The sequence below is a fragment of the Pelodiscus sinensis genome, chromosome 24 (genome assembly GCF_052426305.1).
Source record: "Pelodiscus sinensis isolate ZL-2025 chromosome 24, ASM5242630v1, whole genome shotgun sequence".
In the NCBI taxonomy this organism is placed as follows: Eukaryota; Metazoa; Chordata; order Testudines; family Trionychidae; genus Pelodiscus; species Pelodiscus sinensis.
The window spans coordinates 15,418,050-15,560,367 of NC_143075.1; the positions used below are offsets into that span (position 1 = coordinate 15,418,050).

The 142,318-nt window shown below is 51.0% G+C and overlaps 1 protein-coding gene and 2 long non-coding RNA genes across 3 annotated transcripts; all 3 read left to right on the forward strand.

The window, feature by feature from the left end:
* The first annotated feature begins 804 nt into the window (after window positions 1-804).
* LOC112547396 (uncharacterized) lies at window positions 805-3,296 on the forward strand. The gene is made up of 3 exons (XR_003091143.3): window positions 805-1,124; window positions 1,431-1,528; window positions 2,911-3,296. It is a non-coding gene; the product is annotated as an uncharacterized LOC112547396 (long non-coding RNA).
* Window positions 3,297-19,053: 15,757 nt separating this feature from the next.
* VWA5B1 (von Willebrand factor A domain containing 5B1) lies at window positions 19,054-96,008 on the forward strand. The gene is made up of 24 exons (XM_089773081.1): window positions 19,054-19,187; window positions 19,386-19,517; window positions 35,213-35,398; window positions 36,694-36,880; window positions 40,051-40,200; window positions 40,655-40,874; window positions 41,936-42,078; window positions 42,708-42,839; window positions 43,281-43,405; window positions 50,123-50,299; window positions 57,264-57,374; window positions 59,193-59,395; window positions 63,592-63,706; window positions 65,551-65,736; window positions 66,515-66,710; window positions 67,818-68,011; window positions 72,995-73,217; window positions 77,989-78,306; window positions 79,713-79,850; window positions 80,663-80,797; window positions 84,389-84,457; window positions 86,174-86,243; window positions 86,797-86,920; window positions 87,781-96,008. Exons 4-24 carry the CDS (start codon window positions 36,742-36,744, stop codon window positions 88,537-88,539), a joined length of 3,927 nt encoding a protein of 1,308 aa, XP_089629207.1. The 5' UTR covers window positions 19,054-19,187; window positions 19,386-19,517; window positions 35,213-35,398; window positions 36,694-36,741; the 3' UTR covers window positions 88,540-96,008.
* A 36,506-nt stretch (window positions 96,009-132,514) lies between these two features.
* On the forward strand, window positions 132,515-135,133 carry LOC142819429 (uncharacterized). Its single transcript, XR_012897321.1, has 2 exons — window positions 132,515-132,650; window positions 135,013-135,133. It is a non-coding gene; the product is annotated as an uncharacterized LOC142819429 (long non-coding RNA).
* Window positions 135,134-142,318: the final 7,185 nt, after the last annotated feature.

The following is a 142,318-nucleotide window of genomic DNA, read 5'->3' on the forward strand; positions in this document are numbered from 1 at the left end:
CTTACTGCTGTTATAATCACGTTAGAAATGAATGTTATATCTAAGTTTATGTAATGCTTATCTCCTTAGTATCCTCAAAAGTTTCAGCAGGGTAGCTGTTGGTCTGTAACGGAAAAAAACAGCAAATAGTCCTGTAGCACCTTAGAGACTAACAAAAAATGTAGATGGTATCATGAGCTTTCGTGGGCATAACCCACTTAACTCCATTCATCTGAAGAAGTGGGTTGTGCCCACAAAAGCTCATGATACCATCTACATTTTTTGTTAGTCTCTAAGGTGCTGCTGGATTCTTTGCTTAAAAAAAACAAAAACAAAAAACCACACTTTTTTCCTTAGTATCTGAGCACCTAAACCAGACATTGTACAGATATGAAAAGACACAATGAATCAGAAGCTCCCAGCGCTCCTTAACTTTACATAGGCTTTTAAATTTGAATGACAGACACACAGACTGAGGATGCAGAGGGGGACTGAATATATATAACATGAGATTACAGGATTTTTATTGTGGACCAGTGAACTGAAATTCACCCTTGCACAGAGAGATGTGAGTGGTGCACAGCTTTGGGCAGGCTCTTTGCAGAGGAGTCAATTTCACCTAGGGAGTGAAACCTCCCTGATTATAGAGGCCTTGGAGATGGAGGGGTACTTACCTGCCTTGTAAGGATTGGTGAGACAGTTACACCCTCACGGTATCTTGGGGACCAGTCCATGACTAGGGCCAAATGGTGCCGCCACTCAGTCATACAGGGTAAACTGTTGGGAATGTCCAACTGACAGCTTTTAGAACGTTCAAGATTGTCCTTGGCCTTGGACGATGCTAACTGGCTGCTGTGGAAGAGAACCAGGCAGCTCAGCCAATCAGATGCAAGAATGAGAAGCAACTGACTGTAGGAGAGTGGGAAGAGAAAGTTTTATCTTTTCCCAGTTGTTACCGTGCGGTGAAAATTACAGCAGCGCAGAAGAACTGTGCATGATACCCATGTCCCGTTTAAGTCTGTAGTGGGAGGGTGAAGGCAGGGTATAAAGACTTGTGTTGGTTCTCTATGCTGGGCTGTACTCTATTCCCAGTGTGTAGTGGGAAGGAGAATTTACAGAAGCAAGAGGGAAATGCCTCAGGGAAAGTAAGTGATCCCTTGAGGCTCTCGTGATTTGGGGTTGATGTGGCTCCTTCTATTTTTTAAAATCAGAGAGCTCTCTTGCAGCCTGCTTTGCTGGTGGTGGCTTCTTCAGGTGACTTATTTAAAATCTTCCTCTGCTGAGTCCAGCTTCTCTGGTTTTCATGAAAAGTTCCTTTCCAGGATGTCCTGTTTGAAAATGAGGCATGTCAACATCCTTGGTTTTGCTTTTGAGTCAAGCATATTGAGGCATTTCTTCACTGTGGACTGGCTCACTTAACTTCTGTTACCCTTGTTTGTTTTCTTCTCCAGATGCTTCTCCTTCTCTAGTCTGACTAGCCAACTTTGCATTCATCTATAGTGCTTCCCTTTTCTGTACCAAGGAGAAAGTTCAAGCAAGCAAGAAGCAGGTAATTTTTAGTACAGGCAGTCCCCGGGTTACGTCGGTCTGACTTACATCGGACCCCTAGTTACGAACTGGGGGGGGCCCGCTAGTGCGGGGTGCCTCCCCCACTGTCGCCACCTCCGGCGGCGCGAGGGGTGCTTCCCCCCAGCAGACCAGGGAGACGTGGAGCGGCTTTTCTCGCCGCGGAGGACGCGGGCAGATGGACTGCCGAGACGCGCCACTGTCCCGCTGCCCGCGTCCTCCACGGCGAGAAAAGCCGCTCCGCGTCTCCCTGGTCTGCTGGGGGAGGGCGCAGCTAGTGTGCCTCCCCCCCCCCCCAGCAGACCAGGCTTTTCTCGCCGACACCTGGGGTAGAGCAGCTGGGGGGCTGCCAGGTTGGTCCCACAGTGCCAAGGTGCGGCGCTACTGGACCAACCCAGCAGCACTCCAGCTGCTCTGTCCCAGGCGTCCCCAAGTCAGCCACTGCTGAAACTGATCAGCGGCTGACTACAGGAAGCCTGAGGCAGAGCTGCTCTGCCCCGGGCTTCCTGGAATCAGCCGCTGATCAGTTTCAGCAGCGGCTGACTTGGGGACACCTGGGACAGAGCAGCTGGGGTGCTGCCGGGTTGGTCCCCGCAGCGCCAACATGCGGCGCTGCGGGGACCGACCTGGCAGCACCCCAGCTGCTCTGTCCTAGGCGTCCAGGCAACCCAGCAGCACCCCAGCTGCTCTGCCCCAGGCGTGTCCCATTCAGCCTCTGCTGGTCAGTTTCAACAGCGGCTGAATCTGGACGCCAGTTCCGACTTACATACAAATTCAACTTAAGAATAAACCTACAGTCCCTATCTTGTACGTAACCCGGGGACTGCCTATAATAAACAGTCATCTCTGGAATTCAGTTCTGTGAGAAATATGAGAAGATATGTTAGAATTGGAAAAGATACAGGAAAGGGCAACCCAAATTATTAGATGCATGGAGCAGCTTCCATATGAGGAGAGGTCTCTGGTTAAGCTCTTCCCCATAAGCCCATGCTGCCCACCCTGGGCAAAGGCATGAGGCCCAGCGAACACACATGGAAAAACATAGAAAAACAACCCCACCTGTTTATCATGAATGGAAGGAGCCAGAGTATCATAACATTAGGTGGGTAGCCATAATTGAACACCCTTATCATGAGTTTCACGCACACAGACAAGACCAAAGCCTTGAGAAGGGCCTCATAGTCTGGGAAAGAGACAACAGCTGCCTTCCCAAGGCCAACCACAGATCCAGGAAAAGGCCTAACACGTCACTATGAGATGACTCCCCCCCTCCCTAACAATCCAAGCTTGCAGTCACACCAGAATAATGCTATAATTAATTGCATTGCTTTGTATCTTACCCTGTCTTTTTGCTTATACTCCTAGACAAGCACCTATGAACCGCATTGCACCTCACACCTATCTGGAAAGCACCGTCACCACTCCTATGGAATACAATTGGAATGTAGCATATGCATTGCAAGACAATTCCTTTCGGGGGTGAGGGGGAGAGGAATATACTTGTGTGTAGCAATTGTGTTAACTTGAGCTATGGGCGGAGCTATTATGTAATCTCTTAGACTATTGGCTTACTGTGCTCATATGCCTTACTGCTAGAACCTATCCATGGGCTTGGGAACTCCTACCCCATCTCTTCTCTCCACTCATCAGCTCCCTATATAGTCTATTGTAATTATTTGCTTGGCAGTGTTTGCCAAGCAAATTGGCAAGGTGATACTCCGCCAGCGCTGTGCGTAATAAACCCTCCTGCTTGAATCTACATGGTGTCTACATTTTGGTTTCCAACAGGAGTGTTATTTACTCCTTCTCAAACACAAGAACCAAATTAAATTAGTAGGCAGCAGGTTTGAAACAACAAAAGGAAATATTTCTCCACATAATGCACAGTCAATCTGTGGAACTTTTTGTCAGAGACCAGGACTATAACAGGGTTCAAAAAAGAACTAAATACATTCATGGAAGATAGGTTCATCAATGGCTATTACCCAAGATGGGCATGGTTGGTGTCCCTGGGAGTGACTAGCAGGAGGTGTTTCATTTGGCGATTGCCTGTTCTGTTCAGTCTCTCCGGGGCACCTGGCATAGGCCTCTGTTGGAAGACAGGAAACGACTAGTTGGACCTTCGGTGTGACTCAGTCAGTCCATTCTTATGAAATCCCCCACATCTAACTTCTTGGCTAGGCTATTTCCTCCCTTAATGTAGCAACGTGGTGGGGGATTATAATATATTTGCTCCTGGTAAATTAGGACGCGTGTTAGTTGTTCTTAATCCAACCCAAAGACATCTTGGTGCTGGGTACTAAATGCCTGTGATCATAATATACTGCAAGTTGACAGCCTTCCTTACCCGCCTGAGGAATTATCAGCAACACCCAGATCACTCTTTAGCCCTCACCTCCTTGCTCCATTTATTGTCCATCCATCCATCCATCCATCCATCCATCCATCCAATCAACTCACTAAGGCTGTGTCTAGACTGGGCAGTTTTTCTGCAAAATCAGCTGCTTTTGTGGAAAAACTTGCCAGCTGTCTACACTGGCCGCTTGAATTTCCTCAAGAACACTGACGATCTCATGTAATATCGTCAGTGTTCTTGCGGAAATATTGTGCTGCTCCTGTTGCATAAATTGCTGGTTTCGTCCCCTTGGAGGCTAGTCTGATTTGCCCCAAGAAGAGAGTCACACTTTCAGGCTGGGTCCAACTCAAGTTTATTTACTTGCAAGTAAAGTTCGGCTGAGGAACTCAATGCTCAAAGCAAAGCCGACCCCCAGCATCGCGTAAGCAAGGGGTCTTATAGGGTTACCATCCTTCCTGGTTTATGTACCTTAGCGTGATAGGTTACTTCATTTTGACTCTTAGCATTCTTATAGGTCAGGTTAATTTCTAAATAAGATTAAATACAGTGCCCACTTGCTGACTTTGCGGTTACAGTTGTTTGTTACATTTATTCACTTGCTTAACAATAGGCGAGTTACACTTCCTTTTTTCCTGCTTGAGCCTGCCACAAGTTAAAGTATGTGGAATATATCTATATCCCTACTTAACAGGAGACTGGTTTCACTTCCCACTATACCAACGTCTCCTTATTAGGTGTTGTTTTTGCGGCAGGCACTAACCTGCATCACGTCTTGCAGCACTCCTATACAAGTAGCAGATATGTCTAAGCATTAGCAATGTATGTATGTTGTACGTGCTTCTTGTAGGGGAATCAATGGCTCTGGGGGATTTGACTTCCCCTTTACACATCACTCCCATTCGGGCAAAAGCCCTCTTGCGCAAATCTTTTGCGCAAGAGAGCCAGTGTAGACAGCACAGTGCTGTTTTGCGCAAAAAAGCCCCGATGGCTAAAATGGCGATTGGGAATTTTTTGCACAAAAGTGCTTTTGCGGAAATGCATCCGTGCCAATCTAGATGTTCTTTTCCGCAAATGCTTTTAACGGAAAACTTTTCCATTAAAAGCATTTCCGGAAAATCATGCCAGTGTAGACATAGCCTAAGGGTATGTCTACACAGCGGGGCTAAAGCCAAAATAGCTTATTTTGGCATTTGGCGCTGTCTACACAGCAGGAAGACAGAGAAAGAGCACTCTTCCTCCGACTTCCTTTACTCCTCATAAAATGAGGATTACAGGAGTCAGAGTAAGAAGTCCTCCAGCTTGACATCATTTTGACCTTATGTCGAAATAACTGCTTGTAGTGTTGACGCAAACTATGTTATTCTGAAATAAAACTGCTGTGTAGCTGTACCCTAAAGTAGCGTCTACACAGCACTGTAACTCAAAATAAAATACGCAATTTGAGCGGCACAAGTTGTGTACCTTATTTTGAAATAGGTTATTTTTTCATTTGGTGCTGTCTATACAGTGCAAAATTTTGAAATAAAGTACTATTCCAAAACATCCCTTATTCCTCATGGAATGAGGTTTACATAGATGTTGGACTAGCAAGCCCAAAATAATGGGCTTGCTGTGAAGACAAGGGATAGCTATTTTGGGATACTCCAGTATCCCAAAATAGTGTTGCAATATAGACATACCTGCAAGGAATACAAAACTTCCACTTGGGGCTTTCTACACAACCATGACTCCCATAGCTTCCCACCTGGCATCTCTCTTCTCCCAAGACTACTGCAGGAGACTGTCCTTTCCTGCATCTTCTCTCCACACTTCCTCATCCCTTTCTGCAGCTCTTTACATGGCTGGTGTTTCTATTCCTTTCCTAATAGTACCTAATACTCCGTTCATTTTTTTGACTGCCATTGCATGCACTGAGTGCATGTTTGTAGGGAACTATCCATGATCACTTGAGTGGTAACAGCTCATTAAACCACATCATTTTGTATGAAAAGTTGGGGTTATTATTGCCAAAGATCAATACTTTGCACATATCAGCACTGAATTTCATCTGTTATTTTATCACCCAGTCACCCTGTTTTGTGAAATCCCTTTGTGACTCTGTACAATCATCTTTGGACCTAACTATCTTGAATAAGTTTGTATTGGCTACAAATTTTACCATTTCACTGTTCACCCCTTTTTCCAGATATGTTCAACTGCACAAATCCCCTTATAGACCCTTGGAAGTTCACATTGTTTACCTCTCTCCATTGTGAAAACTGACCATTTATTCCTATACTCTGTTTCCTATCTTTTAGCCAATTACAAGTCCAGGAGAGGACTGTCCCTCTTATCTCATGACTGTTTAGTTTACTTGAAAGTCTTTGGTGAGAAAATCCATCAAAAACTTTCTGAAAGTCCAAGTACACTACATGGACTGAATTGCACTTGTCCACATGCTTGTTGACTTCTTCAAATAATTCTAGTAGATTGGTGAGGCATGATTTCCTTTTACAAACACTGGACTGATGCTTCCCCAAAGAGCATGAGTATCTATGTTAGTTGCTCTTTACCTTTCTGACTATTGAACCCCTTTCCAGAATCTGTTTTGCATACCCCATAAGTTACAACTATTTGTTTACAAAATCAGACATAAAAGTACAAAAATGTCCCAGTGCACTATTTCTGAAAATTTGCTTACTTTTTCATTTTACCATACAAGCAAATAAATAATTTGGAATATAAGTACTGCATATATATTTCAATGTATAGTATATAGAACAGTATAAACAAGTCATCTGTATGAAATTTTAGTTTGTACTGACTTTGATAGCCACTGATCTATGTGTCTGATAATTCGGGGGAGGGTGGTTCAACTAATCTGCCTGGTACTGAAGTTAGGCTTACCAGCTTGTAATTCATAGAATCATAGAATCATAGAATAATAGGACTGGAAGGGACCTCGAGAGGTCATCGAGTCCAGCCCCCCGCCCTCAAGGCAGGATCAAGCTCCGTCTACACCATCCCTGACAGATGTCTATCTAACCTGTTCTTAAATATCTCCAGAGAGGGAGATTCCACCACCTCCCTTGGCAATTTATTCCAATATTTGACCACCCTGACAGTTAGGAATTTTTTCCTAATGTCCAATCTAAACCTCCCCTGCTGCACTTTAAGCCCATTACTCCTTGTCCTGTCCTCAGAAACCAAGAGGAACAAATTTTCTCCTTCCTCCTTGTGACACCCTTTTAGATATTTGAAAACCGCTATCATGTCCCCCCTTAATCTTCTTTTTTCCAAACTAAAGAAGCCCAGTTCATGAAGCCTGGCTTCATAGGTCATGTTCTCTAAACCTTTAATCATTCTTGTCGCTCTTCTCTGTACCCTTTCCAATTTCTCCACATCTTTCTTGAAATGTGGCGCCCAGAACTGGACACAGTACTCCAGCTGAGGCCTAACTAGTGCAGAGTAGAGCGGCAGAATGACTTCACGAGTTTTGCTTACAACACACCTGTTGATACAACCTAGAATCATATTTGCTTTTTTTGCAACAGCATCACACTGTTGGCTCATATTCAACTTGTGGTCCACTATGACCCCTAGATCCCTTTCCGCCATGCTCCTTCCTAGACAGTCGCTTCCCATCTTGTATGTATGGAACTGATTGTTCCTTCCTAAGTGGAGCACTTTGCATTTCTCTTTATTAAACCTCATCCTGTTTACCTCTGACCATTTCTCTAACTTGCTAAGGTCATTTTGAATTATGTCCCTATCCTCCAAAGAAGTTGCAACCCCACCCAGTTTGGTATCATCTGCATTGTCAGAATCACCCCGGATCATTTTTTTAAAAATAGTCATTAGATTAGCTACCCCTCCAAAAATCTGGTACCGAGGCTGATTTAAATGATAGGTGGCATATACTACAGTTAGCAGTTCAAAAGTTTCATAATTGACTTCCTTTAGAATGCTTGGGTGAATACCACTTGGTCCTGGTGACTTATTACAATTTGATTTATCAGTTTGTTCTAAAACCTTTATCGACACCTAAATCTGGTACAGTTCCTCAGATTTATCACCTAAAAAGAATGGCTTAGGTATGGGGAGCTCCCTGATATCCTGTAAAAATGATTCATTTGGCTTCTCCTCAACAGCCTTGTTTTTCTTGAGTGCTCTTTTAGAGCCTTGATTGTCACATAGCCCATTGACTATCTGGCAGTTTTCCAGCATCTGAGATACTTAAAAATATGTTTGCTGTTAGTTTTTGTGTCCTTAGCTGGTTGCTCTCCAAATTCTCTCTTGGCCTGCCTTATTATACTTTTACACTTGACTTGCTGAGCCTTTCTGTTTTCCTTGGTAGGATTTGACTTCACATTTTTAAGGGATGCCCTTTTGCCTCTAACAGCATCTTTTACTCTGCTGTTTAGCCATGTTTAGGCATTTTTGTTGGTCTTATTATTTTTTTCTCTTTGAGGTATACATTTAATTTGAGCCTCTGTTATGATGTTTTTAAATAGTCTCCATGCAATTTGTAGGCATTTCATCCTTGTGACTGTTTCTTTTAATTTCTGTTTAACTAGCTTCCTCATTCTTGTGTAATTTCCCTTTTTGAAGTTATATGCTACTGTGATGAGTTCTTTTGCATTCCCCCACCCCGACAAGGATCTGAAATGTAATTACATCATGGTCGCTACTACTGAGTGGTTCAGCTATATAATTTCTTGGATTAGATCCTGCATTCCACCTAAAACCAGGGTTCATGACAGACTTTGCTGGGCCCCGGGCAATGTGAGGGAGGCTTGCCTTTGGGCCCCCCAGAAGGAGCGAGCCTCAGGTGGAAAGGGTGAGGCTAGGGGCAGCCAGCCCTCAACACCACCAGTATCGTTCCACGCCTGCCCCACCCAGTCCTTAGCACAGCTCGGACTGTACCATGAGGCACTCTGGCAGTGATTTAAAGGCACAGAGCCCCCTTTGCCTCCCCTCCTGTTGACGGCCCTTCTTAGAACTACATTAAGAATTGCCTCTCCCTTTGTAGATTCTAGGACAAGCTGCTCCAAGAAGCAGTCATTAATGTGTCATTAATGTGTTTCTCTGCCTTTCTTCCCGAGGTGATGTATATCCACTCAATATGAGGATAGATGAAGCAAACATTAATTATTCATTATTTATTATTATTATTATTATTTCATTCATGGTAGCTTCTGTAATCTCCCTGAGCATTTCACAGTGCCATCACCATCCTGGTCAGGTTGTGTATCCACTGCTAGACATTTATTGTTCAAGCACGGAATCTCTATCCATGGAGATTTGATGGGACAGTTTGATTAATTTAGGATTTCTTTATTTGACTTCATGCTTTCTTTCCCATATAGTGCCCTGCTCAGGTGAGCTGACAGCCACACTGAGCCCCCGGGTAAGGTGTGTGTGTGGGGGGGAGGAGGGGGAGCTCTGTGCCCCGGGAAGGGGTGGGGCCTTGAGTGGAAGGGGGCGGTTGGGCGCAGCCAGCCCTCAGTGCGGCCCAGAGCGCACCATGACACCCCTCCCAGTCCTTGGAGCCGCATGGAGTGCAAGGTGCTGTGCCCTGACGGTGATTTAACAGGCCTAGGGTGCCAGCCCTTGCTGCCGTTGAAGTAGCAGCAGCCAGGAGCTCCAGACCCTTTGATTCATCCAGCCTTGTGGAAGTTGCCACCTTTGTCCCATTCCTGTCATCGGGCCTGGCCATGCTCCTACCAGTCACTGTCACAACTACATATTCTGGTATTACCTCATCTCTCTGATTATCCTCATTTCGCCAAGTTGCCATGATGCCTACTACAGCAGTATCACTGAATGCCAGGCTCTCTAGTTCAGCCATCTCAGTATTTAGACTTCTCTCATTCTTCCTTTGTTGGAAGTAAGTAGGAGGAAGACCTGTTTGCATCTGTGGTGTCTAATCCTGAGAGGTGCTGAGCCTGGGCAAAGCCCACAGGAATCAAGAGGCATTACTTACAGCATTCAATGCTTATCAGGATCAGAGCAGGTCCCTCCTCTCTTAAACTTCACCTTTCCTTTCAGTCCCTCCATTTGTCATGTTCCCCTCCTCTGCCTGAGATGCGCTCTCCCAAGCTTTGTAAATTGCCCTCCCCAGCTCTCTCTGCAAAGTAATATTTGCCACCTGGAATGAGGGGAACTTTGTGACTATCTAGTGCATTGTGCTGTAACCCACTCTCTTTCTCGCCCAGTTAAGTTTCCTTCTTTAAGCAAACCACGCCTTGTGTCTCCCGGGCTTCTGCATCTCTGCCCGGTTGCACAAGTAAATTTGGGGCGCGTTCAAATGTATCTGTAGATGTGACATCATGGCCCTTTCCATGGCAACGCGTCGCAATGCCTGAGAGGGTGCTAAAGAGCAGCGCACAAGGAGATTTTCAATCAGAACCAGACAGTTTACATGGCAAATGAGCAAACAATCAAAGGCGAAGTCAAAATAATAATAGTCATAAATTAAAAAAAAATAAAAAAAAATGAACCCTTAGCAAGGTAGGAAATCACTGATGAGATCTCCTTTATCTGCTGCTGGTGTGGTGTGGAAATGATTCAGACCTTTTGTAACCTCCTCTGCCTTTCACATGCAAAAATCTCATCTCACTGTGTTTTCTCCTCTCACATTTGCATATTAATCTTGCCCCCTCTTCTGGACCTTTCAAAGTTGCTTTAAAGGTGAAGGGCAGAAATTAGAAGAAAAATATAAAAGGTGCTTGGGTTATGTTATTAGCACCTTCCATTTAAATATTCACTCACCTCTCCCCAGGCGGTAGACAAAGGGTGTTATCCTCATTCAACAGGTGTGGAAATTGATGCATGAGAAGCGAAGTAACTTATCTGGAGTCCTGCAGTGCTGGTGGCAGAGCTGGAATCAGAGCTGAAGAGCCCTGATCCCCAATACTCTGTCCTAGCTAAAGGTCCTGGCTCAGATTTTCAGAGTTTTGTGGGGGCTTTCAGTGCATGACCCCTGTTGATTTCAACCAGAATTGTATTTCTGAGCGTCCTAAGCAACTTTTGGTCTGTTTCCTCTCCTGCCATCTCAGAATATTATGGGATTATTGGAAGCACTGATCAGTTGGTTGCTTCTGAATGAATGCCCAAGCAACAGCTGGTCATAAGAGAGCAGCAAGGAGGGAAAATTCAGTGTTACAACCTCTGGAGCCCATTTGCACGGCAGCATCTCTTTGAGCTGCCAGGCTGGGCTGCATCTCACAGCAGAGCCGGTGCCCTTGAGACTGCAGGCGCAGCCTGCTCTAGTTCTGCTGGCGATCCCTTGACAATAACCTTTCCCCGAGTGCTTCTGCAGCTTCGCGCCTCTGAGTGCAGCAGGGCATGGAAATGCGCAATCAAAATAATCTACCCAGATCTAGAAAAAAAGTGAGCTGGGACTTCTGAAGGGCCGAAAGCTCTCTCCTGGGTATGTCAGCACAGCAAGTGAAGGTGTGATTGTGGCACAGGTACCACTGCTATCTGTACTCTAGCAGCAGTAACAATAGCAGAGTAGGTGTGGTAGCAAGGGTTCAGTGGAAGATAGCCACCCAGTTAGAATCTCTCTAGGGCGGGGGTCTCCAACCTTTTAAAGCACAAAATCACTTTTTGAATTTCAATGCAATGTAAGACCTACCTCAAACCCAAATACCCTTGCCCCACCTCCTTCATGTCCCTTCTCTAAGGCCCTGCCCCTGCTCACTTCTCCCTCCCTCCCTTCCCCATCTCCCCTCCCTTTCACTAGGCAGGGGCAGAGGCTCTGGTCTTAGATTAAGAGATCTGTAGTGTGATAGGGGCTCTGAGCTGAGCCTGGGGCAAGGAGTGGGTTCAGGGTGCAGGCTTTGGGAGGGAGTTTGAGTTCAGGGGGCTCAGGGCTGGGGCAAGAGGTGCAGGAGGGGGTTCATGACTGGGGCAGAGGTTCAGAGCTGGATCCAGCTGGACAGTGCTGACCTCAGGTGGCTCCTGGGTGGTGGTGCACTGGGGCTAAGGCAGGCTCACCCCTGCCCTGGCCCTGTACCATTCCCAAAGGTAGCCAGCAAACTCCCCCCATCCCAAGCCCTATTGTGCCCCCCACCTCCATTCTATGGAGAGAGAATACAGGGTGGGAGGGGGCACCCTGACATCAGCGCTCCCTCCTCGCCCTTCCCCACTCTGTACCGCAAGCAGGAGGCTCCTGGGAGTGGAAGGCAGCTCCAAGGCAAAGGGCAGGAGGTGGCAGCAGTGGAGGGAGGGACAGCTGAAGAGCCGGCACTTGATAATCTCTTGGATGTACCAGTCAGGATCATCTGTCAGAGGCTCCAAGATCTACCGGTAGATCCCGATCGACTGGTTGGTGACCACTGCTCTAGGGAATCTGGAGATGTACTTGAGTAGCTAGTCTGTCCTGAAGCCAATATTTCCAAGTCTATTATCAGGGATGCTGCCGGGGAGGGGAGGGCAATAAGGGGGCAAGTGCCCCAGGGATCAGTGATTTAAAAGGGCTTGGGGTTCCCAGCTGCTGCCACGGCTACCTCAGCAGCAGCAGTGGCCAGAGGCCCAGGTCCTTTAAATCACTGATAATTATCTGACACCATGCACCCTGTGTCCCCCGGGCCGCTGAAGGGCTGGGCGGGGAATGCTAGCCCTGCCCCCTTCTGAAGGGCCCAGCTCCAGTTCCCCCAAGCCCTGGAGAGGTCTCTCGTCAGCCCTGTCTATTATTGGTACCTAGGCTAGCGAGAGTAAGGCTTGCCTGGGTATGCTTATTTATGTTATCATCACACCTTCATCTGCAGTGTAGACATCCTCTCTGAGACAGGCTGGTGTTCCATCCCTTGCAGTGATATGCTTTTCTCTGGGCAAAGGCAGGTTTGCAGCTGATGGTGGAGGTCTGGGTGACATGGAAATGAAAAACTGGTAATGTGGCTCATTGCATTCAAGGGATCTCTAAATATGGGACACAATTAGGTGATGCCTGCAAGCACCGAACACAAGGTGAAATTTACCCAGAGGTCTTATACACCAATTAAATGCCACATAACCCCTTGGTGTGGAGACGAAGAGGGGCAGGCTCTTTGCCCAGGGGTGTATTTCAGCCCCACTGAGGGCCACACTGAGGGGCTGATGAGAATCAACACTGCAGAGAGCTTAACCAACTGCAGGACTGCTAGGTCCTTTCCTTTGCCATACGTAACATTGTCCACAGCCTCCAGCCATGCTACTGCATTTCTGATGTCAATCTAAACAGCAAGCACAGTGCAGCATTTGTGAAAGAGATGAAAGTACACTTGAGTCTGAAGCGAGGGAGAAAGGGAGTGATCCTTCCTAATGAAGGCAGGCAAAGAAAATGGAGTCCCACAGGTGGTGGGTTCAGCTTGGTTTGCAGGTAGTTTTGTAAAGACATTCTCTTTGCTTGTGAAAGGTACCAAACTGGCAGCTCTGCACACCAGTCTTTGGTCCTGCATCAGCAAGGTGCTTAAAGTATATGCCGCTCTACACATCCACAACTAATACCAAACTTTTGACTTCAATACTTAAGTAGCTTGCTGCATCCTGAATCCTTTATGCATGGAACAAGCACACCTATCAGCAATGGCAGTGGATAGAATATGACTTCACTGATGGACTCCCTCTGGGGGAGAAGATAGGCAGGTCTTCATGGTGTGTTCAGTTGTTAGCCTCTCTGCAGAGACTGTCAACAAAGGTGACAGTGGTTATTTCTGTGATTTATCTGTCGTGTCTTTTAGGAAATGAACTGAGACTTATTCCACAAGGACATTTGGGGCAAAGATTGTGTACTGCTGTTTGTGCAGTGCCTGCCACCATGGGCGCCTGATCTTGGGGAGGGTCTCTTGATCAGGAGTGGGCAACCTGTAGCCCAAGAGCCACATGCAGCCCATTGGGGTTCTATGTGTGGCCCATGAGACATATTGTTTACAGTTGCTCACGGGCAGGGTTGACAGATTCTGCAGGTTTCTGTCCATGTTGTTTTTCCCTACAGGTGTTACTGAAGTGTAGCCCATGTAAATCAAGGGCACATGAAGGGAAGCGTGTGCTGTTTGCACACAACAGTGACTGTGAGAGCCATGCGCTCCCTCTGCCTCCAATCAAAGTGCTGCTACGGTTCCATCGGCACACCCTGCAAATTCTAGGTACAGGCAGTCCCCGGGTTACATGGATCCTACTTACATCGGATCCCTACTTACAAACGGGGTGAGGCAACCCCGCACTAGCTCCTTCCCCCCAGCAGACTAGGGAGACGCGAAGCTAGCACCCCCCTTCCCCCCAGCAGACCAGGGAGACGCGGAGTGGCTTTTCTCATCAGACCCCTCAGCTTGAGAATAAAGGACTGAGGGAAGTGAGTTGTGGGAGAATAAAACTGGGCTCTGGAGAAATGTTTGGCTAGAGTTTCCCCTACAATATGTACCAGTTCCGACTTACATACAAATTCAACTTAAGAACAAACCTACAGTCCCTATCTTGTACATAACCCGGGGACTGCCTGTACATAAGCACAGTTAGCAAAACTACCCTATCCCTGGAGACCATCTTGGAGTACGTCTACACTACAAAGTTTTACCGGTAAAATGGCCATTTTTCCAACAAAACTTGAGGAACATTCACACTGCAATTGCGTTCTTCTGCAAGAAAATTGAAAGAACAGAGGGGTTTTTCCAGTATTAGTAATCCTCATTCTATGAGGAAGAAGCAAAAAGGTGTGTGTGGACGGGGAAGAGGGAGTTCTTTCAGAAAAAGAGGAAAGAGGAAAAAACACAGGTGCCCTGGTGGCCATTCCGTCCATAGCAATCACAGCTTACTTGTGAGAGTGTGTCCATTCAGTCTGGACGGTCTCTTTTGAAAAAGCCGATCGCTTTTTCGATGAACTTTTGCAGTGTGGACACACCCTTTCAGAAGAAGTTTTTTTGAAAGATCTTTTCCAAAAAAAGCTTCTTCTGAAAGAAGCCTGTAGTCTAGACGTAGCCAAGGTTATGATAATCTTGTGGCCCTCTGAGGTACAGGAGGACCACTCATGCAGCCCACTCGTTAACCAAGGTTGCCTATTGCTGCTTTAGACTTTGCTGTCATATAACTAATAAATAACTCTCATTCCCAGGATATATTTGAAGCATAGGTTACCAGTTTGCTGCTCTTTACTACTACCGCTGCCTCTTGTAGGCAGTGATTTTTCAGAGCATTGTGGGACTAGAAAAACTGCATTACATATAAACCAGAAAAAAACTTTTGATTAGAATTACTGACTGGTTGTCTATACAAGCAAGAGCCTGGAAATTTGTAAAATACCCAAACCACCCAGAAATCCGACACAGACTGTGTGCGGAATATACAAACATTAGGGACCTATGCGGCTTATGCATGTAACAGTCAAGCATGATCTAATTAAATGAGCACTGGGCAGGAAGCCAGAAAGTCTGCATTCTAATTCTGGGTGTGCCACTGACTCGTTGTGTGTCCTTGAGACAGTCATACATCTCCATTCCCCCTAACTGTAAAATGGGGCTGGAAATGCTTTTCTACAAGGGGGGGAGAGTAAGGTGTTGATTTTCAAAGATGCTCAATGTTCATAACTGCACCGGGCAGGCAAATGGTGAACTCACAATAACAATACTTAATTTTTATATGCAGTTTTGCATCAGCAAATCTCAAAGAGCTTTACAAAGAAGGCAGCATTATCTCAAGGTCACAGGTGGGGAAACTGAGGCACGGAGACTTGCTGTGACTTGTCCCAGGTTAGCCAAGAGGTCCATGGCCAATCCAGGAACAGAGGTGAGGTTTCCTGAAACCCAGATTATTATTCTATCCACTAGGCCACATTGTTTCCCCTCAGACTTTTGTTTTTGTATTGAACTCTGTCCACTGTATTGTTATTTCATCCTCTCAATCCATCTAGAACATAAGAACGGCCGTACTAGGTCAGACCAAAGGTCCTTCTAGCCCAGTATCCTGTCTGCCGACAGCGGCCAACACCAGGTGCCCCAGAGAGGGTGGACCGAAGACAATGATCAAGCAATTTGTCTCCTGCCATCCCTCTCCAGCCTCTGACAAACAGAGGCCAAGGACACCATTTTATCCCCTGGCTACTAGCCTTTTATGGACCTAACCTCCATGAAATTATCTCTACTCCATTTGGCCACTTGTTGAGGCTGCTCTAATACTGAGAGTGCACACTCTCTGGAACAGGATTGTTCCTTTTGTTGCTGTTTTGTTGTTTGTCCAGCATAGGGGGTTCCTATGCTTTAAAGCAATAGACAAAAGCAATAGCGGTAATTAACTACAGACAGGTCCATTGTGGGTGATGGCTGCTTCTGAAAATAAGGACATTAAAGTTTGCCCGGTGCTTTGAAAAAACAAAGGGCTAAGAATCATGGCCGACTATTATCCCTCTTAATGAAATGTTTGTTACACCCTAAAATGATTTGTTCAACCCATTCCAGGTGTATGAAACAAATGCTTTTACCAGCTGGATTGTTTGCATCAGAAAGTTCAGCAGCAGGCATGGGAAATGCTCCCTTAGCATCGTCCATCTGACACCAGCACACTTTAATGGGCCGTGTTCTGCTAGTAACAGAAGGAGGAGAGCAAATAAAAACAACCCAGCGAAAGAAGGAGAGAGCCCCCACATCAGATTCCAGTATGTTTTATAAATAAATATGGTGCAGGTGCCAGCTTTGTTGGTACAGATCCCAGTGATTTTCTTCTAACATATGTTAGTTTCTCTGTTTGAGCCAAAAACTTAGTAAGCAAATATTTAGCAAGCATTTAGAACATGTGACTTGGGCTATCTCTAGGAGATTACTTATTTATCTAATAAGGGACATCAGCTCTCCTGCTTCAGAGCATAAGCTGATGGGAGCTAGGAAGAAAGCTTCCTCTAAGGGCAGTTTATTCCATAATTGCCCACTACAATGTTTGTTGCATTTTCCTCTGAGTCAGTGTTCTGGTCATTGTCAAAGACCTGATACGGATCAGACAGACTACTGGTGTGATCCATCATGGCAGTTCCTATCTTCTTGTGACACAAGCATAGACACACACCTTGAAGCAGAGAAGGGAGGATGAGGAGAAAATGGGAGAGCCCTAGTATCAAGAAGAGATAAGGAGTGCTGGGAAGCAGAAAGAAACAGAGACATGGAACATCATCCCAGAGAGATGATCTTGCACAGAGAACACCATGGTAGATGAAGAATCTATCCTGGAGGAGCCCAATTGGTTAACGGGTCAGTAATTGGCAATGTGTTTTTATGGGCAAGGAATGTCACATGCCATGAGATCACTGGTCAATTTTATCAGGAAAATCCATGTTTTCATTATAGTGTGAGCAGCATCCATTTACATTTGAAAGTTCCCAAAAAAACAGCATCTCACTGTCCACTTGCTCCCACTCAAGGGCAGTTCCCACCACAGGTGGAAAGAGGCCCATGAAAACAGACAGGGTTGAAGAATCAAGGCTTGACTCAGGGCTCACTTAAGGCCTGATCTGAAGCTCATTAGAGTCCATGGAAAATCTCCCATTATATCAGGCTTTGGATCAGATCCTTACAGTGTGTGTGTGTTTTTTTTTTTTTTTTTGTCTCCAGCAGAATTACTTCTGATTCACACAGGTAATAGAAGATAAAAACCAGCCCTTCCATATATTTCTGCTTCATTCGAGAATCTTTGGACCAGCAAGAAACACAGTGATGTTGAGGTAACATCATCAGTGATATTAAACTTCTTTTCAATTTCCATACTCTTATTTTTATTCTAGTTCCATCTATAGCCCCATCTACTAGGTTCTAGAGACAGGTAGTAAGAGGTCTTCCATGCCCTAATGAGCTTGCAGGCTAAACCATTAAGCTGTGCAAAGGGTGGCAATGGAAACAGAAACAGCGGTGCTCGAACAATTTGTATAAAGGGGGTAGTGAGAGCCCCTGAACCAAACTGTGCATCCTGTATATGATGGAACCCATGTCAACCCAGGGCACGGCCATACCACCAGCACTCACAGTTTCTACACCTATAAAGCACAGAGAGGTGAAGTGACTTGCCGAAGATCAAACAGCAAGGCCATGACAGAGCTGGGACTAGCACACTGATCCCCTAAGTCCCAGAATGGTGGCCTATTAAGAGGATCACCATTTTGGGAGTCAGGAAAAAGGAGTTCCCAGCTCTACCAGAGCTGCTGCATGATCTTGGGTAAGTTGTTTCTCCTCGCTGTGTCTGTTTGCCCTCCTATTCTTTGGCTTGCCGCGCGACTGCCAGTTTATACAGCATCTAGCACAGAAGGACTCCAAGCTTGGTGGGGGCCATTAGCTGCTACAGTAATAGAAATAATAATACATGCTGATGGAAAAGACATGTTGGAATTCACATGTGACCCACAATCCTCTGCTTTGCTTGCTGAGGGACCTTCCTTAGAGCAGCCACTGAAAGGATTCTCAGGAACATATCTGGGAAGGAAAAGGCAGCTGGTGCAGCTGACTGAGCAGAAGCCGGGAGATAGATCCCGCAAGCAGGACTGCATGGGTTTTCAGAAGAAATCAGGGAGCGCTGTGGTGAGGGAAGGAAGGTAGAGCTGACTTTTGCCAAACTTCCTGGTCTCAAAACAGTCTCCAAAGAGGCTGACACATCCTGCACTTTTATTTGAACAGGGTAAGGGTGGGAAAAGGGGGAGAACAGCAGAGAAATGTACTAAGGAATGTTTGTTTTTTTCTGAGAGCTTGCCGTGAAAAATTTCACTCTTGGGCCTTGCTGGGAGACTCTAGTGTGGGCACTGGGCTGTTAAAACACTCCCTTGGTAACTTTTCTATCTGAGGTGAAATCTTCTTCTGCTCTGCCTGCCTTAGAACTTCTCTTTCCCCATGCCAGGGTCAGATGAGGTGCATTAGGGAACCATATGTACATCTACCAGGCTCTCCTCTAGCTACTCAGATGGCTGAAGGCTGCAGAAAGAATGGTCATTTTCAACACACAGATGAGTCACATCCACTTGCGCCCTGCAACTGATGAGCTACATGCTGCCCTGCAAAGCAGCGAGAAATGCTGGACACTGGAGACTTATTCCATGTCCTTAAGGGGGGGGGGGGAGGACAGCGGTGTGCGTCTGGGGTGATTGTCATGGTTACCTCTCTGACAAAACAAATGGCACCACTTAATGCTGGTCACCCAAACAGCCATGGGAGAGTGTGTGTTAATCAGCTGGCTGCCAGCTGAGCGAGGTCCCCGCTCTGCCAGGCGGAAGCCTTCCCAGGATCACAGACAGCTCCCAGGAGCTGGAGGGGAACGGCGGCGCTTTGGCAGAGGGACACATGTTGCTGCAGCTTGCCGGGTAAGGATGGAAGCCCCGTGTGGTGTGGAGCCAGACCCCCCCCACACACTTCTCCCGAGGGGGAGGCCTGGGCAGGGTCCCAAGGGGGGGGGAGCCTGCTGGGATAGCTCAGTGCCACATGTTGCTGAGGACCCTTGCGCAGCGACCGGCGCCCAGTGTCTGTCTGTCTCGTTATCTGTCTGTCTCCCCGGCTTCCAGAGCCACCCGCAGGCTGAAGCGGGGCCGGCTGCTGCCTCTCGGCTTGGCCCGGCTCTCTGTGCCGCCAGCCCCAGCGGCGGGGCTTGGACCCTGGCAGGAGCCGAAGTTGATCCCGGCCTCTCCGCAGCCCAGGTAGGAGCAGCCCAGCGGCCGGGTGCTGCGGGCGGCTGCTGCGCCGGGTCCCGGGGCTCCGCGGGGCTGCGGGCAGGGGAGGGGCGGGCGCGTAGGCGCATTTCCCGGGCGCTGCGCGGCGCAAAGCGCCCGGGTGTTAAAATCCCTGTCACAATATTGCTGCGCGCCCCAGCCCACGCTGGCAAAGTGCCTCGCCTGCTCGGGCCCCCCGCCGCAGGGCACGGACGTGAGACAAGCCCCAGCCCCGGGCGGGGAGTGCGGTGAGCGGGGGGCGGGGGGACAGGAAAACACAAGGGTCTCTTCGCCTTTTGCCCCGGTGCCTGGGCGGAGAACGAACTTCGCCAGCCCCTGCGCGGGTGGGAAGGTGCCGGGCGCCGCTTGCGCTGCCCGTGGCGCGCAGTGACCTTGCCAGGGCGCGCAGCGCAGCGCAGCGGCGGGTTTGCATTACACAGCGCGGGGGGCAAGCCCGGCGCGGGGCAGGGGGCGGCAATGGCAGCCCAGCCCGGCCCCCAAGCAGAGCAGCCTTGCCCAGAGCAGCCCCCCCCCCCGGTCATTACTTGCAGGGGGTGGGGGGGGGGAGGTGATTTGCTTTAACCTCCCTCAGGAATCCACCCCCACCAGGCTAAGAGCTGGGGCCAAGAGCCAGTGTGCCAGCGCCCTCCTGCCTCCCAGCCTGGCCCTGGGAACGGGGCCCAGCATTTCCCCTCCCCACTGTGGCAGGCTTGCTGGGCAGCCCGGAAGCCAGGCAGGAGCAGGGCAGGCCAGCCCACAGGCAACAGCTGAGGGAGCTTCTGGCCCCCAGCGGGAGGGGGCTCCCCTCTGTCCTGAATAGACCCCCACCCCTCCAAAGGGCTAGTGCAGAGGCCCGTCTCCTGCACCCCATCAGGCCCTGAGCGCTTCACTGAGTCTAGCCTTCCAGGGGGCCAATTAGCGCCACCATTGGGGGCTGCGGAGCCAAGGGGATGAGTGGCCCGTGGCTCCCTCCCTCCATAGTGCTAAGGGGTGGCTTAAGGGGGCAAGCTCCTGTGGGTCTGAGGCCAGGGCTTTCTGCTTGCCCCCCAAGGGAGCTGCCTGCACAGGACCCCAGTGCCAAGGGCTGCTCTGCCACCTGTGTGCAGCCTTTGGTCCCACAGGACTGTGTGCAGCCACCTGGCTTGGGGAAGCAGGAGCTCTGGCCCCCCTGGGATTAACTACAGCCAATGTGTCTGCAGAGAGCTGGGCAGCAGCAGCCCAGCATCCCCCCCTGCCCCCTTGGGTCCCAGCAGGGCTGTTGGGACCTGAGAGCAGGGATTCCTGAGGGGGCTGTAGATGGCTCCTGAAAATCTGCTGGCAAAAATGCTCTCTTGTACGGACAGTTTCAGGCCCCCGGGGGCAGGGCTGGCAGTGCAGGGTCCAGTCTCCCCCACCTCTCCCCCAGGCTCTAGTGCCTTGGACGTGCAGAAACAAAAGACAGGACTAGGCAGCACTTTAAAGACTAACAAGATGGTTTATTAGGTGATGAGCTTTCATGGGCCAGACCCACTTCCTCAGCTCATCACCTAATAAACCATCTTGTTAGTCTTTAAAGTGCTGCCTAGTCCTGTCTTTTGTTTCAGCAGGACCAGACTAACACAGCTACATCTCTATCGCTATTGGACATGCAGGTGTGTGCTAAGGGATGCTCTTCCTCCTGCCAGCTTGTAAGTGACGTACCAGTCCTGGCTCTTGGTTCAGCCCCGGGCAGCCTTCCAGCAGGGCATATGTCTGGAGTGGGGCTTCTGCCCAGGAAGAGACACACTGGGGCCAGCCAAGAACCATGTGTACAGGACTCTTTCTAGGGGTGTTTTCTGTGGGATACAGAGCTTCAACAGCCCTTCCCCAGGGAGCATGCTGCTTTCACTATGGGGCCAGGTCTGGGATAGAGCTTTGGGAGACAGCACCTAGGATTAAATCAGTGGTTCTCAAAGTGTGGTCCACGGTCTTGAGGCTCCCCTAATGGTCTTTGACCACCTTGCAGGTGGGCCATGGGCTTGGGGCTCACCTCCCCTGCAGCGGGTAGCCTGCGCTGGTGCTCCAGCTCCATGCCCCCCACCGTGAGGTTAGAGCACCAGCACCAGCTTCCTGCTGGTGGGGGGAGAGGAGGGAGCTTTGCAGGTTGGATTAGGCTTGTGAGGAAGGAGGTGGCTCCAGCAGGAGGAACAGCAGCGCATTCACCTGGAGGCTTTTCCCACTGCTCCCATTGGCCAGAATCACAGCCAATGGGAGCAACAGGGGGCAGAGCCTGGGAGTGGCAGGAGGCATGGAGCCACTAAGCACCCTCCATCTCCTTCATGCCCAGACCCCATACCTCTATCCCACACACATACGCCCCTCCCACTGAGACCATGCTCCCCACCCCACTCCTGCACCCACCTTTCCACCCAGACCCCTCACCTCTAGCCTGCTCCTACACCCACCTCCTGGCTAGACTGCACCCTTCACCCCCTCCTGCACCCATTTTGTTATCATGGGTAGTTGGCTGGTGGTCCATGGAAAGGCCTGTGTTGAGCGGGATGGGCCACGGGCCAAAAAGTTTTAGAGCCACTGGGTTAAATAATCCAACCATCATCACCTCTGGCTCGCAGCATGTGAGAAACAAAGCCATGCCCCTTCCACCACATCCAGCAACTGGAGGAGAGGAGGCCAAACTGCCATGACACTCAAGGATTAGAGTCCAGACGGGGAAAGACCCTGAAGCACATTCAGCTCCTGATCTCCTCCCTCCGTCAGTGGCCATGTGTTCCCCAGAGCAGGGAGGGGAGCAGTCAGGGGACCATTGCCAGCCCTAGAGGGGACATGTATCACCCACGGATCCAGAAAACTTGTAAGGGAGCCCTGTGTTACTATCATGCAGCCCTTGCGGGGGTGTGAAACCTACCTGCTGTTTTTAACAGCACCTGGCAACACAACTAAAACTACAAGGCGAGTCGAAGGCTGGGTCTATACTGCAAGCATAGTGATTGGGTCGCAAGTAGGCATATCCCTGCTAGCTCTCATCCAGCAAGCCGAGGGCAATAAGGGCAGCAGGGACTAACTACAAGAGCCAAGCTCTCCTGAATCTAGCCTGTGCCAGCTTGGACACTATATTATCTACATTAGCTAAATTAAGGCTAGGGTGGGCGTCCTTCCCCATGCGACAGTCACATCTTCACTTGCTTTGTAGACTCACCCGTAGGGCTGAGATGTAATGTCCAGCTGAGGTAGAGATAAGAGAGCACTGATTGAGCTAGTGAGTGGACTAGAGGCTGCACAAGCAAGCTGCCCCAGGGCAATCCCCCGGGATGCTGGAGCCCACCTGGCCACCTCAGTGGCAAGTGCCGCCCTGCTATTGTTAGCTTGCTAGCCAGATCAGAGCTAGCATGGGGATGTCTGCCTGACCTGGAAATTAGGTTGGGTGCCCTCACTTACCTCTCATTTCCGACAATGACAAGTGGCTGAAGCGAACATTCTGCGCTCAGCGATGGCACCATTCGGCACCCTTGCTGACAGCCTCAAGCTACGCCCAAGGTCCACGTTAGCCTTGGAGACTCAACTCTCACCTCAGGGCTGAACTTTCCAAAGAGGGTTGAGAGCATCAGCCTGGCTGCGTTGGGAAGTTCATGCAACCGTTGCCTCGGTTTCACTGGTGCTGCAGCTGAACAGGGTTTCATCTCCCAGTTCCATCCAGAGGGAGCAGCCGCTGAATTCACTTTGATGGGAGAGTAACAATGAATGGCCATGATGCATCAGGACTGTTTGGTCTTTAGTCTAGACAAAAGAATCCAGAAGATAGGCTCAGAGATCACTACAAGAAATGCCCAATTGTAATCATCCTGACAAGCCACTGGATGTCAGTGTTGATTGATACTAATGAAGCTGAAGGAATATTTACCCAGCAGAAGAAAACCTGTCTCTCTCTGCATCAAAGCAGCTTGAATGTGGATGAGGTTTCCTCGCATATTAGGGTTCTGCCTGGTCTGTTCTTGGACAAGAGACCTCCAAAGAAACCCAGAGTGGTACAGTTTGGCCACCATTCCCTCAGTCAGTACGGTCCAGTGCCCCAACCTGGCACGAAGGAGGCTGTGTTGTTTGTGTGTGTACGGAGGTCACGGGGGGAGGGGGAGAACCTCATCTGTCTGACTAGTGACCACAAGCACTCAGGACCTCTGTTGTAAATCTAAGCAACCCAATGCACTTTTTGCAACAGTCAGAGCAATAGCCGAGGTGTTTTGGCTTATTTCTGGCTGGGTAATTACATTGCACCTGGCTAACGCTTCCCTTGTCGTTTCAGTTGGATGCAGTTTTCACTGACAGCCCTGAACTGTTGCATAGCATTTGTGCGTGCTGTTCAAGAGCTCCTGGGCCCCGCTGTAGAAAGGGCTGCCTTGCTGTGATGTGGCACATGAGCTTGCTGTTTCATTCCATGCAAGGGGCTTCACTGAAATAGTTCAACATGAGAGTGGGTCCAAGCAAAAAAAAAATCACAGAGGTGTGGCAATGTAGTGGCTCTTGGCAGGGGCCAGGTCTTGTCTGGTTTAGTTCATACACAAAAGCAGTTTCATCAGATCCACTCTTTACCAGAAGCCAAGAACCTGCTGACCCTATCATTTATATTACAAGACAACTTACTCAGCGTTGCCTGGGTCCTTCAAGACAGGGCTGGTGGTGTGGGAGCTGCAAGAGTCAGGGCAGGAGGTGTAGGGGGCGGGAAGTTAAGGAGGAGCTCAGGGCGGGGAGCTGGGGATGTGTGAGGCGCAAGAGTGAGGGTTGGAGGGTGACGAGGGGTTCAGAGTGGTGGGGTCCCTCTGACAGGGGCCTACTCTCTCCCTCCATCCTTTCCCCCAGTTGGCAGGAGCCTTCTCTCTCCCCCCAGTCTAGCAGGGCTTTATTCCTTACCCCTTCTAGCACTGCAACAAAGGGCCAGGGGAAGAGGGGCTAAGGGCGTGGGGCAGGGGGGCTACTTACTCGGTTGGGTGGCAGGCAAGATGCCCCAGCCTCAGCCCCAGCTCCAGCCGGTCACTCCCTTGGTGGTACAGCTACCCCCAGAGATCTCTCTGCCGTGTTGCTCTTCACTGCACTCACTGCCCTCAGTGGCCACTGTGGGTTTCACGTCCCGCCTCTCTGCCCCCTCCATCTGCAGGTTATGGGAAATAGTCCTATTCCCAGCACTTCCCATTTTCCTGGCACAAGCAAACTGTGACTTTGCTTTAAGTTAGGCTAAGAGGAAGCTGCCTACCAAAATTCTTGGCCCTGCCTCTTACTGTTTAGGAGGAGTTCTTGGACGAATGGACTCGCAGACACACAGACACACTTTATGTATGTAGCACTGAGGAGTCTAGCAAGATCCGGCAGCATTGTGCTATGTGTTGGACAAGCACACAGGAAGACAAGGCCCTTGTTCTAACAGGTGGTCTCCATCTTTGCCTCCTCTGATGCTAAAGGCTGGTGGCAGAAAGGCTGAAGGCAGCAGGATACAGTTTGGAAAGGTGGTGGTGGTGGGGGGGGGGGGGATTTAGGGTCTAAAAGGCCAGTCTCACTCCCATCTTATTGAACTCAGACCAGCAGAATGGGGCTCACTTTAAATACTAGCTCAGCTGCAAATATTAAAAGGTGTCAGTTGGTTATTAACACTGCCCTTCCAAAACTGGGTGCAGTGACAACCCCCAGCTCCTGGCTCAGTTCTCCCTGCCATTCCGAAATTCTGGCATCCCTCGTTGGCCAACTTGAGCCCTGAGACAGGGGCATTTAGTGGCTGGATTAGCCTGCAAGGCCCAACCATTCAAGCTATCTCTAGACTGCAGGCTTCTTTCGGAAGCTTTTCCGGAAGAGAGCTGAAAAAACTTCTTCCAAAAAAGAGCGTCTACACATCAAAAACACATTGAGAAAGCAATCTGCTTTTTTGAAAGATAGTGTCCACACTGATTGGACGCGCTCTCGCATTTAAGCTGTGATTACTATGGATGGAGAGGCTATCATGGCACTTGTGCTTTTTCCTCTTTCCTTTTCTTTTGAAAGAACTCCCTCTTCCCCATCCACACACGCCTTTTTCTGAAAGAGCACTTTTGGAAAAAGGCTTCTTCCTCATAGAAAGAGGTTTAACCATGTCAGGAAAACCCCTCTGATCTTTCGATTTTTTGTCAAAAGAACGTGATTGCAGTGTGGACATAAGTGACGTTTTTTTTGAAAAACAGACCTTTTTCCAAAAAAACCTCTGTAGTGTAGACATACCCTCAGAAAGCAACATAGCAGCCACCATGGAAAAAGCATCAGACATAAGAGGTCGTTCCTACAAGCCATCCTATGCTGGCTGCCAGAGGACTCACACTGCTTTGTATCTACTGGCCCATTCGCTGGACTGTGTCATCTAAGGGTATGTCTACGCTACAGAGTTTTGTCGGAGAAACGGCCATTTTTCTGACAAAACCTATGTTATGTCCACACTGCAATTGCATTCTTCCTAAAGTAAATCAAAAGAACAGAGGGGTTTTTTCAACATTGGTAAACCTCTTTCTCCGAGGAAGAAGCCTTTTTTGAAAGAGTTCTTTCAGAAAAAGGAGTGTGTGGATAGGGAAGAGGGAGTTCTTTTGAAAGAAGAGGAAAGAGGAAAAAGCACAGGTGTCCTGGTGGCTACTCCGTCCATAGCAATCACAGCTGAAATGCAAGATAGCGTCCATTCAGTGTGGACGCTATCTTTCAAAAAAGAAGATCGCTTATTCGATGCCCTTTTGTGTGTGAACGCTCTTTTGGAAGAAGTTTTTTCGGAAGAAGCCTGCAGTCTAGACATAGCCTAAGAGACATCTTTGTTAACTGTACTGTGGGAATGCCTAGCACCCATTGTGAAAACATGTAATAAAAGGGACTCAATTCTTTTATAGAAGGACCAACTGCTCTTGTCTAGCTGCAATCATGAGCCTGTCGGTCTCTCTCTTGACATTTAATGCATGCAAACAAGCCCTACCGAGATTTATCTAGCCCCGCTCTTTAATAGAGTAGACATTTAGGAGTGGATTTTTAAAGGCTTAAAGATGCAGATGAGATTTTAAAAAGAGCACCAATCTGCATCTGTCAGCAACTAACCTTTAAAAGTCGGGCCCTTGGAACCTGATCCAAACTTCACTGGAAGGACCTGGCTGAACTCAGGATAAGGCCCTTGCTGCTGTGCAAAGTGTATGTAAAATGCTCCTTGCAAGCTTGTGAGTGTGTAATGAAGTTTATTCTTGAAAATAAGGCTCTGTACTTGGCACATCGCTGCTGCCCTTCTCAAATATCGATACATCAATTCACACGCCCATAAAACTCCCCCACTAGAGGAACATACATCCGCCATAAAACTATCACCACATGCAAAGTGCAGTCATTCCCGCCTCCATAAAACTCCCTCACCCTTCTGTATGCAGAGGATCAGATCATTAGCAATACAGGAAAAGGCACCTAAGCATCTTCACTGCCTCCGGGAATTTGAGGGACAAACCACAAGTGAATATTAACTTCACTGCCCCACCAGCACCAGCAGTTTGAAAGCAGATTCATAGGGCATGCCTGATGTATGCAGCATGCTGGCTGCACGCAGGTGAAGCTAGCAGCCCAGGCACGGCAGTCTGGCCTTGAACAGGGAACACCAGTCCAATCCAGCTGCTAGAGCACTATAGTCTTCATCAGGCTCTTCCCCTTTCTGTTATGCAAAATGTAGCAGGTAGATATGATGATCTCTATGTTAGTCAATGGACAGGCCTTGCAGATCAGGCATTCCTACCTTGCTTTTGGTTACAGCTCTGCCAATAACTGATCTTAGTTCACTGGTTGTCCTGAAAAATTGAAATAAGTTTTTGGCAAACTTAAAAAAATGTTTTGGGTCAAATGCAATGTCTTAGAAGGTTCTGATCTTTTTAACACTTATAAATTACATACAAATCAAAGTAAATTTCAAGAGAAAAATGTTGCCTATTGAAAAATGCAGCTCAGAAGATGTCAAAACAAGATGTTTAGATTCTTTTTGATTTGATGTTTGTTTCTGTTTTGACTGAAACAATTCAGCAAATTGGAAACAAATTAACAATAGTTTGTGGGTGACCGAAATCAGGCTTTTTTTTTTGGGGGGGGGGAGGAAGAAACAATCCCTGCCCAAATGTTTGAATGAAACTTTTTTTCCCCAGCTCTGCCCTCACTTTTCTATGTGCACCTCCTGTGTCTGCTGAGTGCATAAGTGAATTTGCATCTCCGGGCACATGTGCAACCAGTGGAGCATGGTAAAAGGGTGTCAGCAGGGTGAGTCACCACAGGGGTACAAACAGCCCCGTGGTTTTGGTGGAATAGGATCGCCTTTTGCTCTCTCTCTGGGAGAGTCAGCTATCCCACCAACTCAGTGTGTTGTTGCCTGCTCTAAGATTGCTTATGAATTGCCAGTTACTATGTTTAAGGTTGACAAGCCCTTTGTCCCAGGACCAGGCCCAGTATTCAATTATTCTATGGTTGGGAACTGTGATGTGCACAATTGCAACACTCTCACTATAGGAACTCTTGTATTTTTACAAATATAGTTTCTCAATACATTTAGCACAGACACAAACACCCCAATTTCATAAGATAAATAGGGAAGGTACATCTATATTTCTATACCATACTCACACCATTCCGTCTAGCACAACCCGAGGTGTTAGCCATCGTCTTCCTCAGCTTCTGCACCTTCCCCATCATCACCGGTGGCCGCTTGCTGGCACCTCCCAAGGACTTCATCTCCTACCAACCCTAGGCAGGGATGCCACTTATGTTACACTGTTATGTTTGATGCACATAGGACATGTTTCCTTTTCTCCTTATTTGTATTTCCTTACCTTACTAATGGTGAAGTGTCTTTTTCCAGTAGGTCAAAATATCATTTATCTCAACTTATTATCACAAACATCAGTTCGTTACCGTGGGCCTTTTGTGGTTGTCTATCACATTTATTATTTGTGTCTTACCCAGTTATTTGGTCTGGTCTCAACCAGTTATTTTGGGGTTTTCTAAGTAATGATGGACCTGCTAAGTGCAAGGGTATTCTTAGAAACGCCTCTATTATGGAAAGTCCCTCTATCTTACCACCATCTGTCTAGGTGAACGATCCTGAACATATGTGAGCTAGCTGTATGAAAGGTCCCAGACAAAAATACTAACTTTGCCTTTGCTCAACATACAGAATGTGGCCTATAAGTCTCTTGTGTTACAGCCAAACTGCCATTGTAAACCTACTGTAACTTATTATTATAATAAACATATAATCAAAACCATAAGGAAATAGTAAATGTATATATCTTTAGGCAAGCAAGCAGGGTAGCCCTACAGTGTGTAGTATAGACAAGGCCAGAAAATACCAATCGTAGGGCTCAGACAGCCAAGTGCAGAGCAGCAGAGCCCAGAAAGTAGAGTGCAGAATGGAGAGCACAGGAGTGGGGAGCTGCAGACATCCGAGGGAGCAGAGTTTCTCATCCGTGGCAAAATCCTTTGCAGTGCTCTCTGAGGCTACATCTACACAGCAGCGTTATTTCAGAGTATTCCGAAATAACAAAGAGCGCGTCTACCCATCAAACCATTGTTCCAAAATAATGGCCAGCTGGAGGATTTCTTACTCCAACTCCTGTAACCCTCGTTGTACGAGCAGTAAGGGAAGTCGGAGGAAGAGAGCTCTAACTCGGACTTCCTGCTGTGCAAGACAGCACCAAAAGCTGAGATAAGCCATTTCAGCTTCAGCTACGCAACTGACTTAGCTCAAGTTGCGTAGCTTAATTTGACTTTTGCCCTGCGGTGTAGACATGCCCTGACTGAGAACTTGGGGAAGGAGGGTTCGACCCTGCTCCATCATTTTCCTGTATACAAATGATTTCTCTTTCAGTCCTCTCATTCTCCCCCTCTCTCCTTTCCGGAGCATACACTGGATGGCGTGCTTGACACAATCTGTAGCCTGCAGTCGCTCCGTTCAGCTGCACAATGCTTTGCAGAGCAGCTTTTGGCATTTTCTCTTTGCTGTGTTAAGGGCCTTTGAAGGTGAAGCAGCGAAAAGCATTGTCGGCGCAATTCATTCTATGGCAGCTTGTGCTGCCAGAGCCCCAAGGCAGGTCTGATCAGGTGCCCCTCATTGATGAGGGCTGCTTGAGCCGAGGCAGATAACAACACATGCCTTCCTCGGCTGGCTATGGAGGCAGCATGGCCTAGTGGATAGGGCATCAGCTTGTGAGGGCTTGTCTTCAAGTACAGTGGTGCAGCCAGGGGCGGCCCATGCGTATAGGTTGACTAGGCCGTCGCCTAGGGCGCCACGTTAAACGGGGCACCCAATGATGACATCACGCCATTGAGGGCTGTGGAGGTGGGGGTGCTGATTACACATTCCACCTAGGGCGCCAGATGCCAGCAGCCCGCCTCGAGCCGCCCCTGGGTGCAGCTGTAGGGCTTTAGCTAAGATGTTACCGCACCGATAGGAGAGCTTCTCCCGCTTGGCGTAGTTAATCTACCTCCCTGGACAGGTAGGTCAGTTTAACTACATAGCTCAAGAGGTGGATTTCTCACACTGCAGAGTTATCCCCCTATTGTCTGTAGCATAGAGCCAGCTTGAATCAAGAGCCACATGTTCTAACACGGGTTCAGCTGCGAACCTTGTGTGAGTCACTGTCTCAGTGGTCGGTTGAGGAGACGGAGGAGCCAGAATGGACCAATGTACATTGCCAAAGAGCCACAGTAATGTCAGCAGCCCACACATCCGCTTCGCCTCCCGCTCCAGCACCTCCCACAGATCAGCACCTCCCCTGCCCCAATCAGCTGTTTCGCAGCATGCAGGAGGCTGTGGGAGGGAGAAGAGAGGGAACCGCAGGCTCTGGGAAAGGAGTGGAGCTGGGTCCAGACCTGGGGCAGAGCCAGTGGTTGAACAGTGAGGTCCCCCTCACCCTCCGGCAGTTTGGAAAGTTGGAGCCTGTCGCGAAGTCGGTGCCTACCTATGGCAAGCAGCTGCGTATTAACTTCCGAAGAGCCGCATGTGGCTCCGGAGCCATAGGGTGGCCGTATCTGGTGAACTCTTTGTGGGGAGGAGCTGTCTTGTGCCATGAGTATGTGCAGCGCCTGGCACACGGGGTGGTTCGCGACACTGCTTCAGTACCACCAGGGCTGCCATGGCCAGGAGGGGAGCATGGTCTCGTACAGAGGTGGTGGGGCCATGTCCTGTGTTAAAGCTACGTAGCACAGGGGCCTGTCACCCTGTGCAGCAGGGACTCCTCTGCTATCCAAGGGTATGTCTACACTACCCCGCTAGTTCGAACTAGCGGGGGTAATGTTGTCATCCGCAGTTGCAAATGAAGTCCGGGATTTGAATTTCCCGGGCATCATTTGCATGAAGCCGGCCGGCGCCATTTTTAAATGCCGGCTAGTTCGAACCCCGTGCCGCGCGGCTACACGCGGCACGGAGTAGCTAGTTCGGATTAGGCTTCTAATCCGAACTAGCTGTACTCCTCGTATAGACATACCCCAAGATCCTTAATGCTTCAGTCCACATTGGGAGGGGAAGGGCCACAGTGCTGTTCAAACCACACTAACAGCCCATCCTCTTGAGCCCAGAACAGGAGGTTTGCATTTGTTTTCAGGTCCATTTGGCTCCTCTTTCCAAGGAGAGCTTTAAATACCTTGCAAGCTGCAGTCCTAGTATGGCAATGCCTGCCGGCAGGCCAGGAATACAAACAGCCCTGTGCACTGCAGGGGATGGAGGAAGCAACATGTTCTAAGAGGCTTGGTTTTAATAGTTACCCACAGCTAGTGCCAGCGTCTCCGGAGGTCCATCTCCAGTTCTTCCAATAGCTCCTGACTCTCTCCTCCCTTTTTGCAGCCTTCTCATTGTCCACGCTCCCCTCAGGTTCCCAGCTTCCTTACAGTGACCAGATTCTCAAGTGACAAGCTAGGACAGTTGCTGGGGAAAAGAGATGGATAGATAGGGGGGGTTGGCTGGGGTGCGGGCAACGTTTGGGCTTATCGGGGAGCTGGGAGAAATGCAGGTTGGCTCCCGGTGCCAGGTAAATCTGAGGAATGGCACCCCTGGCTCCCCAACAGGAACTCCCAGTTCAGGCCTGGGTGCACAGTTACAGCTGGAGCTTCCTCCGCAGAAGAGACAGGACTTGGGCATCATGCCCAGAAAGGGGATTCTTTGCTGGACACAGATAGAGCTTGAGGTTCTCGCTGGTTCCCTCGCTTCCAGGCAGGGCCTGCCTAAAGGAGGCCGATGGTGAAGGCCTGGGCCCATGGTGTTGCATGCATGAGGGGACAGCTGCATGGGCCTGCTGATATTGAAGGCTAGTCTCTTTTTGCCTTACTACCCTGTGGCTCCTTGGCATCCCTTCCTCACATTCCAAGTCCCTCGGGTGCCTGCATAGTAACTGTCCATGGCTCTAGGGGCGTAGCGAGGGGGGGGCAGGGAGGGCAGTTGTCCCCGGGTGCCATGCCCCCTCCACTCCTCCTGTCATCCCTCGGCTCTCCTGCTCCTCCTCCACCCACCACTGCCGGCTGGAGCCTCTTCCCTGCCTCTCCGCCCATCCTCTCCATCTCTGCCAGCGGGTTAGTGCGTGCGGGGGCCCAGCCCCAAACTAGGGTGCGGGGAAGATGCAGTACAAGCTCCCCCCTTCCTCCCAGGGTCGGGCTCAGCCGTGCACCAGGTTTGGGGCCCTGCCGCACAGTGGCAGCGGGGAGAGGGCGCAAATTTTGCTTTAGCCCCCGGGTGCATGACACCCTCGCTACGCCTCTGCATGGCTCTGGTAACAGCCCCAAAGAGGGAAGCACAAGCTGGATTGACCTCGCGAGGAGAGGGGAGGGAAGAGGAATGGGAAGCCCAGAGGAGCCTAAGGAGAGAGACGCCGTGTGCTAGGGACGGCCTCCTGGGGCGCGCTGCTTTGAGTCGGTTTACGGGAATGCTGTTGCCGCCACCCACTTGACAATGAGCCCAGGAGCGTTTTGCCTCGCTGGCCCTGGGGCAGGAGGGGCCCTTCCCTCGTCCGTGGAGAGTCCTCGCGCCCTTGTCAGTGGCACTGAGCGCCGGGGGCACTTGGCACCTAGCCAGGCAGCCGCAGAGCCACAGCAGGCGGGAGGAGAGGGGTCTGCACCCTGGGTTTTAAATCTCAGCGCCAGTGGGATTCCCCTGCCCTCCCCGCCTGCAGGAAAGGTTGGGGAAAGCAGAGAGGCGGCTCAGAAGCCTTCTCATGACTTGGACTAGAAGAGGTTTCCCCTCCCCCCCAAGTCTCTCTGCACCACAGATACTAGGAGAGGAGGGGGAAGTGGGTAGCGCCAGGGGGTATTCCCCGGTCTCCTCTCCGACAGGGGCACCTCCTTGACGGAGACCCTGTGGCTGTTTGCCCCCTCTCAGGGGTCTCCTTCTAGCCAGGACACTCACAGTCCCCACCACCAAGGAGTCCAACCGCCAGGCCGTCTAATGACCTTATCAGGGGCGGCCCGTGCGTACAGGCCAACTAGGCCATCGCCTAGGGCGCTGCGTTAAACGGGGCGCCCAATGGTGACGTCACGCCATTGAGGGCTGTGGGGGAGCTGATCGCGTGTTCTGCCTGGGGGGCCGGCTGCCAGCAGCCCGCCTCTGGCCGCCCCAGGGCCGTATGCCAGGTCTTCTACCACACGCTGTGCCCAACACCCTCATCTCTTGCAACAGGAGGGTTTTCCCAGCCCCTTTCCGGGTGGCAGAAAGGAGAGCGCAGGCCCTTTCTCTCCTCTGGGCTCCAGTCCAGGGCAGCTGCAATAAGCAGCTAAGATCTGCTTCCTGCTGCTGCTTTCCTGGGCCCCTTCCTACCTTCCTCTGCCCATTTCACAGAGCGGCTCCTTCTATTGCTTTGTCCTAGGGGTGCTAGCTACGTTCTGCCCACTTCCAGGCTGGTGCAAAGTCCTCATCAGGTCCCTGGCCACTGCCCTCTGCTTGGGCCGCAGGTCTTCCCCCAGCGGTGGCTGGTCTGCCAATTAGCCACAGCGGAGGAGGTCTCTCTAAACCCTTCCTAGCTGTTGCAGCGGGGGCTCATAGATCCCATTACAGCTCCTTTCTCCCACACTGGTCCATATGGATTGGCAGCCCCTGGCACAAAGGGGCCCTGGTGCTGCACGCCGCGCCTACATACCACACACCACACTTAGTGATCATGATGGCCGCCCATCGTCTCTCCAGACGGGAGTCTTATCGATCGTGTCACCGGAGTGCCGAGGAGCCCGCCCGAGGATCAGGGCCCCATGGTGCGAAGCAAGGTGCAAATACAGAACAAAAGAGACAGCCCCAGCCCCAAAGAGCTTACAGTCTATGTGTGCCCTTAAGAACCCATCTCCAGTCTCCTGCACCCGGAGCAGAACCACCGCCGGCCGGCCTGCTTCTCTGGAGGCAGCAGGGGGCAGTGTTGGTTGCAGACCCTCACGTACCTCCCCTCTGGCCAGGGTGCCTTTCGGATGGGAGGGACTGTGAATCAGCAAAGCATGACACTGGAGGGTGTGATTGATGCAGCTAATGCAAATGATCTCATCCTCTCCTGAGCTCCTGCGCTTGGTGTTGTCTCGCATCCTCGGGCCCTTGGGCGGAGGAGAGGCAAGGCTGCTCCTGAGCAAATGTCCCCTGCAGCTCTCCTAACACAGCCTGTGGTGCCTCCTAGTAGCTCCCGGCACAGGGCCCCTAGGTCCTGGCCTGGGCTCAGCTGTCACAGAAGACTCTGTTGGCTGTGTTACAGCCGCTCCTTCCTGGGGGTGGGGAGGGGGGGGGTAGCTCATTCCCAGCTTCCACCCCACCAGGCCAGGGTGCTCGCTTTTAACCTCACTGAGCCTCATGTCAACGAGGTGTCTCTGAGCCGAAGCCACTGAAGCCGCTTTTGTGTAAGCGAGAGGGGAATCAGGTTTCAGGCCTGGAGACTGGCCCACCTCTCCTGTGGGGCACAGCAGAGAGCCACAGGGAATAGCCAGCTATTTTGAGTACCTGGGGCTCGGGCAGGCAGGGGGCCTGCCTCGGATCCCGCAGGGCTGCTGGCTGGGAGACACTTACGTAAGCACCTCCTGGCCACAGCTTGCCTCCGGTGCCCTAGCCTCTCCTTCACCCCAATGCCCTGCCCCAGGTCACCACCAGCTTCTGACTCCAGCCACCATCTAAACCTTCTGCACCCCTCTCCCATTCTCCCCCACAACTCCCTCCCAGGCCCTGGTCAAAACTCCCTCCCAGGCCCTGGTCAAAACTCCCTCCCAGATCCTGGCCAAAACTCCCTCCCAGACCCTGGTCAAAACTCCCTCCCAGACCCTGCACCCCAAGCCCCTGCCTGATCACAACCGCCTCCTTTACTTAAACTCTCTTTCAGATCCCACATCCTCTCTTGCACCCCAGTCCACAACCCCAGCTCCCTTCTGCATCCAACCTCCATCCCAGATTCCACATCCACACCATAGAAAAGTGGGGTCCTTGATCACTTACCAAAATCTTGGAGTGGTCCTCTCATCAAAAATTATTGCCCACCCCTGCCATAGCCCCTTCTTGCTGGTCTCATTTGTTCTGTCCTCCATCCCACCCTAGCTAGTACTTAAAGCCCATATCCTCATCTCGGTCTCTCCTCTTGGACTCCTTTAAGTCCTTTATCTCCCACCCTAGTTGGCCCAGCTTAGCTCTGCTGTTTTTCCACTGAAAGGCACGGGTGAGCTCCTGGTCCTAATGACTTGTAATTGCCTTCCAGGACATTTGCATCTAAAGGTGCATTGCCTGACACAGAGCTGGCCAGGAAATGAGCGGTAAATCACCGTCTTTCACCGTTGCTGGCTCCCCCTTGGTCACACAGAGCGTTGCATAAATCCTACGGAGCCAGCCAAGGAGTAATCAGGCTGCAGCAATCCCTGGGAATTCCTGGCAGAGAGCGAGAGTGGTGAGTTCTGCACTGGAACGTACCTGCAAGATCCGTATCTGAGTTCTTCTGCCAGTCAGGCTGAGACACACGTCGGGAGAAGGGGAGCCAGGACAGAGGGGGGGCAGGCAACCACAAGAGTTGCAAGGAAAATTTAATTAACAGAAGCAATAGAGGCAAGTACTTTAAAGATGAACCGCTCTGCTAAGGAGGCAGCGAAATGAGTCAGAGCTAGCAATGGGATGTAGAGAAGGGGGAGAGGAGTCTTTGCCCTTGCCCTCAAAGGCTGGGTGAAAAAAAAAGTGATTTAATATAGCCAGCCGTGTGGTGGTTTTGGGTAATGAGCAAAGAAATCATAGGCCAGCAAGAATATCTGTGTGTCTCCAGATGTTTCTTTCTTTCATGAGAACTTTCATGGTTATATTTTGTTATTGTGGAAAACAAAGTCCAGCAAGGGGGGGTGTGTGTGTGTGTGTGTGTGTGTGTGTGTGGGTGTGTGGGGGGGGGGGGGTTACCCAGTTCAGCACAACATAAAGCTATAAACAGAAGCACAGCAGCTGGAAGAACTTTCGCTGCTGCCCCTGAAATACCAGCATGCCCTGGCCCTGGGCACAGTCCATGCCTTCCCTGCAGATTAATCAAGGAGTTCCCAAGTATTGAATGTCCGGGAATGGGGACTGATGGCATCTTTCCCATCATGGTGGGAATGTTTTACTCATCTCCATGCCATGGGCCTGACCGGGTAGTTCACCTTCACCGATGAGGAAATGAATTCCTCATGATCAAGTGGAAACAAATTTGTTCTCTAGCTCACAAGCCTATAAAAGGGGCTGAGGCATCAGCATTAAATCCAGGATCACCTTTTACCGACAGGACAGTTACCCCTAGAAACCCCATTAGAAAAGGCAACTTGACAGGTGCAGGTCAGGCCAGAAGGTCCCATGGGTGCACCCATCCCGCTTGGCACTGCTGTGGCCCATCCTCACAGTGCCAAGGGAAGAGAGGGAGTTAGGAACCAGTGGAGGGTGTGGCCTTGATTGCCGTCTTCAGTTCCGAGGCCTTTTCAGTTCCACCTTTTGCTGGCAACTCTGTACAGGTCCCTGGAGGAAGGTCCTGCTGGAGAAGCTGCACGCTGGCTGCTGGGCCGGTCACGTGTCTGCACTGCAGAGGGCGGGAGGCCCATAACAGGCCCTGCAAGGGGCCGTATTGGAGCTGTCGCTCTGCTAACTGCCCGTGCAAGTCTGAGGCGCTGGGCATGTGTTGGGCTCCAGTGGTCACGGCTCCTTCAGGGTTCTGACGTCTTCTCCCCTCTCCAGTCTGCTGCAGGGTCTGACGCCCAGGCTACCCCAGACCCTGTCCGCAGAATGCCGGGGCTCATTAACCGGGCGAGCAGCTCTCCCCTCCCACTCACAGCCTCCGAGGTCACCTCTTGCGTCAGCGGCTATGCCTTTGGGATGACGGCCTCCTTGACCTACGGCAACCCGGAGACCCATCCCTTTGAAGGTGAGGCTCGGTTCCCTGGTGTGCTGGCAGCAGTGATGGGGTCAATGCTGGTATTAATGACATCCTCTGAGTCCAGCTCAGCAGCCTCCTCTTATGGACAGGGAACAACACTTGCTATTGGTGCAATTGGAGGGCCAGATTCTCTCCTGAGATGAGAACCACTCGGCGTGGCGGGGGGCATTGGGGAGCCAGTTACCGCCACCTGATTCTCCAGATACGGCAGCTTCAGCTCCTGCCTCAGCTCTAGCATATGTTAGAGCAGCCTAAGGGCTCTTCTGTTGTACAGCTGCCGGCAACGGTCCCTAAGGGACCCTGCCTCAGCTGAGACTTTGAAAACTAAAGTGGCACACCAGTCCCCGCCCGTTCTGATGTGTGCAAAGTGTACAAAGAATGCTTGGGGTAGATGCTGAGCTCTCCTCCACTGTCAGACAGCTGCTTGGCAGGGGAATCAGATTCTGGCCTCTTTGAACAGAAAAGTTGCTGGAGCTGTGAGAGGATCAGGCCGCTAGTGCTTCCTAGAATCATACACTCATAGACTCATAGGCTACGTCTCCACTGGCATGATTTTCCGAAAATGCTTTTAACGGAAAACTTTTCCACTAAAAGCATTTTTGGAAAAGCACGTCTAGATTGGCAGGACGCTTTTCCACAAAAGCACTTTTTGCGGAAAAGCGTCTGTGGCCAATCTAGACGCGGTTTTCTGCAAAAAAGCCCCGATCGCCATTTTCGCGATCAGGGCTTTTTTGCAGAAAACAGTACTGTCCTGTCTGCACAGGCCCTTTTGCGCAAAAGTCTTTCGGAAAAAGACTTTTGCCCGAACGGGAGCAGCATAGTATTTCCAGAAAAGCACTGACCATCTTACATGAGATCGTCAGTGCTTTTCCGGAAATTCAAGCGGCCAGTGTAGACAGCTGGCAAGTTTTTCCGCAAAAGCAGATGATTGTGCGGAAAAACTTGCCAGTCTAGACACAGCCATAGGGTTGGAAGAGACCTCAGGAGGTCATTGACTCCAACCCCCTGCAGGACCAATCCCAACTAACTCATCCCAACCAGGACTTTGTCAAGCCAGGACTTAAAACGTCAAGGGATGGAGATTCCACCACCACCTAGAGAACCCATTCCACGGTTTCATCACCCTCCCAGTGAAATAGTTTTTCCTGTTATCCAACCTAGACCTCCCTCACTGTTACTTGAGACCATTGCTCCTTGTCCTGCCATCTGTTACCCCTGAGAACAGCCTCTCTCCATCCTCTTTGGAACCTCCCTTCAAGTGGTTGAAGGCTGCATATCCTTTTCCACTTTTCTTCCGACAGAGGCTTTTCCGACATGGGCCCAAATGTCAGGAAAAAACCCTCTTTCGGAACATCCCTTCTTCCTCATAGAACGAGGTTTACAGGAATGCTGAAAAAAACACATCTGCGTTTCTGATTTTTTTTTCGGAAAGCAGACACTTGGATGCAACAGAGCTTTTCCGGTATCCCAGAAAAGCTCTGTAGTGTAGACATGGCCTTCTAGTCAATGCTAAACCTGCCTCTGTGAGATCAGCTCTCCAGGGCACTCTTGGTTCTAGGTTCCAAGGACCAAAAGGCCTCCAAATTCCTGGAGCTATTTAGAGGTTCCGATTCACTGTGACTTAGTAACCCAAGTCCTGGGGAACTGGAGACTGCCTGGGTGTACACGGGGCTGGCCAAGCTTCAGATGTGTCCTGGTGTTTTTATGGCCATATATAATATTCACACCTTTACAACAGAGTGAGCAATAAGAATAATCTAATCACGTGTGCCAAGATGCTCAGGAGTGATATTTTGTGCCATGTGGCATCATTAATCATGTGGCTACTTAATCCCTCGTTTCAGTGTGTGATCACGCCCCCATCTAACTGTCCAGCATTGAGAAGAAGAACCTGCTGGTTATTCATCCTTAAGAGTTGGTTCTTTAGTTCAAGTGGTAGGTGCTTTGGTGCTGAAGATCTAGTGACCAAGCCAGAGAGGGATCTAGGGGTCATAGTGAACCACATGCTAAATGTGAGTCAGCAGTGTGACACTGTTGCAAAAAAAGCAAACGCGATCCTGGGATGCAACAACAGGAGTGTTGTGAGCAAGACACAAGGAGTCATTCTTCTGCTCTACTCTGCACTGATTAGGCCTCAATTGGAGTGGTGTGTCCAATTCTGGGCACCACATTTTAGGAAAGATGTGGAGAAATTGGGGAAGGACCGGAGAAGAGCGACAAAAATGATTAAAGCTCTAGAAAACATGAGCTGTGAGGGAGGACTGAAAGACTTGGGCTTGTTTTGTCTGGAAAGAGCAGACTGAGAGGGGACATGATAGCAGCTTTCAAGTACCTAAAAGAGCGTTATAAAGAGGAGGGAGAAAAATGATTCTCCTTAGGACAAGAAGCAATGGACTTAAATTGTAGCAAAGGAAGATTAGGTTGGACATTAGGAAAATCTTCCTAACTGTTAGGGTAAGTTAAGGACTGGAATAAATGGCCTCGGGAGGTTGTGGAATCTCCATCACTGGAGATATTCAAAAGCAGGTTAGATAGACATCTGTCAGGGATTATCAAGATGATGCTTGGTCCTGCCGTGAGGGCAGGGGACTGGACTTGATGACCTCTCAAGGTCCCTTCCAGTTCTATGAATCTATGTGGCAAGATGGGGATGGAGCAGAGTTAAACTCTTTCTGAGGCATCAAGTGTTGTCAAGTGTGATAGGCCCCATTTCGCAGGATCTTGACACACATGCCCAATAGCCAGTTCAAGAAGAACTGTGGAAGCCAATGGAATGACTCACGTGCTTCAAGTTAGGCATTGCTCAAGTTAGAAGGGCCTTTAGGCTGCTCTAACATATGCTAAGGCTGGGGCAGAGTCTGGAGCTGCAGTGTCTTGGGAATCGAGTGGCTGTAACTGTTGAATCAGGGCCTATCAAATCCGAGGTAGTATGAGAAGCCTGACATTTCTGTGCACATCTTAAACCTCTAGATTCTTGGAGGAAAGTCCACCAGGGGTTGTATCCTTAGGGTGTACTTCTGGGGCGAGGCTGCATTAACGTTGGAGGCATGCAGGTTTGGATCCCTGGAACCATGGACCACACACCGATGTACAGAGAGGGAGTTCTTCTCCTGGGGGTGTCACTTGGCGGCTGTTCTAAAAGTCTCGCCTTTTGGCAGGTCTCTTTGTCTACCCGCTGGATGAGTACACCACCGTGGTTGGGTTCGAAGCCGTTGTTTCCAGGCAGGCTGTGACAGTGCAGATCAAAGACAAAGCCAAACTAGATGACTGTTACTGCCTCCCCAATGGACGAGCTCAGGATGGAAGCGGTAAGGAGACCCCGGTGATTTTAATGGCAGGGGAGGAGGAATCCCAGTGGGGCTGCCGGTTGTACATGCTCGCGACATGATGTCCGGAGCACTCATACAGACCAGAAGTGGCTTTGGTCACTTCGGGGACAGGAGAACCGATGGCATGCAGTTACCCTCAGCTTCTGGAAGAGCCAGCACATGAATCTTGAAAGATTCCTTAACTTCAGTGGGCTTTGGATCAGGCCTTCCTGAGTCACAAAGCACTTCTCCCGCTACTCAGCCCAGAGCAGGCTGCCTGCGGAAGCCCTTCTAATGCACTTGACAGCCCTGGGATGTTGCTGTGGGCTGTCTAGTATTTGATTCACCAGTGCCAGGGGCTGGTGCAGAAGGGGGGAGACCTGGACAGGGACAGGGAGAGGGACAGGGACAGGAGTAGGCTCTCCAGCATCTCCCATGTGACCTCTCTGTGCAGGAAGGATCGGGCTGGACGAGGATTTGGAGCGAATCGTTTTCGTGGCTAACCTGGGTGTGATCCCTCCGCTGGAAAGCGTGTCTGTCTTCCTCAGCACCTCATCGGAGCTGCAGACGCTCCCGAGCGGCGCCGTGAGGGTCCTTCTGCCAGCCGTGTGCGTCCCCAAGGTGCCCCACTGCAGCGGGGAAAGCACCAGCCTCTCTGGACACCTGCTCCGAGTGTAAGGGGGAGCAAGGGGCTGATTTTGGGGAGGGGCTCAGGCGCCGGGGCGAGGAGGGCCAGAGAGATGCCCCCTATCCCTCTAGCAGCTTTCTTTCCCCCACTCCAATTTATAACTACAAGGGGCAGAATGACTGTGGGTTGGGCTTGAATTGCTCTGAACTTATTAGGAGTTGAAGGTCAGGCCACATGCCCTTCGAATGGTTCTATAAAAACCCATTTCCCCTAGACCAGCGGCCCCCTTCATTTCTCATCAGCAGCCTGCGTTGTGAGGGGGTTGTCTGGTACACCCGCGGCTCCCCACTTCTACCCTTTGCTACCCTCTTGTGCCCCTGGCCATCCCTAGTGCCACGCCCTGGCATAGCTGCCAATCTGTAGCCATCTCCCTGTCCATCGCTCCTTTCTCAGCTTCCCTTTTCCTTCTCCCTTTGATCTGCCTTGTTCTCTTGCTTTGTGCCCCTCACCGGAGCGTAAGAACGGCCAGACTGGGTCAGACCACAGGTCCATCTAACCCAGTGTCCGATCTTCCCACAGTGGCCAATGCCAGGGTCCCCAGAGGGAATGAACTGAAACATGGAATCATCAAGTGCTCCCTCCCCTGTCACCCATTCCCAGCTTCTGACAAACAGGCTAGGGACACCATTCCTACCCATCCTGGCTAATAGCCATTGATGGACCTGTCCTCAATGAATTTATCTAGCTCTTTTTGGAACCCTGTTAAAGTCCTGGCCTTCTCAACATCCTCTGGCAAGGAGTTCCACAGGTTGACTGTGTGATGTGTGAAGAAGTACTTCATTTTGTTTGTTTTAAACCTGCTACCTCAGTGCAGTGCATCCCAGACCAGAGCTCACTCTGCACACTGCTAGGGACAAGTCCAAGGGGCTGAGACGCATGAACTCCTCGGGCTGAGCTAGGAGAGACACTAAGGCTGGTAGGCTGTTGTCTAGACCCACAGCCCAGCAAAAATGGACCGCTGGCTGCCTAAGGAGCTGCTGTGGGAGGCCATGGCTCACAAGTCCAGGGTTTGCAGCTTTGACTTGGCGTCATGTCCCCAACATCCAGAGACCGACACTCCTGTGTAGCAGGGAGCCCGGATCCCGCTCCCAAGTTCTGTCTGGCCCAGCTGTTGGAGAGCGAAGCGACCAACCCCACTGAATATGAGTTCAGCTTCCACCTGGAGATCCGGGGGCCGTGTCTCCTTGCAGGTGAGACCACCGGGGCTGGCCCTGGGAACCCAGCCCACTGGAGAAGCACCTCTCACCATTGAATAAGGCGGAGCCAGTCTGAGTGTGTTAACCCTGCCACGGTGCCCGTGGTTGGGCTGGCAGCTCAGTGCTGATGAGTGGGTGATACCCTCTCCCTTACAGCACTGATGGTCTACGGCTGCAAATGAGGCGTCAGCACACTGTGCTGTCCCGGGGTAATAAATTAATGGAGATTGCCTATCTCCTAGAACTGGAAGGGATGTTGAAAGGTCATCAAGTCCACTCCCCTGCTTTTACAGCAGGACCAAGTACCATCCCTGACAAATTTTTGCCCCAAATGGCCTCCACAAGGATTGAACTCACAACCGTGGGTTTAACAGGCCAATGCTCAAACCACTGAGCTATCCCTCCTCCCTTGGAAGGTACCTTGGGCCCCTGGGGTACAGACAGGAATCCAGGCACATTGGCCTGCACAACTCTGTTCTCAACTTTCCTGGTGCCTTGTCTCTGCGCCCCCTCCCCTCTTAACTCTCTCTTTTCCCCCTCTGAGCTCCAGCTCCCCCTCCCCCCAAATCCCCACTTCCCAAACCGCTTCTCACACCAGTGTCCCGTCCCTCTTTCCTGCACAGGAGTCGAAAGCCCGACACACCAGATCCGAGCGGATGCCGACCCCTCCGCCCGCTCCGCAAAGAGCATCATGATCACGTTAGCCAACAAACACACTTTCGACCGACCAGTGGAAATATTAATCCATCCGAGCGGTAGGTGGCCTGCGCTTTCTGTCCGCCATTCGCCCCCTCCCGCCTGTTCCGGGAACCAGTTGCCATTAGCTCTGTCTTTGCGCTTTGGAGGTAAATGCCCCTTTCATGAGGTAAACATCGAGCCACTGATGTGAACAAAAGCTCTGAACTTACCGGGATGTACCCATTGCTGTCTCATCACCCCCAGGCACTAACTCAAATGCTGCAGCCTCCCAATTTGGGCCGCTCTCATAGAGCTAGAAGGGACCTTGTGAAGTTCTCAAGTCCAGTCCCCTACCCTAAGGGCAAGACCAAGTACCATCCCTGACAGATTTGCCCCAAATGGCCTCCTCAAGGTTTAGCAGAGCCATGCTCAAACCATTGAGCTATCCCTCCTGCCGCTACAGCACCTGCCAACCAGAAGTCTAAGGCTGTTCTCTTCTTCTTCCTCTGAACTCTCAGAGCCCCATATGCCTCATGTCTTGATGGAAGAGGGTGACATGACCCCTGCGGAGTACGAGCAACACCTGAAGGGGAGAAATGATTTCATTAAAGGGACTAAGAAGGACCCCAGCCCTGAGAAAAAGGTGAGACAGAAAAAGAGTTGGCCGGGGACTGAGGTTTTACCCAGGACTGGAGAGGACCTGGCCAGTGGAGTTAGAAGAGGCAGCAGCAACATGGGATTCCTCTGGGAACTACCGTGGAGCTCTGGTTACATATGTGTGTACCGTTCACCCCATCGCATACCACATGGGGCCAGTAACCTGCCAGAGTTAGCCTAGGTGATCAGTGCCTGGGTCTGAGTGCCCAGGGTAGCCTAGCCCAGGTGTGTGCATCTCCCCGGCACAGCCCTAGCCAAATGACTGAGTGCTTGCTGTTTCTGCACTCACCAGCTGTGTCGGGGGCAGAGCCCATGGTGCTTTGTGCTGAGATGCACTAGGGTGTATCCAGTCAATTGCGGGAAAGTTTGCCCTTTGGCAGGGTGGAGGTGGGGGACTGTGGGAAGGCACCGGAGGGCTTGCAGGACCAAAGCCAGTCCTAAGGGTGGGCTGCAACCTCCCGAATCCTCCCCCAGGTTTCCCTGGTTACTCCCCAACCCTTTTTTTTTGTTTGACAAATTTTCCCCACCTTTTTTTTGTTTTTTTGCTTGACACATTTTTGTCTAGAATTTTTTTTTAAACCATCTGGCAACTCTACGGGCAAGCCGGGCAGTTGCCCGGGGCTGCCAATTGGTTAGGACCGGCCTTGCTTGGGACCCAAGTCATTTTACTTGTGTCGCTGCAAAGGGGGTGGCTTCCAGCCAGAGTTAAGGCAGAACCTGGGTCAGTGAGGAGCAACCAAGGCCAGCTCAGTGGGCAGCAAGATTGTCATGACCAAGACGGTCTCCCGGGACAGGGTAGATTTGCTCACTTGAGTACCTAGAATGTGTGGGGGTCCCGACTGAACCGTAGTGGTACTGTGGCTGGATGCAGAGGGAACGCACGGCTCTCACGGCCCATGTTGTGTGTAATCAGCATGCCCCTCCCTTCATGTGCCCTTGCTTTAAGTGTGTATCACTTTAGTAATATTGGCAGGAAAAAACCGACGTGGATGAAAACCAGCAGAATCTGGCAACCCTGCACATGGGCAACGGTAACAAAATATCTCATGGGCCACACAGAGAACCCCAATGGCCTGCAGGTTGCCCACCCCGACCTAGGTTCCAATTCTTCCCCTTTACCCCTGAAATTAGCCAGGCGTTAAACCCGGCAGAAGGTTTTTGTGAGTGGCCAGTTGAGAGGTTTGGGGTGAAACCCAGGCAAGAGCCTAGTTTAACTCTGTTGTGAAGACATGTCCTATTAGGCTTATGGCTGATGAAAGGGGGTGGTGGGATTTGTAGCACTCCTGAATAAATGAACAGGGGGTGAAACTCAGTCATAGAATGAGCGTTAGTAATAGTATAGTATTATAGTATCATATTACATATTACATTTAGTGTTATATTATTACAGTATTAATTCCATTGCTTGCAATAATTAGCCTAACAATTTGCTTATAATGCCAAGCGCCTTAGATTGCTAAATATTCACAGTCTCTGCATAGGTGGTGGGTTCCAGGGCAGGCGTCTGCAGATTGAGTGACAGCATGCACTGTCTCTCATTGAAGTGAAGTGTCTCTTCAATGCACTTCCTTGTTTTGCATGCACCGGGTTGGCACGTTGACAGCCATGCCCGCGGAGTTTGGAAGTAGGGGTTCTCTGTGCTTCTGAAAATCAGGCCCAAGGTGCCTCACGTCAGATTCTTAACCCTGAGTCAACCAAAATCAGTGGCCACTTTTGAAAATTGCAGCCCAAGGTCACACTGTCAGCAGTGGCCATGTTACCTATGCTAGCTCCTGGCCCCACGTCTCCTGTCAGGCTGTCACAACGACAGTTTCCTGAGCGGCTGATGTGCTTGCTTTAAGTGTGTGTCACTTTAGTAGAATCGGTAGGAAAAAACGACATGGATGAAAACCAGCAGAATCTGGCAACCCTGCACATGGGCAACGGTAACAAAATGTCTCGTGAGCCACAGAGAACCCCAATGGGCTGCAGGTTGCCCACCCCGATCTAGGTTCCAAATCCCCCCTTTTACCTCTGAAATTAGTCAGGAGTTAAACCCGGCAGAAGGTTTTTGTGAGTGGCCAGTGGAGAGATTTGGGGTAAAACCCAGGCAGGAGCCGAGGTCTAGACAGTATTTGGTCCTGCCATGGGGGCAGGGGACTGGACTCGATGACCTCTCGAGGTCCCTTCCAGTCCTAGTGTTCTATGACTGTTCATTACATGGAAGCCGTGTTGACAATTTTCTCGGGGTTCTTTTCTTTCCTTTGCAATTAGATGCAATGATTAGAGCCTCATCTGTCTTAGCCGCAGGGTTCTCCTGCAATTCCATTCTGAGTATGGCAGGTGGAAGGATTTGAACCTCCCACGTTCCTGCTCAGATGCCTGCCTGATTATATTGTGTCTTTCTCCTGTCAAATGATCTGGTGGGTGTCTGACTCCAAAGTCATTTTCCAGGGAAAACCCCACCTGTATGCCTGGGGGGAATGAGGAGTGACCGCCCTGGGAAGGGAGCCGCTCACAATGGATGGTGCCAGGGCTGCACAGGGCTTTCCATCCCCTGTATACCCGACTAACAGAGCAGCCACTGAGTGGGGTATCCTGGGTAGATTACAAGCTAGAATTGCGGCTCCTGAGAGCTTGACACTGAGCACCTCTTCACTTAAATGAATTAACATGGACACTTCAGCAGTAAATGGTAATTAATTCCCCTTCGTCATTTTGTTATGCAAATGTTGGAATGCTCAGAAGCTAGCAGGATTATGTGGGCAGCTATGCTCTGGAATCCACGGGCAGCTGACAAGATCTTTATTGCAATTGGATAATGGGGAAGGGAGTGGGGAGACACCGGATGGATGAAATACCATCCCCAGCTGAGGCAGGGCAGTTCTGACTGAGGATACATCTACATTGCGGGATCTGAGTCAGGCTCAAGCCTTAACCCCTCTTCTGTCTACATACAAATCTCTCAGACTTGGGCTCAGATGTAGGATCCTATGACTCTGCAAGGGTCAAAGTGGGTTCAAGTGCTACTGGTTTGCAGTGGAGATGCAGTCCCTCCTCTGGGATCAGTTCCCTGGAGCCCAGCAAAAGTATCCCATAATTCAGTGGGACAGCTTCCTTTGTCCTCTTCTCTCCCACGAATTGCCAGTCGGCTCCATGGAAATAGAAGTTCTAGTACAGCAGCTCAGCGTTTCACCCTTCCATTTTATTCTGACCTCTGAGCTGCAGACACCCGTCGAAGAACTTTCGTCATGTGCAAAGGATCCCCACCAGAAAGCCTTCACCAAGGTCATTGGAGCCCGGCTCCCGATTTCCTCTAGTCTCTGGAGTGAGGCCAGCAAAACAACTGATTTTAGTCAAAGTACCAGCAATGATCATTCACCCCCACAAATGGCGAAGAAGCAGCGGGGCTGGAAATTTACCGGATCGGCAACCAGCGCAGGGAATGGATTAAGTGGCTCAAGACAGAGCACCTGAAAGCCACGGTCCCAAAACTGCACCTCTGACAACTTGCTGATGCCGTGTCGGTTTTGTGATCGAGTGCTGGGGACTGTGTTGAGCACCAACACTGCTGGTGGTGCATGATGAGCTGATCAGCTGGGACGGCGCCCTGCAAGCCCCAGAAGTGATGGGAGTCGGCAGCAGGTGCCAAATGAGGCCAATGCAGTGACTCTCCTGAGAGGCTTTGCCCCGGGAGCAGCTGCAGCATATCCTGGGGCTGTTCCCGGTGGAGCTTTGCGATGCCCAACCCAGAGGAGCGCCCGCCGTGGGATTGGCAGCACGAACGGGAGAGAAACTGCCCCTGTGCCTCGTGGGCGTCTGACTCCATGTTCAAGTTTACTACCATAGGACTGGGAGGGATTTCCCCTCTGTGAGCCAATGCAAAAGACATGGAGTAGCAGCACGCATCCCCTAAGGGTGCATTGTGTGCCAGCGCCCTGGCATCCTTCCCTTCCTGCCCCCACCTGCTACATGGAGTCAAAACCGGAGCTTGGGAAATGCAGCCGGTAAAACAAGCATGTAGCAGTGACGTTACTGGGACAGCGTACACCCATTTCTGCTGGCTCATTCTGGTTTGTCACAATCAGGACCTTCTGTTGCCTTCCCTGGATGCTTGCTGCTCGTCCCCAACCCCTGATGTGACGAGCCACAGGAAGAGAGAGAACTATATTGGCGGTGAGGTTTGAGTCTCTTCCATTCCCGTGAAATGTTCTCCAGGCAGTCCCTGGGGGGTCTGAATCCAGTCGACATTTGCCAAGCGGACGGGGGACAGCAGCAGAGGTCTGTGTGTTGGCATGCAGTCCTAACAGGATGCATTAGAAGTTATGGGGCGGCACTATGATGCCGGTTGATTCCCTTATGAATTTGGTGCCAAACCAGGGTGCGGAATAGCTGCAAACTTTTCCCAGAGCTGGAACTCCAGAGAAGCAGTGCCAGTTCAGGGAAGGGAACGTTTTTCAGGGCCACCATGATAGCTCATCATCCTTTTCCACTCGTAGCTATGCAGCTTGGTCACCATGTGTTTGAATAAATCAGTGGCAAACACTCTTAGGATACATCTACACAGCAGTGTTAAGGTGTGTCTACACGGCTCCCATGCCTCCAAACAGAGTGCTATTCCAAAACGTCCCGTACTCCTCGTGGAACAAGGTTTACAGGGACGTCAGAATAGTGAGCCCATTATACTTCGAAAGCCTCTGTGTGCAGACCAAGCTGAAGTGCGGCTGAGTAAGGAGAGAGATCAGCAGTCTGTGGAGACCCAGATAAAAAAGAAGGGATGGTAATGAAGTTGTAGAGGGCTCTGGGAATGGAAGCCGCCGGGCTGTATAAAATCCGACCCATTGTTCAGGCAGCAGGTTTGTAAACTTCCCATGAAATCAGAGGGAATCAGAAGCATTGAATTCATTTCCTTGTTTAGAAAAGTTGTTTACTTAAGAACATGCTTCAGTACTGCAGAGATAGGCCAAGGGGCCAGACACTCCGCTAGCAGAAATCGCCTTTGCTCCGGAAGTAGGTGGAGCTCTGCGGATTAAGGCCAACTGTTGGCTTTTTGTCCTACTGGGGTTCAGCAACTGGCGCAATGGGGTGCTAGTCACGACTGGGGCTCCTGGGCATGATAGTCTGCCAATAAATAATCATCATGCATATAACAAAGGGGAGGCCAATACTGCCCTGGGAGCTCTTTTTCTTAAGTACGATGTTATTAATGTTTTGAAACGAAGATTGATATGTATGATAAAACGAAACACAATGCAAAAAGCCAATAGGTCTGATGAGTAGTAAAGAAACTATCTATTGTGCAGATTTCTGTTGCAATGATGCCTAGAGTGGTAGGCCAGGTATTTAACTTATCTGATAAAATATGATAAAAAGAACAGGTAATAAAAACAGATTCAGCAGAAAATACCAGAGTCCGGCCATTGTGTCCCCTTTAGATGGGGAACAAAGCTGGAGGCTGTGGTGAGTTCTGTGTCTAGCTTGGCCATGTAATCACTGCATGACCTCAAGCAAGTCACTTAATGGCTCTGTGGCTCAGTTTCCCCATATGCAAAATGCAAATGCTAAGAATACTTACCAACTTTGTACAGACAGGCTTCATTGATAAAGTGTTTGGCGATTCTCTGCAGTAAGGTGAACATAAGAACAGCCAGACTGGGTCAGTCCATCTAGCCCAGTACCCTGTCTGAAAACAGTGGCCAATACCAGATGCCTCAGAGGGAGGGGACACAATCTATAATCCTCACATGATCCCTCTCCTGTCATCCATTTCCAGACAGACAGTGGCTAGGGACACCATTTCTACTCATCCTGGTTAATAGCCATTGATGGACCTAACCTCCATGAATCGATCCAGCTCTTTTTTGAGCCCTGTTAAAGTCCTGGTCACATCAAGGTGCTTATTCCAAGATGTGGATGGTTTGCTTGTGCTCCCACGGCACATTCACACTGGCAGCCATTGCCTGGGTATTTTGTTCTTTGATGGGGGTCTCACGCAGCACTTCCCCTCAGGGTGCCTCTTCCCAGGGAGAAATCATGCATAGAACTGAGCACTGGAGCAGCTCCACGGGAGGGGGTGTGTGGAGAGGGTGGGAATGGAGAGGCTGTCGTCTACACAGGGCTCAGGTGTTTTCACTACTGTCTGTGTCATCCCGCGCTGCTCACGCCTACAGTTGGGGGACCCTACATCCGGTTTTGGCCAGGGCAGTTCCTCTGTCTTGCCCGTCCTGACTTTTTAATTTTTTTTTGGCAAAAAACAGGCATTTGCTTTTGTCAAATGCGGGGGAGGCAACACGAGGTGCCTGGCACGGACTTTGGGGAGGGAGGGTCAGTCCCAGTGGCATCCACGGGTGGCACAGGCATGGGTGGTCAGCTACAGATGTGGGCAGCCTGGAGTGTGGAGCTCAGGGAGGGGGTGGTCAGCCACACTGTGGACACAGAGCTCAGAGAAGGAGGGGGTCACCCCAGCTGTGGACGGCATAAGGTATGGACCTCGGAGGGGCATTCAGCCCCAGACAGTGTGGGGAGGCACGGCTCTGACAGAGCCCTGAGGAGTGGAAGCAGCTTGGACAAGCCCTGGGTTGCCCTGTTGTGACTGTAGGAAATATGGTCACCTTCCCTAGAGTAGAATGGTGGGGTGGGGCAAGGGACAGTACGTGGAGGAGTTTTGCAGATACACTGCAACAGCGGAGCTCTTTCGCTCAAGCTCATTTCTTGCTCCTTGCAGACGGAAATCATCAGGAAACGTCTGAACAAGGACATCCCTCATCACCCCGTCATCATGCTGAACTTCTGCCCTGACCTGAGAACCAGCCAGCCAGACCTCAGGAAAACCCAGGGAGAGTTTATATTTCTGATAGACCGCAGTGGAAGCATGAGTGGCGTGAACATCAGTCGTGTCAAGGTACAGCAGGGGATAAAACACGACTCTTAAGGATCTGCAATTGAAGGGAATTAGCTGAGCATTAAACTCTGGTTAAATATTAGATAGCAAAAGGCTTTCTTTACATGCTGATGAATCATTTCCACCAATCTGTCTGAGTGTTCTAGGGGTACGTCTACACTGCAAGCTTCTTTCAGAATAAGCTGGAAGATATTGTCTGGAAAAGCTTATTTCGAAATAGAGCATCCACACTACAGAGAAGCCTCAAAGTTAGTCCGAAGTAGGTTCCCCTAATGTGGATGCGCTATCTCGACTTAGAGCCCCAGGAGGCACCGGGGAGGAATAACTTTAGAATGGCCCTGGTGAGGAGCTATTTCGACATAGCAGCAGTGGAGCGTCTACATACACCCTTTTCCAAAAAAGCTTTTTTGGAAAAGGGCTTATTCCTCGTGGAATGAGGTTTACCGCCATTGGAAAAAGCCACCTGTTATTTCAACTTTCTGTTGAAATAATGCAATGTCAGTGTGGACACTAGTAGGCTACGTCTACACTGGCATCCTTTTCCGGAAATGCTTAAAATGGAACAGTTTTCTGTTATAAGTATTTCCGGAAAAAGCACGTCTACATTGGCAGGATGCTTTTCCAGAAAAGCACTTTTCCCGGAAAAGCGTCCGTGGCCAATGTAGACGCGCTTTTCCGCAAAAAAGCCCCGATCGTCATTTTTGTGATTGGAGCTTTTTTGCGGAAAAGACTACTGTGCTGTCTACACTGGCCCTTTTCCGGAATAGTTTTTCCGGAAAAGGACTTTTGCCTGAACGGGAGCAGCATAGTTATTCCGGAAAAACACTGACAATTTTACATTAGATCGTCATTGCTTTTCCGGAAAAGCAAGCGGACAGTGTAGACAGCTGGCAAGTTATTCTGGAAAAGCGGCTGCTTTTCCGGAATAAATGGCCCAGTGCAGACACAGCCGTATTGTATGTCTGCGAAAACCGCCTTGCCCCTGCCTTGGCGACAATGGAGAGATACCCTAAAGCGTGTAAATCTTGGCTGTGCCCTGTATCTGGTATAATTGTGAAGGACAGGACTGAGCCAGATTTCCCTCCTAGAAACCCTGGCAGCCGTAGGCTGGGAAATCATTCTGTTCACTATTTAATGATGCTTGTCCATGCCTATTGCACTTACGAGGCCAGGTCTGTGTTTGCCAGCTGGCCCTGGCATGTGTCAGTGAGCAACAGCAGTACTGGGAGAGGCAGTCCGGGGACAATTTCTTTCTGGACTCAGTTTACCCCTGCAGATTCCTACGCCAGTAGGAGCTGCTACATCCCCTAGCCCTGGGGAAGGCAGGTGGGGCTTGCAAAGCCACCCTTCCCCAACCCTTTCTGCCAGGAAAGGGCAACTCTAAATTGCAGGTTGATGCCCTGTTGGCAGAGAATACCTGGGGGAAAGCCATTGCGTTAGTTCCTCTCCAGAGTCCTGGTGGCACCCTTTCCTCCCGCAGTGCCACCCATGTCTGGGGCAGAGCTGTGTGGATGGAGAACTCCTACCCTTGCAGGAGCTCGGTTCTGGGTATTGGTGCATCCCCTTCTGGGCATAGTCTCTGCCTCTGGGACTTGCACCTGAGGCCTGTCAGTAGGAGTCTTACCATTCCCAAGCTGGCTCTTGTTTCCATGGGAACAGCATTAGGAAGCCCCCCACCAGGAGAGTGAGAGAGCTCTGCCTGCTGTGTGCTGGCTGTTGTCCGAGTAACAGAAGGGATGGTTTGTACAGGCCACCTGCAGAGAAGAGGAGCCTGGGAGCTGCTAAAGCCCAGTGCCCTAAATCTTATGTCTGCACATATGTGTTTGTGTGCATGCATAGGTGGATACATGCATGTTTGTGTGGGTGCATGGTTGTGTACATGTACATTTTGAACATGCAAGTGTACATATATGATTGTGTCCATGCACATGTGTGTGTGCATATGCATGCATGTGTGCTTGTGTACATGTGTTTGTGTGTGCGCATGCACATGCATTAACTTAAAAGAAACAGGTTTAAGTGTTGCCACATTCAAAATTCCCTTTGTCACTCTATAAAAGCAAGCAGTCCCGATCTGCCAGGCACTAGCTCTCCTCTCGCCCTTGCACATGTGAGATCCACAGGCCACTTAGCAAACATAGCTGACTGCATATCTTGCTGTGAGTTACTGTTTCCTGTGGTGGGATTGCCAAAGGGTTACATTAGTGCCCCTGACATCTCAGACATGAAAGATTACTTCACTGATGGGCAAAGAAACACACATTTTACAGCCTGACACTCAGTAGGAGATTCTGTTCTACTTTGTGTGCTTTCTTTCTGGCTCGGGGGAGCAGTATCTAGTGGTCACAATACCTAGATTCTATTCTCAGCTCAGCTACTGAGTCCTTGCGTGGACTAGGGTAAGTCACTTATCCCCCTGGGCCTCAGTATACCCATCTGCAAAGGGGGATAATATCTTCTTTACAGTAGGGCTACGTCTAGACTGCAAGCCTCTTTCGAAAGAGGCTTTTTCGAAAGAAATTTTCGAAAAAGCCTCTTTTGAAAAAAAGCGTCTAGACTGCAAGCAGTACTTTCAAAAAGCAAGCCGCTTTTTCGAAAGAGAGCACCCAGGCAGTCTGGATGCTCGCTTTCGAAGAAGCCCTGTTTGCATTCAAGAACGCCTTTTTTCGAAAGAGCACTTTCAAAAAAAGGCGTTCTTCCTCGTGAAATGAGGTTTTCCGCCGTTGAAAGAAAAGCCGTGTTCTTTCGATTTAATTTCAAAAGAACGCGGCTGTAGTCTAGACGCAGGGGAAGTTTTTTCGAAAAAACCCTCGAGGCTGGACTTAGCCTAGGAGACTTACCTAGTGTTGTCCAGGTCCTTCAGGGCAAGGGGCTGGTGTTGTGTGGGATGCAGGAGTCATGGCAGGACCCTGGAGATTTGGGGGGCTCAGGGCAGGAGGTGGCCATTGATTCTTCCTGGGGGTGGCCCAGAGTGGTGGGAACTATGCACCCCACCTGCCAGCTTGTCCCTGGGGGGCCAGCAAGTGCCTGTTCCCACTCTCCCTCCTCCCCCAGCCTGACCCAGAGTGAGGGGGGCTCTCTCCCTCTGCACGGCATGGAGTGGTGGGAGAGCCCCAGCTGGTAAGGCTGTCCCCAGAGGACACCCTGCATGATAGCTCTCCCCTGTGGGCTCGCTGTCCCCAGTGGCCACTCTCATGTCATGTCCCTCCCAACAGCAGCCCCTCCCTTTGCGTGCTATGGAAAACTGTCCTTTTCCTGGGGCTTCTGGTTGTCCTGGCACAACCAAACTGACCTTGCTTTAAGTTAGGAGAAGAGGAAGCTACACACCAAATTTGGTGGCCCTAGCTCTTACTGGTTATGAAGAGTTTTTGAACAGACAAACTCTCTCAAATATATAGTAAATTTTTGAGACTAGACTCTGCTATCCCCAACTGAAGTCAGGACCCCACTTTTGCGAGGTGCTATACATACAAAGAACATACAACCTCAATAGATAGGACAGACAAAGGATGGGCGTAAAGAAGGATTTTTATTCACATTTTAAAGTTGGGGAACTGGAACACAGAGATTAAGTGACTCACCCAAGAAAACACCCATGTCTGCTGAGACTTAGTCTAGGTCCTTACCCTGTATGAATGTGACAGATTATTGTTATTTAGTAACTAGAATAATCTGTGCCCAGCTTTCTGTAGCTTGGGGAGAGCGATGGATGAGATGTGCTATATAAGAGCTTGGTGCTGTACACTGTTATTTATCGTATAACCTTGAGCTATGGGTTCATTAATTCTTACATACTGAGCAGGGTCAAACCTGGTCATTATTTGCATGGGAGACATCAAAAATAATTTCAGGCTGATGAAAGAAGCTGTGCAAATTACACTCCCGTATAAACCGACAGACTGCCAAATCAGTAGAACTTACACTGCTTTGTCACTTTCACCTATTTTCTGATATATAGTGCTCCATGTATAACCCTACTCTATCAGTTACATCAGTGCTTATTATTCAGTGCCATTATTCTTTATGGCTGGAGTTTTTAAAGGGACACAAGGGAATTAGGTGTCCTGGATTTACATCCCTAACTCTCTTAAACGCCATTGAAAATCCTAGCGTACAACAACAGCGTTCTGAAGGTGACATTCACCCTTGGCAACAGAGGGAACTGTCCTTGGTACTGAAATGGGGCTGCTCTGGAAGGCTTTGGGTTCTCCTGGCAGTTTAACTAGCATGGTATTAAATGTCCTTGAAGATCTCCAGTCATGGGGCAATCCTGAACAAAGAAAGGATGTTTGCCCAGCTACATTTTCCCTTTCACTTCTAAAGAAAAGAAGAGTCCACCTTTCAAGGCAATGTATCTTGAGGGAAAAAACCCACCCTCTTGTATTCTCTTGGCTTCTGTCGTTTGTACATATCTATTTTTCATGTCCTCTGGATGGATTGAGCTTGATTAAATAACATTTGCATAGTCATCAGTGTGAACTATAAATTGCATGTAATGAATTGGGATGTATTAGAAGCAGGAAGTGGAGTTGCACAGTATGACAACCGTGCCAGGTGACAACAGTGCTATCTGTAGATTAAAATGAATCTAAAATGAATAGGTAGTGAATAATTTGGTATCTGTGCACTGTGTGTGTGTGTGTTTGTGTGTGTGTGTAACCAGGGAGGGGGAGGGGGAATTGAGTTTGGGAAGCTACAATGTTAAGGAAAATGTGACCCTTTTAATTTCCTGCCGCTAGTTTCATTCTAGCACTCCTGCTATAATGCAGATAACCTTTTCAAAAATACTGTATATGGGGTGGTAAGTGTGACTGTGTCAATCGTATATATTGTCAAACATGGAATAGTAAGCAGATATTGATTTCTCTTGAGGTGAACATCTGGGTTTATTGATCTGAGAGATAAATATGGAGTGCAGCAGAATAGAGATCAATAGTTACCTCAAGGAGTGATAAATCTTCCTGTTCACTGAAACCTGTAGCCAGTGTTTGGAACATACATTTGAATTGCTTCATTAGAATTATCTGGGAATCTGTTTTTTGAAAATGATTTCTAAAGAAAAGATCAAGTTCAAAATGGGTGGTTGGGTGGGGGGAGAGAAATCACGTTTCAGGACGAAACTCACTAACTCAGGTGAATCACAGTTTTTCCTAACCCATCTGCAGGGAGTCAAAATGCACATAAAATACACATGAGTTAACGTTGCTCCAGATCTCAGTATTGTTTACCTGTCACAGAGCCTCTAATACAAACTTACTGATTGCCACATGACTGTTTTCAGCCAGTCAGGAGCTAGGGTTTTCTTTTTCTGTGTCATAGTAGAGGGCTCAGGCATAAACCCACATTGAAGTCTCTCGGCATTCCAGACCTGGATGCTTGGCAGATGGGATGCGCTGTTTGTAGCAGGGCTGAGTAAAATATGGCCCGTGGGCCACATCCGGCCTGCCAAGCCACCAGATCCGGCCCAGGGACACAGCGGGGAGCTCCCTGCCTGCCCCGCCCCCACACACTGCTCAGAAAAGTGGCGGTGGAGCTTTGTCTTTGAACAGCTGTGAGCCAGGGGAGGCTTTGTGCACTGTCCCTGTCCCCAGCACAATCCCATTGGCCAGTTTCCAGCCAATGGGAGCTGCCTGTTTGAACAATAGGCAGCACGTAAAGCACCTGTCCCAACTCCTCTCAGGTTCACAGCTATTCACAGACCCACATGGCCCCTGTAGCGGGTGCAGGAGTGGGGCAGGCAGGGTGCCTGTCTGAGAAACCTACTGGGCTAGTGGTCAGGGGTAGCCCAGGTAAGTCTCCTGTCTAGAGCCTCCCTCTGGCTTCCCATCTCCTCCCTCCCTGCAACCTTCTACCCCTTCTTAGGCCCCCTATCCCACATAACCCAAAGCCACTCCCCCTCCTCATGTACCCAGACCTTTTCCCAGACCCTACATCCCAGTCTCCTGCCCCAGGTCACAACCGCCTCCTTCACCCAAACTCCCTACCAGACCCCACATTCCCTTGACAAATTAGAGAAATGGTCTAAAATCAACAAAATGAAATGCAACAATGGTAAGTGCAAAGTACTTCCCTTAGGGAGGAAAGCTCAAATAGACAACTACAAAAATGGGGAATACCTGGCTAGGCAGTAGTACTGCTAAAAAGGATCTGGGGGAGGGGAGGGAGGAGGGAGAGAGGGGCTATAGTGGATCACAAATTGAATCTGAGTGACCAATGTGATGCAGTTTCCAACAAAGCTGCTACCATTCTAGGGTGTAGTAATAGGGGTGTCATATGGAAGAAACAGAGATACTTGTCCCCTCTGCTGAGCACAGGTGAGGCCTCAGCTGAAGTACGGGGTCCAATTCTGGGAGCCCCAGTGTAGGAAAGATGGGAGTAAATTAAAGAGAATTCACGGAAGAGCAACAAAAATAATAAATAGTTTATTATTTATTCCTGCTTTATGGGGAAAGGGTTAAAAAAACTGAGCATGAGAAAAGAAAACCGAGGAGGGAGCTGAGAACAGTCTTCATACGTCTCATGGGCTGTTACAAAGAGGACTGAAGGTATCCACTGAAGGTAGGACAAGAATTTATGCACTTAATCTGCAGCCAGGGAGAGTCAGGATAGCAGCTATTAAGGGTAGTTATGCTCTGGAACATGCTTCCAAGGGAGGTTGTGGAATCCCCGTTACTGGAAGCTGTTAAGAACAGGCTGGCCAAACAGCTGTTTGGGAGGGCCTAGATCTACTAGTCCATGGCCAGACAGACCTTTGGAAGTCCCGTCCAACTCTGCGTTTCTGTGACTGTGAAACAAGCCGTGTGGCTCGGTTGTGCTATTGAACTGCATGCAGCCGAAAGGCAGGGTAGCGTGAAGTGAACATGCAGAAGGATGGCCCGTTAGGCAGTGTTGCTGGTCAAGCTGAGGCTGCCAAGCAGATATCAGGCTTCCTGACATGGTCCCTTTTTGTCCTCCCCCCTCCCAGGAGGCCCTGCTGGTGATATTCAAGAGCCTGGCCCCGGCATGCCTCTTCAACGTCATCGGATTTGGGTCCACCTTTAAGACCCTCTTTCCTGCCAGCCAAACTTATTGCGAGGTGGGTGAAGACCTGGGTGCTCACGGAGGGCAGGGGCCGTCCAGCTCCGGTGCTGTGGCAGGGGCTGGCCCATGCTGCCTTTGAGAAGTGTCATCAGGGAACATGCTGCAGCAGGGGACAGCCACGCGCCGCCCTGGGAGCGTCTGTTCCAGGGAGCAGGAGGTGGAGCTCACTCCCTGCCGGCCCGGCCAGGCTGTGTCAATCAGCTGCACATGCCACTAGTATCCTTTGGGCCAGGGTCCTTCACATGGCTGCTCTGCTGACCTCGGCGGGTATTAGCAGAGGGGTGCTAATATCCCGGATCCATCCACCCTGGGCACAGGGGCCACTTATACGAGACCCCCCCAGGGACTTATTCGGAGAGGACAGAACCATTGAGACACAAGGACCCCATTCTTTGTGGGCTGGCCTGGCTTGGGAGGTGCTGAGTTTCCGTCACATGGCTTGCGGGAACCCATCTTTCTCGGCCCCTCTCTGCACCAGCTAATGAGCAATCAGGCCCACCGATGGGGCAGGGCAGGGAGGGAGAAAAGGGGGCAACTGCCCCATCAAAGAGATGGGGGCTCCCAGCAACCACGACTGTGGCAGTGGTGGCAGCCAGGGCCCCGGGCCCTTTAAATTGCCGCCAGAAGCACTAAGGGCTGGCTGGGGGGCAGGCCTGCTGATGTGGGGTGAGGCAGAGGGGGAAATTGCCCCAAGGCCTGGTGATTGTGGCAGCGGTGGTGGCCGGAGCCCTGGACCCTTTAAATTGTGACCAGATCAGCTTTGAGGGTTGGGGGCGGCGTGCTGCAGTCTGGGTGGCATAGAGGGCTGGCTGACCCTGGCCCCACTCCTCCCCCCAAGCTCCGCCCCTTCTGGGAGCATAGAACTGGCCCCCCACCTTGCCTGGGGTACCACAGAGGCTGTCGCCTTCTCCAGCAGGCGCCTTAAACACCTCTGAGCCATCACCACGCCCCCGAGAAGAGAACCACGCGGCCTCTTGCAGCCCAGCATATGGCAGGGTGGGAGGCTGCACACCGCACAGCCTCCGACATTGGCACATGAGATCCAGCTGTTCCATCAAGAGGCTACTGTGTGTGCCAGTCATTCACACCTATAATGTTACGGGCATGGGGCTGGGTTGATGGTACATATCACCCCCATCCAAGACAAATCCATCGCTTTGGGCTCACCGTGTGTTCTTGGGGGGTGGATGCACAGGCAATGGGGAGCCAGCCACACAAAAATGCACATGAAGTTCAGTATATGCCACGTACAGCCCTCGACATGCACCCTGTGATCACATGAGCTCCTTTGCACTGACTTCCACTTGGCTTTCCAAACACTACAGAAGCACTGACCCTGCTCAAGGGAGCTCAGTGTGTACAGGCAAATACATGGCTCTACCCCACTGCAGATGCCATTGCACACGGAGTGAAACCATTTCCTTGCACAGGACACCAGCCTCATGTAAGCTTACCTGGGATTTCTGTGTTGCATATGCCTTGTACTGCCTTCCGTGAGGGGCGAATTTCAGCTATGGAAAATAGCTGCAGACGTGTTGGGTATGTGCCTTTTACAGCGGCAGCATGGCTTGGCGGTTAGAGCAGGTGACTGGAAGTTGAGAAGATGTGGGTTGTATTCCCAGCTCTCCCTCTGACCCGCAGCCAGTCCCTTCTCATCTCCAAGTCCCTGTTTCCCCCGTCAGTTAAAATGGAGGTGCAGCAATTCCAGAAGGCGCTCTGGAATCCCTAGAGGAAAAGTGCCATATCAGCGCCCAGCACTGATCATATTGACCTGAATGATTCTGGCGAGTGGGGTCTTCTGCTCTCTCTGCAGGAGAGTCTGGCTGTTGCGTGTGAGAGCATCAAGAAGATCCGGGCGGATATGGGCGGCACCAACATCTTATCCCCTTTAAAGTGGATCATCCGGCAGCCCATCCACCGGGGCCACCCGCGCCTGATCTTCCTGCTGACCGACGGAGCCGTTAGCAACACCGGGAAGGTCATTGAGCTGATGCGGAACCACTCCTTCTCCACCAGGTGCGGATACCGCGGGGATCCTCTGGCATAGGGGCAAAACACCAGCATGTAGGGGTCTCGGAGGCAGTGGTAGCAGCAGGCCTCCACCTTACACTTCAGTCATCCTGTGCCCAGAATGAAAGGCAGGACGGCAGGTTGTAGAAGCAGGGTTTGGAATGGAGCCCAGAAGTGCAGGTGTTTCTCTGGAAGGTCATCCAGACAATCTGAGACAGCAACATTGGGCTGGGATTTTCCCTTGAGCAGCCTCCTTCCTAGTGTTTTCTGCTCACCGGATTGACCCAAGAACCGTCTTCCTTGCAGTCCTTTCAGTGCAGGGCAGCATAGAAATCCAATATTCTGAAAACCTGACATGTGTGAAGCCCCTTAAAGGAAATCCATGGTATGTATGTGACACAAAGAGAATGCATGGAAGTCTTTGCCACAAAAACAACTTTAAAAAAACAAGTAGTCCTGTGGCACTTTAGAGACTAACAAATATATATATGTATATATACGGGCTACGTAGCAGTTCAGAAGAAAAGGACCTGGGGATCACAGTGGATGAGAAGCTGGATATGAGTCAACAGTGTGCCCTTGTAGCCAAGAAGGCTAAAAGCATATTGGAGTGCATTAGGAGGAGCATTGCCAGCAGATCTAGAGAAGTGATTAATCTCCTTTATTCAGCATTGGTGAGGCCACATCTGGAGTATTGCATCCAGTTCTGAGCCCCCCACTACAGAAAGGATGTGGACGCATTGGAGAGGGTCCAGCGGAGGGCAACCAAAATGATTAGCGGGCTGGAGCACATGACCTATGAGGAGAGGCTGAGGGCTTTGGGCTTATTAGTCTGCAGAAGAGAAGAGAGATGGAGGATTTGTTAGCAGCCTTCAACTTCCTGAAGGGAGGTTCCAAAGAGGATGGAGAGAGGCTGTTCTGAGTGGTGACAGATGGCAGAACAAGAAGCAATGGTCTCAAGTTACAGTGGGGGAGGTCTAGGTTGGATATTAGGAAAAACTATTTCACTAGGAGGGTGGTGAAGCACTGAAATGGGTTTCTTAGGGAGGTGGTGAAATGTCCTCCCTAAGGATGTGTCTAGACTGCATGGCTCCGTCGACGGAGCCATGTAAATTAGTTTATTTGGCATAGTCAAAGAAGCGGGGATTTAAATAATCCCCGCTTCATTAAAATAAACATGGCTGCCACCTATGCTGACGATCAGCTGATCCGGCACAGCGCGGCAGTCTAGACGCGGCGCGGTCGACAAAGGAAGCCTTTGCCAACCGCTCCGGTATGCCTCGTGAAACAAGGTTTACCGGAGCGGTTGACAAAGGCTTCCTTTGTCGACCGTGCCACAGCTAGACTGCCGCGCTGTGCTGGATCAGCTGATCATCGGCACAGCGTGGCGGCCATGTTTCTTTTAATGAAGAGGGGATTATTTAAATCCCCGCTTCTTTGACTATGCTGAATAAACTAATTTACATGGCTCCGTCGATGGAGCCATGTAGTCTAGACATAGCCTCAGTCTTGGCTGAAATGATTTTATTTGTGGTTGCTCCTGCTTTGGGCAGGGGGCTGTACTCGATGACCTTCTGAGGTCTCTTCCAGCCCTAGGATTCTATGATTATATATATATTTAGTATCATGAATGAGCAAAACCCACTTCTTCAATCTCATCTGAGGAAGTGGCTTTTGCCCACGAAAGCTCATGATACTATACATATATTTTTATTGGTCTCTAAGGCGCCACAAGACTACTCATTTTTTAAAAGTTATTTTAAAAGTTACAGACCAACACAACTACTCCTAAGAGGTCTTTGCCACAATATCATTAAGTCACGTCTTGTGGGATGGTTTTAGAAAAAGGATCAGACATTTAAGAAGAGGCGCCTCGGGTATGTATGAAAAGTGTTAAGCGTCAGCATCCAGTTTCCCAGACCTACTCCTGGGCTAGTGAGTGTTTGAGGGGCGTGGTGTGTAGGTGGTAAGATGTGAATGGAGCGTGCGCTGGATGTTAATGTTGATGGGGATTTCCTTGAATGGCTAGGAAATGCAATTAAGCAACTGTCCCTGTGAGTTTACTAAGAGCTTTTCTGCATGTAGAGCTCTCAGCAATAGTAAGTGCTTTTTAAAGTCATACTCGACCTTGATCCTGATTAACTTCCAAGTATAGCTGAGCCCTGAATCCATTGTGAAGGGACATAAATAACAGGATCTGCAGTTCAGCTCATACCAGGAAACCACAAGGGCTTCCCTGAGATGAGGGCACCTGCCGGGAACCAGGAAGGGATTCCCTTCTCCCTTCCCCTACCCTGGCCAGGACACAGGGTTGCAAAGTCAGGTGTGTTCTGGAGGGAGTCAGACTTTGCCCTGAAGCCTCTGGCGCTGGCCCCCGTCAGAGACAGGACACTGGAGTAGCTGGAGCACGAGGCTGTGCACCGCGACCTTTCCCACGGGGCAGGACGCTGCACAGATGATCAGTTTCCCGTGCAAAGATTCTTGCGTCCATCACGTGCCCAGTTCTCCCTCCCTGCCTGGGGGGCCAGCAGGACCCCTGGAGCCCTCCCTCAGGCGGAGGAAGGTCCTGATAAACGGGCAGCAGCAGCCCAGTTGCCAGGCTCTCGGGCCCGGAGGGGTAATTGCTCACAGTGTTCCAGGCAGGCAGAGCTGGAGAAGAGCAGAGAGGAATGAGGTGCTGGGGGAGTTGGTTTCCCCTTCACCAGTCCTTAGACCAGAGGCGGAAAACCCAAGGCCCAGGGGCGGGTTACAGTCCCCGGCATGCCTGGATCCAGCCCCTGAGGCTCAGGGCGCCTCCCAGCATTGGGGAGCCCACCCTGGTGAGGGGTGTTTTAATTCGTTTCTCGGTTGTTCGCAGCCCCCAACCGATTTTCTGGTCTCCGACCCAGAAAAGGTTCCCCAGCCCTGCCTTAGACAATCCTTTCCCGGGGGAGGTGGCATTAGTTTTGCACCGGAGCCCCCCGATCCAAGACACGAGCGTATCTTAAACAGACGGGGATGAATCCTGAACGGTGCTGAGCACCGAGCAACTTCCCCTGCCTCCTGCCCCTGCCTCCCACCCTCTCGCATCCCAGCGGCTCACTTCCCTGTGCACTGGGGTACGGTCCCCCCAGGAGCCAAGCTGAGCTCTTCCAATGCAGCGTGGCTGGCGATTCCCTGCCCTTCACCAGCCAGGCTCCTGGCTGCAGAGGGGCTTGCTCACCCCCACGGCTTTTCCTGCCTCGCTCGGATGCCAGCGCTTGATCACAGCTCCAACCAGAAGCGAGAAAAAGCAAAGGGAAAGGTCCCTTTCGCAGAAAGGCTGGGAAGGTCAGGAGAGCCTTGTTGGAGTCCCAAGCAGAGATAATCACCAAGCCTTGAACGGTATCAGCCGCAGGACTCAGACGGCTGGACCATACACAAGCAGGCTGATTGTAATCCAGCAGGGAGCGAGCTGCTGGAAAAGCCGGCAAGAGGAGGTAGATCATGGATCACAAATGCCCAGCAAGCCCTCGTGACCTTTGGGAGCTACCCCATGTATCCCACCGAGCTGGTGTTCCGCCCAATCCTGCACCCCCGGAGCCGCAGGCACAGACTCCGCCAGCCAGTAGAATAGGGGGAGTTTATTGCTTCCCCAGGGTACAGCACAGCACAGATGTCATCTGGTTACAGGAATTAAGGCCAGGATGCTTCAGGCCCCCTTGAGATGGGGGTGACTGGGCCTTTACAACCTCAGCTTCCTCCTCAGTCTCTCTCTTTCATGGCTTCAGCCCCAAAAAACTGCCCCTTCCCCTGGCACACACTTCCTTTGTTCAGCCTCTTCCCTTAACTTGTAGAACTGGTTTTAGCCACTGCCCTGGGGCGGTAAGGCACCCCCCCCCCCCCCCGCTGGGTCGTGCTTACAGACAGCTGCCAGTGGGGGTCCCCCACAGCCTACGCATAGCAACCAGCAAGGGACTAACACTACACCACACCCCATTGACCAGGACTGAGGAGTTGAAGCTGAGCACAGCTGGGCGCCTCACTGGCAGCTGGTTTCAGAGGGGCTGAGTCTCTGCGGCTCCCGTGGAGGTCAAAGGGAGCCGGGGCTGTGCCGTGCTAATACCTTGCCCAGCTTTAGTGGAGGTGGGGGACTGATCCTACACCTGGCCTCCTGCTCTGCCCACCCCCACTCCCAGACTCCTCACCCCTAACCTGCACCCTCAATTTCCATCTCTCCCTAGGTGCTTCAGCTTTGGCATTGGGCAGGGCGCCTGCAGGAGGCTGGTGCGTGGACTGGCTGCCGTGTCCAGGGGGAGCGCAGAATTCCTGGTGGAGGGGGAGAGGCTGCAGCCAAAGGTACTGGCCCCAGGTTCCCTCCCCTCTGCCCACCGCCGGTGGGGGGAAACTGGGCAGGGTTCAGAGCCTGGGTCAGCCTGGACAGGTGTCCCGGAGACTGGAGGCTTCTCTGCACCCCAGCAAGGCTAGACGGGGGCACCCTAAGCTGCTCTCCTGTAGTGGGGCCGGGCTGGGCCTGGCAAAAAGACGAGGGAAGAAGGCGGATGGATGATGTGCTGGTTTGGCAGACCTGCCTCTGAGCAGGGGTCACTGGTGGGCTTTGTGTCAGCCGTCTGGCAGCCAATGGGGCCGGTGCCTTTCACACCAGGGCAGGCAGAATGCCCACTGGGCACGCCCCTAAGGATGCCTGATGGAAAGGGGGAGCAGGTGATGGACAGAGTGCACAAGTCAGGCAGCAGGCGTGCTAACACCAGTGCCCATCATGCTGACCCTGACCTGTAATGTCTCATAGCCCCCTTATGCTCCTCACTTTGTCTATGTCCACCTATTGTCTTCAAGGTCGGGGGTAATAATACTGGCCCCCTTTGGGAAGTGTCTGAGGGCTAAAGATGAAGAGAGAGGGATTATTAGTCAATTATCGGCTCTTTAGAGCAGGGCCCACCTGTGGAACTCCCTGCTAGAGGATGTTGTGAAGGCAAGACTATAACAGGGTTCAAAAAAGAGCTAGATAAATTCATGGATCGATGGCTATTAGCCAGGAGAGCCAGAGATGGTGTCCCTGGTCTCTGTCTGTCAGACGCTGGCAATGGGTGACAGGGATAAATCACTTGATGGTTCCCTGTTCTGTTCATTCTCATTTGGCCACTGGCAGAAAACAAGATAATGGGCTAGATGGACCTTTGGTCTGATCCAGTATGGCTGTTCTTATGTGATTGTCCAGCACCTTCTTCCTGGCCCTAAGGCTCCTGCTTCAATAGTAATAATAATAATTATAATAATAATTAATGAGAAGGAGAAGGAGAAGAAGAAGAAGAAGAAGAAGAAGAAGAAGAAGAAGAAGAAGAATGTGGCCTCAGAGGCCTAGGAGGCAATGGCTCAATCCACTGACAGCCATGTGTGGAGGTGACTGTAGCTGGACATGGGAGTCATCTCCAATGTTCCCTTTAATCTTTTCCATCCATTTGCAGAATAATTTTTGTTATATGCACCAAGGCATGTGCAAATGTGCACCACCTGGAGGAACACAAACCTAGCTGTGAGCACTCTGCTAATTGGAATCTCTCCTGAGCGGCCACACAAGCACTCAGCTTACAGGGAACACTGTCTCTTCCATGGTGCCTCGTGTCGCCAGAGGAAGCTAGTGACAAAGCATCTGCTGGTGAGAACAGTGATTTGTTCCCCAGTTAGCCAGCCACCTTCCAGTAAGTTAGAGCACACTCCACACTATGGGTGTGTCTAAACTACACCCCTCTGCCGAGAGAGGGGTGTAGATTAGGCACATCGCTATTGCAAATGAAGTGGGGCTTTAAATATCCCGCGCTTCATTTGAATAGAAATGGCCGCCACTTTTTGCCAAAGTGGCACTTTGCCGGCAAAAAGCGGCAATCTAGACGGGGATCGGTCGACAAGGAAAGCCTTTTCTGACCAATCCTGTAAACCTCATTGCACGTGGGAACAGGCAATAGGAGAACCTGAAATCCAGGGGGGCAGGTCTGTTCACCATCACTGTGCGACACACATGCCCAGGCACGTCTGCACACTGACACCCACATTGCATGCTGGCACGCTCAGGCGTCCATGCATACCCATGCTCACTGCACCCACTCGTGACACATGCACACCATTCACAACACCCTCCCTCTGCCATTTGACAGTCCACATGGGTTTGTGCTCTGTTCCGCCAGATGATCAAGTCGCTTAAGAAAGCTATGGCCCCTGTCCTGAGTGATGTCACTGTGGAGTGGGTCTTTCCCGAAACCACCGAGGTCTTGATCTCCCCAGTCAGTGCCAGCTGCCTCTTCCCTGGTGACCGGCTGGTGGGGTATGGCATTGTATGTGACACATCCCTGTACGTCTCCAACCCCAGAACTGTAAGTAACCTCTCTCACACGGGCAGTGCACCGCATGAGTATGCATGGGGTACACCTGTGCATGTTTGCTTGTGGATCCGTGCGTGTGTGTGTGTCCATGTGCATTGTGTGTGTGTGGGAGGGGGTGTTAGTGTGCATGGGTGTGTCTGTGCATGTACACTGTGTGTGTGTGTATATATGGGGTATGGTGGGGGAGCCGGTCACACACTCCCTGGTGTGGAGACTTCTCTCAGAGGAGAGTCACAAAGTGACCGTGGCTGTATGTGACTGTGGCAACCATGGCTAAGAGCTTGGCCAGCAGCAGATCCTGGCTTTGTAGCCACTCGCTGTTGCAGGGCTGCTCTACCAAGGCCACGGTGGCCCTGACTTGAGTCTTTCTTGGGACATGCTTGTCGCATGCACAGAAAACTCTGCCGTCAGATGGGGTGTCTTGCTGAACGGTTTGTCCCAATTCCACCCATGGGTCAGCTGTGCATGTGCAGGAGGACGGTGGGGTGGTTGTTTGACCCCGCTTTGCTCTTCTCCTCTGCTTCCCAAGGGTAACACAAGTTGACAAGAGTCAGTAGCCTTGAAAACTACCAGCTGCAATGGCCTGACGCAGAAGGAAGTGAAGGGATGAGGCCTCAGAGACCATGGGGGAGGAGAGCAGGGGCGTGGGGCAAGGGTGCTAGACACTGGGTAACAAGGCACTTCATAAAGGGGAGTGCACACCAGGAACCCTCCAGCCCAGCAGGGCAGTGCGCGTGCAGCAGCCCAACCCAGTTCCTCTCTTCCCCAGGACAAGAGGCGGCGCTACAGCATGATGCATTCCCAGGAGTCAGGCAGTTCCGTTTTCTTTCACTCCCAGGAAGAGGGAGCCAGCCTGGACAGCTGGAGCTGCCCCAAGGACTCAGAGGGGGGGCTCCCTTCAGAGCGGACCCCTGATCTCCTGGAAGTTGGTGACGAACCAGGCAGAGAATCTGACATGGATACCGGTCAGTTTCTCCTTGTAAACCCAGTCCTGTCACCCCCTCCTCTTCCCGATCATCACCTTTAGCGACTGTCGCTTTCAGACAAGAAAGTGACAGGGGTCTCTGGAGAGGTGGCAACTAACTACACAAGGCTCAGCTAATCCATGGGGTTTGGATGCTTTATCCAAACTTGTCTGGGAATCAAACTGGGAACCCATCTTCCCCCAAGAGCTTTGGGCTGGGATTATTATTGCAGTGTTTACACTCCCTTACAAAGCCAAAACCAGCTGCATGAAATGGCTTGCAGGCCTCTTTGAGACCCCGTGAAAGATTTGGATTAGGCCAAATTCCAATTCCAGATGCAGGATTTTACTGGATTCCATCCCCTTACGAGACAGCCGGATTGGTGTATTTCTCTGAGGACACAACACATCCTGGTTTTTCCACAAAGGGAGGGAGAAGGGTCAGGCACGTGCCTTGGACACATAAAAAATTATTCCACACATGGATGGGAAAGATTTGCGAGAAGACTGATGTCTAGCCATTCCTCAGACTTTCAAACCGGTCCTGCCACTTGTCACACTCAACGCTAAGGGGAGGGGAGTCGGGGGCAGATGTAAAACCGACGTCCTGACCTCATGGGCACAAAAGAGCCCCCTGTGCTTTTCTCAAGAGAAAGGGTATTAATCCTGTTGGCCCCCTGCAGTTCCAGCAGTGTTCTGCGGTCACGGCCGTGGCCCCTCCCAGGAAGGGCTGCATGTCAGCCCTGGGTTCAGGGACCCTTCAGGATGAAAGCAGGTCTATGGACGTCAGTCTACATGGGGTCACGTATTGTATCCCGAAGCCTGGCCCATCAATGCCAGGGCCACCCCCTGTATGAGCAGTGGGGAGGATTTTTTTCCTTTGGGACCCAAGGGCAAGTTTCTCTATTGTCCTTCCCCCTCTCTGGTTTCTCTCTGGTCCATCCAAGGCCCATCTTCCTAGCCTGGGCGATCCTCTCTGGGGTCAGGGTGAGCGTGAGAGGGCAGGGCGCCTAGAGGAAGGGGTCTCCCACTCTCTGCTGCCCAAGACGGGATGCTAAAGGCCAGACTGACATTGGTACTGCTGCTGATTAGCTCTTCCTCCGACCAGGGCTGGACCCCAAAGCCTCCTCCAGGCGAAGGGTGTACAGCACCAATCAGATCGCTGACCACCAGCCTTTCAAGAGGGTCCCCACAGCCAGCGACCCGAGTGCAGCCCTGGGGAAGAACCCCCTTCGCAAAGCCCACCTCCAGGATCTGTGCCAGCTCAGCCCGGAGCCCCAGCCATGGCTAGCGGATTTCCAGGTAAGGGCCAGTGCCGGCCTGGATGGTGGGATACATCCGCTAGACCTCCCCTGGGTATCCTCACACTGGATACGCCAGCGCTGCCTGGGCCTTGTTGTCCAAATCGGATGGACTCTTCCAGGAGCCGGTAGCAGTGTCACTGCCCCGAGGTCCTGTTACATACAGGACGTAGCTGCTACCCGTTGTGCCGGTTCCTTGCACTGGAGCCTGGAGATCCAGGAGTGATCCCCCGCCCCCACACAGAAGCTGCTGGGTAAGAGCTTTTCCTACCCGTTTCACCCCCATGGGCAGCGGAGTCGACTCATTTCCCCTGGACACTCTGTCCTCACATATGTGGCCACACAGGGCAGGTTTGCAAATGTGCTTGGCTCGGCCAGGAACCAGTAGCCGGATCTTCGAGTGATCTGGGTGCTGGGTGGGTGCTGAGCTCTCCTGAAAGCCCAGCGGTGAGTGTCACCGGGGCTGCAAAATCTGGCCCCGGGCATGATTGCTCAGCAGCTAAACATCTGGCCCTGGGCTCTCCTGCAAATCAAGCCCACAGCGGAGGGTTCCAGACCCGTCCCCAGTGGCTGCTCGGTAGGGTGCTCTCCTACCTTTCCAGGGCCACAGCTTTGCTGTCTCCTCCTCCCACCCATCTCCTGTATGACACCAGTATTCTCTGTAAGCTGAGAGCATGGGTGGCCACCCAGGAGAGATTCTGGTGCTGCCCAGCTGATCAGCAGAGCGCCCACAGCTGGCAGCATGTGTGTCTATGAGTGGTGCCCATCTGCACTGGCCTTGGTGCATATAACAAAATTTATGCCGCACATGGATGGAAACATTCAAAGGAACATTGGACACTGCCCCAGAGCTGAGGCTTCCAACATTGCTCCCCAAACCCCAGGGCACCCTTGGGTGTGTAGGATGCTCTTCCAATGCCTCCTCTCCTGAGCACAGCACTCTCCAGTGCTGCAGAGGAGTCACACAGCACTCTCCTGTCCACCTTTGGGCCCCATCACCAGACACGGTCAGGTGACTGTGCCCATATAATCCGGTGCCGGGCAGCTTTGCAGCAGGTCCTAGGGGCCCGGAGCTGGACGTGTATGTGCATGCATGCGCGTTTTGTGCTGCGAAGACGAAAGAACTTTGCAGCTGGAAATAAAGCCCAGCAGATAGAAAGATCCTATCCAGATTCCCAGGTGGGAGTATATAACGGCTCCAGCACGGCTTTCCATGTTTTGTCGGCCTCGCAACTGACCCCTTCAACAGAGGAGCCTGCACTTTGTTTTGCTGTTTGTCTGAGCCTAGATATACCTTTTAATTCTTCTTGGGCTCCTATTTCACTGGAGTTTGGCCAAGTGAGATAAACCCTTCAGATTTGTGCCTGTGTGCCTCACGGCAGAACACAACGTTAATCTCAATGCAGAGCCCCTGCTAGAACAACGAGTCCAAGGCAACGAAAAGTAGGGCACAAGAGGAGCTGGAGAGAAAAGTCCGGACCAAGCACGCTGCCAGAGAGATTTCGCTGTAATTCACAGCTTCTTGCCTTCTGCATAGACACAAAGGGCAACAACATCCCCCGCTTTAGCCTCAGGATGAGTTTGTGTCACTGTCCCAGTAATTCGGAGCTCTGCCGCGCCTTAACCGTGGGCTCCATTTGTTCCCTGGAGGAACTCCATTGGCCACCGAGATTCAGGTGTGACCCAACGCCACTCATTGCAACTGAAGTGGGGAACACCAGTGGCGTTTGGCTAAGTTCTGCTCCCCCACCATCTGGAGACAGCTGGAGGCTCGGTCAACCCTTGGTGCAAGCTAGAGCAGCCGCCAAGCTACTCTACTTTGTGTCAGCTGGAACAGCTTCTTCGGGCAGGAAAAAGCAGAGAGTTCCATGCGACAAGAGAAAGCCACAGGTATGCTGGGAGTTCTGAGCGGGCAGGATCTGAGGTTTAGCCCACAAGAAGGCTGCTCGCCTCCCTTCTGAGGTCATCATGAATAGGAATAGAAAGGTGGGATTCGTTGAAAACTACCTCCCTGACAGGTGATTTCCGTGGTGTGTGGTGAAGCAGAGGCTCTCAGACCCCTTTGAATCTGATCTCAGCAAGACAGCTTTCAGGCCAGGGTTTGGAAAGGGCCGGAATGGCTCACTTGGGCATTTCACACGATGGAGACGGTCTCCTTTGAAATCAGTGCTCACAAGAAGAATGGGCAGACCAGGACAAGAAAAGCTACAGCTGCCGCTGCCTCCCCGTTCCCATGACAACCCTGAACAGGCTAGCCGAGGTCTTTGATGTGTTTCTTATCGGCCACAGGTTACAGAGACTGGCGGGGAGGGGGACTGAGGGAAGGAAAAAGGGAAGATGAAGGGCGGTGAGAGCTGGGGAGAGAGACATTAAAAGAACGGAAGGAACAGACGAATAGAACGCAGGGGAGAGGAATTATTCTCTCCCTGAACACCGCAGCCGCTGTGGTAGGGGGATACTTTGGGGGCTCTGGAACGTCTCTAGGTCCAATGTTTCTAAGGGATGCTTCATTACAGATGTGCTGGGGTGGGTGCTTCATTCCCTCTCCTGTCGAGCAGGAAAGAGATCTGTCTGTGACCCAGTTGGGGTCTGCACAGTTAGGGTCAGCCAGGCCCCCATCTCTGTGCAGTGTGGGGGGTGGGGGTGGCTAGAAGATGACCGGAAGGCACCAGCACTCTCCAGAATGCAGCAAGTGTGTTCCGATTGATTTTAGCTGCTGCCTTCTTTTGTGGCAGCTCTCACACTGCGAGGGCTGTAGATTGGGATGGGGGGGAAGCTTGACCTTTTCAGAGATGTGAACTCTCCGTGCCCCTCACACAACTGGAAAGGGAAGGTTAGCAGCGCTTCAGGAGGGATGGTTTAAACTCCCCAGCACTTCCCCGATCTCCAAGGGAAAAGGCTCAGGAGGGGAAGGAGATTTCGAATGGAAAAGCGCCGGCCGTAGCTTCCATAGAGAGACTTTCCACAGAGCCCACGTCAGATGCCTGCTTGCTACGGCTCTGCCCACCTGTAGGGCATTTTCAAGGATTGGGGAAGTCAGGGGCAGACGGTCCCATGCAGAGCCCGGATGCTGGAGATGGGTATAAATGCTGCTACCTAAGGCCTGGTCTGCACTAGAAAATTAAATCAGCTTAATTATGTCGCTCAGAGGTGTGAAAATCCCCCCCACATACACACACACACATGCACCCTCCTTACCAGGCAGCGTAGTAAAGCCGACCTAACAGCCAGTGTAGACAGTCCTAAGTCAATGGAAGAATTGTCCCACTGACCTAGCTACCGCATCTCGGGGCGGTGGGGAGCACAGAACCCCTCCTGTCTACATAGGCAGAGTCTACACTTCTGGGGGTTGATCTTCCAACATTCGATTTAGCAGGTCTGGTAAGATCCTGCTACATCAAACACTGAGGTTACGTCTAGACTACATGGCTCCGTCGACGATTTAAATAAACGGCTGCCGCGCTGAGCCGACAAACAGCTGATCAGCTATTTGTCGGCTCAGCGCACTAGTCTGGACGCTCCCCTGCCGACATGAAAGCCCTTTATCGACCTCCCCGGTAAACCTCATCCTACAAGGCATAACGGGGAGGTCGATAAAGGGCTTTCAGGTCGGCGCGGGAGCGTCCAAACTAGCGTGGTGAGCCGACAAAAAGCTGATCAGCTGTTTGTCGGCTCAGCGCGGCAGCCATTTAAATTTAAATGAAGCCGTGATGATTTAAATCGCGGCTTCATTTCCCTTTGCCGATCAGCCTAATCTACATGGCTCCCTCGACGGAGCCATGTAGTTTAGACACACCCTGAGGACGCCCCCGTCAACCCCAGAACTTCTTGCAGTTGCGAGGGCTAAGGGAAGTCGATGGGAGAGTTTCTCCCATCGACCTCCTGCTGTGAGGCCCCCCCAGGAAGTCAATGCAAGGCACGTCGACTCCAGCTACACACTTCACGTAGCTGGAGTTGCTTATCTTGCATCGATTTTCTCCACCAGTGTAGTCCTGGCCTCAGTCCTGGCTGGCTGCTGTAGCGTGTCAAGTGTAGACAAGTCTTCAGGCTTAGCAGTCTCTGGCACAGGGACCAGTTTCTGCTTTTTCCTTTCTGCCCACTCTCAGGGGCTGTTTTAAGGAGGAATACTGCCCAGTTTTCCCTTGGTAACTAAGCAGCTGGGCCCCAGCCTATTTCGTTCCTCTCTTAGGGTATGTCTACACTACCACCCTAGTTCGAACTAGGGGGGTAATATAGTCATACGGAGTTGCAAACGAAGCCCGGGATTTGCAAATGAAGCATAAAGCAACGTGGAACGAGGCATACAGCTAGTTCGGAATAGGAAACCTAATCCGAACTAGCTAGTCCGTGCCGCGTGTAGCCGCGCGGAACGGGGTCCGAACTAGCCAGCATTTAAAAATGGCGCCGGCCAGCTTTATGCAAATGAAGCCCGGGAAATTCAAATCCCGGGCTTCATTTGCAACTCCGTATGACTACATTACCCCCCCTAGTTCGAACTAGGGGGGTAGTGTAGACATACCCTTAGTTCCCACATGAAATCAGTACAAGAGCTGGATTGATGAAATTCACACTTATCCTTTCACTCATCAGGGAAAGGAGCACCCTGGAGACCGGACTCTCTGGACGCCTCATTCCCAAAGGGGATGCATCTGGGACACGTACTGAGAAATAAATCCCAGCTGGCTATCAGGGGAACTCTGGGATGCGGGTCAACAGATGCCATTTCACATATCAGCGCTATGCACGTCTGACGAGCCAACATGATAGCGGGGTCTGGAAGGGAATGGGTCAAATACAGGTGGCTAAGCGGTAGCGTCTCTCCTTTCTATCAATCCGTCCAGTCCCTACACAAACCTCTGCTTTCTACTTGTCTCTCCCCGTACATACCCCTCTGACAGTCTTTCCTAGAGAGACCCCCAGCCACCGTGCACTGCTGATAATGTCCACACCTGGCCATCCCACTCTGACCTTTCTCTGTGTACAGCCTTTCACAGCCAGCCCCTACGTCGCCACCACACGGATCCGAGGCACCGGCGCCAGGAGGCCCTCTCTGCTGAACCAGAGCTGCATGTCGTTTTGTCACGACGGGGAGGCTCCTCAGCCACAGGATGGTCTCCAGCAAATGATTCCAAGCAGGTGTCTGGGTCAGCCGGAGCCCAGCCCTGCCCCGAGATCCTCCTCGGGCAGCCGGAGCCCTGGGGATCAAGGTAAGTGACATCCAGCAGGTGGGCATGAAGAGGGTGCACCTCTGGAGCACAGCTGGGCCTAGCATTCTAACTCAGCTGTCTGTGCAGCTCTCACCAAAGCACCTTGTGTGTAGGTAGTTTATAGGTAAATTAGGAAACACTGGTCAAATCGCAGACAAATCGCAGTGACTAAGTTTCTGCCTCAACATGCCCCCTCCTGGCTGCGTATGGAATTGCAGCCCCCCTCCCTTCTTTTAGCTTGCTTCAGCCAGAAGTGGGGCCGAGCTCTTCAGACAGGCCGCTGTCACGGGGTATGCCCCTGGAATGGGGTACGCCCCCCTCATACGGTCCCGTTGCCCGCTCTATCAGGGTGAATACAATCCCAGCAGTCCTAACATAAAAGTCTATACCCCTCTATCCAGGGAAATACGGCATTACTGTTCTCAACCTAAAGTCCAGGCCCCTCCATCAGGGCATATACGGTACCAGCAGTCCCAATACAAAGTCCAGCCCCCTCCATCAGGGCATATATGGTACCAGCAGTCCCAATACAAAGTCCAGGCCCCTCCATCAGGGCATATACGGTACCAGCAGTCCCAATACAAAGTCCAGGCCCCTCCATCAGGGCATATACGGTATTTGAGGTCTACCTCCGGGAAAGGCCTCTGCCGGCCGGGGGTGATTACCCCGGGTGCAGAAAGCAGTGGTAGGGGGACCCGGGCCCTCCCTCTCCACCGGGTCCCAGCCCAGGGCCCTGCAGGCAGGGACTCTTGCTCCTGCCTGCTCGGTGGGGAATCCAGCCGATACACGCCAAGCTGTGTTTACAATCCCTTGCCCTGGGCTGCTTCCTACCACCCTGGCCCCCCTCTAGTCTGTCCGCCTCGGCGTCGGTCCTTACCGGAGCTGGCGGCGTAGGTGGTCCAGTCCCGCAGGTGGGGTTGGCTGCTGGCTGGACTCCCGGAGGCTGATGTGGGCCCTCACTCTGGCCTTAGCTGTTGCAGGAACACCAGGGTCTGGGCCCTTCTATCCTCCAGCTGCCTCCTTTCATGCCGGGCTCCCTCTGCCTTTATATGCTGGCTCTGCCGGGAGCATGCCCAGCAGGGCTGGAGGGGCGGGGCTCTTTCAGTCAGCTGGGCCTGGGCTACTCCCAGTCCTTCAGTGCTGGGCCCGTTTGCCCCATCACATCCGCTTTGGTGCCACCGTAGCCTTTACTAAAGTCCAGCCTGTAAACAAACCTCCAGCCCAGCTGGGCTCAGCTGGCCTCCTGCACTTCACACGTAAGTCTCATCCTCTACCATTTGCCCCATGCCTTGTCCAGACTCCTGTGCATTCAACAACACCCCCCCCCCCCCCTCACATCGGGGCTGGCAAACTCCTCCCCTGACTCAGGTTTTCAGGCAGGTTCCAGCTCTATAGGGCCCGATCTCAAGTCAGGCTTCCAGCCCACTCCCCCGGTAGCTGCTCTGCTCTGTGTCCTCAGGCTGCTTACCGGAGAAAGGGAAGAGCCCATCGCTTTTCCTTGGGCGTGTCTCCCCACGTGGGCCTCCCAAGGCTCCAGCACTTTATGAAGGAAAACAAAAACACAGGGGAAAAAACCCTAGCACCCACTCCCCTCCTCAGGCTTTATGCGTAAATAGGCCTGGCTCAGCCTTCTGTGGCCTCCAGGTTGGCTTATTGCGTCTCAAGCCCATAGTAGCCCTTTCCCGGCATGTGTGGGGCAAACCAAACTCACTGGACCAGATCTTCAGCTTTCGTAAACCATCGATGGAGCCGTGCCATTGTACACCAACCGGCTCCCGATCCCCTTTGTAATCCTGTCCTGGGGAACCCAGCATTGTGTGTGTTCCAAAGAGAAGGCCCAAGAAAGGGCACAGCCCTGGAGACAGCATGGGAAGCCGTCTATGGCTTGGCCGTTATAGCGTGGTGTCTGTACACTCCCGGGGTATGTCTACACTACAAAGTTAATTCGAACTAACAAACGTTAGTTCGAATTAACTTTCATAGGCGCTACACAAGCGCTCCGCTAGTTCGAACTTAATTTGAACTAGCGGAGCGCTTAGTTCGAACTAGGTAAACCTCACTGTACGAGGACTAAGCCTAGTTCGAACTTACTAGTTCGAATTAAGGGGTGTGTAGCCCCTTAATTCGAACTAGTGGGAGGCTAGCCCACCCCAGCTTGGCCACTCTGGCCAACACCAGGGAAACTCTACTGCCCCCCTCCCAGCCCCGGACCCCTTAAAGGGGCACGGGCTGGCTACAGTGCCCATGCCAGGTGCAAGCCTGCCAGCACCCAGCTAGCAGACCCTGCACCTGGCACGGCTCGAGCCAGCCACCCGATGCTCCCCCTCTTACCGGGACCAGGATGGCGGCTCCAGGGAGCTTGCCCGGGACCGCAAGAGGCGGGCACCCGCCTGGTCTAGTGCGGACATCGTGGACCTCGTCCACAACCTCCGCACTAGGCACAGGAAAGTGGCTGTCTAGGGCAGGAGAGCTGCCAGCCTGGCCACCCAGGAGCAGGTTTGCATGAAAATCAAGGTGGTCCACTGAGACCCCCCGACCCTGAGCCCTGAGCTTACAATGGCCGTACTGGGTCAGACCAAAGGTCCATCTAGCCCAGTAGCTTGTCTGCCGACAGCGGCCAACACTAGGGACCCTGGAGGGGATGGACCGAAGACAGTGACCAAGCCATTTGTCTCGTGCCATCCCTCTCCAGCCTTCCACAAACTTCGGGCAGGGACACCACTCCTACGCCCTGGCTAAGACCACTCCATGGACCCAACCTCCATGAATTGATCTCACTTCTCTTTAAACTCTGTTCCAGTTCTAGCCTTCACAGCCTCCTGCAGCAAGGAGTTCCACAGGTTGACTCTTTGCTTTGTGAAGAACAACTTTCTGTTACTAGTTTGAAGCCTGCTACCCATTCCTTTCCTTTGGTGTCCTCTAGTCCTTCTATTATGGGAACTAATGAAGAACTTTTCTTGATGCACCCTCTCCACCCTACTCATGCTTTTATAGACCTCTATCCTATCCCCCCTCAGTCTCCTCTTTTCTAAACTGAAAAGTCCCAGTCTCTTTAGCCTCTCTTCATATGGGACCTCTTCCAAACCTCTGATCATTTTAGTTGCCCTCCCCTCTCCCACCCTCTCTCTTCCCCTCTCCCACCTCCTTTTCCCAGTCTCCCTGAGTTTTGTTCAATAAAGAGAGATTCTATTTTTGACCACACGTTTTCTTTATTTTGTACATCAGGAAGGGGGGCTAGGGAAGGGTAAGTGGAAGGAGGTGAGGGAGGAATGGGGTACGAGCCCCCGATGGGGAGGACTGGGCTGGCTCTGCGGGCTTCTGGGGGTGGAAGCTCTCCTGCAGCCCCCCAATTGCCTCCTCTCCCCAGATGGCAGCCTGCGGCAAGTGCAGCCGGTCTGATGTCTGAGTGCTGTGATGTGCCCAGTGTGGGCACTCAGGGCACTCCAAGACAGGACTGCTTTGCAAGCGGGGCACCCCTGAGAACTGTCTGTCCGGGGTGGGGGTCGGGTCCCTTTAAGCACAGCCCTCGGCTAGCCTGAGGCAGCAGCTCCACGCTCTAAGTCCTCCTCTGATGCCCTGCCGGCACTGCTTCCGGCCATGCTTAACCCCGGTTCAGGGTCCACTTAATGTGGACATGCTAATTCGAACTAGTTTTTTTAGTCTCGATGCGTTAGTTCGAATTAGCAAAATGCTTATTCGAACTAGTTTTTTAGTCTGGATGCGTTAGTTCGAATTTGCTTAGTTAGTTAGTTAGCTCTAAGTTAGTTCGAATTAGTGCTGTAGTGTAGACATACCCCCAGGGTGGTTGGCAGTTAGTGATCTCCAGCCCTTCAGATTGTCCTGGAGGCTAGAGTCGTCTTTAATTAAAGATCACCATGTGTGAGGAAACCTCCAGGAAAATGTCCAACCAAAACTGGCAACCCTAGCACTACAGGGGGAGGAGGGGAGGGAGAGGAGAAGGGGTCGATGAAAGGTGTGTCACTGTTCCCAGTTGCTTATTTTAAAGCACCAGATAAGCGTCTATCACCCGTAGCAATGTTCTGGCCCCTTTTCTGCCTCACTAAATATTCTGAGCATGCATTGCAAAGTGGCTAATGCTTTCCTGTGTCCCCTGTGAATGGCCAGGCCGACCGCTGCACTTGGGAAGATGTTACAATCCTCGGGATGGATTCTGGATGGAGGAAGAGCAGGCTGATTCTAAGGAGACGTGTTGGCGGAAGGGCGGGGTCAGCATGCATTAAAACGGCCAAGGCCCTGATGCACCTCTCAGCTGCTCTCCTCTTCTGCAATCTGCAACGCCTACTGGCTGCTTGTATGAAGATGGAACACTGCATGCTGAGATAATTAGTTTCCAGAAAAAAGATCCTTTCCTTCATATTGTTCATTATTATTTTTATTATTTTGTGCTGCTGTCATGCCTTTCATCAAAGGGTCACAAAAAGGAAGACTCATAAAGACCTTGGAGATTGGTATCGTCCCCATTCATCACAGGGGGAAACTGAGGCACCAAGCAGCTAAGTCATTTCACTTGTCAGATACAGAATTCAGGAACCCACCGACATCGGCGGGAGCAAGCGAGAGCAGAATTTGACCCCAAGTGTTCTGAAAGTCAGTCCTGAGTCCAACTCCTGCTTTGGCATGTTATCTGAGTGACCCTCAAGGGGGAAACTCCTTGACATGCCAGTGACAGCAGAGGATGCTAAGCAGCCTGTTCCAGGCCCTGCTCTTCACTGCGCTGCTAATTCACTTTGTTCCTGTCTCTTGCCGGCAGAATCTGCCCAGCACCCGTCCTTTACCTTTGAAACGGAGACATCCTCAGACTGGGAAGCCCAGGACCTCGATCTCAGCTCCGTCAGGGGGTGCCCACGCTCCCCCCAGGCCACCTGCAAGGCGGTGGTGAAGGGGATCAGGAGTAATGAGCCTGTCCAGTGGGAAATCACCTTTGACCTCCGGCCCCTGTTCCAGAACAGAGAGAGCCGGGAGAACGGCGATGGGGACCTGTGGAACGAGACCTTCCACCACTTGGCAGCCAAGTCCATCATCCGGGATTTCGAGCAGCTGGCCGAGAAGGAGTGTGAAATCGAACACGGTAATGCCGGCACCCTGGCCAGTGTCCTAGAGCCAGTGTGAACCAGCAGCCATGGTAGTCTCTGTTTCGATTTATAGCAGCTGGGGATCCGGCCCTCAGTGATAGCGTGTTAATACAGGGTCACATAGTGAAGATGCATCGTGGCCAAATGCCGATGCAACATGGGTTGATCTGAGAAGACTCCCTCGAGGCTGGCCGCTTGCCCTCTCAGCTTTTTCCCAGCTCACCTAATTGCTCATTAAATATCCCTGCTGTGTGTTAGCACCCTCCTTCACTTCTCCCCCTCCCCTTCTCCCACACTCCCTGCTACCCACATCAGGCTGCTAGCTATATTTTTAGAGGTTTAGTCACTTGGAGTCGTGAGCCCAAATCAAATGCTTGTAGGCCTGAGAACCCCCAGCACAACACCTGCTGTTCATTCCCCTCCGCCATGGAGTCACAATTTGCAGGGCCTGGCTTTGAATGTAACAAAAGGTTCCCTTCAAATAAGTATTTAGAAGTTTAGACTCAACCAGGAAATCTGTCCCTGATTACTGTCTCCTCGCGGAGCTGTTTGGACACATCTCTGAACAAGTCTATGAATTAGCCAAACCTCCCGGGCTGGGTATCCCTTGATCACAGGTTCCCTTGTGATATTTCTGCTATTTCCCACTTCTAGCAGAGCCAGGAGTGCAGAGAACTACCTTTTCCCCTTTCTGAATGTCATTGTTTCTGCTGCCAGTCCTGGCCCCAAAAATGAGTGGGTTGGGAAAGAAAATGGAAAGTTTTGAGCTTCTTTGGCTGTGGTTTGAGTTTTGGGGTGTTGCAGGGGCAGGGGAGACAGAGGCGCAGCTAGGAGACCAGGCTCGAGCCGGGAATCAGCTGATTCCAGGCGTGCGCTCCGTTCCCTCAGCTGTGCCTCTGCTTTTTAAATGTATTAAGAGCCTGGCAGCTCTATTAGACAGTCCCTTGCCCCCAAAGCAATCTCTCCCCTCCTTTCCGTAGGTCATTTCCCCTGTGCTCAGCTCTGCCTCTGCTGCCCCGAGAAGAAGTTCCAAACTGGCCGAGCGGCTGGAGTGCTTCTCTCTGGGCTGTCATTTTGGGCTTGCTTGCTTTTGTGTGAGTTCAGCGCTCAGGAGCTGAATCGAGAGGCCCTGGACTATGTGGTCTCTGGCCCTGGAGAATGGCGCTATCGCCACAGAACAGGACTCTGGCTTGCAGCAGCTATAGACATCTCCCCAGGCTGCCCCACGCCACTGTGCCTTGATCTGGCCCCAGAGGGACCACCGCTCTGGGCAAAGGGTCAGTTCAGCCCAGGGCCTCTGCTAAGAGAGCCAGTGCGTGGCTTGAAGACCGTCAGTGGCTTTTGTGATCAAAGCCCCAGGAGAGGGCTCATGAATTGTAACCTGACCTCTCTCGTCCAACAGGGTCCGGGAGGCGGTACCAGGTAAATGCTGTTCAGACCAGCAGAGCCTGCAATGTCATCAGCAAGTACACGGCCTTCATCCCGGTGGACCTGAGCACTGGTGGCTACCTGCCCACTGTGGTTGAATACGCCAATGCAGGTAACAGGACCCTCCAGCATAGCGCTGTTACCAGGCTGGGACTGGCATGCCTCCCACGCTCCTTGCCAATCCCCTGAGCCCCCTTGCACAGGAGTGTGAGGGAATATCATACCGGAAAACAGGATCAGACAGCACCTCAGAGCTTGGGCAGGGCAAGATCAGACCCGCCAGTGTCGGTAATAATGACAAAGCCATTCGCTTCTCAGAAGTTTAGGGCAGCTGGGCCCTGGCTCTCCAGCTACTCCAGTGAAGTTCTCACGTAGCCTGGCCTAAGTGGTTCTCAGATTTGGGCTATGGTTGATCTCTCCTTTGGGTCCACTTCGCATTGTCTGGCTGAATCCAGCATGGGCATCAAGGGTGTGTTGACCTAACTTGGAGGCCAGGAGCTTTTCTCTCTACCACACAGACCTGACTGACCACAGCCAGCTTGGGGCCTGGAAGTGAAGGGGTCTCTGTGATTGGGCTCTTCAGAAGGCCCACGGCCTACAACGAAGGGTTTTTGCAGCTAGGAAGGGGACATCCTGGATTGCTGAGCAGAAGCGTGACAAGCGTACGTCAGGTCTTGAGTGCCTGTGGCAAGTTAGGGGAAGGACGGGTTCTCAGAGGGCTCCAGACTCTTAGCCATAGAGTGAGAGCTGAGGAAGGAGTTCCTAGGCCAGACAGGAGTACAGTAACCAGTCCCAGGGTGAAGGAAGGTGCTGTTGCTAACCCGGGAAGCCATGAAGTGGCTGAGTTCACCCAATTCACTCTATCACCATCCTGTTTGTCCATGGGGAATGGTAATGCTGGGAATCCCCTTTGTTCACCTCAAGGGCCCGCGTCCAAACAAGGCAGCCAGCGGAGCTCAAGCTCAGGGAGCAGAAGGCACCGAGTTTTCTCCATCGGACTCGGCCGCACACAGTCGACTTGTGGCCAGGATGGAGCAGACGATGGATTTTACGGCATGAGTAAGTTCGCAGCCCTTCCGTGCCTCAGCTCTGTAACAATTGATCTCAGTAGATTAGAACCCCGGGCATGCTCTTGCATAGCACGTGCATTGACGCCTGCTAGCATCCCTCTGCTTTTTGTGTCTCTGGCCTTTTTTTTAGCACTTGCGGCTGTTTCTTAAAGGGAAGTAACAATGTAGGATAGATACTGGGAGCCTGATTCTGCTCTTGCTTTCACCGGTTTAAATGAGTAATTGTAGTGACGCCAGTGGCATCAGAGTGGTATAAAACGGGCATGAGACCAAGTACCAAGCCCTCTGAGTGCTTAACAGCAATCACTGTAATTTGTGCCTCTGAGTGAGCCAGATCTGTAAAGTGAATGAGTTTATTTTGTGTTATTTGGGCCCCTCTGTACATCTGGCAGGACCAGAAAGAGAGTGCAGAGGTGACCAGGAAAATGAGACATTTTTAGGCAGTGGGAAGGCAGGTTATTAATGAGTGTTAAATGTTTGTGGTGGGATTCTGGTGAAGGTTTGGGTCTGTGATGTTCACTCTTGCTGTCCAGATACTCTCTCCATCTGCCCAGCCAGTTGTACCACAGTTGGTCAGCAAGTTCCCTTTTGATCTTTCCCTGAAAGCCAGTTATGAATCCGGGAGGCAACTTGCTCCCCATAGGACAATAGAAAACCTCCTTCCACCTGTCTCAGAACACACCCAGCCAAAGCCTCAAAGTGGGCCCTTGATACGATTGCATTTGTGGAACAGGCTTAAGTTTTGGTGGCTGGCCTTACAATTTCTGGCCTGGTTCCACCAGCAGCAGAGAGTTGAACTCCTATCAGCAATGGCAGCAATTTCAGGATGAAATCCTGACCCTAGTGAAGCCAATGCGAGTTTTGCCATTTACTGGAATTGGGCCAGGATTCCATCCCAGGACTCGGTACTCTGAGTACCACCAGGCCAACAGCCATATACCTTGAGTTACAATGCCCTGACGCTCCAGGGCAGATGAAGGCAGTCTATTTGGGCTGTATCCTACCATAGAGTCGTCTCACTCTTCTCTATGGCAAAGACAATGTCTCTTTGGAAAGGAATATACTCAGCTACTGTCAGTTGAAAAGTCTGATGAGTAGCAACGTCCACCTATAGAAATAGGGCATCTAGAAAATAGCTGATTCTGAAACTCTCCACTTACGAGAAGTAACTCTGGCTGATGCACTGAGGTTACCTGGCAGCCATAAAACAGGGTACATGAGGACCTGAGCCAGCTGTAATTAGAGACTAGGGGACTTCAGACATGGACTGTCTCTGTAAATCTCCTGGTAATGAAGATAAGTTAGGTTGGGCTGTGTCTCACGCAGTCATGACTGTGGCTGAATTTAAATCATGCTCTCGCGCAGGGGCGAGAGATTTGTGTGGAAAGTAACGGCACTGAAAAATATGTTTGCTCTCAGAATAGATCTAGAATCAGCTGTGGGAGGTCTCTGCAGAGGTCTTGTCCAGGGGACCGCACAAGAACGTTTTGAACGAGCAACACATCCAGCCATTGTTATACAGCAGTGGTTCCTAAACTTTTCGGCATCACGCCCCCTTTTTGATTTTTGAGAACCCCCTCTCCCGCCCCCCATAGCAGCAAAAAAAAAAAGGAACTGACCGGGGCCGAAAAACAAAAATAGCCGCTGGAGGGGGAGGGCGGAATGGGTCGCCTTGCACCTCCCCCTGGAATTTCTTCATGCCCCCCAGTTTGAGAACCCATGTTATACAGTAATGCAGGCATTTCTGTGATCAGCGCCCGCTGGACGGGAAGAGTGGCCGTTGGCCATCCCCTCTGATATGTATTGGAACATAATAAATGCAAACAACAAGCTGGAGCCCTAGCTTTGGAAACAGGTTGGGCTTTATTGAAGTCAATAAAGAAAACAGTTCAAGTTATTCACATCAGTGACACTTCGTGGATACACTGGATCTGCCAAGCTGGAAAAGCTAAGTAATCAGCTCTTGATCATTAGCGCTGTCCCAGCGAGTACTCCAAGTTCCCTGGCAGCACAGGGTGGCTGTGGGATGCATTGAGAGGATGAATACAATAGCTTGGATACTAAACATTTCTAAGACACTAGCTGTTTTTCTGTCACAGAGAGAGGAGAGAAAACCACCATGGCAGGGAATTTAAAATGCCAAACCAAACAGGTGCAGCCGGTAACGTGTCTGATGATGCTGTAACTTGCGTCCCGTTTTCTTTACGTGCTCAGATAATTCACAGTTCTCAGTCCATTTCCTCCCTCCCCCCATGTTTATTTCAGAGTTTGAGGCTTATCAATTCTAGATTTTTTTCCCCTCAGAATGAATGAAATACGGACTGGCTCGGAATATGCATTTCTGTGGCCCCTTCCATGCCAGGGGTCCCGAGAAGCTTCCAAACTGTATCGTTTCACTGGTTAACCATTGGAGAGTTGATGCAGATCAGCAGGAGCTGAGGTCCCAGCAGGGCTGTGGTCCTGCTGCCCCAGTGGGGCAGGGATCCCACCTGCCAGGCATGGAAGGGGCTGCTCCAGGCAGGGGTGGCCACAGTTGGGGTCCTGCCAGCCAGCCTGCTGTGGGCAAGGGCCTCCTCCAGCCCAGCTTGCCCAGCACAGGCCAGCCTGCGGTGGGCAGAAGGTTCCTCCAGCCAGCCCCTCCATTGGTGGGGCTGCTCCGGCTTGGTTGGCCCACCACAGGTGGGGGGCTGGTCCAGCCCAGCCTGATGTGACTGGGGTCCTGCCAGCTGGGTGGGGGGCTGCTCCAGCCTGACCCGCCACAGCCAGGGTCCTGCTGGCTGGGCTGCCACAGGTGGGGGCTCTGGCCAGGTCTGGCTCTCCACTGGGGTTTGGACAGGTCTGGTTAACCGGCTAATGCTTACCAGGTAACCGGTTAACCTTTTACATCCCTACCCCAGAGCTCTGGTTGTCTTAAGCAGAGCTGAAGGTCCATGGAAGGAGCCCATCAGGCTCCAGGAAGAGAAAGCAGCTGTGGCAGTGCGAAGGGACGGCGGAGGCTGGATCCAATGGTGATGACGGGGGTGCTGCAGGCTGTGGTGAGGGGCGAGATGGAGGTTGCCGGGGATGTGGGGGCTGGAGGGGGAAGCAGTGGTCTCTGTACAGGGGTTAGGGTCTGGTGAAGGTGGAAGAGGGGTCCCAGGGTGCTGAATGTGCTCCGCAGAGCTATCACACCGTGGAACCCTGACACGGGGCTTTCCCACGCCACAGCTCGGGGGAGCCATGGCGACGGCTTGGTGCTGGAGACGGGTGAGGAAGGTGGCTGCATCCTCCGCTCATGTAAACCAGCAGAGCTCCATCGACACTGATGCAGCTACCCAGGTGACACCAGCGGAAGGTCTGGCCAAGCCCCAGTAACCGGGGGAGGGGGCGATGGTACAGGCTGTTGCGGTGCTGAGGGGATGAACCAGCTAGCAGACAGGCTGACAGTGCTGGCTGTTATGGAGGAGGATGGTCATGCTGAAGCCAAGGGGGCTTGATGTGACCCTCACGGCAAGGCCAGGTCACACTGACACAAGACGGTAATGACATTGACGTGGAGAAGAGTGATGTGGCCATTGTGCTTTTGCTGTTGCAGATACAGATGAGAACAGCCTGTCGCCCTGCAGCACGCCTGCTTCCTCCAGCTGGGAGCGCTACCATTTCCCAGAAGGTAAGGACAGATGTGCACGGGATTTCTCAAGGTTCCGGTGACACCGCTTCATCCAACTGAGATTTTGAACTGAGCTGAAAATTAAAAAAAAAAAAAAACCCAAAACCTGCCAGGATCTGAGTTCAGGGTTCTGGGTTTCTCCTGCCAACGCTGCTCACATCCAATGGCAGGGCAGCCTTTTTCTGCGCTGGGCCAGAGGTAGGCAAACCTCCAGCTGTTACAGAGAGAGCTTGGACTTGTGAAGGCAGGTCTTCCTTGGTCCATGCCTGAGAAAATGACTTTCAGCTCCTGCTTTTTCAAATGTATCTGCTGGTAAACCTGGTATCAGTCTATGGCTTTGGCTGGTGAATCGGGCTCTTAAGTGAATCATATATATAGTAGCCCAATGTCTGTGACTCTGTAATGCTGAAACACTGGCTGTTCCCTCTGGGCGGCGCTATTGCCTCCCGCCGTGGCGCTCGGCTGACTTCTGTGCCACTCAGCCGGGCCGCCACACGGGAGCAAGCAGCACAAGCAGCCGTTTGGGCCCCACACTCCCCATGGGGAGTGCGGACCCCAAACAGCCGCTTGCGCCGCTTGCTTCCATGTGGCTGAGTGGTGCAGAAGTCAGCCGAGCGCCACGGCGGGAGGCAACAGCACCGCCCAGACGGAACAGCCAGGGGGCGGGGCCTAGACGAGCGTGCGTCTCTGATGTCAGGAAAGGGTGCCGGATTCAAAAGGAGGAAAGCGGAGCAGACACAGAGGACGCGGAGGAGACAGAGAGGAGAACGGAGGAGGCGGAGGACAGCGAGAGAGAGAGTGAGAGAGAAGCAGCAGGAGGAGGAGAAGAGGAAGGGAGAGTGAGAGGCAGGAGGGAGAGATGAGAAAGAGAGAGAGACGGAGAGAGAGGCAGGAGGTGGACCAGAGCTGAGAGAGAGAGAAATGGCGAGGCAGTAGGAGAAGAGAGAGAGAGGCTGTTTGCGCTGCTTGCTCCCGTGCAGCAGCCCGGCTGAGCGGAGCAGAAGTCAGCCGAGCGCCACGGCGGGAGGCAAAGGGGGGCGGGGAGGTGGCATACACGCCCATGGGGCGGGTCTGGACAAGCGTGCATCCTCGATGGAGACAGAGGAGAATGGAGAGAGAGTGAGAGGCAGGAGGAGGAGGAGAAGAGAAAGGGAGAGTGAGAGGCAGGAGGAGGAGGAGAAGAGAAAGGGAGAGTGAGAGACAGGAGGGGGAGAAGAGAAAGAGAGAGAGGCAGAAGGCGGAGGAGAACTGAGAGAGAGGGAGCGAGAGACCGGAGGCTCAGGAGAGAAGACCGATGTGGAGGAGAGACCTGAAAATCCCGTCTTATGGTGGGTTAATTGGCTAGTTATTTAGAATTACTTTGGCCAACATTTTTTAAACACTAGTGCATAAATTTAGAGACCTAAATCCATAGTTGGGCCACTAAATCAGATTTCCAGAGGTGCTAAGCATACAACCTCTCACAGGTAGCCTTTCATAGGAAGATCTCAACATTTTTTGGTGGCAAAGTATCACTACCTCTATTAGATGGATGAGGAAATGGAGGCCGAGAGCGACAACGTGACTTGTCCAAGTTCACAAAGCAACTTAGTATGAAAGCCAGGAATGGAATCCAGGAGCCCCGCCGCCAGCCAGCGCTCCCTGGACTGTCTGATTAGCTCTTCCTTGACACCAGATGGTTCCTCATTTCACTCTTGGCTCTGTATTTCTCCCCAGCTCCGCTGCAGAGTCCATCGGCTTCCTCTGCTCACTCCCAGAAGACCATCGATACCCTTTTTTCTGCCAGGTAAGGGACAGCAGAGCATTCCCTGACTCAGTGAGACCTCCTGGCCACAGGATGCAGGATTCCACTGCACAGTGTTTTTTCCGGGCTGTCGGCTTGACAAAAAGTTTCCACACAAGGCTCCCAGGGGCTGTGACCACATTGGGCAGCTGGTTGCATGCCAGAAAGGGGATTAGGAACGGGAATTTCACTGACCACCCTACAGCCCACTCCTGCTTTGACGTTATGACACTTTTGGCTGGTTTCCCGGGGCAGGCAGACAACGTGAGACTTGTCTGTGCAGAAGGGGAAGAATCTCCAACATCAGAAGCAAGGCTGGCGTTGCAGTCTAGCACAGAAGAAAAGGAGGGAGGGTCTGAGATGGGCTGGGTTTATTGTATGGGAAGCCAGCTGAATTGATGGCTGGCAGCCAGACGGAGCATGTTTCTCTGACGGCTGCATTACTACAGGGCGCCGTGTTTCAGCTACTGGGAAGCTGAGAGGCGATTGGTTAGTGGGAGGAGATGGGGCTGAGAGGCAGGTATGTAAATGCCTCCTTTGCTCTGTCCTGACACAGATTGACCCTGAATAAAACCCGACTGCTGACTCGAGCGGCCAAAGGTTTCATGAGTAAATCTCCAAGCCGGGTGAATGAGCCCAGCTCCGAGAGCAGCAACGAGAGCACTGACTACCTACCGCTGGTAAGCAACCAAACCAGACCTGGCTGTGGTTGCTGGGGCCATATAGGATCCTAAAACTGGAAGGGACCTCGAGAGACCATCAAGTCCAGTCCCCTGCCCTCACGGCAGGACCAAGCACCATCTAGATCATCCCTGACAGATGTCTATCCAACCTGCACTTAAATATCTCCAGAGATGGGGATTCCACAACCCCCCTTGGCAATATATTCCAGTGTTTAACTACCCTGACAGTTAGGAACTTTTTCCTAATGTCCAACCTAACCCTCCCTTGCTGCAGTTTAAGCCCTTTGCTTCTTGTCCTACCCTCAGAGGCCAAGGAGAACAATTTTTCTCTCTGCTCCTTGTAACACCCTTTTAGGTACTTGATATATCACAGGGTGATGGGTGGTGGAGATGGTGGCTTTGAAAGCCTTTGCTCAGGCTCTTCTCCCTTCACACACACGGCACACCACACCCAGACTCCTGACAGCATCAGTTCTGTCAGTGGGCACCCAGCCCAGCCCCCACCCACAAATTCTCCAGCCCCCTGAGTTGGTCACATTAGCCTGGAAAAGTTCCCTGAACTGAAGGGGGGAGGCCAAAGCAGAGAGCACTGCCAAAGGGGTCCAATGGGGCCCAGCTGGGGCCACCCCTCTCTCCGGCAACCCTTTGGGCCCAGAACTGTGGAGGGGAAACTCCCCGATTTGGAGGGCACTAGGGCCCAGGGGGAGCCCCTCCTGTCAACCTGCAGCCCTGGGTGCATATGGAGTGGATTCTTGGAGGGAAGGTTGCTCCAAAGCCCTGGTTGGGCACACGGACTGGGCTCTTCCCCTGGGCCTTACATCAGCACCTCCCTAAGGAAGAGTTATGCCTCTCCACAGGTGTCCCTGCAGTTGGCCTGTGGTGCCTTCCTGCTGAACCCAGCCTTCTGCCACGCGATCAGCATTCCCATGGAGAAGCTGAAGTGGACGTCTCCGTTCACCTGCCACCGGGTGGCTCGTAGCCCCTCCACCAGCTCCTACAATGCTAAGAAGCCAGGCCCGCTTCCGGAACCCAAGAGCCCTGGATGCAGCCAGCAGCTGCTGGCGCCTCACGATGAGAGCTCCTCAGACAGAGACTCCACGGGTGGTGCAGCGCTCAGTGGCTACGGCCAGGAGCCAGGAGAGGCGGGCCGGCCTCGCCACTTCTCTGGCAGCGCAGTGGAAAGCCTGTCAAAGGCCCTGAAAGCCGAGAACGAACTCTCCCCCCCTGCCATCACCATCCGCCGCTTCTCCTCCCCCGAGAGCACCCAGTCCCCTCGGGAGCTGCAGAACGATAGCGGCAGAGGCTCCAAATCGGACAGCTCTGAGCTGCAGTCCCTGCTCTTTGATATTGAGCTACATCAGTGGGCTGAGCCCGAGGGGATGCTCTGGGCCACCGCGGTAGCCCTGGCCTGGCTGGAGCACAGCTCAGCCTCCTACTTCATCGAGTGGGAGCTGGTGGCTGCCAAGGCCAGCATGTGGCTGAGCGAGCAGGAGTTCCCAGAGGGCCGGAGCCTGGGGGCTGTCAAGGCCGCAGCCCGGCAGCTGTTTGTTTTGCTCAGGCACTGGGATGAGAACCTGGAGTTCAACTTGTTGTGCTACAACCCCAACAATGTGTAGGAAGAGGTGGTGGGGAAGAGGGGGCTCAGGCAGTCATCTGAGAGCACCTCTGGGGCACAGGGACTGGTCCTTACAGAAACCCCGTCTAATGGCTGAGTTCCCCCATGACAGCGCCATGCGCCTATATTAGAACGCGTCTTTCTGTGGGTCAGAAAATGACCAAAGTCATTCAAACCCCAGCACTAAATCCTAATTACTAGAAGACTTACCCACCATTGCCCGGCTCCTTCAGGGCAGGGGGGCTGGTGGTGTGGGGGGGAGCGCAGGAGTCAGGACAGGGCCTTGGGCATGTGGGTGGACAGGGCAGGAGGCTGTGGGGGTGAGAGAATGAGGGTTGGGGGTGAGGGGTCCCATAGGATGGGGCCTTATCTCTCCCCCCCCCCCCCCGGCCAGCATGAGCCTTCTGTCTTCCCCACAGCCCTCCCAGTTGCCAAGGGCCTTCTGTCTCTCTCCAAACTCCCGGCCTCCACGGACCTTCTGTTTCCCCCTCCCCTCAGCTGCCAGGGGCCTTTTCTCTCCCCTGGCCCCTCCAGCGCTGTAGCCAAGGGCAGGGTTTGAGGCAGGGAGCTACTCACTAGTGCGCTGGCAGGCAAGATGGCAGAGCCCCCACGCCACCAGCTGCTCTCTTGGTAGTGCGGCTGACCCCACGGGCTACACTGCAGTATAGCTCTCCCTTGCGGGCTCTCTGCCCCCAGGGGCCTCTCTCAGTATCACGTCCCTCTGAACAGCCTTTTCCTTTCCATGTTATGGAAAACAGTCCCATTCCTGGCTTTTCCCGTTTTCTTGGCACAACCAACCCCTGACCTTGCTTTAAGTTAGGAGACGAGGAAGCCACCTCCCAAAAGTGGTGGTCCTAGTTCTTACCATTCAGGTGGAGTTCTTGAAATGACAGACAGACAGACAGATACACATCTCTAAAATATCTAGACAGATTATTGCAGTTGTTGTATAAGCAGGATATGAGTCACCTGTGGCATTCACTACTGCAGGATGTTATTAAGGCCAATATCCAAACACAAGGATTATGCAATGCTTTGACTAGGACCAGCATCTCCAGTTACACTAGGTACTGGGCATCTTCAGTTGGGTTCATCTGATTCCCAGTCCCAGAAAGAGAATCCCAGATCATCACTCAACCATCCTCCCCCTTCACGCTGGCCAGCCATTCCCTTTTCACCCAGTCGTCATCAATCCTGTGTTCTTCTCTGCACACAGAGCATTCCCAGCCCTGATTCATCATTCCCCAGTCTGCATCGAGAGTGTGTTATCCCGCCGATGAACATGTGCCTCTTGTCTGAGGATTTCTGTTTGAGCAGCCGTGCTGCCTCGTAGGTCAGGGTTATTGGAAATCCAGACTGTGATCATCTAGCCAAGCAGCTTTGGATATCCTGGCCTGAGTTCCAGGACAGTTTTACAGGCTGATTCACAGCTGAGAACGTTCCCTAGAATCTTTTGCACACAGAAGGGGATGGGCTGGGGCCAAGGAGGAATGCAGGAAGTGGATTAAAGTGAATCCATTTCCCAGACACTTTCAGGCCCAATGTAGCACAGCTAGTAGAATGCCCCCTGGATTAGAACAGTTAAAGCTTTTTGTTCCCAGCAGTGCCTTGAGTACATTTCCCCTACCAGGGCAGGAGCTATGAGACTATTACATTTGATCTGAGCTAAAAGGTCTGGCTAATGGGTCTGCATTGTATCTATGTGTTCAAGCCCATGCCACTTTGCCCATGGCTTTCAAGTATGTGTTCTTTGGCCAGGTCTACACTAAGGGAGAAAGTTGACTGAAGATATATAACTCCAGCTACATAAACAATGGAGCTGGAGTCTATGGTCCTTATGCCGAATTTCTGTGGCATTCCCACAGTGGGAGGTCTACAGAGAAACTCTCCCATTGACTTCCCTTACTCCTCACGACCCGTGGAATATTGGGGTTGATGAGGGTGCCGACAGCAGACGACTGAGCAGGTCCTTACTAGACCCGCTAAATCGAACCCCGAAAGATCGATCTCCAGAGAATCGATCCCCGGGTAAGTTTAGACAAGGATTTTGTGACCCTAATGTAAAACAGTCTGCTGCCCCATTGAAAGCGTCTGTTCACCATGCTCAGGTAGGTCCAGGGTTTGGTGGCGCTCTTTTGCCATCGGACTGGCCGCCTTTTCACTCCTTCCCATGCAGACTGGTGAGTGCCACTTTCTTGCGCCTACTGCAGTTTTGTGGCAGAATCCTACATCCCTTTGCAGAACTCATAATACCCCACTTGAGTGTTTGGGCAAAGCTCAGCGCTGTCCGGCATTCCCCCTGACTATGTCATTTGAACAGCTTGGAGTCTGTCATCCTTCCTCTAGCCTTGCTGCTGAATTTGTTTCCATCCTCGCAGTGCTGTGTTTTGACTTGACTGCCATACCCCAGCACTGCAGATGACAGACAGCATTTGTGGATACCTACCTCCGTTCTTCTTAATACAAAGTGACAGCTGAGAGCAAATTGTATTGACAGACCCTTTTTGAGTGCAATTACTCATCAGGAACCATTCTGAATCAGTTATTCATAGTGGAAGGCAACTTTAATCCAGAGATTCCTCTACTTTGCCGCATTACCAGAACCACTCCCAGTATCTGTTGCGAATGCCAATAACCCACTTTGGTTGACAGTCGTCAAAAGCATATTAATTAAATGAAATCCATTACAACCTCCTTAATTCAGAATAGATTGAAAATTAAGACCAGATTCTGCCTGTGGGTCCAGCAATTGAACTCGCTGAGGTCAATGTGCATTTGGGCCCACAGCTCTAAGAGCGGAGTATGACCCACGACAAACCATTCAGCACAATTTGATTGTCCTAATAAGTGGGCACGCAGTGGTGGCTGTCTCATTGGTAGGGACAGATGGGGTAATTTCTACACAGGGAAGTGGGTGATGCTCTAACATCAGGGTGTTTCCTGCATCCAAATTTTAGCCTGAAGTTCAGGAAAACAGCCCTATTCAGGACAATGCGTAAGCATGTGCTTAGGTCCCACTGAGAAACACAGAATATCAGCACTTGCATCTCTGTATCTGGCCACAAAGAGTTGGAGGTCTTGGAAGATATGTCATTGGGTGAAAACAGCTAACGATTTGAGGCTGGCGGGGGAGGGATTAAGTGGTTGAAATTTCCCACCTAAACGTTTTCCCTTTGAAAAGCTGATTGAGTTAAAGTTGATGTTTTGGTTCTTCTTTCCCCTCCCCCCACTCTCACATTTTCATAGAATCACAGAATGTTAGAACTGGAAGGGACCTTGAGAGGTCACCAAGTCCAGTCCCCTGTCCCCGCGGCAGTACCAAGCACCATCTGGTCCATTCCAGCCAGGTATTCATCTTAAAAATATTGAATGATGGAGATTTCACAACCTCCCTCGGCAATTTTTTTCCAGTGCTTAACCACCCTGACAAAGTTTTTCCTAATGTCCAACCTAAACTTTCCTTGCTGCAATTTAGGCCCATTTTCACCCCTCCCCATTTTTTCCCTTTGGAAGGAGACAGGAGAGGTACAAAGAATGTGAAAACATGAGGCAGAACCAACTTTTCACAATTTGTGTTTGTTTTGCAGCTGGACATATGGAGAAAGCAGAAGTGTGAGGCTTCCCCTCCCGCCCTTTGGAATCCAAATTTGGAAGTTTCCCATGGGAAACTGCCATTTTTCAACCCAGAAATACTCAGTGGGCATTTCTTACAAGGAAGCTTGTTGGTTTCTGGTTCAGCTTGGAGGGTCAGAGCTGCTTTTGTCACTAGAGCAGTTACAAGACATCCCTCACCTTTCTTGTTGTAAAATCCAGGACAAAGGTGTTTAGTCCACTCAGGCGGAAGCAGGGCCAGCCCACAACATTTTGGCACATGAGGCGGGGAGCTCAAATGATGCCCCCATGCTCCCTTTGCTCCTGCCTGCCTGTTATGTCTCGTGTCCTCCTTCCTCCAGCACAGCACTCCCCCATCTCTGTGCATCTAGAGCAGAGAGAATACACATGCATCAGCAGCAGACACAATCTTCTACACTCTGGGTCCTAGTGGCACCCCTCTTCCCCAACAGTCTGGCACCTGAGGCGGCCGCCTCAGTTTGCCTCATGGTAAGGCCAGCCCAGGGCGGCAGGAGTGTGTTCCACTACGAAATCTTTCCAGGGTCTTTCCTAGTTATGCTTCAAACTAGTCTCTGAACCCACTGGAGTCCCTTGTGGGGCACCAGGCCAGGAATTGCAGCAGACGCCCCGTGTCATAGGAGAGGAGCCCTTCCAGGCAGGTCAGCTGCTCCGCTTGTCTCAAGAACCCCATCACGGAAGACAGGGGACTGAAGCTTAGCTGTTTATGCAGCTGTTAGCCTGTTCCTCGGCCAGCTGGCTCCGTGACATGGTATCAGTGTGCAAGGACCCAATTCCAGGCCATGTGATGCGAGTCTGAATGCCTCTTGGTAGGTGGCGTGACCTGACCGGTTTGTGATATGGTTTTGCACCATCTTATCCTCTCACCTCATGAACCTGTTCTCCTAGGCCAGCCCCATGGCCCAGCTTTTGTCAATCAATGCAAACCATCCCACAGTGTCTCCTTTGTGCCATGGTGGTGAGGGGAACCTGGCTCTCTTGGCAGATCTAGCCAAGCCAGTGGGTAAGTGAGGTCCAGACCAGTGGTCCAGCGCATGGGGCAGGGGCTGTGCACTTGTGAAATGCAAAGGCCTGAGGTGTGCACTTAGGAGATGCATGTCTCTGATTCACAGGCCCTGGGGTGGTGTCATGATAGCTCTGTCTACAATGCTGCACTCACTGAGAGCAGCTTATTTCTATGCACTCAAGGCTTCCAGGTTATGAGCTTTTCATGATAATTTAAAACAGCTTTGCAGTTAAGGATTTAGCAGGTATTTCCTACGGGAGTCACATTCTCATTGCACATTGCACACAGCCCAGGAGCTCCAGAGAGCATACAGACCTTGGAGGAGTAACCTCGCCAATCACCAGAAACCTCTTGCTGCAAAAATCCGTCTTGGGATACAGCATTCAGACTCTCCACAGAGCATGAGCCTCGCTGGGCACAGATAGTCACACAGATGCCGTACCCTGTTGCATAAGGACCAGTGCAGCGTGTGTGGACTGTTCAAACCAGACAGTGAAACATGCACCTTCTGGAGCATGTTATGCAACAGCACCAGTGTATGGTAACACAGGAACAGTTTTGATGAGTGTGGATGGCGGCTTGGCTTCGCCCCACAGCAGTTCTGGGAACGGGTGCATCATGCCTGCGACTTTTGGCCCCATGTCACTTTATGTTGGTAGGCGGGGGCTGCATAACAGCAGGCTCTCCCACCACTCGGCCCTGTTCTCGGAGATGCCGGCAACGCAGCAGTGTTCAATATGCATGTGGTCACTCCAGTGTCACTAACCCCCAGGGAAGGGGACCTTGAATCAGTGTGCAGATATCGTTTGGGGGGTAATTAGTGGGGCTTTTTATTTACCCACAAAACCTACCTCTCTCTTTTGCCTTTTTTCAACCCACCCCACACACCGGCAGGCATCCATCCTTCAGAGCTGTGACTCCAATATTAGCAAAGCCTTGACTCAGATTTACCATGGGGCTTGACTCAGCCCTCCCCTTCACTGATTGACCATTAACCAAGCTGGTTCCAATCAGGTCTTGGAAAAAAGATACTGAAGCAGTGGAGATTTGAGCCACTTTAAGGCTTAGTTCTGCCAACCTGCAAACATTGGACTGTTCCCCTTAAGGCAAAAGGCTCCCAATTCTGTTGTCTCATGTTCAGTTTTGGTATCAAACCTTCATACCAGCCAAGGTACCACTCAACAGTGTTAGCCTGGACAGGATGTACTAAGGCCCTAGCTGTTGATTGACCATGTTGGTAAAGAGAGAATTTTGCCTGTTTGTTCAGGTGAGTGTTTAAACCAGGGGTGGAGGAAGAGATTCTCCACATTCCCCTCATTCACCAGAGACTTGGGGGTCCAGGCTAGTAGATTTGGTGTGCTCCAGCCCTGAGAGGGAGGCTGGAGAAGCAGTGCTGGCTCCCCAGTGCTGGAGGGAACCCCGAGCCTCAGAGCAAAATCCAGGCAAGCTGAAGGTTGCATCCAGCCCCCAGGCCTTCGGCTCACCACCCCGGATTAAACCCTGCACCACTTAATGCCTTGCCAGCTGCCACCATGAAGTCCCCTAGGACAGCCTCAAGGTTTTGATGTTGATTCTAGCCTCATCTCACAATCACCAAGATAACTGCTCTCTGTGTGGCCGCTCATGAAGGAAAGTAGGAAAGGCGGAAAGGCGTGACTCTCAGCCTTAGTATCTGGGCAGCTCTCAGGTCAGAACCACAGAGCAGTGTACGTCATGTTCTCTCCTGGATGGGCTGTCTCTGGGTGACAGGGAGCTAGGGGGTTGACTCTTTCCCTGACCCTGGGCTTATGGCTGATTTGTACTTTCCATGTTGTGATTGTTTTATCCAGTGTCAACACCCATGACCATACTGAAATGCTTCACATTCAGGCAAGGCCAAGGGCACCAGAGCCTTTTACAGACACTCTCTCAGCCTCACAGTCCCCTGCAAGAGGGACATGGCTTAGGATTTCCATTGTACAGCTGGAGAAACAGAGGTTAAGTGACTTGGCCTAAGGTCACCTGAAAAGCCTGTGGCAGAGCCAGGAATAGAACTCTCAGCCTCTGACCTAAACATGAGCAAATGCTGCCTCCCGCGTTGTACAATGAGGTGGCAGTTCTCCAACCACGCTGTCAGCGTCTTATCTTGGACACGGTCCTTGTTGCCAGGGACGCATCAAACCCCCCCCCCCCCCCCCGTGCTCCAGTCCAGAGTTCTCTCTCGTGGTGTTGCTGCTGGTGAAGTGTCTGGTGTAATGTAGCTGTCCAATTAACCAGGTGGCTTTATGCAGTCTGCTGTGGTTTGAGTGACATGGCTGGCGATTGTCCCCTGGATCCTCAAGTGCCTATGGACGTGACCTCACGCTCTAGCATACCAAGTGACTACGGTGCCTGTGACATTGTCCCGCTCATTGAAGACCTGTTGCCTTGCTGATATGTAGCAACATCGCCTCCTTCGGTGGGCTTTGATTTTCATGTCGGGGCGGGGGAGGGGGGAGACGCAGTGTTTCTGCTTCCGGCCTGTGGTTCATGCTGCTGTTCCTTTGTCACTGGTGTAAACTCACTGGGGTCTGTCATTCTGCAGCGTGGGAAATGTCCCCAAGTGAGGCGGTGCCGGTCTGTTCACTGGTCGTTCGTGGTGGTGGCGTTCTCTGTTACAGAAGCATGGTTATCTCAGTAAATCAAGGTTTGCTTGAACAGCCCCGCGCCTTCCTGAGTGCTTTGTTTTGCTCTGCTTCTCCCTCGTTCAGTGGCAGGGAAGGGGAACCTAAGGCCCGGGGGCCAGACGCAACCCCCAGCCTGCTTGGATCCTGTCCCTGAGGCTCAGGACTTCCTGCAGCACTGGGGACCCCACGCTGGTGCTCCAGCCCCCCTACCATCCTGTGGGACTGGAGTGCACAAAATCTACTAGCCACTCCCTCCCCACCCTCCAGGCTCTGGTGTGCAAGGAGAATATGTGGAGTGTTTTTCTCCTTCTGAGTCAGGAGCCACACCAGTGAGGGCTGCTGAAAAGGGATGTGATCGCGGTGCAAGAATGGAGGGTCCCCCATGAGCTCCCTGGTTGCCGCCCACCAAAGCCCTCAAGCACAAGGCTTAAAGTTTGGCTTGAGCACAAGCTTTGGTGCTTGCCTAAGTGTGAACTGAGGCTCCGGTACTTTGCTTGGGAGTTATAAAGGGTCTGATCTGTAGCCTGCTGAAATCATGGAAAAACTCCTGTTGACTCCAGTGGGCTTTGGATCAGGCCTCAGCTGAATTCCTTTGCTTTACCAGAAAACGCAAGGTGGGGACTGCAGAGACTGAGTCCTTCCGGCACATGCTCAGACGCGTGGACACAAACAGCAGTTACACTTCGTTCGAAAGCAAAGCCACGGTGTGCACAGCCTTCCTCTTGTGGGCCAAGCGCGCTGCTCTGGAACCCTACCGGAGTCCATCTCACACTGCATAGTCGCACAGTGGTCAGGGGCCCAGACTCATCAGGCTTTTCACTTAGTCCTGGGATCACCGGCCGAAGCTTGCAGATAGCCACAGAGCCGCCTGTTCCCTCCGGCGAGGGCCCTTGAGGCTGCTGCTGCTCGCCCCTCTGTGCTTGGAGTCCAGCGGTTTGGGTTTGGATTGTTTCACATCTCATTTACACAGAGCTGCCGGCTCCTTTAGAAGCTCCAGCTCCACTCGGCCTCCCCGCACCAGGCGTAAATGGATCTTCCGCCTTGTGCAGCATCTCCTGCTGTTCCCTGCTAATGGCTGACCGTACCATTTCGGAGAACCCGCGAAGTGGGGGACAGTAGGTCGGGGATGGGAAGCTGTCGCTCCCGTCCGGTGCTCCTCGGTTGAATTCTAATGCCAAGAAGTAGGAACTTTCATCCCGAGCATTATCAACGGGGGCCAACATTTGCTGCTCCAAGGGCCTACAGTTAAGCTCCTAAATCCATGAACAATAAGAAGCCAATTTGCAGAGGTGCTGAGCACCCCCTGAAGAGTCCCTGGTCTAGTCTGCAAGCCCCAAAGGACCGGAGTTCTAACCACAGCAGGGCTCGCTCCCCTCCCCTCCTTCGGGGAATGGATTTAAGGCTTTAGCGATTCCCCCATTGCCAGCACCAGCACCGGAATACCCCAGCACAGTTGCCCCAGTTTTAGCTGTCAGCTTTTGAAGCATGCCAGAGCTCTGCCTTCATCCTACACCTTCCTTCGCAGCCTGGTAATTAGTATAGGTATTTATAAAGCATCCATCTCCATGGTGCCTGCTCATGTTTGCAATGTGCTTTGAAAGCTCCAGTCACTAGGTAGGAATGGAGAATTCTGACCCTTATTTTCCAGTGGCTTTCCCCAAGTAAACAGGGGGCTGGAGTCTCCTCTCTCTGGTGCACCAAGTTATCCTGAGGCAACACCCACTTTAGTGCTATCCCTGCCAACTTCACCAGTGCCACTGCGAGGAGACTGGGCTGCAACAGGTCAGTAGCGAGCTTGGCTGCCCCTCGGTCTGAGTGTTGCCACGTGGCCCTGGGATGTACAGATCCGCAGCACTTGCCTCTGAACCGCCTCTGAGTTTTGACACGCCCCGTCGCGACACAAAGGAGAGACGTGCTTGGGAACGCCCTGTCCTGCCGAGCGAACACGGCTTCCTTTATCACGGGCTGTGCCAGTCCCCTGCGGCGCAGCTCCTGCACCACTCCCCTCTTCCCAGACACTGCTCACGGGGGAGTTTCTGCTGGGAGACACCTTCTACAGCCTCTCTGAGAGGCCCCTGGCAGCACCACTGGGGAAGCGGGGCAGGACTGGAGTAGGGAGGGAGGGTCGCTTCTAAGGAACTACTTTGCTTTGTGCCCCTGTCTGAGAGTCACTGCTGATTTCCTCCCTCCTCATGAGGGGCTAAGAGTCAACAACAGCCCTTGCTACGGGCGCAGCAGGGGGGTAGCGGCCAGCCAGGGCTAACAGGCCCTAGTCTGACCGTAGCTACACTCCACACAGAGCGGGGAAGCAGCAGTGGGGAGGCTGTGAGAGAGAAGGAGCCCAGACCTGGCTCTCCATCCCCTGACAAGTCACCAGGGGGTGCTCTGCTGCTAGTCTACACCATAGCAGTCATCAGCCAGGACTAATAATATGTTGTTTGTTTCTAGGGTGACAAGAGTCACTGGGAACGAGTGGCATTTTTTTCCCTAGTGGCCCTCAAAACCCCACTGATATAATGAGTGTCTGCTCAGCAGGAGGGGCTCTCCTCTCCTCCCCCTCAAACCTCTCTTTGGGGTGCGGCAAACCCAGGGCTGGCTCGGTGCCTGAGGCAAACTAAACCTGCTGTTTTCTGAGCTGCCCGTTTCCTGATCAGGATTCAAACCCGGTTCTAAATCCCACTCCCACTGTAACCCCCTGAGTTCCCTTGACACCAGATTTCACCCCAAATTCTCACCTGTGCTCCTCCCGTGAGGCAGTTTCCCACAGGGCTCAGGCACCTTTTTGCCCCTCTGAAAACAGTCACACAGGTGAGGTGGCTCCTCCCGCCATTCCTGCCACGCCCAGGGCCATGAACCAAGCAGTAGGATGCAACGAGCAATGGCAACGCAAGCAATGGGGCTCAGCAACTGGTCCAAGCCCTGGCTCCGAGAGGCTGCAGAAATCAGCTTGGTAACGGGACACTGAAAGCAGGTCAGGCCAGATCCTCAGCAGAGACCCATGGACCAGCACAAATCTATGATCCAGCACGTCCGTTTCACACACCCACAAAGCTCAGCTTTGGCATGGGTCCCCTTTCGCCCCATCTAAACAGATGGCACCTGCTACAAACTTGCTGCCAGGAGCTTGGGGGCAGAGACAGGAGCATGAGGAGCCTCAGGGAAGGTGTCTGGGGTAGACAGGTTGCTGAGTGGGACAGAGAGGCTGAGAGCAGGAGCTATAAGAGCAGTTCATGGGCAGTTAGCTATTTTAGCACTCTGGGCTCCCCGCTGAGAATCTGTTCGCTGCCAAGAGGAATGTTAAAGGGAAGGCTGGAAAGTCCTGGGACTGATGAGCAGAGGGTGAAAGTCTATGGTGAGGCAGCAGGTAGGGTGTGAGACGAGCTGGGGGTGGAACTGGTTCAGGGGTAACATAACGCCCTGGGGATGGGCAGAGATGAGCAAAGCCTGTGGAAAGGCCAGCAGCCAAGTTCGAGCCAAGTAGGGCAGCATTTGCTGTCTGAGGGGAAGGTGCACACAGGCCAGCTGCAGTTAATTGGGTCAGGGTTAAGAATGCCACTTAGCAGCAGGTGTAAAAAAACCCCAATTCACGCTAGTAGGTTGACAAGAGGCAGCTGTGGATTTACAAAGCAGGGGTGTGTGTGTTGTGTGCACACACACATACCTCACTCATGCGGCTTTGCGTGGCTTGGCTCTAGCTGCTCCCGGTGACTTTCCCTTCTGGTGGTTGCTTTCTGGGTGGTTCGTGTAGACACCGCGGTGGGGAATAGAGGCAAGTCACAGATGCTTTGGGGCAGGCAGCATGGGACAACCAATCTGGATCACACCAGAGCTGGCTTGTTCCAAACCCTGAGCAGCCACCAAGCATCCAGCTGGCACCAAAGGATGAACTGGGAGCCTTTGCCACTGGAACAAGAACACTCCCTTCCTGGCAGGCTAAGAGCCAGTGGGGCTGGAGAAGCATCTGCCAGATGAATCCCCCCTATCCCTAGAGCTCCCTGCCCTGCCATTCTTGCCTTTGTCCAGGCACCTCTGACATGCAGCCGGCCCAGACCCCTCCTCCGTCAGGTGACCGGAGAGGCTTTTGTTGCAGCTGCTTTGTGCCACTCTCCCTTTACAATGAGCAGCAACCCGTGAACCAAGGGAGCAGCTGGGAGAGAGGCTGTGATGCTGACACTGAGTTGGGGGGAGGAGCTCAGACACACACCTGTGGGGAAGGGTGTCTCCTAGCAGATCCCCCCCAGAATAACCACGTGGGGGCACTGTTCTATCTGTGCATCAGGGCACCTGTATCTCTGCAGGCTGAGATGGTGGGAGTGGGTTTTGATGTGGGGCAGAGGTCCTGGGCAGCTCAGGACTGGTGGAGGGAGGCCACATTCTGGGCAAGGTGGAAGTTCTGCTTTTGCCAAGGGGAGGTGTGTCTAGACTGGCAAGATTTTGTGCAAAAGCGGCTGCCTGTCTTGCCGCCTGTCTACACTGGCCGCGAGTATTTGCGCAAGAACACTGACTTTGTACTGTACAAAATCAGTGGTTCTTGTGCAAATATTCCAATGCTCCTGCTCAGGGATAAGCCCTCTTGCACAAGTATTCTTGCGCAAGAGGGCCAGTGTAGACAGCCACGTTAATTTCTTGCACAAGATAGCCCGATGGCTAAAATGGCCATTGGAGCTTTCTTGTGCAAGAGAGCGACTACACTGGGCACGGATGCTTTTGCGCAAAGGCACATGCCATTATAGACGCTCTCTTGCACAAATACTTTTAATGGAAAAACTTTTCCGTTAAAAGTATTGGCGCAAAATCATGCCAGTCTAGACGCAGCCGGGATGTATAACAGGAGTGGAGAGGGGGGAGCTCTCTCCCTTTCACATCTCTGACCATCTGCTTCTGCTGTGGCCTGCATTGTCCATGGTCCAGCCTTCCGGCCAGGTCACTGGTCAAGCGCTGACTCCTGCTGGGGTAACAAAAGGGCCAACTAATAAGCGTCCCAATCCTGACATCCAGTCTTCTGCACAGGGTCCTTATAGGCTTCCTCTCAAGGCTTTCAACTGTCCTTAGCCCCTCCTCAGGGGCATTGGACCAGGGTCCCAGTGGCTGGTCAGGGAATCCAGGCATTTCCACCACAGGAGGTTCCAGCCCTGTTCTGCAGACTCCTCACTACTGCCTCCAAGGGTGACTTTCTCTAAGACCCTACCAAGTGTAGCCCTCATGTCAGGGCTTCCCACAGGGGCTAAGCTGGGCCAGGATCCTGCTCTTTATGGCCTCTACCACTGCATCCTCTCCTGACTGTCCTCCCTCAAACCATTATCTGAGGCCCTGGTGGTGTTCACCATTCAGCCATCTTATCTTCACTCCTCCCGCCTCTTCAGGCTGTGTCAGCTAATTCTGGCACTGATGGGGCTAACTCAGGGGCGGGCAAATACTGGCCCACAGGCCAGATCCGGTCTGCCAGAGTTAGCCCCTGGCGGGCTCCCACACCGCTGTATTTGCCTGCGCCTCCGCAAGTATGGGGGGATCGCAGCTCCCGTTGGTTACAGATCGCCATTCCCGGCCAATGGGAGCTGCGCTCGCCCACACCTGCGTGAAGGCGCAGATAAACATAGCAGCAAACAACCAGCGGCTAACCCTGGTGAACGGCGGCCATTTTATTGCCCACCCCTGAGCTAACTGGGCCAGCCAGGCCTGTGCAGCCTCTCTGCTGCCCTGTTACATGAGGCCAGACATCAAGGCTCCTGGGATCCCATTAATCTTTCAGCACCTCAGCTGAGGTGGTGTCAGCCTGGGGCATGTTCCTGCTGTGCATTTAATAGACTCCATGCTCAGGCGCTGGGCTGGCTGCCCCGAGGGGAGCGAGGGCCTTTGCCTTGCTGAATGAATCGTGGGGAGCCATGTGCACAGATGCTTTGCTGTGGGTGCATCATTAGTACATCAGCAGCGCCACTAACTTGTACCTTGAAGGAGGGAGATCCTAGTGCATTGCACTGATGGGGAAGGTGGCTGCGGGCATCCTGTCCCCTAAGGAGCTGCCTTCCCAAACCATCCCTGCCTGCCTTGCTTTAGCTTGGATTGTGGAAGAGAAGAGGGAGGATCCTGGGATGAGATGGAAGCAGATGCTGTGACCTCCAGAAGCAGCAGTTCAGGAGGGGCCATGACCAATTGGCTGGGGATGCTTCCTTCTTGGGAACATACAGGAAGGGGGGAGCCATGCACCCTGCCGAGAGCAGGATTCGCTTTCCTGAGGGGCCACGTTGTGTTATGGTGACAAGCAGGGTCCTATGGGCCTTTCTGCCCTTTTGCCCCAGCTGGGCTAGTGATCAGCTGGCATGAGCACTGCGCAGGCTGGTAGGGTGAGTTTGGGTGGCACAGAGTGTGGCGGAAAGGAGGGCGGAGGAGGAGACAGACAGGCTGCAGCTCTGTGGTGGCTGCCATCTTGGCACACTCAGTACAGCCTGAGCCCCTAGAGCAAGGCCTGATTGGTGCAAGAAGATCTAAAAAAAGGGAAAGGGGGGGAGGTCACTTTCCTCCCCACCCAATTCCTAACCCCGACCACCTGCCATGGCTGTCCCCACATCCATGGAAAGGGACAGCACAAGCATTCTCCATCTTGTGGGGTTGTTCTTCCATGGCAGGGGGTTGGGCAGAGACCCACATTCCTTCCCATGTGAGTTCTGGCCTGCCCCTAGCCTGGCTAACTTTCCTTTCCGAGGTGGGGGAGGTTATCTGGGCACTGACTCTCCATTGTGCAGGGCTTGGGTAGGACGTCTCCACGGGGAGGACATGTTCTTCAGGCAGCTCTGCACCACAGCTACATATCCCAGGCCTCCCAGGGCAACTGGGGAGGGAATTCCCTTCCTGGCCTTTCTCCCTGCTTGGCTCATAGGTACCTCATTCCTCCCCTCCCCTGTCTTCTGCCCTCCCTGAGAGGCCTGGTTACTCTGCTGACATCTCGTCAGCCAACCCTTCCCACAGCTGCTCTCCTAGCTCTACATGAGGCCTTGTCCTTCTGCCCGTGGAGACAGCAGGGTGTTCTCAGCACTGGAGGAGCACGGCTCACGATGGGGGCTGCTGACTCACCAGTGCCAGATTCTCACCTGGGAGGCAGAGGGCTCTTGGGTTTGTGCCAAGCCTCAGGGCAGGAAGCGGGGCAAGAAAGGATGAGCAGAAACAGGAAGGCTGCTCTCCTGGCAAGTATCAGGATGGCAGGGTAGGAAGGGGGTAGTGCCGTAATGGCAATAACATTTTGGCCTTAGAGAGGACAAGTGCTTAGTGGGGAAACTGAGGCACAGAACGGCTAGCCTGATGTTGCTCACTAAGTCACTACCTGAATTGGAAACTGTATGGGGGGAGGCGGGGTGGTTCTGTAGCTCTAACCACTAGGCAGTACTTCACTCCGGCAGCTGGTTTAATACCCAATCTTCATGCGGGATAACCAAGTAACTCATCAAACCCCAGGCTCCTTGTGCTGGTTATAGGAAGGAGCCAGACAGCTCAGGCCTGCAAAGGAGCCAGGGCCTCTCATGAATTAAGTGCCAGGTAATGTGCCCCATTCGCCCCCAGTGATGGACTTTCAGGGGGCGCAGTGGGGCCTTAGCCTCTCGCATTGCTGCTCCAGTGCGTCCTGTGTCTTTGGTACCCATGCAGACAGATGACACGCTCCAGCCTCCTCTCTCTCCCAGCTCTTACCTTCCTTCCAGCCTCAAAAGCCAGCCTCTGTCACATTCACCTGCTACCTGAGTGCTGCCAATTAAACCTTTCCCCGCGGCTACCCACCTGTGATCGGGCAGTCTAGAGGAAGATGAAACATGTCTCCATATGACTGTGTGCGTGTGGGGGGGGGGAGGGGGAGGGAGATACATGTCTCCCAGTGATGGGGATGGGTTAACTTTCTGCCTGTCCATCTGTGGCCTTTTTGGAGGCTGTGGTGCTGCCGGCCCCATACAGACAGCCACGCATGAGGGGCTTGCTCCATCTCTGTTTTCCCCATGCCGGAGGGGACTTGGGGGTGGTTAATTTGTTTTCAGATGAGAAATCACATTAACATGGAAACTACAACACAGTCGCCATGGAGACCACCAGTGCCTTTATTAAAAGAAATTAGTTTGGATCCAGTTGTCAGGCATATCTTAATAAATAACCCCCTTCAAGTTGTGTAAATAAATATTACCGTCTACTGTCTGCCACGGAGAAAGAGACACTCTCTTCATGAGGCTGAGGGATCCTACTGAAGCCAGGAAGGAAGGAGGGTGCAGAACCCGACACAGCATCAGCCCTTCAGGATCAGACTTGGGTTCTGGATTCTTATGCTGTGCAGTTTATTTGGAGGCCAACCAACAATTGAGATTAAAGCAAAACAAAGCAACCCTGAGGAAGGAACTGAAGATTCAGGGCAGAGGGAAGGAAGGAAACCGGAGGGGGCATTATGACTGATGGATTAGGGTACTGGAAACCGGGATCCCCAGGTATGGAGCCTTTCACCTCTAGCTTGCAAGCTGCCTCAGGGCCATAGTCATCCTTATCACTCCATGCCTGTTTGGCTCTGAGCCCCACCCACTTCCTTAGGCTACAGACTCCAGCTGCAGCCACATTTTCAAAGCACTGGCTCCATGGCTCTTTTCAGAGAGCTGGTGTGAGGCCCGCTCTCCTGAGTCTGTGGCTCCGGGCTGGGAGGTTCGCTCCTGCAGACTCTAAAATGCTGTGTAGACCGATGTTCCCTCTAATTGTTTCCATCCGCATGTAGCATCAATTTTGTTCTGTGCACTGAGGTATGTGAGGACGTGTACCGCCAGTAGAAACACATGCTGCCGGATGTGAGCACGCAGCTAACCCGCTGGGCAGCACCTGAATCACTCCTGGGCGGCCACCCAAGTGCTCAGCTTACAGAGAACACTGGTGTAGACATACCCGAAGTGACTTCAGAGCCTGTTTCTCAGGAGATGTTTAGACCTGAAAAATCCCACTAGGTGCTTAAATACTTTTGAAAAATCTGATCCTAAATCCCATTTTCAACCGTGATTTAGGGTGCGAGGGGAATAAGTCCCACTGTATCTCAGTGAGCGTAAGGTCCTGTCTAAACTAAAGATGCTACAGCACACAGCTACATACCTGCCCTGTAGCACAGCCGTGTAGCCTCAGTACAGTGTTGGAAGGGGTGTTCCATCTAAGTATTTAAAACACCAGTCTGAGGTGTTAGCTAGGAAGAATTTCTTCTGGCATCCTAGTCACATCTAAACAGGGAGTAAGACTGGCTTGCCTATGGTGTTATTGATAGTGTTCCCTCTATTTTTTTCCTTCTGTGTGGAATAAATGTTGTGCAGTGCACTGAGGCATTTGCAGATGTGCACCTCCAGTAGACACACATGCTGTTGGCTGTGTGCGGTTGTGGGTGCTCTGCTAATCATCTGGGCAGTATCTGAATCTCCCCTGGGTGGCCGCCCAAGCACTCTGCTTATAGGGAACACTGGTTATGGGTGTGGATTTTTCACCCCCCTGAGCACTGTAGCCCTGTCATGCTGAATTTTAAGTGTGAACCAGGTGTTCGGCTCCTAAGAGGGAGATTTTCAAAGGTATTTAGGTGCCAAAAGAGGCAGATAGACGCCGAGTGGGATTTTCCAAAGCTGATTAGGTTCTTTTTAAAATCCCAGTAGACACTTATCTGTATCTAAAGATGCCTACATACCTTTGAAGACCTGGCCCTAAGTGCTTTTGTAAACGGGATTTTGGCTAAGTTGCTCAGGGATGAGAAAAACTTTGCACTTTTAGGGAACGTCCACTCTACGTGGAAGGACAACACTGCTGCGGTTCATCTTCCAAGGTTTGAGTTAGCGAGTGTAGAATAGACCCACTAGATGAAACTCAAAGGGCACCCTCATCGATACCAGTACTCCTCCTCCTCATGAGGAGTAAGGGAAGCCAACAGCAGCGTTTGCTCCAGTCACACTCCTGCTGTGTGGACGGCACGGAAATGCAACATAAGATACATCAACTCCAGGTACATCATTTACATAGCTGGAGTTGTGTATCTTGCTTTGACCTTCTGATGTCGTGTAGATCAGGCCTTAGTGCTGTAGTTAGGTTGAGCTAACCCCTGGAGTAGATACAGCTAAGTCATCGGAAGAATTCTTCTGTTGCTCTCACTACCTCCTCTCGGAGAAAAGGATTAATAACATTGCCTGGAAAACGCCGTCAGTCCATGTAGGAAGCACCTGCCACTTTGGCACTACAGCAGCATGGGTCTGCCAATGTAGCATAGCCAGGATGCCTCCTAAATCACGTAGGTGCTTTTCAAAATGTTATCCGTGATCATTGTTAGATAGGGATTTTCACACTGACTGCAGCAAACTCAAACTGAAGGATTATCCCCCCCTCTCTCCCCCATACACAAAATGCAGCAGGTCGATATTTTCCCAGTGTGTTCTTCACAATGATTGCACAGCTGTTTTAACAAGGGTTTTCCCCATGCCCAGCTCAACTCTGCTGGCTGCTCCTTCCTGCAGAGAAGTTGTAACCCTCCATTCAGAACCCCACAGCCTGTCCTGCTAAGGAAAGGCCTGGGACGAAATAGAATCAGCTTGTTAATGACCGCGTTGCAGGGGCGCTCTACAATTTCATGCTTTGTGTCCTTCTTTATTAACGTATTTATTAAGCACCAGCTGCATGCTTGATCAATAAAGACTGGCCCGTATGGGGGAGGGGAGACTGGACTGGGAGAGAGGTTGCGTAATTAGCTCCAGGGAACATTGGTAATGAGCAGAGAATAATGAATCTAGGTTTTCTGGCTTGTCACTGGAGCTGAGCAAAGAAGAGGTAACAAATAATTGGTTTGTTGGATTTCCCCAACTCCTTTTTTTCCAAATCAATCCAGGGCACCAGAATTTTGTGTTTTAAATTACAGTTGCGCTGGGAAATGTTGATCTTCCACTGAGAAAATCTAAAAGAAAGCTCCAGATCCCCAGCAGCTGTCCTGGTGGGGCTCCCCAGCCGCCTGCTTCCTCAGCAGCCCGTGCAAGAGGCTGCCACGGAGCCAGAGTTCCTGAGGATTCCAGGCAACTTGAGTCCCTGGGGAGCCTGAAATTGGAACAGAAAAAAAAAAATCGGAACGATCAGAATTTCCCATGAAAGGGGAATCCCAAGTTTCAAGCAGCTCTGCTATGGAGACTTCGTTTCCAGCCCATCCCGTCTCTCTGCTTCTGAATGGAGTGGTGCCAAACGCCTGCTTCCTGGGGTCGCCTGAAGTTAAGGTCACTGGGTGCTTCGGGATTGCCAAACGCTGAGGGAGGGGGAGGAGCTGTTTGGTGAGAGCTGTGAGGCTCACACACGGTGTCTGGTTTATTTTTGGTGGAGTGGGCCAGATTCTGTAGCATGGGCGGCGGGTAGTGCAGGCAGGGAACGGCACTGCCTTCCCAAAAGTGCCTACACGCCCCCGCCATCGGGGAAGGCTGGGGCCACAATGCAACAACTCAGCTTCCCAGCCACCAGGGAGGGATGAGGCACTGTGCTTGGGAAAGCTGGGGTCACAGAACGGAGGCCAGGAAGGATCCGTCTGAGAGTGGGCGGGGCTTGGCTCCAGGGGCGGGGCCTTGGGCAGAAGCGGTGAGGCAGGGGCTTGCCATCCCCAGCTGGGCCTTCACCCACCGCTCATGTTCTGCTGTGAAATTGGACTGTATCCATGCAAGTGAGAAGAGAACAGGCATGTGTTATCTATGTCCAGGCTTGGTCTCTGCTCGCCCCCCAGCTCAGAACTGTAACTCAACGACCCAGCCTGCTCCTAGCTTTAAAGACGTGGAGACATCTGGCCTGGGGTGAGACCGTTCCCCTCAGTCCATTGGGCTAGGGCAGGGGTGTCCAAACTTTTTTCAAAGAGGGCCAGATTTGATGAAGTGAACATGCGTGAGGGCCGACCATTTTGCCTGACATTCTTTGAACCATTAAAATTAAATGCAAATTAACTATTTTATGCAAAGTTTATTGCAAACGGCATACTTTTCATTTCGTCACATGGATGACAAATCTAAACAGGTGTTAAACCACTCTGCCTTTCATATCTGAAGGCCAGATGAAAAAAAATATCCAAGAAGCTGAAATATGTCAGGAACATTGTAAAGTACATTACATATTATTGGTAATAAAGGTTGTCTGTCAACTTTTAAGTTCAAAAAATATGAACAGGAACATAACACCGAGTATACATGTTGTGTCCAAATATATTTATAACTGATTTATACCAACTGACATTAACTGAGATTTTACAATGTATTCATCTCAATACATATGGATTCGTTGGGGGCCATAAAAGATAGATATTGCCAAATTACCTGTGGGGCCGTATTAAACCGGAACACGGGCCGCAATTGGCCTGCGGGCCGGACTTTGGACATGCCTGGGCTAGGGGGAAACATTCACTCTGTTTCAAGCAGGGATCATGATGGCAACAGGTTAGATGGAAATGAACTCAAGCCAGGTAGAGAAGGAGCTGACTGGGAGGTCACCCTGGGTCATGCAGGGTTAGGAAGAGACGGGGAAGGGGTTAAACCCATGCAGCTCTGGTCGGTGGGTGAGCTGCAGACTTACACAGGGAAGGGAAAGAATCCTGGGACTGCAAAGCAGAGACAGGAGAGGCATTTTAACACCCTCCGCGGACAGAAAACTATCATCGCTGCCTTCTCTGTGCTGTAAAAGCAACACAGAGGGCCCTGTGAGCCGTGTCTGGTCTTTCTCTGTCCTAGTTACTAGTCTCATTATTCTTGGCAGAATATTTAATGCTAGCGCTTTTCCGCAAAGGTTTCTCCCCTGAGTTTTAGTGGGATGTGTCTGCAATAGCAATTACCACACTGCAGGCTTTTCATCCCTGCCCTGGAACGATGCAGCGGGGAAGAGACAAAGGAAATGAGAATAATTAAACCTGCACCGTCCGCCTCATTCACAGGGACTCCGCTCGCTGTCAGGGTGCTAAACTGGATGCCTAAAAAGGAGAGCCAGCTTGTGCTGGAGGGTGGCACCCGGTGCTGCTACGGGTGTAAAAAAAGAACAGCTCAAGCATCGCTAGGGAATGGCAGTGCGGGGTCGCACGGGCTCCCTATGCAGTGCCTTCCAGGGTGGGCCACTATCATGGCGTGTGCCCCCACCCACAGCCAGATGTGACCGGTTTATTCATTGACAGGGATACAGTGTAGCACAGACTTGCAGGAACCAGGAGCACTCAGTACAATCCATCTTGGGGACAGGGAGGCCCAGAGCCAGGGCCCTGGGCTCCTGTCCAGCCCCCCAACCTAGCTAGACTGCCCTCTCCCTAAGCCAGCCAAAAAACTCACACACCCCCAGCAATTGGCCATAGCCCTCTAGGCTGCCCTGCCCCCTCCTTTATTCAGATTCCTGGGCCCTCATGTCCTCAGGACGTAAGACTGAACATACTTCCACAGTGAGTCATGCCCAGCCTTCCCCTCATCCAGACAGTGCCCAGGGAAACTGAGGCGCGCACACGTGCACACGCACACACACACGCGCGCACACACAAAAGAACAGGACAGGACAGTAGAATCACATACAACACAACCTAGCAAACGGAGTGAATACAAAACAGAGTGAATACAGTCCCCACTACATCACAGCCATGCATGGGGATTTTACAAGCAGCCATGACGTAGTCATAGAGAGACCCTTTCTGGCAGCGCAAGGGAGTCTGGAAGCTAAAAAGCCAGCAGGAGCAACAGGGTCTGTCTGTGTCCAACGGCCTCAGTGAAGAATCTCCTTTATGTGCATCATACCCAGGTCCTGTTTCCTTACAGCCATTAGTTGCCCTGTAAAATGCAGGGAGTTGAATTCAGGCCTGTGTAACACTAGGAATGTATATAACAAGAGGGGTAATTTTCAGCTGGCTGGTCTGACTGTGGCTTTAAGACCCTGATCTGCGTCTGGGTGCTGCCAGAGGGAGGAAGTGGGTGGGTTTAGGGTAGACAGATTGGCCAGAGTTAAGATGCTCTGGTAAGCTATTAACTATGCCTCTAATAAAGACTGTTGTGACGTCGCTGATAATGTGGGTTATTGAGACCAATGGGTTACCCAAATAGAAACCAGCGGTTTTCAAACTTTTTTTCTCATGACCCAGTTGAAGAAAATCGTTGATGCCATGACCCAACATAATGTGACTAGTGTGAGCTCGCGGGGGAGGGGGGGAGGAGGCTGAGGAGAGCTTTGGGGTGCAGGAGGGGGCTCCAGCTTTGCGGGGGGGGGGGGGGAAAGGAGTCAAGGCTGGGGCAGAAGTGGCTTACCTCGAGCGGCTCCTGGTCACCGGTGCAGTGGTGGGACTAAGGCAGCTTCACAGACCATGCTGCACCCCAGAAGCAGACAGAAGTATAGCAGCAGCTGTGTGAGTGGCTTGCTTCCCCCTCAGTATGATCCCACAAGACCCAAGGCACTATGAAGGCAGCTAGCCACCCGCCTCTCCCCCTGCCCCTGCCTTTACCATCATGGCTACACTTCTATTGCTGCTGTGCGAGCTCCATCAGAGCTTGCACAGGTATGTCTCCCACAACAGGGTATCCCACCTCCAGCTCACATGAACTCAGTATCTGATCAACAGCCAGTGGCAAGAGCTGCACAAAAGCAGCCGCCTGCTACAACCAGAGCTTCTGGTTCTACAAAGCCAGCAGCTGTGCTGCATATTCATGAGCCCATCTCCTGTAGATGGATCTATAAAAGGACCGTCTACCTACAGAGAGCGCTCCTGTAACGCCAAGGACGTGAAGACTATAACACCCACAACCAGGAAGCAGTACTGAATGTGGTCACCTTATCTGAAAAAAAGATATCTTGGCATTGGAAAAGGTTCAGAAAAGGGCAACAAAAATTATTAGGGGTTTGAAACAGCTGACCTATGAAGGGAGATTAAAAAGACTTGGACTTTTTAGCTTAGAAAAGAGGAAACTAAGCAGGGTATGATAGAGGTCTATAAAACCATGACTGGTGTGGAGAAAGCAAACAAGGAAAAGTTATTTACTTATTCCCATAATGTAAGAGCTAGGGGTCACCAAATGAAATTAATAGGTAGCAGGTTTAAAACGAAGAAAAATAAGTTTTTCTTCATACAACACACAGTCAACCTGTGGAACTCCTTGCCAGAGGGAGTTGTGAAGACCAGGACTTTAACAGGGTTCAATGGGCTACAATTGCATCGCCTTGGGGAGGCCACAAGACGCTCCTGCTGAAGCACAGGCACCCTCAGTCCACATGCAGCCTCATGCTTAAAACGTGCCCTGTAGCACAGCAGTATTTAGCATGTGCAGGGTGGATCAGGGTGCTGCACAGAAGTCAGGGTCTGTCTTGAAAAGCTCACAGCCCAGATGCAGAAGCAGGCATAATCCAGAGAACAACAAGCTGGAGAACAACAGCCTGAATGGGGCCTTTGCTAGCTTCTTGAAACTGCAAGTGAGGAATCCCAGCCAGCTCCCACTACAGATGGAGCAAAGACTCCCTGCAGGGGGAAGCCAATCAGGCCTTTGGTGAATACTCATTGGGAAGCCGTTCTGAGTTCATTGGGGTTGCCTGGGAGAAGGCATGGAATCTGGAATGGGAAAAAAACTGAGCTCCAGGAGAACTGCTCCTTTTGTGGTCTTTTGGCATGTCTGGTTCTAGCTTCAATGAGAACTCAAAAGATCAGAGACCCCATGGAAAGCCTGGAAGTAGGAGCTGACAAAGGACATCGAATATTGAAAGAAAAAGGGAAAGAGGAAAGAAAAGGAAAGCAAGATGCTGAACAATGGTGTTCCAAACTGCAACACCATGACCAAAAACCAATTAATTCAGGGACTGATTGCAGAAACCAAAAGCCATTAGCTCCATGCCTGCAGCAGATGGGTGCTATAGTCATTAGAATAAAAGGCACCTAAGAGGGGACAAGTTTTAGGTATACGTGATTCCTAAGCCTAGAGCAAAAGGAGGAGGCAACACGCCTGCTCTTAGAATGTAAGATTCAGGAAAGGAGATGTTTTGAAGATGTTCATGTGAGTCATAGCAAAGGCATAACACAGTTAGCACTCGGTTGAATCATGCATTGCGTATAACATTCTTTATGATGTCGGTCCCCCTTTCTGTTTGCGGTTCAGTCCAATTTTTCTTTGACTATCTTAGTGTTCAAAAGCTTCAGAGGGGTAGCCGAGTTAGTATAACTAGAAAAACTTAAAAAACAATGAACAACCAAACAATGGAGGTACTAATTATTCTTATCAGCCTCTTGGAACTACTTGAACAATCTATTCACTGTCTTTTTTCCCCTTTTTTTCCTCCTCCCCCCCCATTTATTCTTGGATCTAGACTTTTAATAGTCCAGTCATCTGAAGAAGTGGGTTGTGCCCACAAAAGCTCATGATACCATCTACATGTTTTGTTAGTCTTTAAGATGCTACTAGACTACTCATTGTTTAAGTTTTTCTATATTATTGTTATTATTGTTGCTGTAGTCCAGTAGACTTGATAGGAACCAGTCAGAATATAGCCCCCTTCATACTAGGCACTGTCCAGAATGAGTAAAAGATTTGCTATGACTTCACCTGTGTGTGCCTCAGTATCCCCATTTCAATGTGGGGCTAACAAATCATGCCTTTCTTTTGGAAAGGGATTTTTGATCTGTGCATGGAAATGGCTCTCTGTTCCCTGTAGCCATGACCCAAAAGAGCTCATCCACCGGCCGGTCTGGACAAAATTCTTAGCCTATTGGCCATTTGCAAAGTATTTACTTCGTCTGTTCGCTCCTTGGGGTGTGTTACCTAAGTCACATGGTATTGAGCCTGCCCTCTCATTGGATGAGAACATTTTTACACCAGAGAGTGGTGACTAGCCAATGGCAATGAAGACACCGCTTTCCAGACCAACACTAATTTGCACTCACATTCCCGAGACTTTGGCAAGTTGTGAATGTTTCGGCAATGCGCAGGCATCGTTAGAAAACAGGAGAATGACTAATGCCGCCTCACAGATCACACAGCACTGAGCTCGGCAAGTTAGTCTCCGCAGTATTCGCCAGTCCAGATTTCTCTTCCTAGTCACTCAGCTCTGCTCTTTGTGAATGTTTTGTGGAGGCAGCAGGAGAAGCAGCAGCCAGCAAGCTCCCAAGATGTCCCACTGAGAGGCAGATAGGCCAGAGGACGACAAAGTCAAGGGCAGTTCAGCTTCACAGTATCTCCTGAGCTGGATTTTTGCTTTTGCAAAATAAGATGCTTGGCTCTGGGGTCCCATATTGCAGTGAGCAGCTAAATGATTCCGGCCCAGGCCCCAACAATGGGCATGAAGCTGAAGCCAGAGATGCCTGTTTATGCTCACAACAGCATGCTCTAGTAACACAGACAGGGAACATGATAAAAACCCTGCCGAGATGGCTGCAGGGAGGTTTTTTATTTCTAATTGGTCCCTTTGGGACAGCTTTTGCAATCTCCTTGCTATCGCTTCAGCGAGAGGGCCGGATCCGACGCAGCCTCCTGAGGGGCAGCACATGCTGCCGCTTCCAGAGGATGCGCCTCAGAAGCCTGGACCCCCAGGGCCACTCGAGCAAAATACCTCGCACGCTTGTCTTACAGCCTCACTTCCTCTCTCCCGCTCCCTTCGTTTCATCCGGGCAGCTTTGTTCCCTGGCTTTTGAGGGCTGGCAATTTCTGTGTGGGCTAAAATACAAAGGGACAAGAGAGACTTTGAGCACCCAAACAGAATTCCACCCATCAGACAATGAACGGCTCAGCCACCAGGAGCGCTCTGCAACCTGGATCTCCATCCCAACTACTGGCACCTTGTGGGTCTGTAGATCTTGCCTGGAAATCTCCCCAGAGCAAACATTTAGGTTACATCTACACTGCACATTCTTTCCTAAGAAGATATGCAAATGAGGTGCAGGGATGAGTATCGCCTTGCCTCATTTGCATACCTAATGAGCCGCCATTTTTGCAGCAGGGGCTTTTGCGCAAGAAGGAGCTGTCTACACTGCTCCGTCTTGCGCAAAAAACTCCTCTTGCGCAGGAGCCATTCTTTCTGAAAATAAGCATCAGAACAGCTCCTGCGCAAGAGGGTTTTTTTGCACAAGAAGGAGCAGTGTAGACAGCTCCTTGTGCAAAAGCCCCTGCTGCAAAAATGGCGGCTCATTAGGTATGCGTATGAGGCATGGCAATATTCATCCCCGTACTTCGTTTGCATATCTTCTTACAAAAGAATGTGCAGTGGAGACATAGCCTCAGGCTGGAGGATCCTGGGGGCTGATCGCTGTTACTCCCTAGCTGAAATGGGAGTTTGGCCATTGATGTCAGTGAAGTCAGGATTTCACCCAGAGAGAAGACAAAGGGCAGGGAGAGCCAGAATGAAATAAGCACAGAGGGAGAAGGAGCATCTCACTGACTAGTGCTGTCTCCCAGCTTTGCCATCAACCAATCCTGCATGGGGGAGGGGGCCTCTGAATTGCTCACTGAGGGTTTTGTGTGAGCATCAAGCTACGATTACAGTTCAGCTACCTCTAGATCCCAGGAAAAAAACCCACCTCAAATCTCACTTATTTCTGTTAGCAGTTTCTACTCCGCCTCCTTCTGTCGCCTCGGTGCCAATAATGATGCCATTAACAAGTGGTAAAATATGTCTGTCAACAGACCTCACGGCTGGAGAGCAAGCTAAATATGTTTTTTATAGTGGTTAAGTTATCTGGGAATATTACACCCCCTCCTACTTTGCATATGCTACTAATGTCACTGAGTGATTTTTCTCACACGTTCTACCCATCGGTTCTGCCTGTGATGGGTTGAATCACAGAGCCCCTCTTGGGACTGTCACCAGATGGGCTGGTCATACCACTGGATCTGTCTGCCTGCCCTCTCGGGTGCTCCACCACCTTATCCTGCTGACCCAAAAGCTCTGGTCTCTCCCTCCCTGTCTCCCCCCCCCCCCCGCAAAGGCACAGAATTGGGGAAATAGTTTCCCCCATCCTCCTCAGCCTAGTAACACACGCACTGATGATAGCTCAGTTACAGGGACTTGACAGCACCCAGGAGATTTGCACAGCTGCTGTCCTGCTCCCACCCCGGTAACAATTGTTTACACTGAGTTTGATAATAAGTACAAATGATTTTATTAAGTATAAAAAGTAGGATTTAAGTGGTTTCAAGTGATGGCAAACAGAGCCAAGTAAGTGGCTAAGCTAAAATAAAGAAAACATGCCAGCTAAGCCTAATACACTAAGGCTATGTCTACACTGCACATTGTTGCGCAATAAAATATGCAAATGAGGCACGGGGATGAATATCACCATGCCTCATTTGCATAGCTAATGAGTCGCCATTTTTGCAGCAGGGGCTTTTGCACAAGGAGGAGCTGTCTACACTGCTGCTTCTTGTGCAAAACCCCCCCTCTTGCTCAGAGTTGTTCTGCCGCTTATTTTCAGGAAGAACGGCTCTGCGCAAGAAGGGTTTTTTTGCACAAGAAGGAGCAGTGTACACAGCTCCTTCTTGTGCAAAAGCCCATGCCACAAAAATGGCTGCACTCACTAGGTATGCAAATGAGACACAGCAATATTCATCCCCCACGCCTCATTTGCATATTTTATTGTGCAACAATGCACAGTGTAGATGTAGCCTAAGAGAAATTGTTACAAATGATCATTTATCACCCTAGTCCTTATTTCAGGTAAAGTGTTTCAAGCTAGAGCTGATTTTTTCTTTGACCTGGATCTAACAGCTTCTCCCCTCAGTAGTTCTTTGTTTTCAGGTCTTTTCATGAGTATCCTCTTGGGGTGGGGAGGCAGTTTCAAAAGCCAGCTGAAGACAGTCATTAACATAAGAACGGCCATACTAGCCCAGTATCCTGTCTTCCCACAGTGGCCAATGCCAGATGCCCCAGAGGGAGTGAACAGAACAGGTAATCATCATGTGATCCTTCTCCTATCATCCATTTCCATCCCCTTACAAACATTCTTTGCTTCCTGTCCCTTAAATAGAATTTCCCCAGGGTGGGAAGTCTTTGTCCCATTCGCCCCAGCCCTGTGGAAAAATACCAGATTCAAGATGGATTCCAGCACCAGGTGGCATAGTCACATATCTCTGTAGGGCCAATCAGACTATTCACAGATCCTTATCTTGAACACTGGGCCATTTAGTCCCTTAAGTTCCACTAATGGCTTTCACTAGAAGTCCTAGATTAACAAACAGGTTTACACTTTATATTTTAACTTCACATGAAAGAAAGATACATACACACAAAGGGTGCATCTAGACTGGCAAGATTTTGCGCAAAAGTGGTTGCTTTTGCGCAAAAACTTGCCAGCTGTCTACACTGGCCGCTTGAATTTGCGCAAGAACACTGACTTTGTAATGTACAAAATCAGTGCTTCTTGCGCAAATACTTTCATGCTCCCGCTCGGGAAAAAGCCCTCTTGCGCAAGAATACTTGTGCAAGAGGGCCAGTGTAGACAGGGAAGAACTGTTTTGCGCAAAAAAGCCCCGATGGCTAAAATGGCGATCGGGGATTTCTTGCGCAAAATTGCGTCTAGACTGGCCACAGATGCTTTTGTGAAAAAGCACTTTTTGCGCAAAAGCATCCGTGCCAATCTAGACGCGCTTTTGCGGAAATACTTTTAACAGAAAAATTTTTCCGTTAAAAGTATTTCCGCAAAATCATGCCAGTCTAGATGCAGCCAAACAGTATATACACATTCAGGGGATTACAAACTCTTGAATAAGTTACTTGCACCATTTTGCATAAAGCACATTCAAGTTATGCCTATTCATATTCAAAAACATTTCCATAAAAAAATAGGGGGATGTAACATCACACTCCTCATCAATGATCCCATGTCTAGAGGATCCAAAGCAAAGGGGTGCCAGACACAGTAGCATGTGTGCCACAGTTAAGACTGTGGAAGCTCAGTGACCCCATCCCCAAAAGTGACTATTTTGGAACCCCATTAGCTAGATATATACGGGAATTAGTTCCATGGGGAAGTTTAGCACCCTGTTAATTGATGGTACAGATGGTGAATGACAAAATATTTTTCCCTGATGGAGTTGATGTTTGACTGGGCTAAAGCTTGACTCATAAAATGCCTGCTTGAGATTTTATTTTTTCCTGTAAGAATCTCTTTTGCCCTTTCCTATATTTCAATAATGCCAACAGATGGATTATAGGAGGAACAGGTACTGTGTGTATGCACCCACAACTGCCTGCTTACTTGGTCTAGAAATTTTTGTTCTCTCCTGTGACTAGAAAAAAACAACAGAATAAACATTTGTTTTCTTCCCTTTCTCCAGCGAAATCACCCCCCACGTCATAATTAAATGTGAGCCTTGGAGGGCAGCTCAATTCACCTGGTGCAGCTTTCCCAACAGCAAGCTTTCTGGCATTGACTGACCTTGGAAGAGAAATCAAAAGCATAGGAATCCTGGAGCAGGTTCAGAGACTCCAGCTCCACAGCAGAAATGCTGCAGGTACAGCTGGTCTCTACTGGATCTGCCTATAGCAGGCAGGAGGCTCCATCACAACGCCAAGTGTGGGGGCAATAAAGCTGCAACACTCTCCCATGGGTGCAGTCAGATGCTTCAAAGCCCCCTCCCCTTTCTTCTCCTTTTGTACAGGGTTGTGTGTATCTCTCTGATCCTGAAGCAGCATAATCATCATCATTAGTATTAATTAATAACTAACTTTTATGTTTCACTTTCAAAGGCTTCCTGGAAGAATGTTGCATGCTTTGCAAAGTAGAGGCATGATTTAAGATAAGAAACCTCATCCCCCATTGCAAATGCAGCTACCTCTGGGGAAAAACCTCTGCTAGGTTCAGCAGCACACAGTCACATCACATCTTGGTTTGGGACAGGCCAGAGTCACGTGTAAGGACTATGGTAGGGGGAGTGTGGCAAGGCAGAGAGCTTTCTCCAGCAGTGCTGGGAGTAACATCCCAACTCGTGAAAGGCCCAGGATGACCTGGAGGCTGGGCTCCAATTGCTAGTGATGCAGCAGCCTGTGTGGCTTTTCATTCACTGCATGTTGCTAGGCCCATCTCTCCCAGTGCTCACTTGCAGGTTTATTGAGTGGCAGCAGGGCCAACACAGGTGCCATGGCAATGTGTGGGGAGGGCCTGGCTCCACACCCCCAAAACGGATGGGGCCCAAGGGCAGAAGGGGCACAGGCAGGGCCAAGAGCAATCAGTCCTGAGTGCCACACAATACCCAGACAATGCCCCCCCCCCCCACCATACACACTCTGCAGCAGCTATTCAGGACTCCAGCAGTGGCAGCAGGAACCTCCAGGCCCCGGGATAATTGCCCCATTTGCCCTTCCCTGTCAGGCCTGTTGAATGGCCATGGCAGTCAATGGCTTTGTCTCTAGGTCATGAAGAACATCTGGTCACAGCCAGACTCTCCTATTTTCCAAAGATAGGCAAAGCCCCCAGACACCCTCTCAGAGCACTCCCGGCTACATCTCCCAGGGGACTTTCCCTTTTACTGTCTCTTCTGTGTCTATTGAAGATCTCTTCTTTACTCTTTTAACCAAGACTCACCCTCTCAGGCTAGATCTACACTCGCGGCTTCTTGCACAAGTACGGCCATTCTTGAGCACGAATCCACAGAGCATCTACACTGCCCGCCCGCTCTTGTGCAAAGAAATTTACACTACGGCGTGGTAAGAGAGGGCTTCTTGCGCAAGAGCTACGCTCTTTTTTAACGGGTGTAAGCCCTCTTGTGCAGGAGTTCTTGCGCAAGAGGGCAGTGTGGATGCTCAGCAGGGATTTCTTGCGCAAGAAAGCCCTATGGCTAAAATAGCCATCGGAGCTTTCTTGCGCAAGAGAGCGTCCACACTGCCATGGGAGCTCTTGTGCAAAAGCACAGCGCGTGCATAGCAGTGTGGACATTTTCTTGTGCCAGACTTCTTGCGCAAGATGTTCTTGCACAAGAAGCCACAAGTGTAGACATAGCCTCAGAGTTTCTCCCTAAAAAATCCTCTTAGGCCTCTCACTGTCTCTCACCTAGAGATTTTTTTTTTTTTTTTTTTTTTTTTAAACCTTCCCCCCCCAACCACTTCTTGCTTATTCCGTTTCCCCCTTCCTGGGGGGGATTGGGTTCTTTATAGGCCAAGTTGCTGCCCCACCCCTTAATTGGCAAAACTGGAAGCATCTGTTCTAGCAGCTGGATGCTGGATCTGCTTCATTTAAATGGGCCAGCCACCCTGGCAGACTGTTTAGCAGGGGACTATGGAAGGTGTAGTGCGATAGGAGTTTTTTGGCTTCAGTGGTGATGAGGGTTTAGTCAAGGGTAGAGCACCTAAGGCCCAGGGGATGGATACAGCCCCCTAAGGCTACAAGCTCTCCACCTAGCATTGTGGAGCCTGTACTGATGCTACAGTATCCTCCCCTAGCCCATGTGGCTGGAGTGCACAAAATCAACTAGCCTGGGTTGTGTCCCTTCCCCTGCCCTCCACAGGCTCTGTGGGCTAGCAGCCCCTAGCCCTAAAGAGGTTCTGAGGCTTGAAAGCATTCTCTTAATCTTCCTTGCTGTTCTCTGGTTGCTGGAAATGGGTAACAGGGAATGAATCACTTAATGGGGGCTGGAGCACATGACCTATGAGGCGAGGCTGAGGAATTTGGGTTTATTTAGTCTGCAGAAGAGAAGAGTGAGAGGGGATTTGATTGAAGCCTTCAGTTACTTGAAGGGGGGATGGGTCTAACGAGGATAGAGAGAGGCTGTTCTCAGTAGTGACAGAGCAGAATGAAGAGCAATGGTCTCAAGTTGTGGTGGGAGAGGTCTAAGTTGGTACTGAAGTGTTGGAAGCGGTTACCTAGGGAGGGGGTGGAATCTCCATCCCTAGAGGTTTTTTAGTCCCGGCTTGACAAAGCCCTGGCTGGGATGATTTAGTTGGGATTTGTCCTGCTTTGGGCAGGGGGCTGGACTCAATGATCTTCTGAGGTTTCTTCCAGCCCTGTGATTCTACAGTTCCCTGTTCTGTTCATTACCTCTGGAGCACCTGGCACTGGCCACTGTTGGAAGACAGGACACTGGGCTAGACAGACCTTTGGTCTGACCCGTGTGGCCATTCATATGTTTCTTTGTGTGGTTGTCTCCTGCTTCTATAGAGGCCCCAAATACTGCCAGCCAAGCTCTTCGCATGGTATTTCTGCTCCAGTCGCCCAGGAATCTTCTGAACAAATGTTACCACAAGGCTTCTGGCCTCAGTTTTGAAGTCTCGCGAGAGAGGGTTATTTGTAGGATGCTTTGGCCAAAACTCTGACCACCTGAGTGCTTCCCTGAACGGAGCTATTGCTATTTTCAGGAACATGCACATAACAATCCCCTCCCTCTAAGTAGCAGGGAAGTGTTCCCAGTGAATGCTCAGTACACACATGAGGTTCACTGTATTCCTGTTGCCATAGCTACCACCCACAGAAATCTGGGCAGATAAAAATAAATAAATAAACAAAAGCTGGACCACATGATTTAACACCTGAAAACAACGTGAGATTAGTCATGGAACCATATGCAGAACTAGTTCTGATCCAGGTTTGGATTTAGAAGCTGCTGCTGCCACCTCTGACTCAGCCTGGTGATCTCTGTTAGCAAGAGGGGGCTGTGTTTCTCTCCCTCCGCCACCCCCCAGCTTTGTGTGTTCCATTTCTGCTCTAAACTTATAAAATAAAAACAAATATACCACGTCTCCTGAAGTGACTCAGAGCCTGGAAGGTGTGAGCTTCATGGAAAGCAGATCCCCTCTGCACCTGCTTGGGAAAGTAATCTGTTATCACAAAAGTGCCAGATCATCAGCTGGTGCGAATTGCTGTAGAAGTCAGTCGCAGCCAGATTAAGTGATTTGCCAAAGGCCAACAGGGGGGTAGTGTCAGAGTCAGGATTAGACCCTGATATTTCCTGGGGCGGTAAGATGCTCTGTTTAGAGCATTAGATACATTCATTATTATTTATATTAAAGGAACAACAGAAGGCTCCAACTGAGTTTGGGTCCTTGTGCTAGGTGCTGTGCACACACTGGCTACGTCTAGACTGGCATGATTTTCCGTGAATTCTTTTAACGGAAAAGTTTTTCCGTTAAAAGCATTTGCGGAAAAGAGCATCTAGATTGGCATGGATGCTTTTCCGCAAAAGCACTTTTTGCGGAAAAGCATCCGTGCCAATCTAGATGTGGTTTTGCGCAAGAAAGCCCCGCTCGCCATTTTCGCCATCGGGGCTTTTTTGTGCAAAACAGTTTTTAGCTGTCTACACTGGCCCTTTTGCACAAAAGCATTTCCGGAAAAGGGCTTTTGCCCGAATGGGAGCATGAAAGTATTTGCTCAAAAAGCATTGATTTTGTACATTACAAAGTCAGTGCTCTTGTGCAAAATCAAGCGACCAGTGTAGACAGCTGGCAAGTTTTTCCGCAAAAACTTGCCAGTCTAGACACAGCCACCTCGTAAGAGATGGTCCCTGCTCTACATAGAGAAAGCAAGCAAAGAGTGGGAAGGGGACAGATACAGAGCACTAGCAGATGTTTAGAATGATGGCTGGCAAACATTGTGTTAGTTCCAGTTTGTTCTCACTGTGGTTAGAAATCCTGCATGACCTCCCAAAGGAATGAAATATATTTCCTGAGACTCTTTCTTTCAGAATCGATGTCAGAGGAAGTTCCCTGGTGTTTTGCTCCTAGTGGGTACTCTAGTCTTCCACTTGGCAAGTTTCCCAGCTATTTGGGTGGGTGCACTACACATGGGTATAATAAAATACGCTGCAGCTCAGTGAAAACTTTTACAAAATTGTTTTCTTCACACAACACAAACAGCCTGTGGAACTTCTTGCCAGAGGATGTTGTTGACCACTCACAGGGGAGGGCCCAACAGGGTTGTGGATTCGCTTCAGTACAGAGTTGATTAGGGATAGCTGCTTTTATTAATCTCACTACGTCACTACTATTACAGGCTAAATACTGGCAAATGGTTACACAGCTACTGCAACGTGATACAAGTCAGCATAGGCAAAGCAATGCATAAAAGAGTAACAGGCACTTGGAAATACTTATGCTTGTTTAGATCTACGGAGAGTCCCATTCCGGTTATCTCACACCCGGCCACAGTGGACATGGCTTCAGCTAAGGGGATTCAGAGCACCCTTCGAGGTCTAGGTCCTTGTTGAGACTCAATGGGCACAGGGCTTCCTACATTAGTTATACTACAGTTATTTACTGGGTGTGCTCGTTTCTGGCTCAACGTCATTCTTATCACTCTTATGAGCTGAGACAGAGGTCAAACTTGTTTACTGGTCAGTAGTTTTCCAGTTCAAGGCTCGGGTTAGAGCTGATGAAGCCCAGCTGCTGTTTGGGCTTGCTGTGTCCCACACAATGCTAAGCTGGGTACAGCAGGGATGGAAACTTCCATCCTAGGCCTGCTAAGCTGCAGGACCCACATATGACTTTTATGTGAAAGTTGTGAAGGCCAGAACTTCAACAGAGTTCAAGAAAGACCTAGATAAATTCATGGGCTATGTCTAGACTGGCATGATTTTCCGCAAATGCTTTTAACGGAAAAGTTTTCCGTTAAAAGCATTTGCGGAAAAGAGCGTCTAGATTGGCACGGATGCTTTTCTGCAAAAGCACTTTTTGCGGAAAAGCGTCCGTGCCAATCTAGACGCGCTTTTGCGCAAAAAAGCCCCAATCGCCATTTTAGCCATCGGGGCTTTTTTTGCGCAAAACAGTAGTGTGCTGTCTACACTGGCCCTCTTGCGCAAATGATTTGCGCAAGAGGGCTTTTGCCCGAATGGGAGCGGCATAGTATTTCCGCAAGAAGCACTGATTTCTTACAGTAGGAAGTCAGTGTTCTTGTGGAAATTCAAGCAGCCAGTGTAGACAGCTGGCAAGTTTTTCCGCAAAAGCAGCTGATTTTGTGGAAAAACTTTCCAGTCTAGACACAGCCATGGAGGTTAGGTTCATCAATGGCTATTATCCAAGATGGGCAGGAGCTGGGAATGGGTGATGGGGTGAGATCACTTGATGATTCCCAGTTCTGCTCATTGAGTCTAGGGGCACCTGGCATTGGCAGACAGGATACTGGGTTGGATGGACCTTTGCTCTGACCCAGTATGGCTGCTCTTGTCTTCTTACTCCCTGCCTTTAGCCAGTAACAAACTAGAGCACACGTCCTATTCTATTAGGTTTTGGTCTAGTCTGGGGGGTGGACATGTCTACAACAAGATTCTCACATGGGTTGGTCCTATCCAAGAACAAATTGTGTGATAACTTCATAGTGGCCCAACACCAACTCTTGGGTGGGGATTGGTGCATAGAAAGGGCCCCAGGGCAGGCGGTGACTCCGCCGAGGAAAGCTACCAGAGTGACTCACCCAGTGAGGCAGAGTCTGTTTTGGATACAATCCCGACCTTTATTCCTTTGCTAGAACAGAACATTTCGGAGATTTCAATTACCAGACAGCTTGCCATTCCGCTCACGTTTGCAAAATAAGAATAAGCAGGAGAAGAAAGGAGTGGAACCCAGCCTTTTCAGCAAGCGGCTGCCTAGGAGGGCTGATTGGTTTGTAACACAGATATATTTGATTTAAAATAAATTATGTTGTGATTGGTCTGAATGGTGGGTTCCCCCTTTTCTCTTTTTGATCATTTAGATGGAAAGTTTCCTCGTTTATTCTTGGCTTCCGACAGCTGCTGCCTGGGGGACCCCATAGATGATTTCAAAGCAGCTGGATGGAGCCACGAGCTTAATAAGCTGCACTTCCTTATGAACTGTTACCATGGGAGGCTCTGACCTAAACTGCTAATTAACATTGGTGCTAATTGGCCTGGTCTGTTCGGTTAATCCCCTAACTCCCCCCTGCAGCCCACACAGCCTTGTTATACCTGTCCTGCAGCTCCCCTCCCCTCTTCCCAGCCACTTGCTCAGCCACCCGGAAGAACGCTGTTGAACAGAACAAACTGGGAATATTGGTGTCGTTGTGGGGCTCCCAGCCGCCGTGACAAGAGGGCAGCTTGAGATGACAGGAGCTGCAATTGGGCAGCATTCTGGGGCAGAGAACCCGGCAGACTTTTTGTGTTGCTGGGACCACAAAAACCTCCTGCCATTCCTACCCATGCATGCTTGCTTCTCCCCCGCAGCCACATGCCATGTGCTCCGTGGTCTCAGCTCCCATTTCACAGTGACTGTCCAGCTCCATTTCCTTGCAGTAAACCTTGCCGTGTGGTGGGATGTGAGGGCGGGGAAGTGGAGGAATCTTCCAGAACATCCCCCCAGTGTCCCCTTGTTCCTCCTCCTCTCCCCGTCACAGATGTACAGCCAGGGCATTTACAGCCGCTTCCTGCCAAGGGAGTTCCAGCTCCCCCCGGGGGCCTTCCAGAGGTGCACGGCCTGCTGCCCCAGGCTCCGGCCTGGCCCAAGGAGCGATGATTTTTGACAAACACATTTTAAAGTTCCTAGTCCATTGCTTTCGAGTGTGGCCACCGACAACCTCCCTCCCTCTGCCTTACTCATACACCTCCAAAGAAAACCCTTTAGCTACTTCCTGGAGCCAGCCCTCATTGTCTCTCCAAGAGGCGGGAGTTCCCCTGGCTACCAAAAGTGACATTTTGGGTGGAGAAAAGATGACCCGAGCCTCACGGCCCCGCAGTGAAATCATCTGTTCAATCTACAGGAGGTGGCCGAAGGGAGCAAAGACGACAGAGACAGACGGCACAGGCTGGCTGGCTGTGGGAATGGCATAGGGCCACCAGACCCTATTCTTCCTACCCCACTGGGGAAAAGCACCTACTACTTAAGCGGCAGCTGTCACGGTGCTGCCATGTGTGGCCCTGGAGGGGGCAAGGCAGTTCCTGAAGTGGGGAAGCTTGTAGCCCAGGGTGGCTAGCAAAGGGCAGGCCTGGGCGGCTCAGGAAGGCAGCTGAATTCGGTCCCTGCACAGAAGGGATAGATTTCTGGCCCCTCCCTCTTGTGTGCACATAAACCCACAAGATGGTGTCACATTAGGTAGCTTCTTAGCCCCTGACACAGAGAGGCTGTGGCCCCGACCCAGGGGCCTGACTTCTATCCTGCACGTTGGCAAAGCCTGTCACCATGACAGTGTCATTGAATGGCATTGAGCCAGGCACAGTAAGGCCTAATGGCTTTTGTGTCTTGGAGATCTAGCTGGAGAGGAGGAATACTTGCTGGTGTGAGGCAATCATATTCTTCAGATGGTTTGCACCCACTGCCCTGGTATCTTGTACCCGGAAGGCAGCCCCTTGCTGAGCTACATTACAAGCCTTTATCTAGGTATCTGGGGTGCTTAGGTGGCCCCTATTACCTGATACCTCTAAACCTCACAGTCCTTAACATTTTACTCCCACAACACCCTGCTGAGGCAGGCAAATGTGTTATTCCTTGTTTACAGAGAGATGTGGGCCTAGATCGATGAAGTTATTTGGATTCCTGACTTCCACTGAAATCAATGGAAATTAAGAGCCTAAATCCCTGGGTGAGTCTGGGCCTTAGTGCCGTGACCTGTGGTTGTCTGTGGCCAAGCAAAGAATTAAATCCAGGAGGTCTCCCATAACACAGGTTGCTCCTATCCATCCAACCATCCTTAAACAGAACATTATCCTCCAGCTGAGGTATCGGCACCAGTGATATTGAGAACAGTAAGGCAATGACACGCCGCTACAGCCTTCCCCAAAGGAAAAAAACCAAAACAAAAACCAAAACAAAACCACACCCTGAAGTCGGGAAGCCTGTCCCAGAACAATCAGATTCAATAAGAGCTCTTGAGTTCTGGGTTCAGAGCTGGACACTAAGTGCATTTGAGGTTATTTCATCCACAAACACTCCTTTGCTTCTCTCTCTCTGTTGCCAGCAAATACTGGAAATGAGCCTATAATGATCTTTTCATAATTTCATTTCCACAAAAGCCTGCGGGGAAGATGCTGTAGCACTGACCTCGTATGTTTCACAAGTCTATTATCTCGGTGTACATATAAATGCGTGAATAACACCGTCTCTTATGGGGGGATAATGCTTTAGGCGAATGCAGAAGGCATCTCTGCCTTTCCTCTTGTCTTTCTTTTATTTCCCCTTCCTTTGTTTCATGCATACCTCTCTCTCTCTCTCTCTCTCTCTCTTTCTCTCTCTCTCTCTCTGTCATTCTCTCAGTGGAGAGATGCAATACAAGACCCAGCAGCATGTCTCCTCAGATGACTCGTATGTTTCACAACAAAACTCCATGGAAGCGAAATGTTTATGTTCTAGAATAGGAGTCCCTAAGCCAGGCAGCAGTGAGATGAGTCAACTGCTAGAAATTAAACCCGACTGTTTTATGGGACATTTATTAATTAAAAGAGAAATGACCCGCTCTTCATCAGATAGACAGGCGGGACGTGGGAGAATGAATTTTCGTACATTGCTGGAGCTTATCAGGATCATTGAAGACATTGGCATCTGCAGGCAGATTAACTCATACTGCATTAAGGCATGGACTCAGCTAATATTGACCAAGTTGTTATCAGCTGGTGGCAAAGATTAACACATCCTTTTTATTTTATTTCAAGTTAATGCGATTTTTTTCTAACGATTATTACTTTATTTTGTTAATATCTCTGGAAGCTTTAGTTGAGCATTGGAAAGGGTGGACTAATGAAATGAAAAGCCACAGACAATAAGGCTGGGATTGTGGTGGGGAGTTACATAGTTGAAAAATCTCTGAGATTGACATTTTTGTGCATCTCAGTTTTTGGGAACCTGACTCAGTTTTAACAGAGGTGTGGTGCACCCGCAGATGCCTTTGACTTCTATGAGCGGAGTGAAAAGCAAAGTCACCCAAATATCAGTGGCCACTTTTGAAAATGTTGGTCAGACCTTGTCTATTTCTTCATCTGAGATCCCTGGAAGACAAGCCTGAAATGACAGCAAAGTATTGTTTGTTTATTAATATTCAGTTCTGAAGACTAAATAATTTTGTATCACAATGATTCAATAATAAATAAACTGAATAAAGTTCATTGCTGTCACATGGGAACAAAGAATTTGAGTGATGGTTCAGTCGGAGGACTCAAGAACAACATCAAATCTGGGAAAGATGACTGGAGACAGAGGTCAGTGTGGAAGGCCTTCTCCTGGGCCCTTTCCCCAAGCGGGAATGAGAAGACGTGCTGGAAACCAGTTGATGGATGCACGGGAGGTGCAGAGAGGAAGGTTTGGGATTCCCAATGAATTAACAGCAGATCTCTGGGAACAATGGGTGGCACAAAACCAGCCAACCTTTTGCATTGAAAAGTGGCCGAGATCAGGAGAAAATAGAAAGAAGTTAGTTGGGATGATGTAACTGAGAGAAAGGAAACTGCAAGATGAATTTCCTTACCATGAAACCTGTTAGAAAGTGGAATAGGCTTCCCCGGGAAAGTAGTGAAAGCCTCATTGTTTGGGTTAGTTAAAACTGAACTAGACAAGCCACTCACTACACACCACCAGGAGCAACCCTACAGTGCTCTTGGGAGATTGGCAAGATGTTGCCATTTCACGTGCTTCTTTGCCAAAGCCTGTCCTCGTTTATACCCAATCAATGGCACCCAGGCTAATGAGGCTGCAGGGGAGTAACAGAGCACAGGACTTAGCTGCCTCTGATTCTGTTGGTTAACTTAATTCCCAATTTTTGTCGTGCAGTTTAAAACGTTGTCACTATAATGAGGGTTCACAAAATTGAGAAAGTGAATTGTTCCTTAAAGTCTTGGAGTGAGTGTGATTAGATCTATGGCAGCTTCATAATCCTTGCTGGTTTCCATAGCAACAAGTTCAGCACCAAATTGGCTGCAGGCCGCCTGGGGGACGAGGATGAAAGGCAGTTGGGGGTGGGGGAGATCTGAATAAAGGGCTAGAAATGAAACATCAAGGAGACTTTGATAGATGGAATCTTTGGGCTGATTCTGCACCTGGCCATGCAGCAAAATGATCGTTAGTAAGAATAATACTTTGCACTCCCTGAGTGCCGTTCACCGGGGAGCCAAGATGCTGTGCAAAGCCAGCCCCCTCCCCATCACAGAGGGAAACTGAGGCACAGAGTGGGTAAAGTGACCTCTGATTTTGAGCGCCCAACTTCAGACACTGGAGTGTTCCTATTGAGTTTGGAACCTCTGGAAAAAATGAGGCCCAGGGGGCCTCCGACTGGATGCCCAAAATCAGAGGCCAGTTTTTAAAACATTGACCAAACATTCTTGCCCAAGGCGACATTGTGAGTCATTGGCAAAATGGGAAGGAGATCCCAGGGCTCCATGCATCTCGTGTCCTGCTCCCTATGAGAGCTATGCAACAGAGAGAGCAGAGACAGCCAGACGTTTCTCTTTCTGATCCAGCAGTGAGCAAACACCCGGAGGCCAGTCTGGGCCATTCCACCCAGGCAGCGGGGAGTGTGGGCACTGACTCATGGCATCCAGGTTAATATTTTTATTCTCTAGCTGTACAATGCAGCCCACCAGCAGGCTGCAATGAAAAGCTCCACGCTGCCCTGGTGAGCAGTGTGGCTATCCAGGCAGACTGAGAGCGCTGGGACTCTGGAATGAGAGCTGGATCACAACCCTATATTTCTGGTTAGGTGCTGGTGGAAACAGACCATTTATCATAGAATCCTAGGGCTGGAAGAGACCTCAGGAGGTCATTGAGTCCAACCCCCTGCCAAAGCAGGACCAAACCCAACTAAATCATCCCAGCCAGGGCTTTATCAAGCCGGGCCTTAAAAACCTCTAGGGATGGAGATTCCACCACCTCCCCCGCTAAGCCATTCCAGTGCTTCACCACCCTCCTAGTGAAACAGCTTTTCCTAATATCCAACCCAAACTTCCCCCATTGTAACTGGAGACCATTGCTCCTTGTTCTGCCATCTGTCACCACTGAGAACAGCCTCTCTCCATCCTTTTTAGAACCCCCCTTCAGGTAGCTGAAGGCTACGATCAAATCCCCTCTCACTCTTCTCTTCTGTAGATTAAATAAACCCAAATCCCTCGGCCTCTCCTCATTATTGGGATCTCTGATGCGGCTGGGGCAGATATTGGTTCCTTTGGAAGAATGTTTGTAAAAGAAGAACAGGGCTGGAGTTAGGGCAGGTGGTGGAGCAAGCCCCCTGCTTTCACATATAAATGCATTTCTGACTATCTCTTCTGAGCTGGGCTATCCCACTCAGCCTCTTTGATGTTAATCCACCTGCGTGGCATGGCTCTGAATATACTTCTCCTCCGCCACATGTGCTTGGTTTGGCCTCAGGCCCCATTCAAATGACGGGCTATTCTACTGGGAACTCTCCTTCTTAGCCGGTCGCTCCTTAAACCTGACGCTTCCCAGCTTTTCTCACTTGGACCCAAATATACTGCACACGGTGGCCACGGATTTGAGCATTCAACCACCCTCTTTTCTCTTGAACACAAGAGGGCTCTATCCCAGATATGTCCCTGACTCCAACTGAAATCAACAATAGTTAAGAGCCTAAATACTTCTGAGGACCAGGGCCTCGGCCTCTTCGTCGCTCTTTAAAACGAATCTAGAAACTCCCCCGTCCTTTGCTATCAGCCGTTCCCTTGGGACTTCAAACTCTACCTGTCTGATGTCTTCTGCAATGCACCTTGCCATGTTGTGGCATAATAAGGTGTGGCAGTAACACCACCTCCTCCTCCTCCTCCTCCTCCTCCTCCTCCACTCACTCTGTGCTCACAGGTTATTTATCCAAACTGTTCATGATCTAACAGAAGGCACTGTCCCATTTCTTCCTGGCTCTGTCTTCCTGAGTATTACCCCATGCCCAGTGAATGACTAATGGGGAGTCCAAGCAGTGTACTTCATGGCCAACTATTAATTTGGCTAGGATAGAAGGGGAGGGAGACGCCTGTTATGATTGCTAATCATTGAATACTAATCCATAGTCCCACATTTATGTAGTGCCCTGGCTCCATCCCAATGCCCAGTAAAAGCAATGGGCTGGGTCTTGTGTGCTGAACTTCCCTCTGCAGCCAGAGGAGCTCCAAAACACACCCAAGAATCATTTCACACACCCGATGCCTCTGTGGTGGAAAGCCAGTAGCTGAACCACCTGCAGTCCATGGAGTGAGTAATAGTTGCTCTATCCACTTAGAGCTGCAAAGCTGAGTTAGGGATAGAATCAAAGAACACCAGAACAGGAAAGGACCTCGGGGGGTCATCAAGTCTAGTCCCCTGCCCTCATGGCAGGGCCAAGCACCATCTAGACCATCCCTGATAGATGTCTGTTTAACCTGCTTTGAAATATCTCCAGTGATGGAGATTCCACAACCTCCCTAGGCCATTTATTCCAGAGTTTAGCCACCCTGGTAGTGAGAAAGCATTTCCTAATGTCTACCCTAAACCTCCTTTGCTGCAATTTGAGCCCATTGTTCTTGTCTTATCCTCGCAGGTCAAGAGGAACAATTTTCTCTTCTCCTTGTAACACCCTTTTAGGTACTTGAAAATTGCCCCCCCAGTCCCCTCTCAGTCTTTTCTAAATTAAACAAGCCCAATTCTTCCAGTCTTCCCTCATAGCTCATGTTTTCTAGACCTTCAATCATTTTTGTTGTTCTTCTCTGGACCGTCTCTGATTTCTCCACATCTTTCTTGCAATGCGGTGCCCAGAACTGGACACAATACTCCCTCTCAGGCCTAATGAGGGATGCAAAATGGAATGAGCCAGCACATGGCCAAGGTGTGTGAGAGCTGAACACAAACCACACGATGGTTACTGACAGGGCTGAACGTTTTTAATGACAAGTGGATGGACCTTGGGAACAGTGTCCTTTTGGAAGGACAGCACCTGCAGCAGTCTCTTGCCCCAGTCAGAGTCCCTGGGCCAGAATTCAGAAGCTGATGAGAGTTGTTCTGCCATCTAGTCTCAGACAGGGCCCTGGAAAGGGCAGGGGTCAAAGCAGTGAACCAGTGCTGCTACTGAGGACACGCTTTAGCCCCTTGTTCAGATCACTTTATTTTTGCTGTGCATTGGCCTTGTGATGAAACAAACTGGGCCAGATTTGGCCCTTGGTTACACCTGCACTAACTCACTGGGCCAATGCCTCCCAGCTGTTGTAAATTAGCATAATTCCACTGATTTCAGTGGTGCTCTACTAAGGCTATGTCTAGACTGCAGGCTTCTTTCAGAAGAACCTTTTCCAGAAGAGATCTTCCAGAAAAGCTTCTTTCGAAAGGAAGTGTCCACACAGCAAAAGCGCAACGAAAAAGTGATGTGCTTTTTCAAAAGACAGCGCCCACATGGATTGGATGCTATCTCACATTTAAGTTGTGATTAATATGGACGGAGTGGCCACCAGGGCACCTGTGTTATTTCTTGGAGGCTTCTTCTTTCGAAAGAACTCCCTCTTCTGCGTGAACACACGCCTTGGAAAAAGGCTTCTTCCTAATAGAAAGAGGTTTACCAATGTTGGAAAAATGCCTCCGTTCTTTCAACTTTCTGTCGAAAGAACACAATAGCTGTGCAAATGTAAGTATAGTTTTTCCGGGAAAATGGCTGTTTTCCCAGAAAAACACTGCAGTGTAGAAGAGGGAAGTCTTCTCTTTTCCTTCTGTATTTAATGGCATGGACGAAATCTCTGAAAACCTTCAAGTATGTAATTTTAAACCCCCAAACTGCCTTGCAAGAAATGCTGTTCATTCTGATGTTTGTTTCGAATGTTTTTATGGAAGACAAGAGGGTTCCAGGAACAAATGTTCTCAGCTTACAGCCTGCGTCTCCAAACTGGTCTCCGATGTTGACTGTCCAACGTGTGATACATTGGGCCTGCTTTTGTAGAGGTGAAGAGCTGCCCCTCAACTTCAGTTGCAGCTGCAGCTAGGTGGTACCTCTGAAAAAAGAGGCCTGATGTGTGTCAAGTTGGGCACCCAGAACAGAGGTCTCCAGGACTGAAAACATCGGCGTTGGTGTATCCCGTCCTCCCACGGACTAAAATGGGACCAAATTTCCAAACCCCCTGCAGCACATGACCTCCTGTTCTAAAGTCACAGAGGGCAACATTCTGCTGTCACTAACATGGGACCCATTTGATGGCTGGTAATGTTGCCAGTTTAAATTCCAGTGCTAATCTGGATGGAAAGAATCCTGATTGGACAGCTACATGTAGTATGCATTGTGGGTTAACTCTCACAAGTCCCTAGGACAGGGCAGCCATATTACCAACGAGAAATAATAGCAAACACTTTCACCCAGAGCTCACCAAGCACCTTACAAAAGAGGGTCAGTATTATCACTCTCATTTTACAGATGGGGAAACTGAGGTAAGGGGACTTAGGCAAGGTCCCACAACAAGTCAGTGGCAGGGTTTGGAGGAGAACCCAGGCATCTTGATTTTTAGTCCTCTTCTCTACCACTAGATTATGGTACGTTACAAAAAGACAACAAAGAATTCAGAGAAATGATCTGCCATCTAACCATGTGAGCGAGAGTGGCCCAGGGACTAAAGCAAAATGGAGATGATGGTGGGGGTTCAGACTTGCAATAGTGCAGCCCAGGCACCTCCTTGACAGAACCATTCCAAAGAAAGAACTGTGGCTGGACCGACAGAGCGCCCGCGCCGTGGCAGAGTGGGTGCTGGTCTGCTCCTCTTCTATGGGATTTGTATCCCAGGCAGGTGGCAGTTGGCTCGCCTCCCACCGCCTGGCAACAATTTGCTGGCTCTGCTGCTGCATTGTTATGTAACTCTCCTACAGATTACATAACCTGCTGGGGTGGAACGTGGTGAGGGGACTCAAGATGCAGGCAGCCTGGAGAGAAAATATCCCACTACTTGGAAATAACATGGAAATGGAGTCAGTCCCTTTGCTCGGCTTCTTGGCAAGCCAGCCCAAGGTCTAATTGCCCTGTGGGCACAGCACACATGTCTGGTAAGGTTCTGGTTATGAGTTAATAGAGTCAGAAACCATCTGGCAGCCTTAGCGAGCCGGGGGAGAATTAAGCGTATGCTATTGCTAGGGTGGAAAAAACCATACTGCAGTATTTTGCAGTAAACACCCCATCAGTAACTGTCCTGATTTGGACAAGTATATAGAGCAGGGGAGCGTGTGGAGCACCACAGAACACAAGTGAGTGTTATAACAAATGGAATACCAGAGAGAATTGGCCTTTGTTATCATGAGTGGAACTGGAGGCAGGGACTTTTTGCAGTCCCTGGTACAAGAGGGAAGGAACGGGGTTCTGGCAGCTAGATCCTCCCATCTGTTCCTGAAGGGAGAACATCCTTGCCCTTTCTCCCCCACATTCCCTTGCTGATGGGCTTTATGCAGGCCAGTGTCCTTCCCGAGATCCGAACATCAATAGGTGGAACGTCTCCATTTCTCTGCCCTCGGCTACACCAGCCTCTTTGTGCATCAACCTAGGGTTGCCTGTGACCACTGTCAAGGTAGACCGGTGATGCCCATGTCCAGAAGGGGCCCAAGCCCCCAGCAGGGGAGGTAGATCACATGTACAAACTAGGAGGGAATGCCAAAAAAAAAAAAAAAAAAAAGAAGCCCCTTGACCGATGTGCCCAGGACTCTGACTGCAGCCCCACCCTCTACTGCAAGTGGACCCCTGCCAAACAAGGAGACAGAAATAAACAAGCCTACAAGCAAGGGAACCCAGAGAATTCCTATTAACCTTGCAGTGCCCTTTCAGCAACGGCTTCCAATTTGCCTGAAAGCACCAGTGGCACTGAGTGCTCTACATCTGCAAGTAAACCAGAAAGGCCTCCATGGGCAGGGGCAAGCTTCAGACCAGACAAAGATCCACCCACTGCTGTGACTGCCATCCTTATGCACAGATCTAATGTGTGGTTGCATCCCTTACCCATCAGTTGAGTTCGAAATGGCCAAGGCAAGGTGTCTAATGCGTTATAGTTGGTTTCTCCTCCAGTCCCATCCCTCCCAGGGTCATGCTCATCTCAGCCAAAAGGTGTTAATCTAGTTAACAGCAACTTAATGTGTTAACCTAGTCTGTCTTTCCAATCTGGAGATCATCCACCTAGAATCCACGTTTCAAAAAACGGGGGGCAAACCCACAAGTGATGTGTATATTGTGTGGTGTGGGAGGGGCAGATTAACTTTGAAGTGGATTTGATTCTAGATCAATCAATCTAGGCCAAAGTTGGCATGGATTTATACCCAGAAAAGTCGATAGGGATTGTTATATAATGTGTCCAACAAAACAGCATTCACCCCCGCGCCTGCGAGAGCCCAGAGGGAATCCAGGGCCAAATTCTGTCTGCAGCAACACCAGGGGAAGCCCAGTGATCTCAATGGGGCAAGAGGCTGAGAGAGAGAGGAGGCCAGGCGTGGGGACTCCCTGCCCTGGAGCTGAGATGGATTCTGGGTGGAAGAACAGGCTGGAATGAAGTGAGACGCTTTTCAGCCAGCAGAGAGGGGGCTGTTTATCTCCCTCAGACTCAGAGTTTGTTTGGGGCTGTAGGAAAAGCACATTTGGGAGGGAAGGAAAAGGAAGTGGAGGGTAGGGGACTGGCGGCAGAGGCGAAGGAGGGGTGCGGCGTTTCCTTGGCAGCTCAGAGATGTCAGTGCACCTCAGAAATCTAGGCCCTACCTTGGACCTTGCTTGTAAGCAGGTTCCTGCATAAGTCATTCTCCCTTCAGAGGGAAGGAGCTAAAACAAGGCAGGGGAGGGACTGAGTGGCTCTTGGGGGGCTTGCGAAGACCACACCACATCTGAAGAAAATACTATCCCCTCGTTTCACCAGTAGCCACCGCCTTAACCCCAGCCACGCAGAGCCCAGCCCGCAAAGCAGGCGCTGAGCCCTAGGGGCGAGGGACCTTTCGGAAAAGACGGAGTTAAAACCAAAACCAGCTCCCTGGGCTGGGAGGGGGTGAGGGAGACTGTAACCAACCAGCACTAAGTGTCTGGGATTCAATTGCCTGTTTCCCTTCAGTAATGGAGCCTTAGGGGGGATAGGCCCAAGTACAGATTATTGTTAATGACTTTTAATTAAGTAGAGAAGAGTGGGAGCTGTGGCAATTCTCTCTCATGCATTTTGCATGACTCCTAGCAGCCACCAGGCGGGGAGCCACAGGGTTGGTTAATAAGGGCGATTCCTGGGCTGGGACTTCATCTAGGATAGGGATGCTCCTTTGACTATGCACCCCCGCTGCCATTCTCCCACTGAGGAGGAATACCCCCTCCCTTTTAATTAGTTTTTCCAGCTCTAGAGACATCTCCAGGTAATATTACATGCACTGTGCCTCATCCAGCATCTGTTTGCAGGGGCAGGCTGCGGGTGTGTTCAGCTCAGATGCCCCACAGAGTGAACCTGCTTGGAATTGGCCACCAGACGGATTTTTCCTGCTGTGCTCCATGGGCCCTGCATAAACCACACTGGCCTGCTCGGTGTCTCCACTTGCTCCTCCCCTTCCCCTCTTCCCTGCAGCAATGCTTTGCTCTGCTTCCCCATGCCAGCCCTAAGTGACCTCCGGATCCCAGTCTGCCAGGTCCAGGCCTTCTACCCCTCTTCTTCCACAAACCCACAGCCCCCAGCTCACTGCAGCCAGCTGCTCTCTGCACCCTATGCGGGGAGGGTCTGTCTGTATCAGTCTGACAGGGGTGGGCAGTAATTTTTAATCAGGGGGCACTCCAAAATTTTGGTATGTGGTCAAGGGCCGCACTATTCTGTGGAAGGGGGTGTGGGGTCTGGGATAGAGGTTGAGTGCAGAAGGCAGCTTGGGGTAGGGTATTAGGATGCAGGAGGGGGTGTGGGGTCTGGGATAGAAGTTGAGTGCAGAAGGCAGCTTGGGGTAGGGTATTGGGATGCAGGAGGGGACGTGGGGTCTGAGAGGGAGTTTGGGTGAAGGAGGGGGTTCACAGCTCTCAAAGCTCCCCCCTCCTCCACAGTGCACAGAGGCAGATGGAGCAATCTGAGCCCTGGGGCTGCTCCCTGCCTGTGGCTCTGGTGAGATGGGCCATAGGCTGGATTGAAAGGCTTGGTGGGCGGATGCGGCCGCCGGACCAGATCTTTCCCACCCCTGGTCTATGATTTCTACTTCACATGTGTTGAACTCCCATGTACACAGGCCTGAGGGCTGCGTGCTGTATTGCATTCCAGACAGCGCCTCGCCCAGGAAATGGGCCTGACATCTCACTGAAGGCCTAGCACGGAGTAAAACCTCTGGAAGCCAGGCTCTACCCTTGACTTTGAATGACTCAGCTATTGGCCCACCCCCATGATTTTCTCCATAGGGCCCTGCAGGGGGAGCCTGGACAATGCAGGGGAGGGGGCTGGAGTATCCCACTAGAGCACACGGCGAAGAGACAGGGTCTGTTTAAGAGCAGGCATGTGCTCGGTGCAGCAAGGCGGTGCAGCGCCTTGTGCAAAATCTGGTAGGCGAGACAGCCCAGGAGGACTCTGCCCAGCCTGAGCTACCGGCCTACCTCAGCTTTGCAGAAGAGGTGATCTCAGGCCAGGCGAGGAGAAGGGAGGGGTGGGTATCTCAGGACGTGTTGCCAGAGCTGTGTAACTATCAAACGCTTTCCAGAGTCAATCACTGTGATTAAGCAACCCCTCTGCTAGGCCTGCATTCCTGGCTGTCCTGCCATATTGGCCCTGAATGGGTTAAACTAGAAGCCCAGAGGGCCCATAGCCCAGGAGAAGCCCTGGGGGAGTGTGTGTAAGTGACTGTGGAGCTCAGACATTGGTTCTGGGTCTCGGGCAGCAGTACGCCATGTCCCTAAGAAAAGTGCCAGACAGGAGGTCTGAGTCAAGCGTCCCAGAACTAGACAGCCAGCTCCAGTTAGTTTTGATGTACAAGGGATTAAACCATCAGGTTCACCTGCCACCAACTGGGCATGGGGCTACGTGGCAACACAGCCCATTTCTTCCAAGTCACCCAGAGCATCTTGTCTTAGGGACTGTAAAGCTCCTCAGAGCAGGGACTGTACCGCACTGACATTGTTGCCTCTTAAAGAACTTCTCTTGGGGTCAGTTTTGCCAACACGCTTTGGCACGTCACCAGCCTTCGCTGGCTACGTTTGTCAGGGCATGCATAGTTAGAAGTTGAATGCAAGTTTCCTGGATGCTTGTACAAGTAGCTCTCTGCTGGGGGGACGTGTAATGAGGTTCGGGGCTTGCACCATGCGTAGGTGTAGCTGATGTACGTGTTTTTCCTGGCGAAGGCAATGGCCTTCCCAGTCACTGGAAAAATCAATCCTCCTGACCCACAGTCCCTGTTCACATTGAAAATTGTGGGTTCAACTGTGTCCTTGCATACCATCATTGAATGCCCTGGACTGCAGCAGGATGTCTGGGCACACACAGAAAGGAGGGCAGGATGTACTGTCACAAGACAGGAAGACAGATGCCAGCTGTTCTTGGAGACTGTGGGTCAAAGGCAGCTGATGTGAGTCATGAGCATATTCAGTAATGTTAACATTCCCTTTATTTTCCTATCCTAACCCTTGCGCCTGGCATGCCAGTGACTGAAACAGCATTGCTGCCACTCTCCTGGGAACTGGAGGAGGTTACCAGTCACATTTGAGTTTTGAGGTCTGCTCTCAAGAGGGAGGATGTTAGAATTTTTAACATTGGAGGAGTGGGGAAAGGTGTTAGTTAGCCCAGAAGCCTCAAATCCAGGTTGCTTTCGTCTCTGGGGGTATGTCTACACTACCCCGCTAGTTCGAACTAGCGGGGTAATGTATGCATACCGCACTTGCTAATGAAGCCCGGGATTTGAATTTCCCGGGCTTCATTAGCATAAGCGGGGAGCCGCCATTTTTAAATCCCCGCTGCTTCGAACCCCGTGTAGCGCGGCTACACGGGGCTCGAACTAGGTAGTTCGGACTAGGGTCCTATTCCGAACTACCGGTACTCCTCGTGAAACGAGGTGTACCGGTAGTTCGGAATAGGCACCCTAGTCCGAACTACCTAGTTCGAGCCCCGTGTAGCCGCGCTACACGGGGTTCGAAGCAGCGGGGATTTAAAAATGGCGGCTCCCCGCTTATGCTAATGAAGCCCGGGAAATTCAAATCCCGGGCTTCATTAGCAAGTGCGGTATGCATACATTACCCCGCTAGTTCGAACTAGCGGGGTAGTGTAGACATACCCAGGATGTTTTAATGTCCATGGCCTATTTTACATGTGTAGCGTATAGATGGTGGAAGATGTAAAATATGTTTGAGTACGCTTCTCGAGGGGCAGAGTTGGCATACATAAACTGTGCCCAGTGTCTCTGGCTCAGCTGGCATGCACAACAGATAGCTCATGTGTCTGTGTCACACACAGTCTGTTTGGCAGGTCCCTTTGTATAGTTTAGCCAAACAGCTCCTGGCTCCATCCTGCCCAGGTTCCTATAAATGCTCAGATGCCATGGTGATAGACACGGTTTAATGGAGATTTCTAGAATTCCTTCTGATTCAGCCCTCTGCTTGGGCAAAACTTCCAGAGCCCTGTTTACAAGAAAAATATCTGATCACTCTTGGAATCGGCAGCTTCTCCCAGAAGATGACTGGAGTTAAAAATACAAGGGACACCTGCAGCCACTTGATGTAAACGATAAACAATTTCCTTCCGAATCGCTCAAAAGTAAAGAAAAGAAACTGTCACCTGTTGAGAAAATCAGTCACTTGACACGTTAGACAAAATGAAGATTAATTGCAAATTCCTCTGCGACGGCCTCAAAGCAGATGATGGGAAGAGGCTGTAGCTGAAAGAGCAGAGGCAGGTGTAGCCGCTATGCGCAAACTTGGCTCTGATGAGTCATACTCAGGAGATCCTGAGTAGGGAATTGCTGGGCTTGGGACCCTGGCCTGCTTCCCACTCATCTCCCGGCATTTAGAGAGAGTAGCTCCTTGGATCTAATTTCTGGCCCCTGGACTGCATGCAAGCTCAAGGAGACAGGGGCTGGATTGCAGTGCTCTTCTGTGGGCTGCAGTATAACGGTGAATGTAAGTCACTAGGTGAACTAAGAAAAATGGGGCTGGAAAAAACAGACAGAGCCAAACTCAACCCAAAATAGCGCCGCTGTCTAGACGCACCCTTAGGGTACATCTACACTTGCTCCCTAGTGCGAACTAGGGATGCAAATGTAGCTGACCAAAATTGCTAATGAAGTGGGGATTTAAATATGCCACGCTTCATTAGCATAAGTTCGCCCGCGTGCTATTCCACTTGCCAGCTGATTTGAACCAGGAAGTGCACTCTGGGACGCATTAGTTCGAATCAAACCTTTTGAGGAGTAAAGTTAGTTCGAACCAAGGGGTTTGATTTGAACTAACGCGTCCCGGAGCGCACTTCCTGGTTCGAATCAACTGGCGAGTGGAATAGCACGTGAGAGAGATTATGCTAATGAAACATGGGATATTTAAATCCCCGCTTCATTAGCAATTTCGGTCAGCTACACTTGCATCTCTAGTTCGCACTAGGGAGCAAGTGTAGACGTTCCCTTTGTCTCCAAGGCTATTTCTACACTACCAGGTTATTTCAAAATATGTTATTTTGAAATAATAACTCCTGAAATAACTATTTCGAAATAAGCTTATTCCTCTTCACAAGCAGGAGCTATTATTTCTAAATAACTAGCCCATTATTTCAAAATAGCAGGCTTGGTAGTGTGGACGCTTGCATTATTTCAAAATAAGGTGGGTTATTTCAAAATAACTCTCCAGTGTAGACATGCCCTAAGGTGCCACAGGACTCCTCTCTCCTAGTGGTTGGTAGGTTTCATTTGCATAGCCCAGGCTCGCGTTGGTTGCTAGAACACAAAGCAGGAGAAAAGCCCGAGTCTCCTGAAGTGCCCCATTGAATAGCTGGTTCCCAGCCTATGCTGCCCTGGTCACAGCAGCCCCAAGCTTGCTCTCTGCCCAGCTATTGAGAGCTGAGATCCCAGGAGGCAAGCCCACAGTGGGTGCGAAAGGAGTTTCTCTCATTGAATTGATGTTAAGTAATTAGACACTCAATTCAAAAAGATCAATTTGCAGGAAGAGGAGGTGCGTATCGGGCTACGGCTCCAGCCACAATTCCCTGGTGAGTGTTAAACTAACAGATCGCTGGAGATGAACAGAACTAAGATTAAGTCTTGCAGAGCAAAGCTGCGGGGCGAGTGAGATGTCACTAAATCCTTTTCCATTTTACCCAAGAGGAACAGGTTTGTAAGAAGAATTAGGCCTTTTGAAAACAAAAACACATGTAGCCCCCTGGCTTCACTCAACGCTGTACCAGTTAATCCTGGGAGCAAATGGAAGACAGGCTCTGCAGAGAAGCAGAGCAAGGGTGGCCATTCATCCTTTTGAATAGGGGACAGTCCTGGTTTTTGCTGCTCTGTCCTCTGCCCTCATTGATAGGAAACAGGATGGCTTTTTGGCCTCTATTTTTCTCTTGAGGCCAGAGGCGAACGTAAGCTGGTGTGCCCCGCTGCGGCGCTCCGGCATACAGGCACCGGCTGGCTGGGGTGCTCCCATCTGGGCTCCCAGAACTCTCCTGCAGCCTGCCTTGCTAAGCAGCAGATAGCCAGGCAGGTAAAAGGGGCTTTTACCCATGTCCTTTTGGGAAAGCAGGGCGAGGGGCTGAAGCCACATGTTCTGAGTCTTTTTCCTTCTTCCCCTGACTATCAGGGCAAGAGGACAATGCTCAGCTTGTGTCTTCCTCTCACTCCCAGCTGCTGAAAGGAGGGCAGAGGAGGATGCAGCAAGCTATGAACTCTCCCCTCACTCTCTGATAGTCAGTAGATGAGGAAGAAGAGCAGCAATGACCCCATATACGTGGCTACAGCCCCCTCCCTCCCGTCCCTCCCTCCCACACTTATCCCTACACCTCCGAGCCCTGGGCCTCTCCACCCACAGCCCTGACTCCTCAACCCCCTATATCCTCCTGCCCCGGGCCCTCTATGCGCTAAATGCAACTGTCCTCTATTCTTGAGGTACCTTGATGGCCACCTATATTCTCACCACCTGTGAAAGCAGCTTTGATACTACGTGCATATCATTTTACAAGAAAATTGAAAGGCAACTGTTAAAATGGAGAATTAGCTAAATGGCTCCCCACCCAGGTACCTTGGTCCACTAAAGGGATAATACTTGGTCCTGCTGTGAAGGCAGGGGACTGAACTCGATGACCTTTCAAGGTCCCTTCCAGTTCTAGTAGATAGGCATCTCCATTCATTTAAATTTAAATTCATTTAAAGCCCTAGGAGAACAGCCCACTACACAAGAGATCAACCTCTTGGAGCACATAAAAACCATGAGATCCTTGGGAACGATGGATAGAGCTTTGGAGACTGGGAGCAGCAGCATGGCTAATAGATGGGTTCACCGACAGTGGGCAGAGTGAAATGGGTGGAGAGATTGGGTGCAGCATGGGCTTGCTGGATGGGGTTGCAACGATTAGACGGGTGTGCTGAGGGATGGGGCATTGAGAATGGAAGAGCATAGGGCTGATGGCTGCAGGGGATTGGCAGCTGTGTGGGGCCGCCGGGCTGGGGACAGACTTTGGTGAATTTAGGTGCTAACTGTGCTAATTACATCACCCAGGGACAGGAGTGAAAGCTGTACTTGGCAGGCAAATGGGGTATAAGAAGAGCGAAATGCAATAGGGGCTTGTGATTGGAAGAGGCTGATCATCCAGCCCTAACAGAAAAAGAAGTCTGGACAACTAGGGGTCACGGTGTGCATTTATTGGTTTTTTTTCTAAAGCAGAAATCTCCATTAAAGTCAATGGGCGATGTAGCAGAAAAGTCAGTTGCATTATAAAGTCCCCCAATATCTACTGGCCTAAATCCCTGTGCTAAAGGTGTGAGGATGAGGTGGAAAACAGGAGAAGTTTGTCCTCACAGCCAGGTCTGCTGGCAGGTATCTCTCTGGCGCAGGCACTTCGGTACTAATTGCAATTCTTACAAAATGTCTCACCGCTCAGGGTAAGTTCCACCAGCAGATCCAGTTCATAGTTACTGTTGCTATAGCAACTTCCTCCTTGGTATCCGTGCGTTCGACACATCACATGAGGAGACCAGACAAGGGTAAGGATGGACGGGTTAGACAAATGGGATTCTCCCCAAGGCCTGCTGCCTTTTGAGGCTTTTCGGCTGCTTCCAGGGAAGTGCAAATCCCATTGACTTCTGCAGGCGGTCCAAGTGTACCGCATCACCCAGGAGAAGGGGCTTGCTTCTCCCCTCAGTGTCCGTGCTTCCTCACACAGGTCCAGTTGGGCACTGGAACCACTTTCACACCACGGACTAGCAGGAGCCACATGTAGGTTACTGCAGACTCTCATGCCAATCTGGACTTCCAACGGGTTCTGATGCACTCATAGTAGACCCCTTTAAAGGCCTTCAGTGACTGGCCATGTTCACTGCTCCAGTCTGGGGTCTCAACCCTGCAAATTCTCTGACCCAGAGCAGTCTTGCTCATGCAATGAATGCCACTGGAGTCAATAGAGCTCCTTAGGGTACTGAGATCTGCAGAATCATTCAGAACACGGATGGGCAAGCTATGATGCGCAGGCCAGATACAGACCGCCAAGCCATTGCAGCCAGTCTACAGGCTGCCCAATCCGGCCCACAGGCTGCCCCGCCAGGACCCTCAGGCACAG

Bases quoted from the DNA above. Each gene is read 5' to 3' on its own strand.
- VWA5B1 (XM_089773081.1), top strand. From the start codon at position 36,742: ATGCCGGGGCTCATTAACCGGGCGAGCAGCTCTCCCCTCCCACTCACA. The intron at 57,375-59,192 runs GTGGGTGAAGAC...CTCTCTCTGCAG, and splicing joins CCAGCCAAACTTATTGCGAG to GAGAGTCTGGCTGTTGCGTG. The intron at 79,851-80,662 runs GTAACAGGACCC...GTTCACCTCAAG, and splicing joins GGTTGAATACGCCAATGCAG to GGCCCGCGTCCAAACAAGGC.